This window comes from Rhineura floridana, chromosome 15 (assembly GCF_030035675.1).
Source record: "Rhineura floridana isolate rRhiFlo1 chromosome 15, rRhiFlo1.hap2, whole genome shotgun sequence".
Classification (NCBI taxonomy): Eukaryota; Metazoa; Chordata; class Lepidosauria; order Squamata; family Rhineuridae; genus Rhineura; species Rhineura floridana.
Window position 1 is genome coordinate 17,125,878 of NC_084494.1, and position 131,549 is coordinate 17,257,426.

General features: G+C 45.1%; 2 protein-coding genes and 2 pseudogenes across 4 annotated transcripts; 1 reads left to right on the forward strand and 3 right to left on the reverse strand.

Moving 5' to 3' along the window:
* The first annotated feature begins 2,942 nt into the window (after positions 1 to 2,942).
* On the forward strand, positions 2,943 to 51,447 carry SYTL1 (synaptotagmin like 1). 2 transcript variants are annotated; one of them, XM_061597660.1, is made up of 16 exons: positions 2,943 to 3,230; positions 24,304 to 24,380; positions 24,905 to 25,273; positions 26,598 to 26,746; positions 27,312 to 27,411; positions 30,374 to 30,422; positions 31,998 to 32,061; positions 34,876 to 34,967; positions 37,123 to 37,242; positions 39,840 to 40,006; positions 40,249 to 40,351; positions 42,718 to 42,879; positions 45,866 to 45,944; positions 47,925 to 48,024; positions 49,964 to 50,169; positions 50,695 to 51,447. In XM_061597660.1, exons 3-16 carry the CDS (start codon positions 25,146 to 25,148, stop codon positions 50,832 to 50,834), a joined length of 1,659 nt encoding a protein of 552 aa, XP_061453644.1. In that variant the 5' UTR covers positions 2,943 to 3,230; positions 24,304 to 24,380; positions 24,905 to 25,145; the 3' UTR covers positions 50,835 to 51,447. The 2 variants fall into 2 exon arrangements, with proteins under 2 accessions (XP_061453644.1, XP_061453645.1); XM_061597661.1 differs by lacking the exon at positions 24,304 to 24,380.
* Positions 31,424 to 31,544, reverse strand: LOC133371056 (5S ribosomal RNA; annotated as a pseudogene).
* A 417-nt stretch (positions 51,448 to 51,864) lies between the features above and the next one.
* Positions 51,865 to 121,284, reverse strand: MAP3K6 (mitogen-activated protein kinase kinase kinase 6). Of its 2 annotated transcripts, XM_061597657.1 has the most exons (29): positions 120,322 to 121,283; positions 110,272 to 110,411; positions 105,653 to 105,676; positions 103,033 to 103,220; positions 95,229 to 95,397; positions 92,450 to 92,556; positions 91,511 to 91,681; positions 90,429 to 90,541; positions 89,489 to 89,648; positions 86,360 to 86,510; positions 80,930 to 81,037; positions 80,756 to 80,805; positions 78,601 to 78,696; positions 77,905 to 77,983; positions 77,547 to 77,680; positions 76,101 to 76,228; positions 74,739 to 74,875; positions 71,577 to 71,682; positions 67,887 to 68,044; positions 67,014 to 67,191; positions 66,735 to 66,897; positions 63,217 to 63,388; positions 62,126 to 62,329; positions 60,987 to 61,092; positions 59,045 to 59,294; positions 56,837 to 56,946; positions 53,917 to 54,032; positions 53,049 to 53,125; positions 51,865 to 52,163 (listed from the first exon to the last, which is right to left on the reverse strand). In XM_061597657.1, exons 1-29 carry the CDS (start codon positions 120,641 to 120,643, stop codon positions 52,025 to 52,027), a joined length of 4,056 nt encoding a protein of 1,351 aa, XP_061453641.1. In that variant the 5' UTR covers positions 120,644 to 121,283; the 3' UTR covers positions 51,865 to 52,024. The 2 variants fall into 2 exon arrangements, with proteins under 2 accessions (XP_061453641.1, XP_061453643.1); XM_061597659.1 differs by lacking the exons at positions 56,837 to 56,946; positions 59,045 to 59,294 and having other exon boundaries at positions 120,322 to 121,284.
* Positions 121,285 to 122,190: 906 nt separating this feature from the next.
* Positions 122,191 to 122,309, reverse strand: LOC133371062 (5S ribosomal RNA; annotated as a pseudogene).
* Positions 122,310 to 131,549: the final 9,240 nt, after the last annotated feature.

The following is a 131,549-nucleotide window of genomic DNA, read 5'->3' on the forward strand; positions in this document are numbered from 1 at the left end:
CTCAGACAGAGCGAGGATTTTTATGCTAGCTCAGCTGGATAAGTGACCCGTTTTTTTTTATACGGATTAACAGGCAAACATCCTCCTGTCTACATTCATCATTTTCTTATCTATACAGCTAAAGAGATTTGTCAAAGTAACAGCAATTGAGATAACCTAGGTGAGGTAAGACTTTCCTTTTTTTATTCACGGAACTAAGGGGGAAGAAAATATAAATAGCTTATCTTTTTTTTTATTGCAAAAAGCTGACATGGAAAATAGCACTTTAAAGATTACAACGGACGAGAGATTTCTGATTGGAAGAGATAAGAAATCTTTTTGATTTATGGCTGGGACTATTTTTCCTGATCTACTTTTTTTTTGATGAATCTGCTCATTCTCTCTGCTACTAGCTATTTCGACGCTGTGAACTAAAGCCGTTCTTACACTTCCAGGCAGATAAGAGATAAGGGCTGTCTAGCGTGTGACGTTAGTTTGTTGGAAAGATTAACTCCTTTGTAACTGGTTAAAGAAATAAGCTGCTCTTTGTTTGGGACATTGAAAATTGAAGGAGTTTTGTTCCTTTGGCTTTAAGAATGACAATTAAGAAGATCATGGATGCACAAGAAGGGACTTTATCTCTAGACATGTTTCAGAAAATAATGAATGGGATTAACTCAATAAAACAAGAACTGAGAAATAATAGACAAGCGTGGAGAATTGAATTTCACGAAATGAGACAGGAGCTGAAAGAAACTCAGGATTCTATGAGAAAGGAGAATACAGATAGATCTGGAAAACAAAAAAAGGATGAAAGAGAAATTAAAGGCAAGGTTCAAACTATGGAGATTGGCTTAATTATGGACATGAAAAAAGATTTGGATTCCCTGGCTGTGATGGATCCTGGAGACAAATATTACATTTTGGAATTCAGCGCTGTCCCTGAAGGAATTGAAGAGATTGGAGATAAAGATATTATCGGTTCAAAAAAATTCTTGGACTGGAAGGATTTGATGGAACTTGAAATGGAGAAAGTTAACAGAATTAATCCCTGTTTTGTGTCAATGGAAAAACCTTCAAGAGATGTACTAGTGTATCATGTGGAAAAGAGGAACAGAGATGCGGCTTTGCAACAATACTTCAGTGATACGTTTGGATTTGATGGCAAGAAAATATCTGTGATGGAGGAAATTCCTATCAGACTTTTATTATATGACTATGACAGCAAGATTTTTGGGTGCATAAAGATGGAAGATGGAAGATGGACCCAATATGGATAATGACAGAAGAGCGATTTAAAATTACTGGACTTTGTAGATTTGATGAGTTGGATTAATTGGCATGTTTATTTAGAAAAAAAAATTGATTGACATATATCTCAAGGATTGGAAACTTCTCTTTGACTTTTTGTGGAAGATTAAAATGATATGATGTTAATGAGATTTGAAACCAACTAAGATAACCGTTGGAGGAAGGTGATTTTATAATCTATTAAGAGATAGGTTTGTTATATATTATAGATTTATAGCTGAACTATGACAAATCGGAAGTCAATATTCTTTCTTTTTTATCTATATATATATATTTCTTTTTGTATTGTACTAGTTATTGATTTGTGTTGTTTTCTTTTTGTATTGTTTTGGTTTTGAAAATTGGAATAAAAATTAATTGGAAAAAAAAAGAAAGAACTGATTGTTTACAGGGCTCTAGCAGTGAAATTGGTAATTGCTTCACATTGGAAAACTGCTTATGACCTCTCCTTGGAACACTGGTTTAATTGTCTTGGGAACGTAACTATAATGGCAAAAATCACTCACAAACTGAAACTCAGAAAAAGACAAGGAGACCCGGACTCATTTGATCTGGTTTGGTCTGCATTTAGTGATTACCCGTGACAGGACATATTTGCATACCGTTCGTCTTCCGACTGGCAAATCTGGACACACCAGGGGTGTAGACATCTGGGTTCTTGGGGAGGTCTTAGACCCCTTACTTCTTTGGAAGCAGGGTCCCAGAAGGGTCCCTGTGTCTCCAGCAACCTACAAGCCAATCAGCATGAAAGGGAGCATGTTAGCCACTGAGAAGAATCTTCTATCATGCTTCTTTGTCCTTTCGTGCTGATTGGAACCAATCAGAATGACAGGAGGGTGAGTCAGCCACTGAGAATACTCTTTTCGGTAGCTAACACTCTCCCCTTTCATGCTTATTGGTTCCTAGGGATGTCTATTGTGGGAGAAGGCATTAACAAGGATGTCATTCTCACCCTGCAGCAAAAAAAAAAGGGGGTTGTGGCAGCTGTGACTAACATGAAGGGACCCTGCACTTCTGAATGTGCCACTACCCCACTGGGACACACTTGTGAGAATGCTAGCATCTTGAGATGATGCCAGGCTGAATTGGACACTTCCTTCCCCCCCAAGTAGCATTTTGGATTCCTTACATACAGTATACGTTCAGCTCTTTAGCATATGCCCCCAGTGCCTTGTTCTACTTTCATTTGTTTTTGACTGCATTTCTTTGTGGTTTCCCTCGGTATATGAATGTACTTCAAGAGATATCTGTAATGGAAGGAGAAAAAAGTGAAATCGATAACATTTGTACAAGAAAACTTGTATTATAGGATAAGAAGTGGCTAGTAAAAATGTGCACCCCTAGTCAACAATGCCTACAAAAATGTGTATATTAGGAGAAATTTGCACTAAAAATGCTGGAGAATTTTCATGAGTTTTTTTAAATTGCAAATTGCTGCAGAAATGTGGAGCACTCAATTTAAGACTGGAAAGATGAGAAACGGAGAGAACCAAAATGGCCAGATCTTTCTATCCCGGATCCCAAGCCGCTTTTTGCAATTGACTTCCCTCAGCAGGCTCTCTCAGTCTGGCGGCTAGATCCTTCCAAAGTCCACTCCGGCCCAGAAGCAGCAGCTCTCGCTCCAGGCCCTGGTTTCCCACCAGCCGTGTGGGTAGGTGCTTCCTCCACCCTGCGGTAGAGTCAGCCTTAGATCTCCTGCTAAGGCTGCTCTGAGCTGCTTTGAGAAAGCAAATACTGTCGCAGGCGGAGGGAGGAGGAGGAGGAAGAAGAAGAGCAGCAGGAGGGGGGTGTGACTCAAAAGAACAAACTTCTGCTTCGCTGGAGAAAGAGTTGAGGAAGCCTTGAGAATCTTGTGCTGCCACTGTGACCTTCGATCGCGCGCACACCCCACTCTCCCCTGCCTGGCTCAGCCTTACAGGGCAGGGACCCCACCTGGACAGGTAACACGACGCGCTGTTGCGACTTGGCTGTTTCTTGGCGCAGGGTTTGGGCACGAGGCTCAAAAGTCCAACCTCTGCTGCAGCATATGGGAAAGCTGGAGCGGGAGGCGAGAGAATACACGGTGGAGTTGGCTTGCCTCTTGAGTTTCTGCCTGGCTCCGGTCTGCCAGATCCTGTTCAGCCCGGGCATACCTGTTTGGGGAGTGCCTTGGGAAGAAAGGTGGATGGCTGTGGGGTGATGGCAGTTTACACGAGCTGGTTACCTGAGAGCTGTGCGCTGTGCCCGGCTGCAATCAAGTCATTTTATGCCCTGGATTTAATAGTCTTAAGGGGGCAGGAGGGCCCTCTGGACTTTGGAGTTAACTTCAAAATGTGGCGAGCTACCTTGCTGCCTTAGGGCCCCCTCTTGCTCCTTTTGTTGTGGCAGGGCTCTGGATGCCTGCCCCTGAAGTCCTTTCCTGATGGCACCCCTGTGTTTTTCTCCTAATCTGACTTCACTGCCTCCGCTGGAGGTCAGCAGCTGGCCTCCTTACACAGCAGGGCAGGCTTCCAGAGGCTGGAGCCCCACATCAGAGCCACCCCCTTTACATGGAACGGCTGAAAGTGTCAGTGGGAATGCAAAATAATGATTGGTTTGCATACCCACTGAGTGGGGTCTCCCAAGGGGCCCCATAGCACCTCTCCCCAGAGCCGGGGGTACTGTCAGGGTAGCACTGAGAGTCAGACGTGCAGCGCCCCACTCAAGCAGAAGGAGCAGGGAAGGCCCCCGGCAGGGCTGGCGTGCTACATTTCGAAGCTGGTGGACAGGCTGTAGGCTGTAGCTCCGTGGTAGAGCATCTGCCTTGCATGCAGAAGGTCCCAGGTTCAATGCCCAGCATCTCCAGGCAGGGTTGGGAGACGCTTCCTACCTGAAGCCTTGGAGAGTTGCTGCCAGTCAGTGGAGACAGTACTGAGCTAACTGGACCAATGGTCTGACTTGGGATAAGGCAACTTTCTATGTAACCATTTTGAAGTAATGCACATGACATTCTAATGCTCCCCACACCCCCACCCATGAGACCATTAAGTCTAGAATCTGAAATTACCCGACTGCCCCAGAGGTGGCATGGCTATAACATGAATAAAAGTAGCAAGGGCAATAGATTCGCAGTCGGTAGCCTGTCCACCCCTTTTCTCGCTGGATCCCTGGGCTTTTACCAACTGCTCACCTGCAGACAGAAATAGGAATGGGAGAGAGAAGATCGTTCTGTTTGCATTTCCATTTGGTTCATACTTCTGGAATCAATAGGTGAACCGGAATCACAGCTGTCCTTTGACATTCATCCTTATTCTGAATTTTGTAATGCAGTTCTCCAACTCAAAAGTGTGCACAACAGTGCATGGATTAGTGAAAATCATGTCTGACTGTGCTCTGCATCAGGGAACAGTGGCTTGCAAAAATGCTTGTTAGGCAAACCTGTGTACAAAAATGCTGATATGAAGAGAGATAGGCATGGGAATACATACGGATTTTCACTCAGAATTTTAATAGAAACATTGCAAATGGATGGAGGAATCTGGTGAACTGAAGTTAAGGCTGGTCAGATGAGAAACCATAAGTGACAGATCTACCCATCCCTAGGAAGGAATCAAACATGGGGGGGGGTCTTGCTCATCATTGCCCTTCTGGAACAAGTTGCTCCTGTGGAATTTCTGCCTGTCACAGAGCTAGTAAAAGCTGAGCTCACGTTTGGGACTGCTCCAGACTAGCCAGATGTAAAGCAAGCAGCTCAGTGCCACTACAGAAAGGGGTGTTTTGGGTGGGTGCCTCTTAATGCTGAAAGGGTGAGAACAGTTCAAAATCCACTTTTTTCTTTCTTTTTCCCTACCTTTGGCACGTGTGTTTCTTTTCTGGTTTTGTAGGATTTACTTGAGCTGGGTTTGGAAGTGTGTGTGTGTGTGTGTGTATATATATATATATATACATACACACACACACATATACTATATAATATTTTTCTAAGCATCACACTACATGCCTGCGCAGAAGGGTTCATGCGTAGTGGGACACTGCAAGGTGGGGTGGCAGTGGTGATGGTGCCACCACTTGCTCGAGGCACACAGCAGTGGCGGCGGGTGAGTGGCCTGGTGCTGGTGGCGGTGGCACACAAGTTGCCCGGTGGTGATGGAGGTGCCCGCCGTGAGCAGGTGAGTGAGCGAATTGGGCAGCAGTGAAGGCAAGCAAGGCGCCTGGCTGTGGCTGGCCCTAGCCCTCGGTGGGTCGGTGGGTTGGGGTGTGTGGGGGAGGGAGGGGGACTTGTGGAGGAAGTGGGGAAGGAGACCCATGGGGGAGTGGGGAGGGAGGGGACCTTTGGGGGAGGGAGGGGGGAGCACTGGCAACCCATGAGGGAGGAAGGTGGAGCACTGGTGAACTGTGGGGGGGGGGACAGGGAGAGCTGGCAACCCGTGGGGGGATGCACTAGCAACTGTCAGTGGGGTTGGCAAGCGAAGCAAGCAGGGGCAAAGCCCCTAGTATATAAATATTAGCTCTCTATTTTGCACAAAACTATTAAAGGTACAGTAATTCTATTCCTCTCTAAACATTGGGTTAGCACTCTGGCAGCAGAATATGAAGCTGCCCCTTCTCTATCTAAGTACCTTAATGGGGTAGCAGAACTACTGTAACCCTTTCCCAAAGAGAAGCTTACCTTCTGCTGCCTACAGCAGCTTGTTGAGGTAGATAGAAGCATTTATTTACTTACAAATTATGCACCTGCTTTGCCAGCTTCCGTGAGCTGTTAAAAATGGCAGCTTAGCATCCTACCCCAGAGATGGTTACATTTCAGAGTCTAAAGAAGTAGACAGACGAAGGGAAAAACACTGGAGCCTAGTAGGACTGGGTCCCTCCTCTGCTGGTTAGCTGAAATTTGGAGGGACGTGTGCTCACTTGCAACTTGACAGAATGACAGCTACTGCTCGTTTTTGGAAGCAATGCTCTCCTTTTAATATTTCCTTGTTTCATTTCCTGTTTTGATAGCCTCAAAAAGTAAATAGAGGCACCCATAACTTGCAGCACCTCCAGTTAAAATTTACCTCTGCTCATTAATCAACTAAAAATTTAACTTGATTAATCTACTGATTAATCCTTAACTTGCAATCCCTCCAATTAAAAATTGGCCCCTACCCATTAATCAACTAAAGTTTTAAGTTGATTAACCTATGGATGAATCCAATTAACATTGGCAACCCTTGAGTTTAATAGCCTGAGTTCAGTTGTGTGCTATGTGTATGTAAACATACATGGCTGAGGGTGTTTTCTGTTTGTCTAAGGTGTGCCTGTGTGTCCAACAGGTGGAGTCTGTAAGTGCTTTCAGTGTGTCACAGAGGTATTTACAAATGTTTCATCTCCTTTTCTGTCTGGTTGTTTTTGTTTCTGCTGTGCTCTTAAGTACTGTGTACTTTCTATAGTGCACCCACGGCTGTGGCTGAGGCACCTTTCTGTGTTTCCAGTGGAGACAGAAAGAGAACCACAACCTGAACATCTTTGGGACTGTGGTGAGACCTCAGTCATTATGCTGGTTCCTTGTTTGAGGATGAGGCGTGCTTGTTTGTGTCTGTAAATAACCTAATTATGGGTAAACAGGACAGGTACTTAAGTAAAACACGGGTCCTTGAGTTTGCTTCATTCACTTTCCTTATGGTGCTAGTCAAGGCATGTTCATGGGACCCTGATTGTTGGGGCTAATGTTTGCTGATTGTTTGGGGTGAACACTTAACTGAATTGCAACATTTGGACTGCAACTCTTAAGGCTTGCTCAGATGCTTTATAAATCTAAAAGCATGGATGTACCCGGGAGTCATCCCCCCCCCGGACAGTAATGACTTATTATACTTCATTCACTGAGTTTGGAGCATTAATCTTAACTATCTCGTGCCACAACTCTACACAGTGGCCAGCATGGACAAGCAGCAGCCAACGCCAGGAGTGTAGCTGTGTGTGTGTGTGTCTTAGATCCTTTACGTTTTTGGAAGCAGGGTCCCAGTAGGGTCCCTATGTGTTCAGCCTCCTACGAGCCAATTAGGATGAAAGGGGAGTGCATTAGCCACCGTCTTCTAACATGCTCTCTGTCCTTTCCTGCTGATTAGAGCCAACCAGAGTGAAAGGAGGTGAGTCAACTGAGAAGACTCTTCTCAGTAGCTAACACTCTCCTTTTTCATGCTTACTGGTTCCTAGGCATTAGTGAGGATCTCATTTTCAACCCTGCAGCAAAAAAAAGTCGGGTGGGAGCTTGGCTATGACTAACATGAAGGGATCCTGCACTTCTGAATTTGCCACTGCGCTGCTGGCCAGCACCTATGGAGCTGGGAAGGGCCCCACTGCACATCAGCGACAACAAAAATCTCTGACAAGCTCTGCCGTGTTTGGCCTTGTGCGCACGCTCAGACATGCACACAAAGCGGAGAGAGCCAGCCAGTACACAAAGCAGGAGTGGTGAGGGTGGTGTCACTATCTGGGAAGGAGGGAGGAGTGCACAATCCACCAGTTTTTAGTTTCTGGTATTGCTCTCAAGAAAATCACCGTCCCTTTTTTTCTTTTGCCTTGGGGGGAGTGCAGAAATGCCTCTCAACAATGTTCCTACTGTGCACTAGAATGAGGAAGATAGATAGGAAGCAGACTTATGCCAAGTCAGGCTACTGGGTTAGTTTATTGCCTGCACTGATTGGCAGTGGCTCTCCGTTCCTGGCTCTGCTTGTGGGTGCTGGGGACTGAACCTCAGACCTGTTGCCTGCAGAGCAGATGCTCTATTGCTGAGCTACGGCCTTTCCCCAACAGGGACGCAGGCAGATGTCTGATGCCAAGTCGGACCCTCAGTCCATCTAGCTCAGTGTTGCTTTCACCCCAGGGTTAACCTCCATGGCCCCCTCCAGATGTTGTTGGATTACAACTCCCATGAGCCTCAGCCAGCGGAGCCAGTGGTCAGGGATGATGGAAGTTGCAATCCAGCAAACATCTGAAGGGCACCATGTTGGCTAGCCCTGGATTATGCTGACTGGCAGCATCTTTCCAGGGTCAGGCAAGGAGTCTTTCCCAGTTCTACTCGGGGATGCTGAAGATTGGATATTTTGCCTGCAAAGCATGTGTTGTGCGGATGAGCTGCAGCTTTCCCCCATAAAATGCCTGCAAGATGTTGATGTTGAAAGTTGCCTGAAACCAAGTCAGACCGCTGGTCCATCCAGCTCAAGAGATAACTTCTGTGTTGAGTGGCAGCGGCTTTCCAGCATTTCAGCCTTCCCCAGCCCAACCTACCTATGCCAGGGATTGAACCTGGGAACCTTTGCATGCAAAGCATGTACTCTAGCCCTGAGCGGCAGCCCTTCCTTATGAAGTACTTGTTTGGGGGATTTCAGCTTCCTCCCCAGAGATGTTAGAAGTTAAATCTCTGCATGGGGGGCAGGCACATCTTGCACACTCATGTAAATGCAAGGGCATGAATGCTGAAGCACCATCTCGTGCTTATCGTAGCGATTCATGTAATGCTGCTTTTGAGTTCCTTTTGAACTGGTAAATATACCATAGTATGTAGAACAATTGTGTCTTTCTGGTGCAACACCTTTTTGCAAATAGCTTGACAAGTTCCAGGCTGTGGCTAAGTTAGTTCTTTCTTGGCTGCCTAAGCAGAAAAATGTTGCCTTTAATCTCCTGCGTAAGTGCCTATTTAGATATGAAGTGTTGCTTTAATGTGTTTGAGTTGCTTTTTTTAATGTTTTGCAAATATAAGAAAAAGAAAAGAAACATGTTTGAGTTGCAGCAATATGTACAACCATATCCAGGGTGAGATTTGAAGTTGACTTTTGTCTCTCAGCCTTTCCCAACCAGTGTGCCTCCAGATGCTGTTGGACCACAACTCCCATCTTTCCTGACCATTGGCAATGCTGGCTGAGGCTGATGGGAGTTGTGGTCCAACAACATTTGGAGGCACACTGGTTGGGAAAGGCTGCTCTAACCACTTATCTGGGCATAAGCCCTATTGAGCTCAGTGGGACATGCACAGGACTGGAATGTGTACAGCCTATTAAAGGCTCTTGAGTTTTTGCAAAAGGAAACTCTTTTGAGTTGTTGTGGTGTTGGGGTTAGAGTGTTGGTCTAGGACAGCCTTTCCCAACCAGTGTGCCTCCAGATGTTGTTGGACCACAACTCCCATTTTTCCTGACCATTGGCAATGCTGGCTGAGGCTGATGGGAGTTGTGGTTCAACAACATCTGGAGGCACACTGGTTGGGAAAGGCTGGTCTAGGAGCTGGAAGGCCAGGGTTTGAATCCCCACTGGGCCATGAAGCACACTGGGTGACCTTGGGCCGTTTACCGTCTCTCTCTGCCTGACCTACCCTACAAGATTGTTGTGAGGATAAAATGGGGAGGGGAGAAAGTGTATGCCACCATGAGCTCTGTGGGAGGAAAGGTGGGATATATATATAGTAATACATACATTCAAAACGGTCTGTTTCCTAACCCAATTGCTTGAGAAGCCAGTGCAGGATAACAGATTGCAAAGTAAATTAATGCAATGGATGGGTGTTAAGAGGAAGGGGGTGGGCGATGTGCAACAGGGGTGACTGGGGAAGCACAGGTGCAAGTAACAGGTGTGTTTCCAAGTACAAAACAACAGCCCTACATTTGCCTGGGAAAGTAGGCTAGTTTTGCAGCTGCAGCATTTTCTCTGCTGCCTGCTGACACCAGTTTCCCAACCTCAGGGCCCCTCCTGATGGCCTGTCTATTAAGCCTTCATCTTGATCTTCTTGCATAAAAATTGCATGGAGGTCAGCTGACATTTGGTCTTTATTGAGCATTTCTTCTGGTTTGTTAGGGCAGCTATATGACAATGAGCATTCATCCTCATTTGCTTGATCCTGGTAGTCAATCATTTATGCCACACTTTTCAATACATTCCCATCACTTTCCAAACTGTAAAAATACAATTTTAAAAAAAGTAGATTTGTTGCATGAGGGCTGCACATAGGACAAGGAAGACATTTATTTTTGTTCACATTTTAATAAGGAACTACCTAATTCACACATTTCGAACCAATACATAAACTGAAATGCAATTACTTTTTCAAAGCTGTTTCTCTGAACTTTGCAGTGCAGTTCTCCAAACAAGGTGTAAAAAAATACAAATATTAGGAGGAGGTTTGCATATAAATGCGTACATTCATTAAAATAACAGACAAAATGCATTATATTAGGGAAAGGTGCTTGCACAACTCTATATATGAGGCGTGCCTGGCGCCAACACTGTTATCTTTTCGGCGCCAGGTCAAGACTTTCCTCTTCTCCCAGGCATTTTAGCACGCGTTTTTAAATTACTTTTTAAAAATGTGTTTTTAAATTTGTATATTTGTTTTTAATGTTTTTAATTGTTGCAAACCGCCCAGAGAGCTTCTGCTATGGGGCGGTATACAAATGCAATAGATACATAAATAAAATAAATAATAATAAATAATATATTAATCAATATGGCATACAAATATGTTAGGAGCAATGCACACTAGAATGCTGACAAATTTTCTAGAGGATTTCTTTTAAAAAATGGCAAATTGTGGAAGAAATGTGGAGAATTGGATTTAGGATTAGAAAAATGAGAAATGGAGAGAAGCCAACAATGGCAGATTCATCCATCCCTAGCTACAGAGCTTTTTAATCCACTTTAAAGGTGCAGACCTAAAGTTCCAGGACGCACTGAAATCTGTCCCTCAAAATGCTACCAGTCTGGAGGTGCTCTCAGTTGCTTCTCCCCACTATTGACTAGCTGGGTGCTTTCAGCCTCGCCACTGGAGATCTCTAGTGGCTGTGGTGGCAGCATTGTGGCAAGGTGAGAAGCGAGCTTGCAGGCCAGCCAGCAGATGCAAAGGTGTATCAAAGTGGCCACCCTGCGTGTCCAAGGCCCACAGAACCTTGGGCTTCATTGCTTTCATCAGCTGGGCAAGGATTAAGGTGTAAAAGCCTTGAGGTCTGTCCACCTGCAGTTTTAAACAAATATCTTTTAATGAGCAAAATGCATGCATTATGATGTCATAATATATATACCAACCAACCAATCAATAACAACCCCTGCCCTCAGGTTTGCAATCTAAAAAGACATGTCACAAAAGGATAATGGAATAGGCAGGGAGGAGGAAAGAAACAAACTCAAGTTTCACGTTCTGAGCTGAAAGTTGTTCTAATGAAACAGCTGGGGTGGAACAGTTAGGGAGAGGAGGCACCCAAAGTTGCTGGTCTCTCAGCTGTGCCAGCGGAGTGGCCCTGCGTTCCTTCTGTTCTCTGCTGCAGCCTGATGGAATGGTTGGTGTAGGTGTTGGTTGAATAAAACATTAGTGCAGAGAGATGCATGCATGCAGCAGTGATCCGGATGGAGTGGGGAGGACAAGTTGAGATCTGCTGAAGGGAAGGGGGAGGTTAAAGGAGTGAAGGGCTGGACTCCTTTGCCAGGTGGTTCAGGATGGAGCCTGCAAAACACCTTAAGAGCCTTCAAGCTGCCTGTGGGACATTTGGTTCCACAGAGAGTCCGGGAGTAGGATGGGGAAATTCCTTCTCCCCGTTACAAGATCCGAACAGGGTGGTTTGTAACAGATGCTATTGGAGGTCGCTGATTTATAGGGTCGTCCATAAGTCATAATCGACTTGAAGGCATGTAACAACAAAAGTCCCAGATGAATGAGTGCCTCAGGGTGGAAAGGAGGCTGGCACTGGGTCAGACAGAGCTGAATGCTGCATTTCTGGGAGAGTGCTGGGCAAATCCCGGACTGGATTTCAGGGCTGGAGCATAGCCCTGTTCTTTCCAGAGCTCTCTGTGCCTTCATGCTGGCGTTTGGCATTGGCACAGTGCCTTGTTCTTTGGCAGTGCACTCCTCCAGGCATCCTTAAAACATGATGCAGGGAGGCGGGGAGATGTGATTTCGTGCCTGCCTGCTTTTCTTAGGGGTGAGGCACATCCTCTTCCACAATTTACAATTATGCAAAGTAAGACATGTACACGATTGCAAATGACTTTATTCTGCATGACTGTTTGTATGCTTTTCTTCTGCCCAGAAGTATTGCCAATTTGGTATTTGCTGGGGAGAAATACAGAAATATGGAAATATGCCATACATATAAAGCACGTGTGCACCTATCCCCAAGAATCCAGGGAACTGTAGTTTATGCCACACAGAGCTAAAATCCCCAGCAATCTTAACAAACTACAGTTCCCAGGATTCTTTGGGGGGGGACTGGAAAATGTTCTTTAAATTTATAGTATATAGGCTGGTGTGTTGTAGAACCATAGAACAGTAGTTGGAAGGGACATATAATGCTATCAAGTCCAACCCCCCTGCACAATACAGGAATCCAACTTACTCGACAGGTGACTGTCCAGCTGCCTCTTGAACGCCTCCAGTGTTGGAGAGCCCACCTCCTCCCTAGCAGGTCTGTGGAGTCGGAGTCAGAGTTGTGGAGTCGGAGTCGGAAGCAATTTTGGGTGGAGTCGGAGTCGGAAGCAATTTTGGGTGGAGTCGGAGTCGGAAGCAATTTTGGGTGGAGTCGGAGTCGGAAGCAATTTTGGGTGGAGTCGGAGTTGGTAGAAATGTACTGACTCCGACTTCAAAATAAAATTAATATTTTAATATTAATATTAATTTATTAATATTAATACATTAATATACATTTGCCATTTATGAAGGAGTCGGAGTTGGAGTCGGACAGTAGAAAAATAGAGGAGTCAGAGTCGGAGGTTTGACATACCAACTCCACAGCCCTGCTATCTAGGTCATTGCTTCCATTCTTGTAGCGCTCTAACCATTAGGACGTTTTTTCTTATGTTAAGCCGAAATCTGGCTTCTTGTCACTTGAGCCCATTATTCTATGTCCTGCTCTCTGGGATGATCCAGAAGAGATCCCGGTCTTCCTCTGTGTGACAGCCTTTCAAGTACTTGACCAGTGCTATCATACCTCCCCTCAGTCTTCTCTTTTGGCTCTGTAAGCAGCCTTGTTTGCACAAGAAGGAGGTGGAAGAGAAGTGGCCAACTTTGCTTCTGAATTGGTTCTCAGTGGTTTCTGTTTAAAAGGGCAGAGGTTGAGGCCTCTTTCATCCACCTCAAGAATTTTCAAGCACTGTCACTCTCACTTCCTTGACAGATTGGAGCTTGTCCAGGTGAGGGTAGCCACGCTGGTAAACATAGGAGACTTAGACATAGGCTTTATTAAAGCAAAACAATGGCACCAAGAACACAAAAGCAAACTCCAAAACATTAACATGTGTAACTGCAAGACCGTTACGGACCCGTTCCCCTCCCAAAGCTATGTGCGAAGGAGTATTATTTAATGAAAATTTAAAAAAATTAGGAGAAGCTTCCTACTGGTAAAACCTGTTGAACAGTGGAACGTACTGTCTTACGGGATGGTGTGCTCTCTTCTTTGGTGGAGATATTTAAGTGGAGGCTGTACAGCCACCTGTCAGGGATGCTGTGTTTGCAAAATTGCTGCACTGAGCAGCGGGTTGGACTGGATGACCTCAAGGATCTCTCCCAATATAGTTCTAGTTTTTTATCCTAATAATTTTAGGATGGCAGCAGTAGTGATGTCACTCTGTCTCTTGGCCCAGTCTAGATGCAGGTCAAGACGATGCTTGTGTCAAGTTGTCACTGTTACTATCATCATCATTGTTATTGTACTTTAAAACACTTCTATATCACTTAATATTTGAGAATGTCAAAGGTGCTTACAAAAAGAGAGAATCATATGATGGATAATAGAACAGCATAAAGCAACGCTATGAAATACTATACAGTTTCCAATCACCACAGTGGCCTAGCAAATACACTAGCCAATATCAGGGGTTGTTTGGGTGAACAGGGAGGTCTTCCGCATATGCTGAAAATAGAAGCAGACAGTGCATGCTGTTCCACATGGCAAGGATCATGGCGATAGTTCATTCTTGGTTTTCCAAGTAAAGATGTGAAGTCCTGGAAGAAAAATGGAAACATTCAGAAAAAAAGTTTTTTCTCTTGATTTTTTTCTGCAAAATTGGAACAAAATGAAGAAAAAAAGTGTTTTTTTAATTTTTTTTCCTGTTTCCCCCCCATACCTTCACATCTCTGTTCCCAAGCATGAAGTGTCAAGATTTTTCACCTGTTTCTCAGGGTCTCCAGGGGAAGAAGCTCCATCTTTGGTGGAGGAGGGTAGCTAGAAGCACAGTAACAGATTGTTTCCTCTTTGGCTTGAGAGCATTTTCTAGTGTTGTGTAGTGGTTAGAGTGTTGGGCTCGGCCCAGGTTCAAACCCCTGTTTACCCATGAAGCTCAGTGGATGAATGACTTTGAGCCAGTCACTCTCTCAACCTACCCTGCCTCACAGGGTTGTTGGGAAGATAAAGTAAGGGAAGGGAAACAACTTTGCATTCTGCCTTGAACACTTTGGAAGTGTAATAGAAAAATGTAGGGTTATATTTAATGAAGGCTTACTCAGAGTGGACCCATTTAAATAAATGGACCTAACTTAGTGATGCTCACTAATTTCAGTGGCTACAACCTGTAATAAATAAGTATAAGTTCCACCCCTTACTAATCAGGCTCTGCCCCTGAGCAGTTAGACACAACCAGGTTCTTGTTCCTTGAACCATCAAGTGTTGTCCTTCGCCCTATACTTCTAGGCTCCGCCCTACCTCTAACAGGCCCCACCCACTAGCTCTGTGGCTCTCTAGTCTACCCCGCCTCCATCTGAAAGAGGTTTTGCGGAAGTTCTAGGCAATGGAAAAAGCAACCGAGCCTGGCTTCTTTTCTGTCGAGCAAGTCTGTTGCCTCATCCTGCAAATCATGATCTTTCTGGCTGTTTCTTATGCAACCTTCCTCCAGCTGGTTACCCAATTATGCATCCTCTCTTTCCCAATACAAGTTGCAGGAGGGAACTAACTTGCTGAATGTATGGAGAGGGTCAACAAGGGGGGGGGGGAGGAAAGAAGGCAAAGTAGCCTCAGATAAAAATTTGGTTTATATAACCCAGGGATGGGCATGCTACCCTGAACACGCCCGACCTCGTCTGATCTCGGAAGCTAAGCAGTGTCAGGCTTGGATAGTACTTGGATGAGAGACTGCCTGCGAATACCGGGTGCCGTAGGCTTAGAGGAAGGCAATGGTAAACCACCTGTGAATACCTCTTACCATGAAAACCCTATGAATATATATATATAAAAGGTTCATAGGGTTGCCATAAGTCGTAATTGACTTGAAGGCATATAACGACAACATGTAACCCAGGGGTGTGGAACCTCAGATCCAGGGGCCAAATGCAACCCCCTAGGCTTCTCTGTCTGGCCCTTGGAACTCTCCCCTGTTCACACCCGTCACTGGCCCCTCTTCACCCCGCTGTTTTGCCCTGGCTGGAATGTGTTTGTCCTTGAATTCTGATGATGCCTCGTGCTTGCCTGGATGGGGGACGGAGGGAGGTGTGTGTGGAAACTAGCCTACTGTGCAAAGGCGACACTCATATTTGTTGCTCCACCCACTTTTGCCTGCTATTGGCCCTCGGAAGGTTGCCCAGAAGGGAATGTGGCCCTCGGGCTGAAAAAGATTCCACTCTCTCCTGATATAACCTATAATGAAACAACATTGCAGATTGATCATCCCTGGGATGAAGGCATGTCCAGCGGCCAATATTGCACGCACCTGAGTTTCTTGTAGCCTGTCGGAAGAGAGGAAAGATGAGAAAAGGAATTGAGTGTGACCATAATAGTAAACCTACTCTCATAATACTCCAGGAAGGGGTCATCCAATGAAGGTGAGTGGTGGGAGATCCAGGACAGATAAAAGGAAGAATTTCTTCACCCAGTACACAGGAATGTTAACATCTTACATTCAGCGAGTATACAATCTGTGTAAACAAACTGTTGAGCTGGACACTCTTACAGTGATTTGCATGTAAGATGAGGACTGGGCTGGTCCAAGATATTTTGCTGCATGAAGCAGCGCACTAAATTCCCTGCCCCCGTGCTAGGTCCGACATTTTTAAAAGTCTTGCTGCGCCATGCAGATATCAGCTTTTACCTTCATCTGTCTCCCTCAGTAGACAGTCAGTGTTGTACTGATAAATTTTGAAGTGCAAGCACTCAGTGGCAGAGCATCTGCTTTGTGTGCAGAAGGTCCTGGGTTCAATCCCCAGCATCTCCAGGTAGGGCTGGGATTGGAACGCCCCCTCCTTCAAATCCTGCCATCAGTATGGACAATACTCGGCTAGATGGAGCAATGGTCTGACTCAATATAAGGCAGTTTCCTGTGTTCCTATGACAGCCTCCGCAGCCAGCCGCTGAAGGAGAATCTAAAAATGTAGGCAGGATCACAAAATGATGCGGGCATGCCTCCACCTCAGTCACCGCCTTTGATGAGAAAAGAAAATACAGCCACATCGTTCTGAGCTGAGAAGCTGTTTGCATCTCTCCCCTGTTCAGAATGTCCAATGAAATATGGGCATATTTTAAGTGGGCTTGTTCAATGTAAGACAGGCCGAGCCAGTGCAAGCAGGAATTGAGCTGGCAGAGCAAACAGTCTCTTGTGCATTCTGGATTTTTGAGGGAATATTTACTGAGATCTTTAGTGGTACCATAGGAGGTACGGTGGGCACAGTGGTGCCCATGGGCACCATGTTGGCAACCCTTGCATAATTGTACTGATGCTTCAGTCACTATGGTGCCATAGTTGTCCTATGACATGCCACTTTTGAAAGCATGCTTAAGCTGCATAATGGATGCAGTCTCTGCACCCTTCCCAGTGAGGTACTGACTGCCTTGATTGTGAACATGCATTATCCCTCATAGAATCATAAAGTTGGAAGGGACCTTTGAGGTCATTTAGTCCAACCCCCAGCTCAATGTAGGATGCAGCTACAGCATCTCAGTCATTGCTGCCCTTCACATCTTCAGGAGAAACTTGTAGATTGATGCTGAAATGGGATATATTGTTGTGGGAAGGTAGGGGAGACTCACATGTGTTAGCTGAGTCTTGTGTGTGAGAAGGGAGAGGCTGTGTTTGTGCAGGATGTGATTTCCCCATTGTGCAATCCAGGCTGACTATACTTTGGATGGCTGTAAAAAGAAAAAAACATCCTCCAGGATATAGTTGTGTGTTTGCAAGGAGGAACGTCCTAGAGTACCATGCCAGCCTTGGGCAGCAGCTGGGCTGAAAATGAAGAGGTAGTGTATGCGTCTGCTTGTGCCAGTCACAAATTGGGACCGAATGACAAGTAGTAGCAGGCTGGCAAAGATTTACTTCCTGTCTCTATAGATCAGGGGTGGAAAACCTCAGGCCCAAGGGCTGAATGTGGCCCTCCAGGTCTCTCTATCTGGCCCTTGGAACTTCCCCAGGCCACACTCCTCACTTGTCCTCCTTCAGCCCAAGAGTTTCTGCCTGGCTAGAATGTGTCCTTGAACTCTGATAATGCCCCTTGCTGGTCCAGATGGAGGGTAGAGAGGGGTGTGTGAATGTGTGTAGAAACTAGCCTATTGTACAGAGATAGAATTTGCATTAATTGCTCCACCCCACTTTTGCCTCTGGCCCCACCCACTGTAGGCATGTGGCCCTTGGAAAGGTGTCCAGAAGGGAATGTGGCCCTCGGGTTGAAAAAGATTCCTTATCCCTACTCTAGGTTTATGGATCACTTCCATAAGGCCGTAGCTCTGTGGTAGAGCATCTGCTTTGCGGGTAGGTCCTGGGTTCAAACCCCTGGATCGCTACATAGTGCTGGGAATGTCCCCTGTCTGAAAAACCTGGAGAGCCCCTGCCAGTCAGTGTAGGCAATACTGAGCGAAGTGGACCGGTGGTCTGACGCAGTGTAAGGCAGCTTCGTATTTTCTTGTATTCCACCTCAAACGAGGAAAGGAATTGAATGTGACCATAATAGTAAACCTACTCTCATAATACTCCAGCAAGGGGTCATCCAATGAAGGTGAGTGGTAGGAGATCCAGGACAGATAAAAGGAAGAATTTCTTCACCCGGTACACAGGAATGTTAACATCTTACATTCAACGAGTATACAATCTGTGTAAACAAACAATTGAGCTGGACATTCCTACAGTGATTTGCAGGTAATGTTCAATGAGTGTACAGTCTGTGTACACAAAAGTTCAGCTGTACCAATCAGTGGGTGTGTTCTCTTTTACGCAAACACTTGTACCTGTGTAGAAACAGCTGGTACCTGTGTTCAGTGTAATGTGTGAACAAGCCTATGGTTAAAGTATATGGAATTTGCTGCCGCGAGACGTGGTGATGGCCATCAATGTGGACAGCTTTAGAAAGGGCGTTAGATAAATTTGTGGAGGGCAAGGGGCAGTTGCCTGCTGCAGGGCTTTCTCTGGGGTGGCCCCCTGATTATGAAACTCCCTCCCTGGTGAAAAGTAATTGTACCCCATGTTGCCATCCTTCAGATGAAATCTGTGGTGGGGACTGTTCGCCCAGGCATTTAGTACTTATAGTATGCTTAAAGATTAGTATGCTTTTTGAAACGTATATCACTACTTCTGTAGTGTTTTAATAATGTTTTATCATGAATGATGGATGCCCACTTTGGACTCCTTTGGGAGAAAGGATAGGATAAAAATCAAATAAGTAATAAAAACAATTGTCATTGTCGTCATCCTTGGTTTATTTGTATGTCACTTTTCCTCAGTTGTGCCCAAAGTGGCTCACAACACACTAAATGAACAATAATAAATATAACAATCCACAAAACATATTTCAGAACAATTAAAAATAATCATGTCAATAAATACAGAAAATAAATCCATACAATATTATATAAAACAATATAAACAAGCTTACCTAATTTAACAGCGTAAAACGAAGCAGGAAGGAGAATAACGACCAACGCAGAAATAAAATGGTATGCTACAAAACTGGTGGCAGGGGGAGTAGCTATCCCCAGAGGACATTCCCCAGAAGCTCACCACAGTTAACTTGCAGGCATTGGATAATGATAATACTATTTGTGGCTACTAATCATGATGCCTGCATGCTACCTTCAGGATCAATAGCAGCATGTGTCTGAATGGGGAACCATGGCTATCGCCTCATATAATCAACTTGTGGGCTTCCCAAAACATGTGGTTGGCCACTATAGGAACAGGATGCTGGACTAGATAGGCCTTTTGTCTGATCCAGCGGCAGGGCTCTTCTTAAGACTTGTGTGTTCACCTAATCTGTGTGTTCACTTAATCTGCTGTAGATAACTGCACAAGCCCCATCGCATCCTTTGATCTGTCAAACTGGGTTTCCTGCGTAGCCCTCCATTTTGGCGGCCGGGGAGGGGGTAGTGGAGTAGAAGGTGTTGTTCAAAAAAAAGTGTGAAGGTGCAAACATCCTGTAATAGGTCTGGACTGCAGCTTAAATGTCTCCTCTGCACGTTTGGGTGCTGAATATTTGCCAATGGCTTTGCTGTTTGAATGCTAGAATATGTTTGAAATAACCACTGAGTGCTTGATATCTGCACAGGGCCAGCGCCAGAGGGCCCTTGCAGCCCACAGGTGTCTCCGAAGGGCCCCTTCTTAGGGTGGGAGGGTGGCGCTCTCGTTCCACGATCCGTGGCAACATCAGGTCCTGCAACCCGACCCTGCCCCAGATTGCGGAGAGGGATCTCCCAGACCCCACCATCATAGACAGCGCTGGCTTCAATAAGTCCATCTGCACGGCCCACCTACCTCTCTCATCAGTGTGAATGCCATGTGCTCTGTGCGCACATGCCTGGGCATCAGCTCCTTAGGGAAGCCCCCCCCATCTTGGGTGATGGCAGTCATGCGCACCATGCGTGCACATCATTCACACAACACAAGAGGTTGGTGGGGTGTGCGGGCATGCTTATTGAAGCCCATGCTGAGTGTATTAGGGGGGCTGGGAGCTCCCTCTCCACTGTCTGCAGCAGAGTTAGCTCTGCCCCAGCAAAGTTAGTTCTGTATGGGTTTGTGCTCTAGCGCTGCAGGCCCAGATGCCCAAGGGCCCAGTCATACATGGCGCCAGCCCTGCATCTGCGTTTGATATACAATTGTTTTTTATTTCGATATTGGATACAGAATGTTATTACATAGCAGGGATGAGTGAGAAATTTGTTCCATGAGCCTACCAAGTTTGCACTTACTCAAAAGACTCTTCTTCAGAGTTTGCACTTCTGTCTTAATTTTGCAAGACAGTTCTCTAACTTAAAGAATGCCTACAAAAATGTGCACATTTATGAAAAGTGCACTCAAAAATGTGTATATTGGTGAAAATAATGTACAAAAATGCATTCTGTTTGAGGAAAATTCATTGCAAAAATGCACACAGTGGCAAAAAATATGTACCAAAATGTGTATATTAGAAGAAATGCATATGGAAATACCTAATTTCCATGCAGACTTTTTTTTTAAAAAAAATCCACAAATATATGCAGGAATCGGGTGAACCAAACTAAAAACGGAAAAAAATGAAAAACAGAGAGAAACAAAATTGATAGATTAGTCCATTTGATAGCTGGTGTGCAATGACGTCATTCATTAACTGATAGCATGTGACTGTTAATGGTTTGTGAGACTTTGTATCTGAAAGTTGTGAATATCAGAGCTATGAAAGGGTGCTGACAAGGCACAGGCTGCCACCCTTAGCTCCTCATTGAGCTCCACAGGATTTGGTTTTAAGTGGTGATGGGGGAGAAATTAGATACAATTTGCTTTGAAGGTGCAGCGCCGCCCCTAGACACCGGGAAGGGGGGCAGTTGCCCCGGGCCCCGCGCTTTGGGGGCCCCCGCGCTTGGCGATGAGAAGCTGGGCTGTGGCGGGTTTTTTTCTTTTAAGCCATGCAGTCTCGCCAGCCGCTTCCCACTCTTGGGGAATCTCTCACTCTTCAGCTGCGTGCCTGAGCGGTTTTTCCCCTCTCCGCTCATTAGCTGTGAAGCGGGTGTGCGTGAGTCTTTTAGGCGGGAGGTTTGAATCCCCTGCCTGAGTGGCTTCCTTGTGCTGCCTGCCGCCCGCTCATCAGCTGTGCAGCGCGTTTATAGAGGGTGCTTGCTGGCTTATTCTGGGCGGGAGGTTTGAAAGAGAGAATGGGGGGGGGCAACTATGCTTTTGCCCCGGGCCCCGCACAGGCTAAGGGAGGGCCTGTGAAGGTGAATCTACTAAATTCACACTGAGAGCCAAAACACAGCTGTCTTTTGAAAGTCAGTCTTCTCTGAATTTGCAATGCAGTTCTCCACCCCAGTAATTTCTATAAAAATGCATATACAGGGGGAAAGTGTGCATATAGGATTCTCTATGTTTCCACATCAGTTGGTCATTTTTTAAGAAATCCTCATGAACATTCATTAGCATTTTAGTGCAAATTTCTCTTTATGTACACATTATTACAAAGCAATTTTCCTTAATATAATGCTGTTTTGTATGTTTTCAGTAATATAGGCATTCATATGCATACTTTACCCAGTGCTTTTTTCGTGATGGTATTCACTGGTATGGAGTACCACCACCTCTTTCTTTTCTTTTTTGGGGGGGCTATCATCCATGCACTTTTATCAAGATACGAGTACCGGCTCCTCACTTTTTACCCCAAAAAAGCACTGACTTAACCTTAGTATATGCATCTTTGTACACATTACTTAGTACACATTACTTAGCTGAGGAAACACATTGCAAAATTTGCAGAAGTGCGAATTTCAAAAGATGGTTATGTTTCACTTCATGTTTTGTTTCAGAAAGTTTGAATTAGGTAAGTTTGCCTTTAAATGTGAACCGAAACAAATTTCTGCCCCCCCCCCCAGCAGAAATTCTTCCAAGGGCGCAGAGATTTGTTTCAGTTCACATTTAAAGGCAAATTTACCTAATTCAAACTTTCTGAAACAAAACATACATACATACACACACACACACATTTTTTTTTAAGTGCACTGCATTAAACATGTTGTATGTACATGGTGTGTGTACTGGTTCATAGATGCTGCAATGCATGATTCAGTATTTGGGGCGAGAAGATGGAAAAACTCTCACTGGCGTCAGTGGTAGTCCTACTCAGATTAGACCAATTGAAATGAATGAATCTGTTAGTCATGTCTATTAACTTCGTAATAGACATGACTAACTTAGGCTCATTAATTTCAATGGGTCTACCCTGAGTAGGACTTGGTTGAAGACAACCCTTTGAGTCCAAAATTTGAGGAGGAGGGAGCGCATATATAAAGGACATACATGACAATTAGCACCAGGACAGCAAGGCACTCGGCTGAAAGGGACTGAAACACGACAGGATTATTGGGGCAGCATTCAGTTCAGAAGCAGCAGCTATCAGGCCAGGTGAAAAGGCAGTGTTAATATGACTTGTGTGAACATGTCTTCTCTGCATTATTGAGGCACGAGCTTTTGTCATCAGATGCAGGAAGTGGACTGAGAAAGTAGTAGGTTGAGGCGTCCTGCACAATAATAAGGTGACAGGGTAAGCAGTAAAGGCAACAGGAATGTGAAAACCCACATCCTGATTATTGTTGCATTTTGTTTTTGCATTTCTCTTGATCTTTAGTTTCTCAACCTCTAAAATGCACCTTTTACCTTTTCAATGGTATAGGCTGACATGTGTACTCAGCTGGAATCTACAGGCCCAATCCAAGATGTTATAGTGCCTAAAGCTAGGACAGAACATTCCTAATAGAACCATCCCCCATCTCCTCTCTGGCACGTTCTCCTGTACAAGCCTTGTTGAAATGAATGAGAGTGCGGCTGCCTACACACCATACATTTAAAGCGCATGTGAAGCACATGATGCCTCCCCAAAGAATCCTGGGAAATGTAAACCCCTCACAGAGTGACAATTTCCAGCACCCTTAACAAACTACAGTTCCTAGGATTCTTTTTTGGGGGGGGGTCATGTGCTTTCAATATATGGTATGTACACAGCCCATGTCAGAGCTCCTGCATAGTTCTTATCCATTTCAATGATGTTTGCACAGAAGACCTTTGAGGTGGATTATACATGTCACGTCAAGTCGAGTATAATTTAATTTATATTATTATTTATTTATTTCATCTGTTGGTTGCCTCATACCCAGCGGTATTTTGTGCAGTATTGCACTGAAAGTGGGTTCACCAGTCAGAGAAATAGCAACAAATATTCCATAACAATAAAAATTGAAGAAATAATGAAAACAAATTCACAGAATTAAACCCCTTCATTATCAATACTGTTATTTAATTTGTGTGTTTTTGAGATGCTTATAGATTGCTTAATACTTAGAAAAGAATCTCAAAGAGGTGTACAACAAGATAAAAATATGGCATCCTAAATAAATGTTAAATACAAATTCACAGAATTACCTAATAATCAGGAGCATATGTAGCCAGCATCTACACTCTGAGGATGCTTGATCAAACAAACAAACAAAAAGGTCTTAAGCATGTGTCAAAAGCACAAAATGTCTAATGTCAAGAGGGAGAGTGTTCCACATGGTAGGTGCCATGACATGAAAGGCCCTGCTCATAGTGGCTAGGAGATTAATCTGAAGAGCATGCAGCAGCACTGAAGGCCTTGGATGAGATTCTCAGATGGTACAATAATGCTCATTTCCTCCCCACAATTGATTAAAAAAACAACAGCCATGATGATAGCATTGAAGAGTAATTAACAATTCATCAGTCCGTCTAACACTAAATTTAGGTGGTGATTGCAGACATGGAAGGAAAAAAGTAAAACAAATCACCACCCTAGAAATTATTTATTTATTAGATTTATATCCAGCCCTTCCTCCCGAAAAGAGCCTGTGGTGGCAGACAAAAACATTAAAAGCACTTCAAAACATATTAAAAACAAAAGAATTTAAAACATATTAAAACAAAGCATCTTTAAAAACATATTAAAACAAAACATCTTAAAAACATCTTTAAAAAACAATTTTAAAAACAGGTTGGAAAGCAATTCCATCAGAGACGCAGACTGAGATAAGGTCTCTCCTTAAAAGATTTGTTGAAAGAGGAAGGTCTCTAATAACTGCCAAAAAATTAACAGAGATGGGAAGGGATTCCAAAGGGTAGGTGCCACCACACTAAAAGTCTACTTTCTATGTTGTGTAGAACGGACCTCTTGATAAGATAGTATCTGCAGAAGGCCCTCACCTGCAGAGCACAGTGATCAACTGGATATATAACTGGTAAGACAATCTTTCAGGTATCCTGGCTCCAAGCTGCATAGAGCTTTTGAACACCAAAACCAGAACCTTGAACTTGGCCCGGTAGCTAATGGGTAGCCAGGGCAATTCTTTCAGCAGCAGGATAACATGCTGGTGATAGCTTGCCCCAGTGAGCAGTTGCAACACTACACACATAATAAGCACATTTAAAGTCTGTGGCTTCCCCCAAAGAATCCTGGGAGCTGTAGTTTACAGCTCATTCCCAGCCCCCTTCACAAGCTACAGTTCCCAGGATTCTTTGGGGAAAGTCAAGTGCTTAAAATAAATGTTGTGTATGCAGCTTCTTTCCCATTGCCTTTTCCCCAGGGAGCTCTGGGACATGTAGTTCTCTGGAGGAGGGCTAGGGATCTTAGACAGAATTCTCAGCAGCTCACCAGACTACAGTTCCCAAGATTCTTTAGGACAATCCGTGATGGTTCAAACAATTTAAAAAAAATACAAATATTTGGTGTTAAAACAGTTTCTTCCCTGCCTTTTTCTTCCAGCTGGTTGTATCCTTGTCTCTCAACTGCTGATGAGGATGGAGCATAACCGTCCATGGAGCATCACCTAGAATTGTTCCTGAGAGCTGTTTCCGTATCTGTGGGGGGAAAGTGGACGAATGATACTGGTCTCCCATTTCCTTGCAGCCGGATAATGTAGTGACAGGCTGAACCTGAGAAAAGCAGTGATTTAGACCCTGGTGGTATTGACTTGAGACTCTCATTCCAAGTTATTCCTTCCCTCATGGATCAAGAGATTGGCATGGATTCCTTGCTGGACCTCAGCTTCCTGACTGAGGAGGAGCAGAACGCCATTGCAGAAGTGCTACAGAGAGACGCGCAGCTCCGGATGTCGGAGGAGGGACGCATCAAGTGAGATGCGGGCAGTCTTGTGGTGGTGGTGCTGACATGTACAAACAGAGAGGCTTCCTAACGCCAGGACTGACCAGTGGAGGCTGCTTCACTTGGGGACAGTGGAGGCTGGTGGTCCCCATGTCAGTGAATCCGCTGTAGGTTTTTGTCTGAACTTTCAAGGAGCTAGACAGCTTTCAGCACTGTGGACAGCTCCTTGAAAGTTTGGACTGAAATCTGGAGTGGATTCACTGCCCCACTGACATCGGGGCCACAAGTCTCCACTGTTAGAGGAATGGAGCGCTTAGTTTCCCCTCAGCCAGCCAGCCACCACCTGCCTGCCTTCTTTCTTCCAAGCAGTCCAGGAGGTGGTCAGCTTAGTCCTGTCAGCTTAGTCTCAGTGTTGCCCTTAAAGAACTCAGCTGGGTGCCTGTTGGGATTAACTTTTGCCTTTCTCCATAGGAAGCTTATGAATAGGCCTTAATTTCTGGTGGATAGGTCTAGGGGTGGAAACCAATGGTTTCTGCGGGGGTAGAGCCTGCACAAAATATATCTATTCCCTTCAGGTATGCAGTTAAAAAATGTAGAGGAGAACATAACTGGCTGGCCCGCTCTGTCCCTCCCCCTCTCTCTCTCTTCCTCTCTCCCTCTCTCCCCCTCCCTCTCCCCCTCCCTCCCTCTCCCCCTCCCTCTCCTTTGGTTCTTCTGCACAACATGATGTTCACCTGAGTCTGCTTATACCTTCCTCTTGTGTGTGCTTAGTGCCGTTTTGACTCTATAAGGATCCACTTACAGAGAAATGGAGCTCATTTTTAGCATATAGAGGGTTGGTGAGCCTGTGGCCCTCCATACATTGTTGAACTACAATTCCCATCAACCCTGACCATTGCTAATGGGGTTGATGGGAGGTGGAATGCAGCAACATCTGAAGGGCCTCTGATTCTCCATCCCCGGCATACAAGATAGGATTATGTATTCCGAGACAGACCAGTGCAATTTTATGCATATCTGATCAGAAGTAACTTCTACTGAGCTTAATGGGATTTGTTGTTGTTATATGCCTTCAAGTTACAACTTATGGCAACCCTATGAATCTTTTTTGGATATATTCATAGGGTTTTCATGGTAAGAGGTATTCAGAGGTGGTTTACCATTGCCTTCCTCTAAGCCTACGGCACCCAGTATTCCCAGGTGGTCTCCCATCCAAGTAGTAACCAGGCATGACCCTATTTAGCTTCTGAGATCAGACGAGATCAAGCGTGTTCAGGGATTTACTGACTGGTAATTCTGCTCTGAGGAAGCATCCCTAACCTGTCCAATTCTCTCTTATCCCTCCTGTCTCAAGCAAACTGCGGGAATCGGTCTCGGATCCTAACTGGTTGAAGATCCTGTCTGGGGACTGGTTCTGTGATGTCCGTTCCAAACGACACCGGCACAATCATTTTGGCTCGGACATTGTCCGAGCTTCTATCCGTCGGAAGAAGAAGCCCAAAGGTAAGGGGCACAGAGCAGCCTCTTCTTGGCTATCATCCCTGCGGTAAAACACCTTCTGTGTTAAAGGCCTCCTCTCTCCCCCCACATCTCTAAACCTGAGGCAAAGAAAAGGGAAAAGAATGTATATAAGCCGTAAGAGTGAGGATTAGGAACCCGTGGCCCTCCAGATGTTGCAGAATGGGGGGTGGGGAGCCTCAGGCCTGGATGCCAAATGTGCCCCCCCAAACCTCTCTATGTGGACCTCAGAAATTTCTTCAACCAGACCCCCTCTGTCCAAGCCACACCCCTCACTGGCCTTGCTCTGCACCCTCTTTGAGTGTTTTTGCATGGCTGAAATGTGCCCATGAACTCTGACATGCTTCTCGCTTTCCTGGATGTAGGAGAGAGAGGAGTGTGTGTTGAAACTAGCTGACTGTACAAAGGTAAATTTATTTGTCTGCTTTTGCCCCTAGCCCCATCCACTATTTGCATGTGGCTCCTGGAAGGGAATGTGGCCCTTGGGCTGAAACAAGTTCCCCATCCCTTATATATACTAAGAGAGATGCATCTTTTCCCTATAACAAAGCAGGCGAATGGGATCCAAAGCAACGAGCCAGCTTGGGGGACCTGGAGGTGATCAGCGAACCCCCAGCAGGGGAAGAGAACATGCCTGATGTTGTGGATGGGTGAGAACCATTGACAATTTGGGTGCAGAAGGGCGGTCTTGCCTTTTTCTTAGGAAATGTCAGCTCCTCCAGGAGCATGTCAAATAAGTAAAAGCCAGTGACAGTTCCTAGAATGAATAGCATCAACCTAGGGCCACTACATGTTATGACAACCAATGTGGTATAGTGGTTAGAGTGTTGGACTAGGATCCAGGAGACTAGGGTTCAAACCCCCACTTGGCCATGAAGCTTGCTTAGTGACCTTCTGCCTGTCACAGTCTCTCAGCTTAACCTACCTCACAGGGTTGTTCTGAGGACAAAAAGGAGAGGGAGGAGAACCATGTACATCACTGTTCTTCAACCTTGGGTCTCCGGATATTGTTGGATTACAAGACCCATCATCCCCAGACAGCATGGTCAGTGGTCAGGGAAGATGAGAGTTGTAGTCCGTCAGCATCTGGAGACCCAAGGTTGAAGAACAGTGATAGAAAGGTGGGATGATGATGATGATGATGATGATGATAATGATAATAGATGTGAACTGCATAGCAGCCATGTTTGGGGCTTTTTAAAAAGTTGAATCACTGAGATTAAGTAGCTGGAGCTGTTCCCCCCCCCCCCCATTAACCGCAATGCAAGGACAATTTTAATCAGGATTGCAGCTGTGGAGAGAAGGGTTTAACCACCCCTCCCCACCAGATGTGGTCCTGACGAAAGTTGGAGGAACCCTTGCCCCTAGGATTACACATTTAAAAAATCTCCTAACGTGGCCGCGGTGGGACAGTTAACGGAACCATGTAGAATGTAACTTGAGGAACCTGCAGACAAGGAAGATAAAATGTTTAAAAGGGATGTTGGTGGCTTAATATTAGGAAACCTGTGGCTCTCCAGATGTTGCTGGATTGCAATTTCCATCATCCCTGGCCATTGGCTGTACTGGCTGGAGCTGATGTTGGGGAATATAATCTGAATGGGCCATAATGTGGAAGCTTCACAGTTTCTTGTTTGTAGCTGCAAGGTTGAGGCTGCAATCCTGACAGTAAGCCCCACTGAATTCATTAAGACTTATTTTTGAGTAGACATGATTAAGATTGTGTTGTTAAGCCAAGTTGCAGGGATAAGGAGAGTGCAGGAATGACAGCTGTTTGCCTGTATGTAAGGAAGGGGCGGAGAACGGATCCATTGGCAAGTGCTGGTTCGAAAGCTTTCCGTCGACCTAACCAGGCTAGCGTTGATTTGAGTTCATTCTGTGTCTGCTAGCTGCTGCTTTTACCAATCCATTTTTTTTCTCAGAAAAAAAATACCGATATTAACATTTATATTTTTAAACAGTGGTATTTTGCAGGAAATATAAATATTTCCTTTAAAAATATTGATATTTTGAAGGAAATGTCAATATTATAAAAGGAAACATCCATTATCATTCCTCCAACCAATGTTTTAGAGGCGGATTTTTGTTTGAAAAGGTCCGTTTCCAAAAATTGCTGAGGAAATTCGCTACATCAATACCCAATCCTCAATGACTGAAACTAAGCAAATTAATGGTAAATTTGGTACCAAATCTGAATTGGGTGGAATTCTTGCACATCCCTAGTAAGGGCCCATTCTTGCAACCAACTATCAGGTTTAGCAAACAGAAAATTCAGGCCATGTCTTTGTTTTCTGTCTGCCCTGCCTGAAAGTATTTGCGATAAGTCTGTGGTCTAAGCAGTTTACCAGAAGGTCACTGAGCATCAGCTGAGGCTGCCATGGGTGCTGGAGGTTTGCCAAAGGGACTCATCAGCAGCCTTTTATATGTGTAAATGTGTTTATATTTTAAGGTATTTTCTACTTATGCTTATGCTTTTAAATACATTTTAAGTAGCTTTGAGACCTTTTTGTGCAACAAGTGACCAACACGTTCAATACATCACCATCATAAAAAATGTGGCTCCATATACACCATACATGAAGAGCACATGACTTCTCCCAAAGAATCCTGGGAAGTGTAGTTTACCCCTCACAGAGCTATAATTCCCAGCATCCTTAACAAGCTACGGTTTGGTGTGTACACAGATCAAGATGTTTTCTTCAGCAGTCAGGGCTTCCCCCAAAGAATCCTAGGAGCTGTAGTTCTTTAAGGGTGCTGAGATTGTTAGGAGAGCCCTATTCCCTTCACAGAGTTACAGAAAAGGGATTGATTGTTAAACTACTCCAGGAATTATAGCTCTGTGAGGGGAACAGGAGTCTGAAAACCCATAAGAAACTACAATTCCCAGGATTTTTTCAGGGAAACCATGACTGATAGTAGTATATGAATGCTTTAAATGGATAATGTGGATGTGACCTTGGAGTTTAGACCTACTTCACGCCTTAACTCTTTCCCACACTCCTCAAACATCCACCTAAAAATGCAAGTGTGAATATGACAAATGTGCGCTTGCAAACATCTCTATCAAACAGGGAACAGACATTTTTCATGTGTCTTCCCAGTAGTGTAGTGGCAAATTCAGAAGTGCAGGTTCCCTTCATAATAGTTACAGCCACGCTGCCTAACAGCCACACCCCCTTTTTAAATTATACAGCCTTCCAAGGTTATAGCATAATCTGGCCAGGCTTGAGTACTACTTTAGAAGACTCTTCTCAGTGGTTAACACACTCCCCTTTTATGCTGATTGGCTCACAGGACACTGAAGACATAGGGACCCTGCTGTGACCTGGCTCCCAAAAATGTAAGGGGTCTAAGACACCCCCCCCGAGACCCTGGACAACTACACCCCTGCATCTTCATGTTGAGCATTCACTCCCTGGCCAACATGGCTGGCCTTTGCATGATGTGTGAATCATGTCTAGTTGGAGTGTGAGGGAGCCTGGCCTTCCTTTTTTTCCCCTCAGTGTAGGAGAACAAAGAGCTTGTTCCCCGAAGAAAGGAAGGAGAAAGCAATCTTCTTATGAACCAGAGAGCTTGCCCCAAAAGAGTAACCACCTCTCAATTTCTTCATAGGCTTCCTAGTGAGACAAGTTCTCAGCCGTCCAGGTCTAAGGAGGCTCAGGTGAGTTCACCTGGCTGGTGTGGTCAATGTCCGCAAGATAGCAAAACCAATCAGAAGCAAAGTAGGAATGTAGGAAGCTGCCTTATACTGACTCAGACCGTTGATCAATCTAGGTCAGTATTGTCTGCACTGACTGGCAGCAGCTCTACAGGGTTTCAGAGCAGGGATCATTTTATTTTTTTAACAAAATCTATATGCCGCTTGATTTTAAGAAAACCTCAAAGTGGTTTACACAAACAAACAAAACTACAATGATCAATGGGTTCTATCCAGACCTATTGAAATGAATGGACAAGACTGACTTGGGCCCATGAATTTTAACTTAGTTGGACACAACCCCAGAAGAGATAAAAACTTGCTATATCTCTATATACATTTAAAAAACATTTTTTTTGGTCATTGAGAGCTCTTTGAATTTTAGAAGGTTACAACCACCTGAAACTATATAAACTATGAATTATTTTTTTAATTTAAAAAAGAAGTCCCTTGGTAGAGGAAGGTCCTGGAACACAGTGATTGTTAGACAGAGCTATGAATTGAGCAGTTCCTGATTCAGATCTTATCTCTGCCATCAACTAAGTTGCTTTAGGTGTTAGTCATCATTATGTCTCTCTCCCCCCCCGCCTAGCAATATAATAATACTGGTCCACCTGTTAGGGTTGGTATTGTAAAGATTACAAGATAATATATGTGAACGCTATGGAAGTGCTATATAAATGCTAAGTATTATTATCAGATCACTTATAGTTCTCTGGCAAGACGTCTTAAGCTGAAATATTCCTAGAACCAGAGTTATATTTTGAGCCTGAATCGGCCTTGAAATCAGTGGGTATAGAAGGTGATAGAATGACACCAGCTGGCAGCTCTCCTGAAATTATTGTTGTTGTTATATGCCTTTAAGTCAGTTACGACTTATGGCGACCCTATGAATCTTTTGGATGTATTCATAGGGTTTTCATGGTAAGAGGTATTCAGAGGTAGTTTACCATTGCCTTCCTCTAAGCCTACGGCACCACCGGTATTCCCAGGTGGTCTCCCAAGCAAGTACTAACCAGGCCTGACCCTGCTTAGCTTCCGAGATCAGACGAGATCGGGCGTGTTTAGGGTAGTATGGCTGTAGGGCGCGCTCTTGAAATGCTGGGACACATATTTTTACTCCCTAAATGAAACTTCAAAATGGACATCCTTTTCCCCCCAAAAAATGATTCTTCTGGGTCCCTCATTTTGAGAGCCAAGCTTCCTAACACCTGCAGGGAGAAGACACTGCCCTTTGTTCCTATAAGGATAAATTTACAAGGCAGCGGCTTTTAATATTTTGCATATGCAAATTGCCTGGGAGGTCTGGGACTGAGGTGTTTTTGAGACTGCCATCCGTGCTCCTTTGACAGTTTGATGAGCGGCTCGATTTGTGCAGCTCTGTGTTCTGGAGGGATGGGGACAGTATTTGGTGCAATTTGCAAATGCAGATAAGAGCCCAAAGACGTTTTCTATGATTAGACCATTTGCAACCAATAAACTCAGCATCCTGCTTCTCTCTCTCTCTCTCTCTCTCTCTCTCTCTCTCTCTCTCTCTAGATGGCTGCCTTGACTCCTCAGGATGTCACCCAGCCCCCAGAGCAGATTGATGAAAACAATCCAGGTCAAATAATAATGTTCTCCAACTTAAAAAAGTGTACAAAAACATGTATACAGTACTGAGGGAAAGTGGGAATAAAAATAATATATTAGTGAAAATGACATACACAAATGCATTAGATTAAGTGAAGTGTGTGTGTGTGTTATGTGCCTTCAAGTCGATTACTTATGGCGACCCACCAGGGTTCGAATCCCTACACAACCATTAAGTTCACTGGGTGACCTTGGGCCGATCACTGCCTCTCAGCCTCAGAGAAGGGCAATGGTAAACAATCTCTGAATACCGCTTACCATGAAAACCCTATTCATAGGGTCACCATAAGCTGGGATCGACTTGAAGGCAGTCCATGAATCGGCAACCTCCAATAACATCTGTCGTGAACCACCCTGTTCAGATCTTGTAAGTTCAGCTCTGTGGCTTCCTTTATGGAATCAATCAATCTCTTGTTTGGTCTTCCTCTTTTTCTACTCCCTTCTGTTTTTCCCAGCATTATTGTCTTCTCTAGTGAATCATGTCTTCTCATGATGTGTCCAAAGTATGATAACCTCAGTTTCATTACTTTAGCTTCTAGTGACGGTTCTGGTTTAATTTGTTCTAACACCCAATTATTTGTCTTTATCGTGGTCCATGGTATCCGCAAAGCTCTCCTCCAGCACCACATTTCGAATGAGTTGATTTTTCTCTTACCTGCTTTTTTCACTGTCCAGCTTTCACATCCATACATAGAGATCGGGAATACCATGGTCTGAATGATCCTGACTTTGATGTTCAGTGATACATCTTTGAATTTGAGGACCTTTTCTAGTTCTGTCATAGCTACCCTCTCCAGTCCTAACCTTCTTCTGATTTCTTGACTATTATCTCCGTTTTGGTTAGTGTCTGTGCCAAGGTATTGATAATCCTTGATAAGTTCAACATCCTCAAAAATGAATATATTTAGGTAAAAATGCATTCAAAAATGTATATATTAGGAGAAATGCATACTAAAATCCAGACTCTTTTTGGTGAGGACTTTAAAAATAAATAAATTGCAAACTGATGTGGAAATGTGGTGAACTGGAAAAATAAGAAACCGAGACAAAATGAAAAATGACAGATTTGTCCATCCCTCCATTTAATTTGGTCCAGAGACAGCACATTCCAGAGACTGCCATGTATTTTCCCTGCAAATCTTGTTCCGTGACGTCACCTCTTGCATACATGGGCAGCCAAGGCTATTTTTTGCTGCTTGAGGCCAAACACTAGCTATCTCCTTCCAACTCAGGGAAAATACCTCCAAGATTGCAGTGGGTGTGTGCTTTGTATTTGCTCTAGGATAACCCAGGGTGCCCAGCTGTCACATTCATGTATCTATTAGAATATATATATATAAACCACCAACCCATAAAAATCATTAAAACAATAAAATAATTAAAACACCATAAAACTATAAAATCATAAAATGCAGAACAAATGACCAATGCTGAATGAGATTAATTCTCTAGAAATGGTTGGCAAAACAAATATGTTTTCAGCAGGTGGTGAAATATCAGGATTGGAGGTGCCCATCTGATCCACAAGAACAGTGTCTTGAAGTTCTGGTACCATGGTGCTAGCAGCCTCATTTCATGTTGAAACTAAATGAATATGAGACGACTGCTCATCTCCAGATAAGCACAGTGAACTGGCTGGTGTATAAGAGAGAAGGCAGTCTCTTGGGTAATCTGCCTCTAGGCCATTTAGGGCTTTATACACTAACAATAATACCTTAAATATGTATTGTACTGGCAGCCAGTGCAGAGCTTTCAGCAGCGGCGAAATATGCTGATGCATAGTTATTTTGGCCAAAAGCCATGTTTCTATGGGAAGGCATGCTAGAAAATTAAACAAATTCTATGCCAGGGATAGGGGTCCCTGTGGCCCTTCAGATGATGTTGGATTGCATCAGCCCCAGCCAGCATGACCAATGGACAGGGATGATGAGAGCTGTAGCCTAACCCTGTTTTACACCAAGACAAGCTGATTTTTACAATCTGGAAAATATATACAGATTGTGCAAAACAGCCCTGATTGATTCCTTATTTGCATTAATTACTCCTGCTGATTATTAGATGGGACAGAATAGTTCCATCATTTATTTATTAATTTAAATATTTATAAGCCACATTTGTACAAATATATCAAGGTGGTATTACAGCATATAAAAACATTATAGAATTAAAAACAACAACAATAAAAGCATCCATAGGTACTGCATCGGTTGGAAAAGCAAATTCATATTTAAAGGCCTGCTGAACCTCTCTTGGTGTGGAGTTCCACAGGGCCGGACCTGCCATACAAAAGGCTCAGTCCCTGGTGAAGGCCAATTGAACCTCAGGAGCGTGAGGAACCACTACGAGTGCTCATCTCTTGGAGTTTCTGATGTATCACCAGACATCATTCAAATATGTCCAAGCCTTGGCCATTAGGACTAGAAACTTTTTCCTTTTTCAAAAGTGCAATGAACCTGAGATTCTCAAGCTCCTGGAATTTTCTGCCTTGTGTAGTTTATTGCCTGACGAAGCTGCACATGAGGGTGATTCGAACCTCACCTCAGTGCATTCATGGCAATGTGGGTTTCCTAAGGCCACCACCTCTTAGCCTCAGCCCATCTGCAATGTGAAGATTATAATACTCGCCTACAGGGTTATTGTATGTATTGTAACAATGTAATGTATGTGAAGCACTTTGAGGGCTTGAAAGCCTTATGCACTGCTATGTATTTCTTAGATTTCAAACGTGCACAGAACTGAGTTTCCAGGGTCTGCCCCTCACATGTTCATTTTTTTTCTAATGCAGAGAGAAGCAACTCATTTAGTAGCCTGAGTTCAGAAGCTGGGGAAGAGGAACAGCAGAACAATAGCATTCCAGCCATCACGGTCACAGTGCAGGTATGAAGTGTTGCTTTGCAAATGAATAGCAGCTTCACTCTTGACTGAGGGTGGGGAATCTCTGGCCGTCCAGAAGCTCTAGCTCCCATCAACCCCAGCCTGCATATCTAATGGCCAGGGATGATGGAAGTTGTAGTCCAACAATATCTGGAAGGCCTCAAGTTACTCACCGTTGCTGTTGACTGCTGTGTAAATCAAGGCCAGAATAAAAGGCCACAAGCCCAGGTAAAAACGATCATGTGTCCTAATGAATGGGACAATGGATTAAGATTGCTAAATTGTCATGGAGAAACCATATGGTGAAAGAGCGTCTGGTGAGTGCTGGCAACACCTGCGATCAGCCCACACAACAGAAGCAAGATATGTGACACAGGAAGTGTGTTGGACTATGGAGGACCAACCCAAAGTGTCTTTGCATTTTTAAACCAACCCAAGGGGTGTGTTGAGGAGGAGGGTGACATCTAGCCTTCTCACAAAGAGGAAGGGGTTGAAGGAGTTGCTTATAAGAGATGCCTAACATGTGCAGATCTCCTGCTCCCCTGATGGGCTGTTTCCTTGGTTTTTGGAGTTTGGTGGAAGGATGTCCAGCTGTAGGTATATTCTTAAACTGGAGGGTTTTTTTATTATAGAATCTGCCTCCTTGAAATGAAGGGGGAAAATAATACTTTGATTCTTTGCAGAATTCAGTGGGGTTACAATTCCAGCTTTAGGTTTCACCATTGTTATTTTTATATATATATTATACCTACTAAAATCACATGGACAACTTATATGCTAAGATGTATTTTGCAATAGCTGATCTTTGGTGGTCATGGTGGTCGTTTTAACTTGTAACAATTTGTTTAAACTGGTTGTAAATCACTTTGTTGTTTTTAATGAAACAGTGGTATACAAATATATTTATAAATAAATAATAATAAATAAATAGCAGCTTTCCTCTTGACTGGAGGTGGGGAACCAGTGACCCTCCAGAAGTTGCTGGACTCTTAACTTCCATCAGCTCTAGCCTGCATATCTAGTGGCCAGGGATGATGGGAGTTGTCATCCAACGATATTTGGAAGGCCACAAATTCCTCACTCATTTAGACTGCTGTCTAAATCAAGACCAGAATAAACACAAGCCCAAGTAAAACTATCATGCATCCTAGTGAATCAGACACTTGGTTAAGATTCCTGAATTGTCCTGGAGAAACCCTGTGGCTGTCTCAATTCCCAGGCCACATCAGCACCTTACATTTAAAGCACTATTATACCACTTTAAATAGTCATGGCTTCCTCCAAGGAATCCTGGGAATGGTAGTTTGTTAAAGGTGCTAAACATCGTTAGGAGACCCCTGTTCCTCTCACAGATATATGGGTTCCATTGCACTTAATTCTGTGTTTGATTTGTGGCCATTGCATTTATCATTTTTACCTATCTGAAAAATGATGCTGCTGTTTGTTTAAAGAAAAGTTCAAAATTGTTGGGGAAAATAAACAATTGTTCACATTCCAGTATGTGTGTGTTTTTGTTTTTTTTCCCCTTTTAGTCTTCTTAAGTATATCTTTATACCGCTTGTAAAATTCTGAAGGCTGGGAAAAAATGCTGAGGACCACATGAATGAATTGTGACTTGAACTGGAACAGAATTAGTTCCTTTTTGGAGGAACTGAAACAAATTCTGTTTTAAAATGAACTTTCCAAGCACTGGGGATCATACCCAAAGTGTAGTATTTTTAGCCCATCTTTGTAGCTTCCAGTCACAGAGAGCCAATGATTGTCTGAATGCCTGTTCATGCCTAGAATATGGTGTTGTCTGTCAACTGTTTGCAGTTCGCTGCAAGATTAAAGGATTGTTTTTAAAAAACCTCTCATGCAACATGGAAGATCCAGTTCTGCATGCAGCATTGGCATTTGAGTAACTCTCCTGTTTAGTGTCATCCTGCAACTCAAAGTCTAGAGATCAACTCATTATTCACTGGTGCAATGTTGTAGAAAAGTCATGGGAATAAGCGTCCTTTTAAAAATCATCATCATCGCCATCATTTTTTACCCACCTTCACCCAGGGCGGGTTACACCAATTTTAAAATTCAGGATTAAAAACTATTAAAAACAACTCCAAACCACAAAATAGGATGGGTCCCAAAAATATATGCCTCTGCTTTGCATCCTTAGAGTAATGGAAGTCTCGAAAATGGCCAGGAAGGAGCCTTGGGTACATCATCTCCAAAGAATAATGCAGTGAATAAATTGCTGAGCACCAGTTCCTCATTCTCTAGTTTAAGCTCATCCACGGTATGTGATTGGGGTGTGTGTGGGGGGAACCAGTGGTTCAAGGGCTGGGGCATCCTTTAGCATGGAGAACTGAACAGAAAATAAATCCCCTTTCACTCTGGCATCCCTGTTTATTTTCCTTCCTTTTTCCCTCCCTCCCCAAATGCTTGCCTCATTATTCCTGCCAGTGGTGGCTGGTGTCCATTGGGACTGGTGAGGAGAAAGGCAGGGAGTCCAAAAAGGAGGTGAAGCCAGAGCCAGTGACAGGCGGAGCCAACTCACCCTAGTTTTGCCCTCCTTCTCCCTGCTGAGTTCTACAAGGGGCAACACTGAGAGCAAGGAGGAAGGAGCTGACAGGAAGCTCTGCCACCCCCTGGACTGGTTGTAGGTGAGAAGGCAGGCAGGTGGGGGCTGACTGAGGCCAGATGGAGTGTGCTGGGGCAGTGCCCACGACTCCACTGATTCCTGACCCTCTAAGACCAGCACGTTTCCCACAATTGAGAAATGAGTCTCTGTTAGCTGTGGGGGAGAAATGTGTTCCGTTTGCATTTGAATGTGAACTTCTTAGGGAGGTGCTAGAATTCCACCCAATTCGGATTTTGTGCCAAATTTTACATTCATTTGCTTATTCTCTCTCATTGCAGATCAGATTTTTATGTAGCGATTTTCCGTGGCTGTTTTTGAAAACTGATTTTTTAAAGAACAAAACAACCCACCTCTGGAATATTGATATTGATAATTTTATCAATATTTCCTTCCAAAATATTGATATTAATATCAATATTTTTTGCGAGGGGAGAAAACGGATTGGTAAAAGCAGCTGCTAGCTGACAAAGAACAAACTCAAATAGATACTGGCCTGTGAGGTTGACAGAATGCTTTTGAACCAGCTTCGGCCAATGGATCCCATCCCCAGAACCTACCTAACTCTGATTTCCTAAAGCAATACTCGATGGGTGACTGACTTGTGGTCCTGCACTTATATATGTTGGACTACAGCACCCATCCTTTCTGACCGCTGGCCGTGCTGGCTGAAGCTGATGGCACTTGGGAGTCTAGCATCATCTTGAGGGCCACAGGTTAGCCGCCTCTGCTATATGCGAAGCGCAGCTAGCCTTTGATAGTCACACTTCTGTGAATTTTGCGATGCAGTTCTCCAACAAAGACGAAAGGGTTGCATCCAATGATAGTTCTACTCAGAGTAGACCCATTGAAATGAATGGGCCTAAGTTAGTCATGTCCATTAACTTCATTGGGTCTACTCTGAGTAGTAGCATTGGATACAACCAAAATGCATACCCCAGAAAAGGTATATTGGGGGAAATGGAGACAAAAGTGCCTAGTGAAAATATACGAAAATGCATTATATTAGGGGAAATGGCATGCATGAATGTGTATATTAGGGCACATTGTGTGCAAACATCCATGTTTTAGGAGATATGCACACAATAATAGGTAGAGCCAATATGGTGTAGTGGTTAGAGTGGCGGGCTGAGACCTGGAGACCAGAGTTCAAATCCCCACTCAGCCATGAAGCTCACTGGGTTATCTTGGGGTAGTCATTGTCTCTCAAACTAACCTACCTGTCAAGGTTGTTGTGAAGATAAAATCAGGAGAGGGAGTACTGTGTTTGTATACCACCTTGAGCTCCTTGGAGGACAGGTGGAATATACTGTAAATGTAATAAATAAGTAATACAAATGTTCATGTGGGCTTTAAAAAAAATCACAGATTGATGTGGAAATGAGGCAAGATGAACTTAAGATTGGAAACGAAGAAACCCCAAACTGACAACTTTTTCCATCCCCAATCTCCAGTGTATAAGTAAAGGGGGGGAAAGTGGGGTGATGGGGGGAGAGGAGGAGAAGAAACGGCAGAAAGAAAAGTAAGGTGCACTAATAGCACTTTGATGCTACAATGTTGTACTCTGCCCTGGGGTAAGCATCCAGTCAGCGAGTAGGAAAAAAGATATATTTTGGAAATCCCTATAGTACTATGTAAAATTGTCACTAAGACTACCCTATAATGAATGAGAGCCAGTGTGGTGTAGTGGTTAGAGTGTTGGACTACGACCTGGGAGACCAGGGTTTGAATCCCCACACAGCCACGAAGCCCACTAGGTGACCTTGGGCCAGTCACTGCCTCTCAGCCTCGGAGGAAGGCAATGGTAAACCCCCTCTGAATACCGCTTACCATGAAAACCCTATTCATAGGGTCGCCATAAGTCAGAATTGACTTGAAGGCAGTCCATTTCCATTTTCATAATGAATCGATGTCAAAAGCCCTTCAGACTTAGATGAATTGATTTCCGGTTTCAGAAGTTAGATTTGCATTTCACCTGGGCTCACATCAAAGTTTTGTTTCTTTTTAGTGAATGCCAAAGAAAATGATTACAATAAGGAGCAAGGCTTGTTTTGTGTAGGGTACGCTTGAAGATACTGAACGCTTTAATTTGGTCATTTTCGAATTTGCTTGTGAAGATTTAGTATGCAGAGACTTCGAGAGCTTTGGGTCCATCACGAACTCCCCATATATCCCCTGCTTTCCCATCCTACATCTTTGCACTCTGGATCCTGCGTCTCCCTGTTTTGACCTTGTTCCCGCCTGCTTTGTTGCAGATGAGTGGCAGCATAATGAGCGTATTTAGTGACAATGACATTGGAAACGTGGATGTCCGCGGCTGCATCCAGTTCTCCCTGCAGTACGACTCCAAGAAGAAAGAGCTGCAGGTCCAAGTCATCCAGTGCCGGGACCTTGCTGAAGCCAAGAAGCAGCGGTCGGATCCGTACGTTTGGGGTTGGGGGCTTGATCTTAGCTGTTATCTGTTAGCTTCTGTGCTGCTCCCTTGATTTATATTTATTGATGTATCCCAGAGGTTCCTACACTTTGGTCTATGGACTATCACTGGTCTGTGAGCTTCATTCAGGTGGTCCACAGCATGTGTGTGAAGAACACAGATGCTGAAGCACCTTGGACAGCTCCTCAAAATTCAGAGTAGAACCCGTCTTGCTACCCTCTTCTTCCCAGGTATGTCAAGACCTACCTCCTTCCCGACAAATCCAATCACAGTAAGAGAAAAACTGCTGTCAAGAAGAAGACCCTGGACCCCATCTTCAATGAGACCCTTAAGGTGAGGAACTTGGCTCCTACAGGGGTGAGAGTGATGCACTTTAAGGAGGATGGTAGACGCAGGGGTGGGGACCTTCCAGCCTGCAGGCCAGCCTTGGCCTGCCAGGAGGTCCATGTTGGCCCATTTCCTCCAAACCACACCTACCTGTCTATCAGCTGATGTCACTGGGTGGCATCTGTTGATGGGCAAGGGGACAGGGTTCAGTCCTGCTGGGGGAATGCGCTGGTGAAGCAGACCCCTGCATCCAGCAAGATTGAACCCTCTGCTCATCAGCTGGTGAGTAGAGGGTTCAATCCCTGCAAGGAATGTGCTGGCAAAGCAGATCCCTCCCTCCTTAGAATCATAGGATAGTAGAGTTAGAAGGGTCCTATAAGACCATCGAGTCCAGCCCCCTGCTCAGTGCAGGAATTCAAGTGAGCCCTTGTGTGTCAACTTTGACAGGTAGGTGGGACTGCCCAGCTTTCAGTCACCTGACACCATCATGATGGGAGATGATTTGACAGGTGAGTGGTCCCACCCACCTGTCAAACTTGGCCTGTGAGGTTAGTAGGAGATAATAGGTTTCCCATCCCTGATGTAGTGTAGATTAACTGGAATGGGTTCAGAGGAGAGCAACAAAAATGGTTGGAAAATAAGTCCTGTGAGGATGGGCTGAAGAAACTGGGTATGTTTCGGTTGGAGAAGGGATATGATAGGTGTCATGAACCGCTCCTGGTTCAGTCCCAGGACTCAGTTCCCAAATCCAGGGCAACTGAACCTGGCAAGGCACAAACCCATGCCTCCCTTACCAGGGCTAAGTAAACCAACACTAAACCTGCAAGGTTGGTAGACTGCCACCACCCCTTAATCTTGGTCACCCACTCTGGGCCAAGAGGAAAAAGACCTGCCAATGATTCCAGAAGACAAGTGCCAAAGGTGCACTCTTTGTCCTGGAGCCTTTAGGCAAAATACTCAAATATACGGTAGTCTGTGGTTAAATGGCCAAGGTGTTGTATTTAGAGCCAAATCTCCCCTGCAATGAACATACACTGATAAATAAGAAGTAGCTTTATTAAATAAGATATAAGTGCACAAATATAGCAGCAAAATAGTTCCTTAATGCCCACACTGCTGAGGGCCAAGTAAAATACAGAGTTACAGTCACAGACAAAAATAACAAAACTGTCTAGCCTAATCTATACTTACAAAGAGGTAAACAGCAAACCACCTCATGGTTCCGCATCTCCCTAGAGATGCATAGCCTGGATGGAAGATGGAACCCCCCTAGGTAGCATCAGCAACCATAGGAGAACATTGGGGAACAAAGACTAAGGTTTGAATCCTATTCTTATGGGAAAATGCCCAGCAACAGCCAGGAATTAATTAGCCAATCGGAGATTTTCTGATGATGGAATCTTCTGGAGCTTTTGTGCCTAATGGTCACACACTCAACCAACCTTCCCGGCTACTTGACCTTGAAGTACCAGTCTCCACTGATAAGTAGGTGTTCTTTCTTCTAGCTTAATTAACTAGCTTCAGCTAGTGAGAACTGCAAACTCATGGCCTTCACAGAGGCCCCATTTTAGACAAGATGTTTCCCCCACAATTCCTTGCCTCAGAACCATTTTAGAAACCAGATGTTCTTGACTATAGGACTCTTTAAATCCCCAAGGACCATCATCACACAGAAAAGGGCAAATGCTCATTTTCTTTTCCCCAAGAGGAGAGGACTAGATCATTGGGCTTAAGTGACAGAAGGGTAGATTTTGAGAAAATTCTTGATGGTAAGAGCATCTCAACAGTGGAACTAATTACCTAGAAGAGTTGTGGACTTTCTCTTGCTGGAGATCTACAAACAGAGACTGGTCAGCTATTTGTAAGAGATACTCCAGCGCTGCAATGGACTAGATAACCTACTACATATTTCCAACTCTATGATCTGTGCCTGGTGGAAAGCAGGAAGTAGGGGGTGGGATGGTTGAAAAAAATGACTCTCCATTTTCCTATGGGAGGCCATATTCAAGCAAACAGTTACTTCTGTTTTCATGTTCCTTTAATTCCTGTAATGTTCACCCATTACATTATTTACTTATTCAGCTCATTTATTCAATATATATCCTGCTTTTTAACACACACACAAACACGCGTGAGAGCCCCAGTCAAAAGACTGGCAAAGAGGGAGCCTGGCAGATCTCTTTCTGGAAGGAACCCCGCTGTCTCCTTGAAGGTAGCGCTTCCTAAAGTTTGGTGGTGAGAGTGAAGTGCTGCAGTGAGGCCACCGGACCTTGACATCTTTGGCACTGCACAAGAGCCTGTTGGCTTGTTCCCGTTTTTGTTTATTTTGTCTTTCCTTCCCTCTGCCCTCTTACAACAATCCTGGTGTGCAGTACAAGATTGAGAAAGCTGATCTCCAGGGCCGGATCCTGAATGTGTCTGTTTGGCATCACGATGCCTTGAGCCGAAACCTCTTCATGGGAGAGGTGGAGATTGCCTTGAATGCTTGGGATTGGAGCAACACAGGTCCGCAGTGGTTCAACCTCCAGCCCAGGGTGAGTATCCTTTGCTTACAAATATATCTTTTCCCCCCATTCCACTCTGCTTCCTTATTGTCCCATTCTCTTTTACTTTTTCTCCCTTTGAACATCCATTTAATCCAGGGGAGGGCAACATTTTTTTTCAGTGGAGGGACTCATTCCGTCAGGGGTAATCTGTGTGTGTGTGGGGGGGCATGCTAATATTGGGCAGGGCAAGAGCCAAATGTGGGTGGGGCTAGGAATGGGATCTGCTGGCCGGTGCCAGTTCGAAAGCATTCCATTGATCGAACAGATTCGAGTTCATTCTTTTGTCTGATCTGGATTTTTCCCCCTCAGAAATAATACTGATACTTTGAAAGGAAATATTGATCAATGAAAGGAAATACTGACAAAAGTATCATTCTTCATACTGATATTTTAGAGGTGGATTTCTTTTGGAAATCACTACATGAAAATCCAATCTGCAATGATGGAGAATAAGCAAATTAATGGAAAATTTGGTACCAAGTCAGAATTGGGTGGAATTCTAGCACATCCCTATGTGGGGCTACTCTTTCCCCCTCTTTCTTTCTCTCTCTGTCCTCCCTCCCTTCCTCCCTCCCTTTTCCTCTCCACCCAGTGGGCTGCTGGGGAGGGACAGGTCCCTCCTGCCAGATGCCTGAACTGATTTCTTGTTGAGGGCTTTTAAAACAAGGCCAAGGGTCTGCTTTGGGATAAGGTAGCTCTTTGTATGCTTGCCTGCTTCTGATTTTCTTTTAAACCAGATGTGGCCCTCCAGATGTTGCCAAACTACAATTCCCATAATTTCTGGCCGTTGGCCATGCTTGCTGGGGTTGACGGGAGTTGTAGTTCAGCAATATTTGGAGGGCCCGAGGTTCCCCACACTGTTTTTCAACTAATGATGACAGGTTGGTCCATTGTTATAGTGACATAATGGAGGAGCGCACACTCCATTTTGAAAAGCGCTAAAGCCGACTGAACATAAAAATGGGGTGGGGGGGACAGAGATGTGGGTGGGGATTTGTGTCACTTTTCAGTGAAGTCATAAGAGCATAAGAAGAGCCCTGCTGGATCCGAGCAAAGGTGAGTCTGAACCAGCATCCTGTTCTCGCAGTGGCTAACCAGATGCTTATGGGAAGCCCACAAGCAGAACTTAAGTGCATAACTCTCCCCACTTGCCAGTTCCTGGGCAGTGGTATCCAGATGCATACTAGCCTCCAACAGTGAAGGTGGAACATTTCGGTTGTACCCATCTTACTCAGAGTAGATCGATTAAAATTAATGAGCCTAAGTTAATCATGTCCATTAATTTTGCTTGGTCTATTCTGAGTAGAACTAGCATTGGATACAGCAGACCGCGGTTGTGGTGGAGCACCAGTTGATAGCCTTATCCTCTGTGAATTGGTCTAATCCCCTTTCAAAGCCATCCAAGTTGGTAGTAATTGCTACACCTATCAGCTCCCTTGATCCCCCTGAGGGCATTTCCCCAATGGGTATGTTTGTGCGGGGAGGGGGCTCAGTGCAATGCAAATCACCTCTGCAACCCAAGCAGCAGTTATGCTGTTCCACAGTAGTTGAAAGGAATTGCAGCATCAGTATAAAGTGTTGCAAGCGTTGCTGAAGGGCCCTTGCACAAAACCCCACAAACTGTTGCATCCTTTCCCTTTGTTCTCTTCCCCCTAATGTTCTGTTTCCTCTTGAGCATTTCAAAACCTGATTTTGCAGAATCACCCAGAAGAGGGCCTGGATGGGGGAAGAGATCTATACTTGGACAACACTCAGGGCTTGGCCAATCCCACGATTGTGTCTTAAACTAGAAGACGATTAAACCTTTGGTCCTTCTAACTTTTTTTTTTTTTTAAATCCACAAAACATGAATGGTTTTTGAGTTTTGCTGTCATAGGGGTCAGCAACTGGAGGCCCCGGGCTGCTAAGGGGTGTCTCTTGGCTTCACAGTTGCCAACACAAGGGGAGGCAAAAGAGCGCTGTTTAACTTATTATTTATTACTGTCTTTATATCCCACCTTTCCTTCAAGGTGGCATGCACAGGTCCCTTCCTCTCCATTTTAACCCCACAACAATCCTGTGAGGTAGGTCAGGCTAAAAGTTGGTGAAATGGCCCAAGGCTTCAAGGCTGAGTGGGGATTTGAACCCTGCTCTCCCGGGCCGTAGTCCAGCATTCTAACCACTACACCACACTAGATCTCTGGAGTGAATGGCAACAGGAGCTGCGGGAAAGACATAGGAAACTGCTATAAACCAGGGCAGACCTTTGGTCCATCTGGCCTAGTGCCAGAGTCACAGGCAGAGATCTTTCCCATCATACCTACAATCTGATCCTTCTGACCGGAGATGCTGGGGATTGAACTGGATCCTCCTGCCTGCAAAGGAGATGCTCTACCACTGAGCTCCTCCCTTTAAGGGGTGGGGTTGATTGGGAGTCCGAGCCTTCCCCCCCCACACACCGACCACGGCTGAGGTGCCCCTCCAGCAACAGTAACTGATATCTAGGGCACCATTTGTTTTCCGTGAGTGACTCTTCCTTCCCATTCTATTTAAAGAAGGTGTCAATCATTTTCTGTGCCCCAGGAACATGGGAAGCTGCCTTATACCAAGTCAGTCCATTGCTGCATCTAGCTCAGTATTGTCTACTCTGATGGGCAGCTCTCCAGGGTTCCAGGCAGGGGACCTGGGACCTTCTGCATGGAAGGGTGATGCTCGGCCCTTGAGCTATGGTCCTTCCTGTTTTCATGGTTATATCAGTTATCAGTATAAGCTGTGCTGTCAGCTGTGCGGAAACCTCCTATATGGTTGTTGCTGTGCTGTCCGTGTACATTTGTGTGTGTGTGTGTGTGAGTGAGTGAGTGAGAGAGAGAGAGAGAGAGAGAGAGAGAGAGAGAAATCTCCCCTTTCCTTGCCAGCAGGATAAATTATTCCTCCACTTCTTTTTGTTGCCCTTGTCCCACCCTTTTGTGACCATGTTCTCGTCCTCCTTTCCCAGACCCCAGTCACTCCTGATGCTCTCTCCAGCCGTGGCATACTTAACCTGGCGTTGAAGTTCATCCCTGCTGGATCAGAAGGTGAGGCTCCAGGCTCTGGTTCCTTTCAGGCTTCCCCCCCGCCACTATCGCCATCATCTGGGTTTTTGGATTAGGTGGGAAATTCTTAATTCACACTAGGGAAAAAGCCTCTCACCGATAGCCCAGCCTCTGCAGGTCCGAGTACCTAGAGTACCACCTCCAATGATCTCAGCTGTTTGGAAATGTTACATAGGAACACAGGAAGCCGCCTTATATGGAGTCGGACCCTTGGTCCGTTCGGCTCAGTATCGTCGACGCTGACTGGCAGTGTCTCTCCAGGGTTTCAGGCAGGAAGTCTCTCCCAGCCAAGGATTGAACTTGGGACCTTTTCCACGCAAGGAAGATGGTCTACCACTACACTATGGCCATTCCCCTGTTCAAATGGGAGGGGGTGTCTTTTCAAGTGACCTGGTCGCAAACCATTTTGGGCAGGGGTGGGTAATCTGTGGGCCTCCAAAAGGTGTTGGATTCTGAATTCTGACTCCCATCAACCCCAGCTAGCATGGCCAATGGTTAGGGATGGTGGGATTAGTAGTCCAGCAGCATCTGGAGGACTATCCCTGATTTAGCAGCTGTTGCCTGAAGGCACCGGAGACCATCTTGACTGTGAGTGCTGCAAGACCCTCTCCCTGTTTGCTGGCCTGGGAGGATGGGCCCCTGTCTGATTTCAGCTACAAAAGCTGCTGGTGCCCAAAGGGGCCAGAGACCATCTTACAGAATCATACAATAGTAGAGTTGGAAGGGGCCCATAAGGCCATCAGGTCCAACCCCCTGCTCAGTGCAGGAAGCCCAATCAAAACATTCCTGGCAGGTTGCTGTCCAGCTGCCTCTTCAATGCCTACAGTCTTGGAGAGCCCACCACCTCCCTAGGTCATTGGTTCCATTGTCATACTTCTCTCACAGTTAGGAAGTTTTTCCTGATGTTCAGCCGAAATCTTTATTCTGAGTCCTGCACTCTGGGATGATCAAGAAGAGATCCTGGCCCTCCTTTGTGTGACAACCTTTCAAGTACTTAATCAGTGCTATCATATCCCCCCCCCCAGTCCTCTCTTCTCAAGGCTAAGCATGCCCAGTTCTTTCAGTCTGTCTTCATAGGGCTTTTGTTTCCAGTCCCCTGATCATCTTTTTGCCCTCCTCTGAACCTGTTCCAGTTTGTCTGCAATCTTGATAGTGGGGTGTTGTCTAGGGGCTTTTGTTGGGCCCCAAACTGATTTCTGCAGGTCATTTGTTGGGTTTATGTCTTTGTACATTATTGTTGGACTTTATTATGAATGATAAGGGAATTGTTTTATTTTATTGTATATTTAACGAGATGTTTTCATTCACTTATTCTTAATTTAAATTTTGTTTTGCAACTGAGTGAAAAATGTAACATTTCTCATACTGTAAACCACTTGGAGCCTAGATTACTATGGAAAGGTGGTATAGAAATAAACCATGATGATGGTGAATTAGGGCTTTGGGCAGTTTAGGACCAATATAGCCACAGGAGGTGGCTGCAGAGGAAGGGTCTGAAAGGGAGCCTCACCACCAGCCTCTGGTTCAAGTGGACGAGGAAGAGTGCTGCCTTTGAGGGTGGACGGAAGAGAGTGACCCACTTTTGGTGCTAGACTGTCCTTCATGTTCTTGAACAGACAGATGGGCTTGTGTTCAAGGTGCAGAGCTGGCCAGGCAGGAATCTCCCCCAAATTGTTTTTTTTTAAAAAAGTGTTTTTAAATTTGTATATTTGTTTTTAATGTTTTTAATTGTTGTAAACTGCCCAGAGAGCTTCGGCTATGGGGCGGTATACAAATGTAATAATAATAATAATAATATTATTATTATTAATGTTGGTCTGTCTTAAAGTTACTGGATCTGGCCATTGGTGGGAGATTATACCTAGAAGAGAGAAGAACTGGATTTGAAATCCATTTGGCATTGGGTTGGGCAGGTGCTGTGTGTCCTCTGAATCCATCTTCATCACCATGGCTTTATTTCAGGAGAAGGGCTTCCTCCCACTGGAGAGCTTCATATCTGGGTGAAGGATGCACAGAACATCATTCCTCACCGGGGCAGCACCGCAGACTCTTTCGTGCAGTGGTAAGTGCCTGTGCTCTTGGGTTACTTCCAGACAACCTGTTTGTTGAGCATTCATCCTGATCTCTTTGCACAAAGTTTGTAGGGTGGTTAAACAACAGTGGGCTATTTATTGATTCTGATATGTTTGTGGAGAGATTAAACCATGCTGGGTCAAGTAATTGTTATCCCACACTTTCCGGTGCACTTTCCCTTTGCTGTCTGTATTGCAAATAGTTCAGTTTGGCTGGGGGAAGTGGGCTTGTTGTGCAGGAGCACCAAATCAACTTGAATTGTGCGACCTGGATTTGCCCAGATGTGATCAAATCCCATTCAAAAATACCAACAATCTGGATGCATCCTTAAGCCCTCATGCAGTGGTGAAGAGTTAGGGTTGGCTGAGCTAAGCTGTGGGGAGAGGAAGGAGGTGATGCAAATACTAAACAAGGCATCATGGTACAGGCTGATTATAAATGTACAAGTATATATTTACCACTATACTCCAAGTGGACTATCAACATTTTTTTATGACCTCCTCACACATAGGTTCCATCACAGCTCTTGGCCTGATGTGCTGGCTTTTGTTTTCCTCTCTGCCTGGCTAGTTTTCTATCTGTATGGAGTCTCTTTATTGCCACGGAGGAACCTTCCAAACCACAGTCCACTGTCTGCACTCTGAAGTGATAACTATCTAGTCTACCACCTTGAAAATGCCACCGTCTCATTCTCCTATAGGTCTGCACCACTTCCTCCTCTGCTGCTGTTCAGACAGCGGTTCCTTTTTTAGAAGAAGAGATCAAACCAGATGTGACATGAGTTAGCGGAACAGCAAAACAGCAGTGGTAGCTGAGCTGTGTGTGAATCTTGGTTGAAGGAGCACACCTTTCCCTAGATATAATCACTCAGGGACTCTGGCTTTAGCAAAGATAAGGAAGTGTTTATTATAGGAAATACATACTGGACAGGAAAGATCCTAGTTCTAGCTCACTAAATTGGAGACGCAAAGAGCCATGCTTGCTCTTTGATCTTTATAGGAGAAACAAAGGAAAGATCCCCCTTTGGGGAGAAGGGAGGAGTCAGGAAATTAGGTCAGCATCGCTAATGCAGCAGTGAGACTGCTCACTGGGCCAGGGTATCGGCAACATGTCACCCCGCTGCTGAAAAAATTGCACTGGCTACTTATTAGCTACCGGGCTAAGTTCAAGGTTCTAGTTTTGGTGTACAAAGCCCTATACAGCTTGGGACCAGGATACCTGAAAGACTGTCTTATTCCTAATATACACAGTCAATCACTGCACTCTGCAGGTGAGGGCCTCCTGCAGATACCATCTTATCAGGAGGTCCGTTCCGCACAACATAGGAAGCGGACCTTTAGTGTTGTGGCACCGACACTCTGGGAATGCCCTCCCCTTAAATATTAGACAGGTGCCCTCTCTTATCTTTTCAGTGCCTACTGAAGGCCTTCCTCTTGCAACAAGCCTTTTAAGTTGAGACGTTATCCCTGTCTGCATCTGTGTTGGAATTGCTTTTTAATGTGTTTTTAAATCTTTTTTTAAGAATATGTTTTTAAAGTTTTTTTTTTTTTTAAAAAGATGGTTTAAAGTCTGTTTTTGTGTTTTAGAGTGTTTTTAGTGCTTTTGTTTGCCTCCCTGGGCTCCTACTGGGAGGAAGGGCAGAATATTCAAGGCATTCAAGAGTTGGAACTCCAACTCCTAGCCACCATGACCAGTAGTCAAGGATAATGGGCACTGTAGTCGAGCAACATCTGGAAGGCCACAGGTTGCCCTCGCCTGGTCTACATGGATTGGCAGCAGCACTCCAGGATTTTGGAGAGGGTTCCTCTCCTTGGAGATGCCGAGGATTGAACCTGGGACCTTTTGCATGCAAAACAGATGCTCTGCCACTGAGCTACGGCCCTTCCCTGGTCTGCCTCAACAGACTCTTGCTCTTCCCCCTCTTGCAGCTACATCCTTCCCGATGACAGCAAGTTGAGCCGGCAGAAGACCCGCACTGTGAAGAAGAGCCTCAGCCCAACCTTCAATCACACCATGGTCTACGATGGCTTCCAGGCCAAGGACTTGGCCGAGGCGTGTGCCGAGTTCACCATCTGGGACCACGAGACATTCTCCAAGCAGCGGCTCGGAGGCGTCCGGCTGAGTCTTGGCACTGGTGAGACACTGAGACATGGCACAGGGGGATTTGGTTGAGATTTAGACTGGCAGGGGGGACGGGACCTGCAGCTCTTTGACGGAGGGGGAAATGAGCCAGGTGCTGGATTCCAGGTTGGAGGAGAGGACCTTAGTACAGTGCCCCCTGGTGAGCCACCAACCATGTCAGTTCCCCCCTCGTCCCTCCACCAGCTGATGTAGCACTACTGGCAAACAGAAGCAGCATTCCAATCAGCACCTGGAAGCATTTGGATGAGGTCGGGGGGGTGTTTGGGGGCCCACTATTTCAGTTTCCCCCAATGGCCAAGAGTGCCGTTGTGTTGAGGACATTGTGGGAAATTTAAAGGGTGCTCACCCAGTGTTGTTCAAAGGGGAGGGGGGCAGGACAGATATCAGCAGTGGGCCCTGGCGTCTGCCCGGGCATGCCGAGTTCTGATGCCGGGCTAGCAATACACCTGCCTGCCTAACCGTCCCTGCAAGCAAGAGGGCTCAGGTGGCTGATTTGGAGCCTTTTGTTTTTACACAGGGAACAGCTACGGCATGCCGGTCTCCTGGATGGATTCAACCGAAGAGGAGCGCCATGCCTGGGAGATGGTGTTCAAGCAGCCTGGGCAATGGGTGGAAGCTAGACTTCCCTTGAGGACCAACTTGAGCCCGAGGACATAATTCCCTCACCGTCGCCAGTCTATAGCAGGATGCCTACGCTTCGGGCACAACGATGGAGGAAGAGCTGATCGGCTTCGATAGCAGGGACCTCATGGATGTGAATTGAGGAACTCCAGCGTCTCTGCAGAGTTTAATGACAGCCATGTTGTTTTTAGAAGGGCCACCTCTGGCTGGAGACAATAGACGTGGTGCTGCTAGGAGCTCATGCCCACTTGGACAGACTCAGGCTGTGCTGCTACCCTATCCGATGGCTGCCTGTTCTCACAGACTTAAGGAGGGGAGAAGAACATGGCTGACTCTTAAAGAGGACTTCCTTGAAGGCTTTGTGCTAGGCCAGGGGTAGGGAATCTTTGGCCTGCCAGATGTTCCTGAACTGCAACTCCCAGCAATCATTGCTAAGGGTCGGGGATGATGTCGTTCAGTGACATCTGGAGGGCTGAAGGTTCCCACCCTTGTGCTACACACTGTAGTTTGGGGTATACAAAACAAAATACCCCATGATGAGAGCCCCATAGCGCTAGAGCTATCTTCACTCTGTGACCTTTATCTTCCTAACCTCCTCTGCATACTATCGGCAGAGACAATTTCCTCCTTTAAAAAAAAATATTATTAACCGTCTCAGTCCTGGGCAGTGCATCTCTCTCTGTTGGTACTACACGGAAACCTGAACAATCCCACTGTTAAATCATCTCTGCTTTCTTTTTAGCATTCAGCAGGACCCTAAAGCAGCAATCCCCAGCATCATCCACTACTAAGCCCATGATGGCTGGAGTTTGGGTTTCACTCTCCTCTGTCTGCAGCAGGCCAGGGAGGAGAGGGTCAACCACAACTCCCGCCTATGACACAACCAGGGATTTTTCCACTGCTGACCCTGGAGCAGCACCTCCCTCCCTTGTAACAACATTACAGGGGAGCTCAGAATCTCCTGCCCTCTTCATGAATCCCATTGGGTGAAAAACTCTTGGTCTTTCTCTTCGTCCGAGAAAGATGCAGATTTTGGCAGTAGCAGTTCCATGGAAATGGACTCTCGTGTAGTTCCCTCCAGCCTTTATTTGCCAGAGAGGCCATTATAGACCGTTACCATCTTCGCCCACCCACCCAAGCAATAAATGGAAAGTCAGTTCGCATTGCCTCAATGTGAGGAGAAGTCTGCAAGCCCGTTTAGGTTCCTGCTGGGCAAGGTAGGGGATCTATGCCAGCCAGAGCTTGTTGTCTTCCAAACAGATCGAGGGCTTTCCCTCATCTTGCTGAGCTCCATGTTGCAAGCGCTGGCCGAGTGTTTGTCGATGTTCCGAGATAGCTCTCCAGAGACGGCACACCATCCCTCCTCTGCCGAGGGAAGACAATACAAAATTACCAGCCAGCAGGCACAGGGTGTCGGACCTCTGGGTCATTCAGCTGACGCTGACTAAACAGTGGTCCAGATGATTATGCAAGGAGCAAGGCAACGCTTGGAAAGCCTTCCAAAAAAACCCAGACCATTCAGAACCCAACCAGACTTAAGGAGAGGGAATGAAAGCAATTTGGCTGACCTGTATGGAACTTGAACCTATCTTAACCTATAAGCTGCTGCCCCATAAACGGTTTCCACAATAATGATTATTTTTTAAAAAACTTTAGCAGAGGTCACACTTGGACCCCAGTCCTTGAGGAGCGGGACTGCTCAGGCTCCAGGACTTTTGTCTGGGCCAACTGCAGCTAAATTCCACAATTAAAATAAATTGTAGTATTTTCAATCCTGCTTCAAATAATCCTTCAGCCACAGATTTGGATTTTTTAAAAAAAATCCTGGGCAGGGCGCTGTAGAGTGGTGAGAAATAAGGGTCTCCTTATGGAGAACATTCAAGATGGGGGGGGCAGGGAGGAGAGGAGTACCAAAATAATTGCCTTGCTGGATCAGACAATGGTCCTTCTGATCCAGAAGGGGAATACACTAGGCCATCCATATGTCAGTGTATCTCAGCCCATGCTTTGCATGCAAGCCCCAGCATCTCCGTGTCAACAAGCTGTTCTGGGCAGCTAGTACCTGTTGGGATTAAAAAAAGGGGGGGGGCTGTGTTGTGAACTCAGCTATAACACCACCTCATGGACTTTGAGAATGCGGCTCTTACAGCAGCCCACATTCTGATCCACACACTAATCCAGGAGGTATGGATCAGGTACCTTGGAATCCAGTGGGTCCCTACCGGCCCTGTCTTTCTGCCTCCCGCCTACCTGATATGGGTGTAGCGGAGGTCGTCGGGCGTAGCACAGTTGAGAAGGTCAGGCAGGGTGAAGCCATGGAGCGAGAGCTAGGGAGGAGGGAGACAGCAAGATGCCTTTAGTTGGGGGCTGGCAGCGGCCAGGCTCCTTCCCGCTCAGGAGACGCAAAACCTCTCTGGCTGGAAAAAGCACTGGAGGTGGGGGAAGAGAAGGGCCTTACGATGCAGCCCAGAGGTGGGCAACCCTTTTCAGCCCGAAGGCCACATTCCTTTCTGGGGGCGGGGGCACATACCGGTGGTGGGTGGGGCTGGAGGCAGAAGTGGGTGGAACAACCAATGTAAGTTTTATCTTTGTACAGTAGGCTCTCTCTCTCTCTCACACACACACACACACACTCACACACTCACTCACTCACTCACTCACTCACTCACTTTCTACCATCCAGGCAAGCAAAGCATTATTGGAGCCTTTTCGTCCTGAAAGACAGCCAAACTCCCACCCTTGGGGAAAAAAAAGACTGAAGATGCAATATATGATGCCACGACTGCAGAGGAAAAACACTCAAGGAAGCGATGAAGCAAGGCTGGAGAGGGGTGTGGCATGGAGAGAGACCCGAGGGCCAGATAGAGAAGCTTGGAGGGCCATATTACACCACTACCCAGCCTGAAGATTCCCAGCCCTGATGTAGACAAAAGAGCTCACACATTGCCTACAGTTCCCAGTGTCAGTAATATTGATACTTGGGCAAGGACAGCTACAGTTGCCTGTGCACACATGCCTTAAGCCAACCCTCTATTTAAAGCAAGGCACAGGGATAGAGAACTTGCGGCCCATGTGTCTCTCTCTCTCTCTCTCTCTCACACACACACACGTTATTTACCGTTGCAATTGTGGCTTTGTCAGCCCCGTGTTTTTCCAACCACTCAGCAAGGAGGGGATCTGCTTCTGCTTCACTTTTCCATGTATGAGATGGGGAACTTGCAACTCCTGGGAAAGCTGGGGGGGGGGGGAGGAAATGAAGCGTTTTTTTAAAAAAGTTTTTTTTAAGTGCTGTATTTGATTAACTGCTGCTTCCTGAAACCATACAGCATGACCTTCTGGCAGTGCTTTGCTTCGGGTGCCTTTTCGTCCTGAAAGACAGCCAAACTCCCACCCTTGGGGAAAAAAAAGACTGAAGATGCAATATATGATGCCATGACTGCAGAGGAAAAATTATTGTGGGGTATGTTCATATGCGTGCACAGGAGTGTGGAACAGAACATACACATACCATTGTATAATTAAGCCTGTGTGTGATACTGCAAAAGCACAGAATAGCCTACTGGTGAAGAAGCATTTCATTTTCTGAAAATCTGTTTTTAGAAAAGCAAGTTTCTAGTCCTTACGGCCGCAAAACCCATAGTTTTTAGGCAAGAGAATGTAGCTCAGTGGCAGAGCACACATTACATGCAGAAGGTCCCAAGTTCAGTTCCTGGCATCTCCAGTTTAAAAAAGGACCAGGTGATGTGATTTCACAGTGATGTGAAAGGTTTCCACTAGGCTAGGTAAGCAATTTATAGAGCTAGATTGGGGGTGGGGAACCTCTAGCACATGGGCCTAATTAGGACTGGCACAGATCCTGTTCTGGCCTGCAAGGCAGTTTCCCCCAAACCCTACCCAGCATTGTGGGAGGTAAGGATATAGCTACAAAGGAAAAATTAAAGTGAGCTCACAATTGTTCCTTTCCAAACAGGGCTTGCTGACAGCACCAATCAGCTGATCGGTGCTGACACCGAGCACTGCTGGGATCAGTTGCACTCTGGGGTTCCTCAGCTGGATTCAGTTCCCCAGCCTGGGCTACATGAGCAAATAATCTGATGAGCCAGCTTCCTACAAAGTGAGGGCTGAGAGTGAGTGGACAATGTCTGTCGAAATCTCACAAGAAGCAATGATGGCAGAATAAGAAATTCCTGGGAACAGAGGAAAGATAAGGGCTTTCATACCCTGAATAGTTAAAAAAAACTTTTCTTGCAAATTGGCATACCTGCTACTGGTTGGGAAGGGCAGTAGCTCACTGGTAGAGCATATGAAATCCCAGGTTCAATCCCAGGTGTCTCCAGCTAGGGCTTGGAGAGACCCCTGCTTGCAACCCAAGAGCAGTGGTTCCCAACCTGGGGGCCGTGAACAGTAAAGAAATGATTTATACATTTTTTTAAAGAAAGTCTTCTCCCCCTTGCTCCAAATGAGTGGGGAGGCCTTTTGCCAAAGCGGCAGACTGTCTTTTAGGTTAACCCTAGGCAGGCAGCGAAGGAGGCTGAGAGTGGAGCTACCGGGAAGAAGAGGGGATTACTATTGCCGACTCCCATCTCCTTGCGCTGCTGCTGCTGCTGCCGCCGCCACCACCCTTACTCAGAATGAGAGGAGAGGGCTTTTCATGAAGCAAAAAGAAGCAAGGCTGCAAGGAAAAGCTGCTTTTCCCCTTCCTCCCTGCCAGCCAGTCTGCCTGCCTTTCTTGGTTCCTGCTTCGCTGCCACCTCCTTTTAAAAATTATTCATATTTGCAAGGCTGCCCAGATCTCACCTTTGGCCCAGATGGACCCAAGGAGCAGCGAGGAAGCTCAAGACTTACTTGCTTGCCCCCCCCATCTCTGAGGTTAAGTGGGTGCACCAGTGCCCCCTTTCTTCCACCTACACTCCGCCCTCTCTCCAAGATGTTGTGGCAGTTGAGGGCTTCCCCCTCTCTCACATGCCCAAATGCATGCACGTCTGCAGGTGCTTGCAGGAGGGACAGGTGGGTTTGTGTGTGTGCATCAGAGCTTGGAAAAGTTACTTTTTTGAACTACAACTCCCATCGGCGCTGGCTGGGGCTGATGGGAGTTGTAGTTCAAAAAAGTAACTTTTCCAAGCTCTGGTGTGCATGCACTGATCTGTCTTCTGCTCCACTCTCATTCCCCAAGTGCATGCTAACCAAGTCACCAGTTCTGATGATCATCCCAAGGCCTAAAAGCATTAACCCCCCTTAATCTATCCACGCTATTGTCTGCACTGCACACTCTAGCATCCCCATTACCACCACACTGCTGCTTCTTGATTACTGTTTATTTTAAAAAAAGCTCAGCCGGTGGGTCCTGGCATCGCAGCAGAAATTTATTTATTATTGCATTTATACCCCACCTTTCTTCCAAGTTGCTCAAGGTGGTGCACATGCCCCCCCCTTTCCATTTTATCCTTGCACCAACCCTGTGAGATTGGTCAGGGTGAGAGACTGTGTCTGGTCCAAGGTCACCCAGTGGGCTTCATGGCTGGGTGGGGATTTGACCTGGATCTTAGTCCAACACTATAATCCACTGATATTGGGAGACACGACTGTACATCTTCAGACTGTGTGTGTGTGGGGAAGGAAATATCAATGTGATTGGATCTTTGCATGAAGAAAAGAAAGCAACACCACCCTGTCTGCAGGGAGCTTTTTATAGAAAGGGATATTTGGAGATGTGATTTGGAGCGGGTTTTTTTACAAATTTGTTTAAGCATACAAAGGGGGTCCCATGCTCAAAAAGGTTGGGAACCACTGCTCCAGAGAGCTGCTGCCAGCCAGTGTAGAAGATACTAAGCTAGATGAACCAATTGTCTGACTCAGTATAAGGTCGCTTCCTAAGGCTTCAAATTTCAGCTTTTTCTCAGCACAGAATCTGGCCTGATTGGGGACGGAGTCTTAATTTGTTTAGCACTGAGCGTGTATGGCCCTGCTTACAACTGCTCTGGATGGAGCAGACTCAGGTGCCAATTCCAGCTTAAGCCTTCTGGTGTCAGTGACCTTACCTCTCAGATTTGGGCTTCTTAGATCCCAGGAATGCTCTTCCACATTCTGCAATGCCTCCTGCAGAAGTTTCTGGCATTCCTGCTCCTTCCTCATCAGCTCCCACTGCAGCCTGGCAGAGGCAAAAAAAAAAAAAGGCAAGACAGTGAGTTTGCTTGCAGTGCCTGCACAAAAACAGCCGGTGTGATGTATAGGGGACTGAGGATGCTGCCTCATATCGAATCAGACCACTGGCCCATCTAGATCAGTATTGTCTACACTGACTGGCAGCAGCTCTCCAAGGTTTCAGGCAGGGAGTCCCTCCCAGCCTTACCTGGAGATGCCAGGGACTGAACCTGGGACCTTCTTGCATGCAAAGCAGATGCTCTGCCACTGAGTTACAGCCCTAACAGGGACATGACATTATACTGGGAAGAGCTGGGGTGCACAACTCCAATTCTGGCATGAAGCTCTTTGAATGGTCTTGGGCCAACATCAGGGCTTTGCCCTAGAAAGGCCGTCTAACAGCACTTATGCATTTTTTAGAAAACCTCTCAGTCTAACCTTCCTCGCAGGGTTGTTGTTGGGAATAACGGGGAAGAGGAAAAAAACATGTATGGCTGTTTTGAGCTCTTTGGAGGAAGATTCGGATGATAACTAATAAGGTACCTCTCTGGGAACAAGGTCCTCCTTTTGCAGTGAAACAAAACAGTTTCATCAGTTTAAAATCTTAAGGCAGCTATAAACCATCATAAAAAAAACACTCAGGAAAATGAATGAATTGTGTATCACAGCCACACACCAACACACAGTAAAAAAGTAAAAACAGCAAAAATACAAGCAAAAACTACAGTTCCTCCAAACGGGGAATCCAAGGGTATTAGTACTTTTTGGGACAGGGTGGTGGGTCAGCATAGGCAGTGGATGGATTGCATCAGCCAGGCATGCTGCATAAGAGCATCTAATTGTTAAAATAAATCCCAGCAGATGTGCCTGATTGACACAGGCAGCAACTTTGCCATGCCACGCATCGCTTGATGGTATTGCAGCTTAGGCTACCATCCTAACCTCTGGCAGGCAGCAGCAGGGCTTTAAGGAATGGTGCCAGAGCAGAAGATGGGGGGGGAGGGGGAAATGCCACTTTGCTGTGTCAGTTTCCTGACTGTCATGCAGAGACCTAGATAAGAGCCCACTGCAGTCGCATGGCAGCACCAGGGTCCGCATAAGATCATTTGAGGGCTTCTGTGGGCTACTGTTGGCAGGGAAGCTTCCACTGGTGGCTTCCACCTGTCATTTAGGTGGGGACATTGGGGCACTCCCAATGGCAGGAGTCAACGAGACTGGGCAGGGCTGGGTGGAGGTATCCCTCTGCCCTACCCAAATGAATGAATTAGGGATCTGGATTGCTCTGTTAGTGTGTCAAACTCTCTGTAGACTGCATCTGAGATGCTGGGGCTCACGGCTGGTGATGGTCACATCCTCTACCCTAGCAACTCTCATCCTCACGGTGGAGAGGGCTGGTTATGATTAAGCAGTGTGATGGGTTGAGGGAATGAATTGCACACAGGTTGCTGTGCCAAGTCTCACAGCTATAGCCTACAGGGTGCCTACCAGATGCTGCTGGGCTACAATTCCCATCATCCCTAACCACTGAGTTGATTAGGGAGAGCACAGTTGTGCTCCGTTCTTGCTTGCAGGCTTCCCATAAGGGGCATCTGGTTGGCCACTGTGAGTACAGGACACTGGACTAGATGGCCTGATCCTGCAGGGCTCTTATTTTGTGCTTATTGGCCATGCTGGCTGGGGCTGATGGGAGGTTGGAGTCCGGCAACATCTAGCAGCCTTTCCCAACCTCTGGGTCCCCATATGTTGCTGGACTACAATTACCATAATTCCTGCCCTTTGGCCATGCTAGCTGGGGCTGATGGGAGTTATAGTCCAACCACATCTGGGGATCCAAAGGTTGGGAAAGGCTGATCTAGAGGGTACCACATTGGCATATAGCAGGGGAAGTCAATGAGGTACCCTCCACATACTGCTGGACTCAAACTCCCTTCAGCCCCACCCAGCATGGCCAGTGGTCAGGGATGATGGGAGTTGAATCCATCAACATCTGGAGGGCCACAGGATACCCAGTCCTACTCTAAAGCATCCAAAAGGGGCAGAGGCCTGTTGTCCCTTGAATGGTTGCTCCGTGCCAACCTGTCAGCAAGAAGCCAGAAATGGCTTACCTCCTTGTCTCTGCCTGCAGCTGGCTCAGCTGGGCCATGAAAGACAAACGGCCCTTCAAGGGATGCTGGGTGTCCGGCCAGCTGCTGCTGCAAGTGCCAATGCCAGAACTCGGCGTGCCCGTGCTGCCCTTGAGGGTAACGTCCTGGCTTTTCAAAAACCGCGGCTCCGGAGTCAACCGGCCCTCTTCCTCCTCATTGCTCAGGTGTCCCTGGTCTTCCCCCCGTGAGAACTGTGGTTGCACTTTGAGTTCTGGAAATGCCGGAGAATGCATGATGAAAAGGGGGGGGGCAAAGGTGACAGACGGCGGCCACATCCACACCATACATTTATTCCACTTTAAATGGTCATGGCTTCCCCCAAAGAATCCTGGGAAGTGGAGTTCGTGAAGGGTACTTAAGAGTTGTCAGGAGAGTCCTATTCCCTTCACAGACAGAAATGAAGTCATCCAGGGTTTTGGGGGGTTCTCAGACCCTTTACTTTTTTGGGAGCAGGGTCCCTATGTCTCCACCATCCTATGAACCAATCAGCATGAAAGGTGTGTGTTGCCCACTGAGAAGTCTTCTAACATGTTTCCTTGGCCTTCCCCACTGATTGGAGCCAATCGGAGTGAAAGGAGGTGAGTGCCACTGAGAAGACTCTTCTCAGTGACTAACACTCTCCCTTTTCGTGCTTATTGGCTCCTTGGGACATCTGTTGTGGGAGAAGGCATTAACAAGAATCTCTGTGAAGGGAATAGGGGTCTCCTAACAACTCTCAGCAACCTTCACAAACTATACTTCCTAGGATTCTTTGGGGGAAACCATGTCTGCCTAAACTAGAATAACAGTGGAATAAATGTCTGGTGTGAATGCGGTCGGTGTGTGGAATCCACAGCTCAGAGACAGAACGAATGTGTTGCCATATAGGAGGACCTCAAAGCTGTTCCTTGGAATCTTCAGTCAAAAGAGGACATGCAGTCCAGTGTGGTGTAATGGTTAAGGTGTTGGGATATGTCCAGGGTTCGAAGCCTCATTCAGCCATGAAGCTCACTGGGTGACCTTGGGCCAATCACTGTCTCTCAGCTTAACCTACCTCACAGGGTTGTTGTGAAGATAAAATGGAGAGGGAGAGAAACCATGTACACCACCTTGAGCTCCTTGGAGCAACGAGAGGACATAAATGTAACAAACCAATAAATAAATTCACCCAATTTGTACCCAGAACACACACCATTTTGTTCTCCCCACTTGTTCAGCGTCTCAGACTTAGACTACTCTGGTCCTGTTATCTCACAGCAGCAGTGGGGATGCTTTGGCCCTCCAGATGTTGTTGGACTAGCATGGCCAGTAGTCAGGGATGATGGGAGTTGTAGTCCAGCAACATCTGGAGGGCCACAGCTTCTCCATTCCTGATCTAGCTCATTATTGCCTACACTGACTGGGAATGTGCTAGAATCCTGCCCAAATTGGATTTGATGCTGAATTTTCCATTAATTTGCCTATTCTCGATTGTTGGTGGATTGGATTTCTATGTCATGATTTTCCGTGGCTATTTTCAAAAACTGATTTCCACCTCTAAACCACAAATATTAAGAATGATAATGTTATTGATATTTCCTTTAAAATTATCGATATTAATATCTTTTTTTGGTTTTTTTACAAGAGGGGAAAAACAGATCGGTAAAAGCAGCCACTAGCAGACAAATGAATGAACTCAGATCGATACTGGCCTGTTAGGCCAACAGAATGCTTTTGAATTGGCAGCAGCCAATAGATCCCATCCTTTACACTGACTGACAGCGGCTCTCTCCAGGATTTCTGACAGGCGTTCTCTCCCACCCCTACCTGGAGATGCCAGGAATTGAACCTGGGACCTTCTGCATGGAAAGCAGGAGGTTTACCCCTGAGCCACAACTCTTCCCCTAAGACTGAGCCAATCTCCTTCTCCACCCATTCATCCTACCTGTCAAGAGGATGGTAAAAGCTGCTTGGACCGCCTGCCCCATGAGATTATCCAGAGCAAACACCCAGTGAGGCTTGATTTGGAGCTTCCGCAATGCCTGCTTTACCTGTGGAGGTAGGAGAAGGGGGGGGGGACAGGCTGAAGATGGACTGGGCATCCTGGCTCCATTTAGTTCTCTAGGAACTCTCTCTAAACACTTTGGCTACAAACCATCACATAAAAAACCAGTGAACTGGACTGAAGTTGTCCGTTGAAGCTCTTGGAGGTGACATTTCACAGAGCTGGAAGGGGCCTTGTAGAATATCGAGTCCAGGGGTCAGCACCCTTTTTGACCAGTGGGACATGTTTCAGATTTTGAGAAAATGTTGTGGGCAGCATTTGCAAAATGGCTGTTATGGGGGGGGGGGCAACACAACATGTCTGCTGTGTGTGTGTGGGATGCTGCCCTGGGCTCCTGTTGGGAGGAAGGGCGGGATATAAATCAAATAATAAATCATAATAAATAAATAAATAAATAAACATAGAGCACATATACATGTCTCCCTCTCTCTCCAAGCGGATCTATGTCAAACACACCCACTATACTTGAGCACCCCCACACACACATTCAGAAAAGCCCCTCCATGGCATGGGTGAAGTCATCATCCTCCTATGCCTTAAATCAGATGTGGGGAACCTTTGACCCTCGAGATATTTGTTGGACTCCATCTCCCATCAGCCCCAACAATCATGGTCAATAAGTAGGGATGATGGGAATTGTAGTTCAGCAGCATTTGGAGGGCCAAAGGCTCCCCACGCTTGTCTTAAATATTCAGCTTGCTTTCTACCTCATCATTCTGGGGTGGGGAGCTTCAAGATGTCATTGGACTCCAACTCCCAACAGCCCCAGCTAGCATGGCCAACGGTGAGGGATGATGGGAGTTGGAGGGCCAAAGATTCCCCACCCCCCATGCAGAGGAACTGGAATGGCCTAGAAGTAGCTTGCTCCCCATGCCACCTCCACCACCCCCAAGCATCCATAAAGTGCCTGTACTGTCTTGTACAAGAAATCCTACAGCTCTGGGCAAGTTCTGGCTGTGGCAAACTTTGAAGACCCTTTTCAGGAGGGATCTTTGCCATACTGACCCAAGCATACTTACGGTGTCCTGGAAGGTGAAGAGTGGCACCTGCACACGACAGAGGCTCAGGCCATCCACTTGCAAGCTGGCCTGAAGCTGGAGGAGGTCCTGGGCCATTTGCTTGCGGTTGGGGGAGCGGATATAGCTCTTGAGGCAGGACACCAGCTGGGAGATGTGCTCCAATGACAGCGGGCTCTGAGGGGAAGAGGAGGAAGGAGGCCAAGCCTGGAGAGGGAACAACACAATCAGGAACAAAATAAAATGGAACTGGGCAAAACAGAGAAAGAAAAAAAGCCATGTGACTGTGCCTGTTCTCAGGAGTGGGGAACCTGTTTTATCTCTATTTATTTCATCTCTCCTGCAGGGATGAGAAAGCTCTGGCCCTCCCAATGTGCTTGGACTCCAACTCCCATCACCTCCCATCAGTCCCAGTTAATGGTCAGGCATGATGGGAGTTGGAGTCCAGCAAAGCCAGTGTAGTGTAGTGTTTAGAGTGGTGGACTAGGAGACTGGAGACCAGGGTTCATATCCCCACTTGGTCATGTAGCTTGCTGGGTGACCTTCAGCAACTCACTGTCTCTCCATCTAACCTACTTCACAGGGTTGCTGTGAGGATGAAATGGGGAGGAGGAGGACCATGTACACCACCTTGCGCTTCTTGGAGGAAAGGTGGGATATAAATGTAAAAAAATGTACAAGCAAACATCTAGACTGGACTTCAGACAACAATAAAATCTACACAATAATAAAACAATTAAAAGAGTTTCAACCGTAAAACAAGAAAAGCGTAAAAACAATTAGACAACAGTTCCATATATATAAACAAAACTTCTAAAAAACAATTCAGCAAACTAAAACAGTGAAAAATAGTTCCAATACAGATGCAGGCTGGGATGAGGATCACCTCTTGTTGGAAGAGGAAGGTCTTCAGTAGGCACCAAAGAAACCACAGAGACAACAAGCTTTGTAGCTCAAATGTTTCAGACTCCAGCTCCCATCAGCCCAAGCCAATGTGGTCAATACTCAGGGATAGTGGGAGTTGTAGTCCAACATCATCTGGAGGGCACCGCGTTGAGGGAGATTGCTATCCGTTCTTAAGCCCACAAGGCTACCTCATCCTGGGCCTCGTAGATGGCCGCTGCAATACTGGGCAGCTCCTCGGTCAGGACCTTGTGGAGGGTGGCTCTCCGCTCACTGTCCTTCTTCAGCAAGAACAAACAGCCGCTCTCCTCGTGGGAGGAAGAGGAGAGGTTGAGGTCAACGCTGAGCAGTTCCTCAGGAGCCCTGCGTAGACACATGGGAAGGCAGGGGTGAGACTGACTGGAGTGAGGGGGGAATCACTTCCACTCTGGGACCAACTGCAGGCAGCAGCATGAATCAACTCTTCACACGCAGGCTGTGCTACATTTTTATAAAGTGTGAGCAGAGAACATTCTTCAGACCGAGGGCCGCATTCCCTTGTGGGGAATCTTCTGCGGGCCGCGGGCCAGTGGCAAAAGTGGATGGAGCAACAGATGGGATTTTTACTTTTGTACAGGAGGCTGTATTCCAGCCAGGAGAAAGTCAGCAGATCACATGCACACCCCTATCCTCCACCCTGGCAAGGAGTGGGAGAGTTGCTGTTGGACTCGCCTCCTTTTCCGGGCTTCCCGTAAGAGGCATCTGGCTGGCCACTGTGGGAACAGGACGTTGGACTAGATAGGCCTTTGGCCTCATCCTGCAGCAGGGCTCGCCTTATGCTCTGTCTCTCCTTCCAGTCGACCAGCACCATTACAAGAAGGTCTCAGGGCTTAACACACAGGAAGGAGTGTTCCTTCCTGTTTCCTCAACACTAAGCCATTCTTGCAGCGGCACTGTCCCAGTGAGAGAGAGAGAGAGAGAGAGTTCGTCAAGGTAGAAGCACCTACACCAGACATTTATTCCACTTTTAACCGTCATGGCTTCTCCCAAAGAATCTTGGGAAGTGTAGTTTGTGAAGGATGCTGAGTGTTATTGAAAAAATGGACTGCCTTCAAGTCGATTCCAACCCTGTGAATAAGGTTTTCATGGTAAGTGGTATTCGGAGGGGGTTTACCATTGCCTTCCTCTGAGGCTGAGAGGCAGTGACTGGCCCAAGGTCACCCAGTGTGCTTCATGGCTGTGTGGGGATTCGAACCCTGGTCTCTGAGGTCGTAGTCCAACACTCTAACCACTACACCACACTGGCTCTGCTGAGTGTTATTAGGAGACTCTTATTCCCCTCACAGAGCTACAGTGGCCAGAGTGGTTTTAATGGTCAGCCTCTCTTCCCAGAGAATTCTGGCAACTTGTGCTCTGTGAGGGGAATAACAAACTCTTAAGAACGCTCAGCACCCTTCAAAAACTACACTTCCCAGGATTCCTTGGGGGAAGACATGACTGTTTAAAGTGGAATAAATGTCTGGTGTGGATGCGGCACCAGTCTTTGGAGGACTGGCATGCCTTCCACAGCAGAAACACTGCAGAAGAGCTGTTTTTAAAAAATAGACAAATTATTTGAGGTGTTGGGGGACACAAAAAACTTCTGGGACCCCTCGATCTAGCCTGTGGGCTACAGGTTAATCACCCTGCTTTAACCCATGTATGCTGACATTTGGATGTGGACATCACAATATTGTCTACAGTATTGCAGAACATCATGCCTATATTATAAAAGACAGTGATGGGGAACCTGTTATCAGCCCCAGGAAGCATGGCTAGTAGTCAGGATTGAGGGTAGAGATGTGAAGACCTGGGGCAAAAAAGGAAAAATTCAGGGAGAAACAGTTCCCCCCCCCAACTTTTCCATCCCCCCTTTTCTACATTTTTTCTGGGAGGGGGAATTCGGAAAATGCAGAAAAAATGGAAATACCCCCCTGTTCCTCCCCCCAACTTTTCCAGTTTTTTTCTGGGCCTTCACTTCTCTTGTTGAGGGGAATTGCAGTCGAACAACATCTGCAAGGCCACAGCCAGCCCTGTTAGAAGGGAAGCAATGGGCCCCGGGAGGAAAAAAAAAAAGGCCACTACTTAGGCTTGAACTACTGGTCTAAAAATCACAGTGCACATCCATTCACTTATTAATAATAATTAGCAATTATATCATGGTTTAAAAGAGAATTTCAAAAGACATCAGATCACAGATGCCTGTTTTCTCAGTCACAGCAGTACTGGAAGTTCACTATGAGAGTGGCAAGAGGCGGCCACCAGGTGGTGGTCAAAGTCTCCTTTATTTTCTCAGCCATCGACCTCATTCTGACCTGACTAGTTGCGAACCAGGAGTAAGGCTGAAGGAGAGGCGCCAATCAATGATCTTGACTGCACCTTCCAGGATATTTATATTTCTGTTCACCGTTACCGTACAAGAGAAGATGGAAAGCCGTTTTTTTCTGCCTGCTGCTTTTAAAAATAATGTATTTGTTTTCACTGTTATTTTAACCACCGCCACAATTTTTCCACCATTGCACATGCTTGCCTTGGTGGGAGGACGTGCCTGACGGCAACAGGCATTTCCCATACATGGAGGCCACAAATATTAAAGTGGCTGTCGCATGACCAAGGGCTGGGCCAGGAGCAGCAATGAGGCAGAAGCAGCTCAGGCATAGGCAGGGAGACAGTGGAGGCAGAGCTATTGCAAACATTGGAAGCTGCCTTATACTGACATAGACCAACAGTCCATCTACTTCAGTATTGTCTACACTGACTGGCAGCAACTCTCCAGGATTTCAGGCAGAGGTCTCTCCCAGCCCCACCTGGAGATGCCAGGGATTGAACCTGGGACCTTCTGCATGCAAGGCACATATGCTCTGCACCTGAGCCATGGCCCTTCCCTGAGGGCATCACTGCGGCAACATGGAGAGGCAGCTCAACACAACAATTGCCCAAGCAGGTTCCCCCAGAACTCTTCAGAAGTTCCTTGCTGGCCAGCCCAGTCGGCTCAGCTGCAGGACGTAAGCCTGCCAATACCACCAGCAGCAGCCTGAAACAGACCAAAATATTTCTTGCCTGTTTTGCTACCTGAGGAAAAGAAGAGGATGAATGTCCAGAACTGGACTCCAGAAGCAGTCTCCCTAGCAGAGGACTAGGGATGGGTGAGAATTTCGATACAGTTCGCATTTTAAGCCGAATTTCTCAAATCCGCACTTTCCGAATCAGTACGAGAGCTGAAACACAGCCATCCTTAGAAATTTGCATTTATTAGAATTTTGTGGTGCAGTTCGCCAGCTAAGCAGTATTTACAAAAATGCATATATGAGGGGAAAGTATGCATAAAAATGAATATGTGAGTGGAAATAACATGCAAGAATGCATTAGATAACGAGAAATGGCTTGCAAAACAAATTGTACCTTTGCTAAAACTGCTTACAAAAATGTGTCTATTAGAAGAAATTTGCACTAAAATGTTGGAGAATTTTCATGAGGATTTTTTAAAAAAAAACACGCAAATTGCTGCAGAAATGGGGAGAACTGCATTTAAGATTGGAAAAATGAGAAACGGAGAACCGAAATTGACAGGTCTTTCCATCCCTAGCAGAGGACAGGACAGAACAGAACGACAGAATAAAGTGGACTCCATAATGCCACAAGGTGTACTGTCAACCTGCCCCCCTCCCTTCCCTTCTCCTTCAAGCCTCACCTTAGATAGCTGAACCTCTGTGTCACTTCACTGGTGCTCCGACTTATAAAGATGTTCTCTGTCTGTGCCCTCAAGGACTGAGAGGGTAAAGAACATTTCCGGAACACACTGACACCCTCTGCTGAAATTGACCTTTCAGGTGCATTTGGAGCAAACAATTCATCTGTACAGAGAAGACAGAGAGATGCAAGGCTGGTAAGCAACAAAACGGAGGAGCCACTTTCCAAACCATCAGGAATCCCAGCCTGGCTAGGCTCACAGATTGACTCTCCCCCTCACCTGGTACTGGTGAGTTCCGGGGTTTTTTCTTACTGGGCACCTTCAAAAAGGGTTCCTGAAGCAAGGCGGCAGCAGTTGCCCGCTTGTCCGGATCAGCTTCAAAACAACTCAGGATGAATGCCTTGGCTTCATCTGACATGGAATCGGGCACCTCAGGGTGGATCTTGAACATGCCCACCTGGGAAAAGACACACGACTGGCAATAGTACACATTGCCCCCCCCCCTAAAAACAGGTTTCGCTGCTCATCCATAATGGCTGGCTTAGTCAGCTTTTTTTTTTTTTTTGGTTCTTGAAAACAATGGAAGGTGCCTTATTTTACTAAGTTAGGTTGCTGGTCCATCTAGCTCAGTACTGTCTACACAGACTGGCAGTGGCTCTCCAGGATTTCAGACAGGGTTCTCTCCCAGCCCTGCCTAGGGATGCCGGGGATGGAACTTGGGACCTTCTGCATGCAGGACAGATGCTCTATCACTCCCTTCCCCAAGAGCATTACTGTGGCAACATGGAAAGGCAGTTTAGCCCATCAATTTCCCAAGCAGGTTTCCCTAGAACTCTTCAGAAGTTCCTTGCTGGGCAGGCCACTTGGCTCAGCTGCACAAGGTAACCCTGCCCCCACCACCAGCAGCCTGGACCTTCTGCATACAAGGCAGATGACCTAACACAGAGCTATGGCCCTTCCCCTCTGAATGGGGCAAAAAGATCCCAGGGGACCAAAACCTTAGGGCTGCACTCCTTGCATTTACAGGTATGCCCAACTTGCTTGAACAGTACTAGACAGAGACTGGTGTGGTCCTCTGCAAAGCTCTGGGTGACCCAAGAATACCCAAGTGCAATTTTCAGCCACAGAAAAGGGTCCAAATTCCAGCCTTACCTTGAACATGGCAGCCTGCGGGCTGCCCAGCTCGAAGAAAGGGGGCTTGCCTGTAGCCATCTCAATGATAGTACAGCCCAGGGACCAGATGTCAGCCGGCTTGCCATAGCCACGGGGTCCCTGATCAATTACCTCTGGGGCCATATATTGGAGGGTGCCTGAGGAAGAAAAGGAGGAGACAGAAAGAGTCATGGGAGCCACATCCCAATGCCTGCCAGCCTAGTTGAGCCAATTCTCTCCCCCAAACTGCATCTCCTTCTCTCCTTGCTGGCATTCAGGTACCCAGTAACCTAAGTACATTTCAACACGCCACGATCTGAACTTAAATTATTTTTAGGTGAGCCTTCCCAGATGTTGTTGGACCAGCTCCCATCAGCCCCAGCCAGCATGGACAATTATCAAGAGGTGATGGGAGATGTAGTCCAGCAACAGTTGGAGGGCACCAGGTTTGGGAAGGCTGTTTTAAGGCTGTTATTCTCTCTCTCTTATTACCCTGGCAAAAATCCAGAATCCTCACCATGGATTCCTGTTTCTCTGGATTTGCCCAATTGGCTCTTTCTGTAGAAATGGCCTATTTTTATTTTTTAATATATAATGGAGAAATCAGTCCATCGAAGATTAGTCAACTTAGGCAAATATAAGCAAGGGTACTTAACAGAAATCTGGCTGCAATTCATATAGATAAGCCAGATCTGCTGCAAGGCCACCCAAACATCATTTGTTTTATACTTATTGATCACTGACATTTTTTAAAATCATACTCTTAGTTGTTGTACAGTTGGTTACATCAGTCCCTCTAATAACAAACTCAGCGGCAGGTGCCAGCAGAAATGGAGCCAAGATGCAGAGCCACAGAGAGATAAGAGAGCAGTGTCAGCAGGCTCAGGGGGGCCCCATGGGCTGCAAAATGTTTTTTAAAAGCTATTTTAAAGAATGCAAGGGAACAAAAAATAGCCAAATAAGAACTGGACATGCTCAGTAGCCATGGAATGTTGTGTGTCAATTGAAGAAAACAGCAACAGAAGACTGGGCATGTGTGTGGAATGGACTGCTTGAACTTGTTACACAGTTTGTAGTAACTTGGAGGAGAGAATAGGAATACAGTAGGGCCCCACTCATACGGCAGGTTACGTTCCAGGCCCCCGCTGAAAAGTGAAAACCGCCAGAAAGTGGGGCCCTACTGTATTCCAGGCACCACACTCTAGCTGACAGCTGATCAGTTGTAGCACGCGATCAGCTGTAGCATGGGGAGCTCCAGCCGCCATGCTCCAGCTGACAGCGATCAGCTGTAGCACACAAGCTTCCTGCACTACAGCTGATTGCTGTCAGCTGGAGCTCCCCACACTACAGCTGATTGCCCCGCTGGCACCGCTGTATTAGCGGAACGCCGAAAAGCAGGGCCTTACTGTACAGAAAGCTGCCTTCTACAATCTCAGATTGTTTGTCTATCTAGCCCAGTATTGCCTACTCTGACTGGCAGTAGCTCTCCAGGGTTTAAGGCAGAGGTCTTTCCCATCACCTTCCATTTGATCCTTTAGCTCAGGAGTGGAGAAACTTTGACCGTCCAGAGGTTGCTGAATTACAACAACTCCCATCAGCCCCACCAAGCCTGGCCAATGGCCAGGAATGATGGCAGCTGCAGTTCAGCAACCTCTGCAGGGCCAAAGGTTCCTCCTACTTGCTTTAGCTAGAGATGGGATGGAACCTGGGACCTTTTGCATGTAAACCAGGTGCTCTTCCACTGCAGTTCTGTCATTGTTGCAGCTCCCCCTCATCTATTTACATTTCCTCTGACTGAAATTCAATTTTTTTATGATAGACAGTAACAACTCAAGGTAATTAGTGTTACAGTTCCTTTCTTTTTCTTTAATTGGTGTTATTGATGCTTTATTGCACTGGGCAACCTTTCATCTTAGATTTTGAATTGACAGGCTGCCTTAGGTTGGTTATGGTTTGCTTGTTTATGATCTTTTATTGCTCCATGCTAAAACTAAAATAAAGTTGGGGGGGGCAGAAAGAAATAATCTGCTGACACAGCTTCAGGAAAGAAAGGAAGGAAGCAAGGAAGCAAGCAAGCAAGGGAGGAAGGGAGGAAGGAAGGAAGGAAGGAAGGAAGGAAGGAAGGAAGGAAGGAAGGAAGGAAGGAAGGACTCCCTTCCACTCCAAACACACATGATCATTAAGGATGGGGGAGAAATTCTATTTGGGTCCCTCATTTGTTCCTTGCATCCAGGTGTTAGTTGTTCCTCATGCTAAAGGGAACATTATTGTATTCACCTGTACTTCGCTTCGGACTGCTTGTGTATATATACAGACAATCCATTGTATTACTCATTGAGACATTTGATACAGTACAGAAAGCGATTTGCTGGTCTTATAATCTTATAAGCTATTATGTGAGTATCAGACTGTCCTAAAGACTTATATGTACTGTGTATATGTGTATGATTTTATATGTGTGTAGAGTTAACTTGTCCCTTTTGTTTGGTTTACCATAGCCCTTGATGAAGGCCTGTAGATAACAGGCTGAAACGCGTTGGGTTTTATCAATAATAAAAAAGTTCCTATTTTCCAGCATCTTGGTCTTTGACCCCTTTTTTGATTTCTCTTTTGGATGCTAGCCACCCTCTGCTCATTCACATTTAAAGGTGAACCTCCTCGATTTGCAGTTCCTGAAACAATGCAAGAACCAAAACACGACCTTCCTTCGAAATCTGCTCTTCTCCAGCTGAGGAATGTGTAAAAAAAAATATGCATACACTGGGGTAAACTGTGCTTAGAAATGCAGATATTAGTGAAAATGACATACAAGAAAGCATTATAGTAGGAAAGATTGCTTTGCAAAAATGTGGATATTAGGGCAAAATTGTATATATTAGGAGAAATTTGCACGAAAACAATAAAACTTGCAATCATAAAACCAGGTGGATTCTAAATATATACATCTCAGGGGTCAAAACACCAGGGGGAAAAGGTGCAGCTTTAGCATTTGCTAAGAACTGTACAGTGAAGTTGCCAGACGCGTATCCTTGGGGTACTGTTTCAAACTAATGTGCAAATGTGGAGGACTGCATTGAAGACTGGCAAAAATGAGATACCAAAGATTTGCCTATTACTAACGTGCACACAGAAGTCCACAAGAGTGACTAGCCTGCTAAGCAGTGGCAGCGTAGGCGGTGGGGCAGAGTCACTGAGTCGCCCTCCCCGACACCATCGTCACTGCAGTTTATCTTGACAGGAGTGTGGCAGGCAGCCATGAGATTACGGCTGTGTGAGAGCACTGGTGAAGCCAAATGGGTGCTCCCCTCAGCACAGCCCTGCCTCTACTGCCACCCTGCCCCAGCCTTGTCCAGATCAGCTGCAGCACTGCTGGTGTCAGGTGGGCGCCTCTCCAGCTTCACCCTGCCATACGGGCCACCACTGCTGCTAAGAAGCTAGTAACATGGATTTCCATTCTGGTAGCAAAGCAATGGAACCGCGTCCTCCATGTTCAACCTGGAAATGCAGACTACTAAAACACTTCTCTAGGAAGTGGAGGTTAGGGGGACCTCCGCTTATGTACTTTGTGTTCTTGTTGGTAACAAAGGAAGGGGATCTGTCCCTCCTCCACCAGCTCATGCAGTCACCTGCATGGGATTCTGGGTTGCCTACACGAGCTGTTAAAGGCTGCGCACGGCCATCACCCCTTACCTGTGAATGTCTCTGTACTGGGGCTGATCCCCGCCAACCTCTTAGAAGTGCCAAAGTCTGAAATTTTCAACACTCCGCTGTATGTATTGATCAAGACATTGTCTCCCTGTTAATCCAAGAAAAGCCAAGTCACTGATTTGGAGATCAAAAAGGCAGTCATGTTCACCTCCAAACAGGGTCGGCACCAACGTCTGGCATCCTGGGGCAGCTGCAAGGGCCTCGGGGCTCTAGGGGCCCCAATGCTGATGCCTGCCCTAGATCTACCCCTAGGGGTTTTTTTTTTGCCTGCCCCTCTGAGCAGCAACAAATGGCCACCCTTTTAATTCCCCACAACCCCCCTCATCCAGCATCACTGCAGCTTTGTGGAAAAATGTAAACGGTGGCTAGATACAGCTGCCAATGTTGTTCAAAGCACTGCCTCTGCAGCCAGGTAAGTTGGACAGGGCCCACTGATCAAGGAGAGGACTCAACAGAAGACACTTCATCCAGAGTCTCTTCAAACCTGGACCCAGAGCAAGAAAAAAGAAGCAGTGCCAAAAACTTCCCCTCCACACACACACAAAACCCCCCTCAAGGGCTGGTCAGAAATGCAAATGTATCATCATCATGATCAATTTATTATGGTCAACAGACCATAAATAAAATGAAAAATAAAGCCACAACCATACACCATAATATTAGTACAAAGGAAAATAGGGAGTACTGTAAGGTATAGCTAAACAACTAAGGTCCAGGGTACCTTAGGGACTGCCTGAACCCTTATATCCCAGCTTGATCACTGAGATCATCTGCAGGAGCAGTGCTGGTTGTTCCTCGAGTTGACAAGGCTCATTTAACTTCGACATGAAATCGAACCTTCAGTGTCATTGGCTCAGTTTTCTGGAATGCTCTGCCAACAGAGATTTAACAATCGCCTTCTGTTTAAACTTTTATGAGCCTGCTAAAAACCTTTTTGATCCACCAGGCTTATGCAGGCAATTAAGAAGATGTCTTTTTGCAGTAATTGACCTTTGTTTTTACTGTATTTTTCAATTGTTTTATTGTATGGTTTTTATTTATTTTTGTAAACTGCTTTGATGTTTTTTTGAAATGAAATAGTGGTACACAAATATGTTTATAAATAAATAAATAAACAATGGCATCAGCTCAAGCATATCATCATCAACAACAACATTTATATCCTACCTTTCCTACAAGGAACTCAAGGAGACAGGCATGATTCTCCTGCTCCATTTTACCCCAGCTCTGTGTTGAAGGTTAGGCTGAGAGACAGAGACTAGCCCATCCAGTGAACTTCCTGGCTCAACACTCTAACCAACACACCATGAACAAGATAACCAATGGTCCAAGTAACCCCCCAAAATGATCTTTTCAAATTCAGATGGTTAATTGCTTTCACACTGATAAAAACCTGGCATACGAATGACACCCATGGGGTTTTATTTCCCAGTAAATAAGGAACATACAAATTGAGCTGACCTTTCTGGTAGTTTGGCCAGTAATGGGGCAATCATTTGCAGAAACATTATGAAAAGAAAAAGAACATGTTCCAAATATGTTCCACCTCCTGGATATTATTACAAGGGCAAACTCTCAAGGAGAAAGGAACAGCAACGTATTTTACCCCAGAGCAAGAAGGCATCGAGAAAGCATCATATCAAATCTGGCTAGAGCAAAAGCTCATATTTAACTATATGAAAATTGCTAAAATAAGTAGCTAGCTCAGAAGGATCATCATTAAGAAATGCTTACAAGGTGATTAGGCTGTGCATGAGCAAGCCAAAAGGTCCTGAAAAGAAATATTCTATATTGCCTTTGCTTTACCAAAGCTATTGCAAAGTCAAAAGCCAACTGAAGAAAGAAGGTGGCAGTCTCATGCAAAACATTTTTTGGGGAACAGATTTTGTCCAAACACTATAACAGCTGTCACGAGGAAGATGCCGTAACAACCCTGCCACCATCCTAAAGGATAATCCACACAATATGCCTCAAACATTTGGAAAATGATCTTTGGGGCACTGTGAATAAACAGTTTAAAAATATATAAATCAACACTACAATAAATCCCCTGAATTCATGTTTCATTTGTTTTTATATGCTTTCATATTGCTGTTTTATTGGTTTTAGGTTGTACTTTTGATTTTAGTGACACTGTTTCGTATACCACTCAGAGATTTTTAAAATATCAAGCAGCTTATAAATGTGCAAATGAATAAATGCTAAGTCAGTAAATAGAAATCTTGTATTGCAATCCCTATACAGCATATTGTTACCTTAAATTATAAAATGTACCCTGTGCCTAGTTTTAGCTTCCACATTTCCAAAACATTTTACTTTAAAGATCCTATTTTTAAAAATCATCTCAGCATTTATTTAGTAATTACTTTAATACTTACTACTACTACATATATTTATTTATTTATTTATTTTTATTTATTTAATTTGTATACCGCTTCATACTTGAAAAGAAGCCTCTAAGCGGTTTACAGTGTTGCAATAATAATAATAATAATAATCAAACAAAATTATCCATTTCGGACGATTTGAAAAGAAACCATCGTAAACATTAACATCTTAAATATTAACATTAAACATCACAAAAATTGAATTACACATTTAAGACAATACCAAACATGTTTTTAAAAAAATCTTAAACATCAATATAACCTGAAATGACTAACATAATAAATCACAATCGCTGCTAACAAATTGCAACACAAATGTATCAGGAAGACAAACAACCCCACCTGCCAAACACACGAGCGTGTGTGTACAGGTCGCAGCATCACTCCCACTTCTGTTGCTACCACCACAACGTACGCTCTCACCAAAAGGTGGGGCAATGCTACACACTCCCCACCCTTGGAGCTCCCTCCTCTCACCAGGGAGCACCCACAATCATTCCACCCACCCACAATATATATTTTCATGCCAATGTATCACAAAACCCAGAAGATCATTTTTCTACATGAGTTGGGCAAATCCAAGGGCTAGGCTATACCTTCAGTCTGTAGCACCAGCCTGAGACTTTGTCCGTCCTTTAATTCCGCCAACCTCCCCGCAGCCCTAATCCCTGCCAGTTCCAGCAATAGATAATTCCATGCACAGAGGTAGTGCCAACATGCAGAACTGCTTGCAGCCCAACCCGAAGTGGGCTCTCACCTTGATGTCCCTATGGACAATCTGGTTGTCGTGCAGGTAACGCAGTCCCTCTAGGATTTGCTTGGTGTAGAAAACTATGGTAGGCTCATTGTCCTTCAGGGGGCCCCACATGGAACGCAGAAGAGAAGACAAGCTCCCTGTTATGGGAGGGATGACAACATGGAACGTTATAGAGACTGCTTTCTTATGCTGGGATTAGACAAATTCATGGAGAATAAGGTTGTCAATGGTTACTAGTCATGGTTGGTTATATGCTACCTACAGGATCAGAGGCAGTGTCCCTCTGAATATCAGCCACTGGCTGAACAAGAACAGGAGAGGACTATTGCAGTCAATCCTGCTTGTGGGTTTCACATGGGCATCTGGTTGGCCACTGCAGAAACAGGATACTGGATCAGATGGGTCTTTAGTCTGATCCAGCAGGGCTCTTCTTATGCCGGATGGAAGATTCTGGAAATATCTGGGTGAGTTGTCTGGAGGTTGATTTGGCAGTTCATAATTAATCTATAGGCCCATCTGCACCATATCTTTCAAGCGCTATTATTCTGCTTTAAACAGTCATGGCTCCCTACAAAGAATCCTGGGAATTGTAGTTTGTAAATGGTGCTGAAAGTTGTTAGGCGACTCTTATTCCCTTCACAGTGCTACAATCGCCAGAGTCATTTACCAATCAATCCCTCTTTAAAGGGTACTCTGAGAATCGTTGCTCTGTGAGGAGAACCTGAAAGATCGCCTTACCCTTTAGATACCCGGTCGATCAATGCACTTTGCTGGTGAAGGCCTCCTGCCAATACCATCTTATTAGGAGGTCTGTTCTGCACAATATAGGAATTGGGCCTTTAATACTGTGGCACTGACACTTTGGAATTCTCTCCTTTTAAATATTAGACAGGCGACGTTTCTTTTCAGCACCTGATGAAGACCTCCGTCTTCCAACAAGCCTTTTTAGTAGAGACCTTATCCCAGTCTGCATCTGTGTTGGAATTGTTTTTAACATGATTTTAAGATGTTTTTATTGTTTTACCACTTGCCGTTTGCTGCCCTGGGCTCCTTTTGGGAAGAAGGGCAGGATTTAAATTTAATAATCAATCAATCAATCAATCCAATATCTCCAGAAAAGGGAGTAGCTGGTGAGCCATCTTAATTCAATCTGATAAATGAAGGTATAGTCTTACCTTTCCCAACCTTGCACCTTCCAGATGTTGCTGGGCTACAACTTCCATCATACCCCACCAGCATCGTCAATGGTCATGGATGATGTAAGTTGTAGTCCAACATCTGGAGAACACCAGGCTAGGGGAGGGTGGTTTAGGCCCAGCAGGATTCAACCCAAGTCCCGGAATGAATCTTCTACCTACTTACCCCCAGGTACCTCCTCCATGAAGATCTTGAGGAAGCCATCTTGACTGACAGAGCCCAGATAGCGGACAATGTTCCTGTGCTTCAGACGCTTGTGGAGAGCAATCTCTTCATGAAGTGGCTGTGAGTATCTGAGGAGCAGGTGTGTCAATGAATGACAGAGAAACGCACCTTCTACTAAGGACAACCACCAGGGGATTCTGTGTGCCCCCTGACATGCTGAGCATATTTGAGACATAGGAAGCTGCCTTATACTGAGCCAGACCATTGGTCCATCTAGTTCAGTACTGTCTACACTGACTGGCAGTGGCTCTCCAGGGTTTCAGGCAGAGGTCTCTCTCACCTCTACCTGGAGATGCCAAGGACTGAACCTGGGACCTTCTGCATGCAAGGCAGAGTCCTTCTTTACAGAGGACAGGCCTCTATCTGAAGGCAACCTCTATTTCAGGGCTGGGGAAGCTTGGACTCTCCAGATGTTGCTGAACTGCAACTTCCATCAACCCCAGCAAGCTTGACCAATTGACAGGGATGATGGGAGTTGTAGTTCAGCAACATCTGGAAGGCCAAATGTCCCAAATCTCTGCTCTGTTTGAAAGGCTTTCCGCTCCAAGATTGTAAAAGATTACAGTCCTAAGAAGGGACAACAGGACCCTTGAAACTGACCCATAACTGTTAGCAGCTCCTGGACAGCAGACTGGGTAGGTACAAAGGTAACCTGATCACAGTCTTTGCCTTAGTAATGAGATGCATCGTATTTCTGTTTAGATTACAATAACAGGGTTGCATCCATCTAAGTTCTACTCAGAGTAGACCTACTAAAATTAATGGACTGAAATTAACTCTAATGGGTCTACTCTGAATATGACTAAACATTGGATACAACTCAATTTTTCCAAATTTGCATCTATACATATCAATTAGCACAGTCACATTTTATGCAAATCTGGTTCATCTTTTTTGATGATGCATAAGTGGACACCCTACGGCAAAGTCATCCCCAAGTCCTTTCCACATGCAACACAAAGGAAGCCCCAAATCCCCACACAGTGGTCCGGCAATTCTAAGGATATAGGGAGAAAAGAGGTAGGTTCACATTAACATGCGGACCTAATTCACACGTCCTGAATCAATATTCAAACTGAAAGATGGCTAGCCTTTTAAATTTGCACTTCTCTAACTTTTGCAATGGAGCAAAACAAAAACCGCAGCATATTAGTAAAAAAGAAATGTAAAAAAGTGCGTTATATTAGAGGAAATTGCTTGCAAAAATATGTCTATCGGGCAAAACTGCATACAAAAATAGCTATATTAGGAGAAAATCACACTAAAAACCTGTTCATGCAGTTTTTTTTTTTATTGCATGCTGATGCAAAAATGGGGCAAACTGAATTTAAGATTGAAGATTTATTCCTGTCTCTGTAATGTCCTTCCACTACTCATAACTCTTACCTGCTGTCCCGCTCTGGGATCTCCTTAATGGCAATGCGCACCTGATTGCTGAGGTCCCGGCCAGCGTAGACCACCCCATAGGTGCCTTTACCCAGAATCACCCTGTCACCTGTCTCCGTGTATTCGTAGTCATACTGTACAAATCAAAGGGCACACAAGCACAGAGTTAGGGAACCTCAAGGCCCTTTCGGGGGAACCTCTATGCCCAGCAGGCTGTCTTGGCCTGGTCATCGCTGTGGCTGGCCACTTTTAGCATCTGCTTACACAGCCATTGCTTGCTAGGCCCTGATGTAAGCCAATGTCCCAGCTCCTGAAACAAAGCAGCATCCTCTTCCCACCTCCACCTCCCCCAACTCACCTCTAGGACCTCCGGAGAGCTGCAGCTATTCCCTTCCTCACCCATCTCTGCCATAAAAGAACGGAGCAGTTCACAAAACCTAAAGTAACAGAGCAAAGGAGAAAGGAAAAATCTAAGAGAACAGACTCCGGCTTACAGAAACATCCCGTTATTAATGGTTCAGGTTAGAGGCTAAAAGCCCAAACTCAGAGGCCTTGGGCTGGGGAAAGAGTGAAAATTTGGAAGAAGTAAGCGAGCAGAAAGGGAGAGACTTCTATAGGATACAAGGTGTTTTTTTTAATTATCCCGTTCCAAAGGCTGTGGGGTGTCTCTGCTTCCCTTCAGGTCCTCCTCCCTACTCACCGGTAAGGAAATGCTAGAATTCTGCCCAATTCAGATTTGGTACAGAATCTTCCATTAATGTGCTTACTCTCTATCATTGCAGATTGGATTTTTATGTAGTGATTTTCCATGGCTATCTTCAAAAACGCCTTTAAAATATTGATATTAAGAAGGATAATTTTATCAACATTTCCTTTAAAAATGTTGATATTTCCTTTAAAAATAACATTATCCATATTTTTTGCAAGGGAAAAAAAACCAAATGGTAAAAGCAGCAGCTAGCAGACCAAGAATGAATTTGAATTGATAACAGCCCGTTAGGTCGATAGAATGCTTTCAAACAGGCACTGGCCAATGGATCCCATCCCTACTCACCAGTGACAGTGGTGCTGGGTAGGGAAGTACAGCTGGAAGTCTTCGGCTGTGTGCAGCACATAGAGGAAGCAGCACCGCTCATCACACTTGGAGATACTGGGGACAGAAAAGATGGGAGTGGAAGGACTTCAGCGAGGCATGGAAATACCCCTTATCAGCACAAGGCTGCACCTTATCTAAAAAGGGGCCTCTCTGTAGGCTCCATATTGCTTGGATTAGCATCAGGGGTCACAGGCTAGACCCCTTGTCCTTGAGAAGCTAGTTTTCTACATGCAGGGCTGTTTTTTTTTTAATGAGGATTGACATGAGAGCCCCCACCTACAATATGTGGGGATGGAGGAGTGAAGCAACCTAATTTGCTAGTCCCAAACTTCCATGTGGATTGGAATGCATTTATGTCTGGGGAAGGGCTGTGACTCTGTGGTAAAGGACATGCTTTGCATGCAAACTGTCCCAGGGTCAATCCTTGGGACCTCCAAGTAGGGCTAGGAAAAACTCCTCTCTGAAATCCTGGACAGCTGCTACCAGTCAGAGTAGACAATACTGAGCTAGATGGACCGATGGTCTGTCTCAGTATAAGGCAGCTTCCTATGTTCCTCTCCATCAGATCACACACGTCTCCGAATTTTGGTTAAAAAAAAAAAACTCACAAAAGGACAAAAATGTGTATTTTGGAGAAAACGCATCGAAAAGCATACAAAGACGTGTACTTTAGGAGAAGAATGTGTACAGAATGTGTACAATTTAAATGCAATTTTTTCATACTTTTTTTAAATCCACACACACACACAAAAAGAAAAAAGGATGGAATGGACTTAGGATTTGAGTCCATGCAGAGCTGATACAGAATGGAAATAGAATGAGCCGTCCACCCCTGGGAAAGCCCAGACACTGGTTTGACCACCTCAGTGGGAAATATAGGAAGGACAAGTCAATGGGCATCTCTTGAAAGAAAGGAGGAAATAGACCTAAAGAAGCAAGACAGGGAAGAAGGGAGGGAAGGACCACTGCTCAGTGACAGAGCAATGTCACTGTATATCGTACTTTGTTGTATTACAGTCTGCGTTCCATAGAATTCAAACTGTAATAAGATAAAATACAAGAAATAAAAGCAGCAATAAAAACATAATTAATTAAAAATCAATATGAATATTTGATGCAGACATGCCACGCACCACCTGAATGAAGTTCGTGGACCACAAGTGGTCCACGGACAACAGTTGAGGAATCCCTGGACTAGATGGATAAAGCAGCCTGACTTGGTATAAAGCAGATTGTTAACAGGCCACCTTTGAATTGGGAAATAAGGCATTATCAAGTTGTCAAGAGCCATAGCTCGCTTTTAGAATGCAGGCTCTGCACACAGGAGACCACCGGTTCAACCTCTAGTTAAAAGATCCAGATGATGGAAAACACCTCTCTCCAAGACCCTGGAGAACCGCTGCCAATCAGAGTTGACAATACTTGGCTAGAAGGACAAACAGACTGACCTAGTATGCTTCTTACGTTCTCCCTGCCCAGTGCTCTCCACTGTGAATCCCAACTGGCTAGATCTACTCTATTAGGGGAGGAAGCAAAAATCAATGCTAGAACACATGCTTTGCATGCAGAAGGCTGCAAGTTCGACCCCCAGCATCTCCTGGTAGGGCTAGAAAGAACTGGTAATCTGGAAAGCCTCTGCCAATGTGGTGGCCTCCAGATGTTGCTGGGCTGCAGCTCCCATTATCCCATCATGCTGGCTAGGGATGACGGCAGCTGGAGTCCAACGACATCTGGAGGGGCCCATGTTGGGTACCCCAGGCATAGACAACAGGGAACTAAATGGACCAATGATCTATAACTTGATATAAGACAGCTTCCTATATTCCAGTTTAAATCACCCCTATATTCAGAATCATGAGGACTGGGATCTTACTTTATTTTTTAAGGGGAAGAGCCATAGCTCAGTGGTAGAACACATACTTTGCATGCAAAGGTTCTCAGTTCAATCCCTGGCATCTCGAGTAAGGGCTGGGGAAAGGCCCCTCTCTGAAACCACAGGGAGCACAAGGTAGACAGTACTGAGCGATGTGAATTATTCCTCTGACCTGGTGTAAGGCAGCTCCCTATCTTAAGCACTAGACTAGTTTTAAAGACAAGCAGTTTAAAAGGTCACCTGATTCCACGGATGGAAGATGCTGGAAATGTCCACGTGGAAACTCCTTCCTGTAAACAGATCCAAAAGATGAAAGAAACAGAAACAAATACTGAGTGCAGAAACACAGGAAAGCGTGACCACTGGGGGATAATCAGAAGGAGAAACTGACCCACAACAAAATTTTGGACATACCTCCTCTGGGGAGCAGATGTGGCTCAGTGTCACTGATTTTTTCCCCTCTTGGTTGCAGACACTGAGTTCGGAAGGCTGTAACACTCTGCCCAACTCTAAAATCAAGACCTGTCGGAAAAGAAATTAGACAGCATGAACTCAAATACCTGTTGGAACGCCTCCCCCGTTATGAACCTGCCCGTACACTACGCTCATCATCAAAGACCCTCCTCCGAGTTCCTACTCATAGGGAGGCTCGGAGGGTGGCAACGAGGAAGAGGGCTTTCTCTGTGGTGGCCCCCGAACTGTGGAACGATCTCCCAGAGGAGATACGCCTGGCGCCAACATTACTATCTGTTCGGCGCCAGGTTAAAACTTTTCTCTTCACCCAGGCTTTTTAATATGTTTAGTATGCGTTGACATTGTTTTTAACTGTTTTAACATTTTAAACTTCTAATCTGTTTTATATTGTTACTTGTTTATTGTATTTTTTGATGTTTCTTGTCTTGTGAACCGCCCAGAGAGCTTCGGCTATGGGGCGGTCTATAAGTTTAATGAAATAAATAAATAAATAAATAAATAAATGAGAGGGGAGTAGACAAATTCACGGAGGAGGCTAGGTCTTATCAATAGCTTTTTGACTTTCAGGCGTCTCTTGAAGACCTTTTTATGTTGACAAGCCTTTGCAGCTGTTTAGTTTTTTATTTTGATTAGCCAGTCACCTTTATGATGATCTGTATTTTTTAAAAAATGTGTTTTATGTCTTGACATTGTAAACTGCTCTGACAATTTATGATATGGTGGTATAGAAATACTTAAGCAAATAAGTAAATATAAGTAAATAAATAAATATAATCAAACCTCCACATTCAGAAGCAGTGTACCTTAAGTCTTTATAACTTTTCTGGTGGGCATTTGGTTAGCCATAGTGGGGAGCAGAATGCTGGGCACGACTGGACATTAGATCTGACCCAGGACTCTTCTCATACTCTTATGTCTGTGTAAAGGATGTCAAGCCCCACCTTTTAAAAAGAGAAGCTAAACAGAGACCATAGCCTGGTGCTTTAAACAGAGAAGGCCACAGGTTCAATCCCCAGCATCTCTATTTAAAAGGAGCAGGAAGCAGGTGGCAGGGCAAGACATCTAGTTAAGACCATAGAGAGCTGCTGCCAGTCAGAGTAGACAATATTGGGCTAGATAGATTAAGCCTAACCTGGCATAAGGCCATTTCCAAGAGCTCCCGAGGATACCACTAATGACTTGAGGCAATGACTTGACTTTTTAATCTTTTTTAGCATTGGCCACCAATGACTTGACTTTTTAATCTTTTTTAGCATTTGCTTTGTTTCAGTGTTATAAACTGCAAAGTGCCATGGCAGAAGGAAGGTACAGCAATGCAATCTGTCACACTGCACTTGGAAACTGCCCTGTAGTTAAGAGTTACGTGGGCCACATTTTAAGGAGAACACTGACAAACTGGAGCATGTCAAAATAAGGAGGATCAGGATGGCAAGGAGTCTGGAACCAAGTCCTATGAGGCACTGCTTGTATGTTTCTCCGGGAGAAGAGAAAATTAAGGGGATTCATGACTGCAGTCTTCAAATATCTGAAAGGCTGTCACACAGAAGTTGTAGTAGACTTGTTCTCTGTTGCTCTGGAGAGAAGGACTAGAATTTATGGGTGGAAACTGCAATGAGGTTGACTCAGTCAAAATGTGAAGAGAAACTCCTGGTGTTCAACCAATGGAACAGAGATGGTGAAATCTCCTTTGCCAGATAGCCATCTGTCAGGGATACTGTAGATCAGAAATGGGGAACCTTTGGCCCTCCAGCCAAAAGCCAGGGATGATAGGAGTTGTAGATCAGCAACATCTGGAAGGCCAAAGGTTCCCCACACCTGCTGCAGATGTATCTTGCAGTGGAGACCCTGCATTGAGCTGTGGGTTAGACTAGATGACCCCCATGGTCCCTTCCAAGTCTATGATTCTATGGGCCATTCTTTCTGTGCATGAAGCCAGTCAAGAGAATTGATTGCCTGATCTCATGAAATGTAGTGACAATATCCTCAGATGTGAAGCCCAGGGTTGCAGCTGAAAGCCAAGGGAAAAAAGGTGTGTTAGGTATGGTGTGTGTGTAGATTATAACTCTGACTGTGTCATCTGCAGAGAAAAAGTGGCTTGAGAAAAGTAGTTTAGCATCTCTAGAGTTCCTTGATGCTGGCTAAGGGCGCTGCATTGGTGTTGCGCCAAAATTATTTTCTGCAGAGCAACATCAACTTGCAAGGTTTTGTAAGCCAACAAACTGCAGTGTTCTGTAAGGAAAAGAGGTCCCTGTCTCTAGGAATCTGCTATCCAAATTTGTATTATTTATTTATTATTATTTGATTTATATCCCGCCCTTCCTCCTAATAGGAGCCCAGGGTGGTATAATGGAAGATCAGAAAGAGAAGAATGGGAGAGGTAAGAGTTAACAACAGGTAAATGTGAGCAGAGGAAGAAATTTGGACTTTGTTTCACCGAGAGATAAGAACCAAGAGATAGTGCAAAGGCTTCTCCCAAGAGGTAGATTTGTAGGAGATTTTTGGAGGGAGGGGAGGGGAGGGGAGGGGAGGGAGAGAGAGAGAGAGAGAGAGAGAGAGAGAGAGAGAGAGAGAGAGAGAGAGAGAGAGAAGCATCTCTACAATTTTCTCTTACCCTGTAAATTTGTCAACATATGGATTTAACAGAGACACACTGCCCTGTGCTCTCTCCAAGCCAGCTCTGCAAAGCGTACCCTGAAATTTGTTCAGTTTAAGGGAGGAGGGAATGTGAAACAACAGCTTGGGCAAGAAAAGCTTTGCTACAACGGAAAGGGAAGTTTCCCAAGACTCTCAGTTCTGCACCTCCACTGAAACTGACTGAAATCAGTTTTGCATGCATGAAATGCCAGGTTTCACCCCTGCTGCCTTTGGTTAAAAAGGGATGCTTCCAGATGGCTGCTTATTGTGGGATGGGGTGCTCCTCACATCTGCAATTTTTTTCATGTGATGTCAAGGGCATCAAAATGTCATCAAATCCAGATCTACACTTTCTGGGCAAATTCTGGTAAGTTAAAAAAAAAGTCTTGACAACGACCTGTTTACAGTAGTAGGTCCCCATCTAGAAGAACCCAGGATCTCAGGCAAAAGGGCAGGAAAACCTCTGAGACTATGGAGAGCTGCGGAATAGCTGCGGGGCGGGATGAGGAGTTGACCCAGGTGATGCAGAAGACGACTGGAAAGGGCAGTGCATTGGGGCGACTGGAATGTGACCGTGCAGGCCATGCCCTGGATGGAGAAACTGAAACATCTCACCAGAGAAGCCCAGGCAGTAGACAGTTTTTGGACCCCGTTTTCCCTGATCACATTAGTGCTGTCAATGGGTGCTAAAATCCTTGTCACCTGCCTGGTTTATCAGAGCTCAGAGTATCAGCTGCAATTACGTTCTTCCTGAGGCCCATGCAAGGAATTCCAGTGTTTGAATCTTTTGCATTTGGGTCCCTTGTAGCCTACTCTGGCTTTTATACTGTGTTTATGTATATGGATATTGTTCATGTATTTTGTTTTGTAAAATAATTTGATATGTTTTTTATTGTACCTTGTGTATTCCATTGTAAACTGCTTTAAGATCTTTCAGATAATAAGTGGAAACTGGAAATATAAATAAATAATAGACAGTCTCGGGAAATGATCCAACTCGATATGAGACAAACACTTGTGTCTGCTTCCATTGATGGGGTCCTTTGTGGGAAGTAGGTAGGCTATCTTAATAAATCAGACTCTCTGTATTTGATGGTGACTGTGGCAGTGTTCTTCTCTAAATCCTTTACCCCGTATATGCCCACTCAACCTCTTGGAACTGGGAAACTGGCACTTTTAAAATGCCACATAATGTTCCTTCTGCAATTTCAATAAACTGGTTCTTCAGTGTGGCAGCACTTACACTTTGGAACTCTCTGTCCATTGATATTAGGCAAGCGCCTTCACAGCTACTGGGCCCAATTCAGGGTGTTGGTACTAGCATATAAAGCCCTACATGGCTTTGGACCCAAGTACCAAAAAGAGTGCCTTCCCCCGTATCAACCACCTCAGACCCTATGATCAGCAGGTGAGGCTTTGGGCAGCTGCCCCACAACAGGGCATTTTCAGTAGTGGCTCCCTGTTTGTGGAATACCCTCCCCAGTGAGGTGCATTTCTAACATTATTCATTTACAGGAGGAATTTGAAAATATTCCTATTTATCCAGGCATCTGATGGATGAAGGAGACTGTTCCTGGCAACCTAGTTAATACCGAACAGAAGAATGTTTTTATTAGCAATTGTTTTTAGAATGTGTTTAGCTGTAGTTTTTTAAAAAAAACTGTTTTAACTTTTTAGAATGTTTTTAATTGTTTTTAGAATGTTTTTTGGTGGTTATTAAATAGTTTTGTTTGCCACCCTGGGCTCCTTTGGAAGGAAGGGTGGGAAATATATTTAATTAATGATGATGGTGATGATGAAGTGTTTGTTTCCTGCTAAAAACTTGTTTTGCTTTTATATAAATTTTATATACTTTATTAAATAAATGCAGTGATGCTCTGAAGTAAATCCCATTTCTGTGTGCAGAAGACAAAGGTGGGACTGCTTTTAAACACACGACTTAGACAATCTTCTGCTGTTCCATGAAACTTCAGAGCTCTTCTATGCTGGAATCCTATACCCATTTATCTGGGAGGAAATTCCATTGAATTCAATGATATTTGCTTCAGAGTATTATTTTATTCATTTAACAAAATTTATATACTGTTTACTAGAACAATAGACCTCTAAGCAGTTACCAATAAACAGTCTAAACAAGTCCTTAAAAATACCAATAAAACCAAGATATATATTGTAAACAAATAAAAATATAACACAGAATCAGTAATTTAAAACACTTATTAAAACCATGTACCAAGACTATATCATCATCATCATTATTTAATCATCATTAATTAAATTTGTATCCTACTCTTCCTTCCAGTAGGAGCCCAGTGTTTGTATGTAAGTATTTGAAAAAGGCTGATTAATATTGTGTCTAGTCAAGTATTTAATTTATAGTATAGCTATTTTAGCAAAATATTTGGCATTCAGTGGAGCACAGTATTATACTGAATAACTTTAGTCAACTTTTTTGTATGTCTTTGATCACATTTTTGTAATATATTTATAATGGATTTTATATTTTAAGATATAGATATCAATATTTTTAAAACAATAAATTTATACAATTACTTTTCAAAAAATGCAATTGTTAAATAAAGCAAAACATATAATCCCCTTTCAATAAATGTTTATTCTGCAAGGATGTATTTTCAAACAGTAGGGTAATACAAGTAAGTAATAAAAACACCCACTTAAAAAAAAAAGTTCAGGAGAGGCTTTGTAAGCACCCCACTGTGTTTGTTGCCTCCTTACCAGACACTGCTCAGTGGAGACAAACGGCTGGCAAGAATCCATCAAGAAACTCAGCCAGAAATTGACTAGCTCTTGTTTGGGTGACCAGATATCCGGGACAGCTTTGAAATGACTATAGATTATATAGGTCTCCTTGATAGATGTCAAAAACCTGCATCGATAATGGGAGGTGGGAGGGGAGGGGAGCAACAAAGATGACAGTAAGGGGGGGAAATCACAACACTTCAAGCAGCCCCTCCCAGATTGCATAAAGTGTAATAAATGAAGGTTTCCATTCAATGCCAGAGCCTCCAAAGTAAGCCCTGGATTCTCTGGGAACAGAAAACAGAGCATATGTAGAGTGGCTTTCCTTTGACATGGGCAGATATCACACAAGGGTTAGATAAATGTCAGTTTCACTCCAAGAGCTCATCTACTTGCAGTTTTTGACTGCAGCCACACAATTCTTTCTGTATCCCCAGAAGAGCTCATATTCATCTAAGAGCCAGTATGGTTCCAATCTGAATGTCTAGGATTGGGGGGGGGGACCCAAGTTCAAATACTTACTTAGGCGGCAATCCAATATACATTTACCTGGGAGTAAGTCCCATTGAACTCACTTGTGAGTAGATACGTATTGGATGGCAGCCTTACGCAGGCAGCTCACTGGCTGATCTTGGACCAGTCTCCCTCTTTCTCTCTCAGCCTAATCTACCTCACAGGACAGGTGTGACGCTAAAGTTGGGGATGCATAAGCTCCTTGGAAGAAAGGTGGGATATGAATATACTGAATAAATAAAATTAGGTCTACATAACTGTAAGTCACTTAACTCTTCCAAGAGTATCATACTACTCTTCCATTTTTTTAAAAAAATGTGGTTTTAGAGAAGCTCAGGGATTACTGTGCAGGTGAATATATCTACGTCTGCACCTACTTTTCTGCCATTTTATCGGTGTGTTGTATCTTTTTTAAAATCAGTCTTAATTTGTGTAAAAACAATTATATAAATATTCAGAGGATCCCACTTAAATGAAAGAGCATTTTAGCCCAATTTTTTAAAACTGATTTTTAAAAGTGATGCTTCCTTTCAGGCTGGTAGTATTTTAGCACCATGTTTTCCCCACCCCTAGAATCCTTTTTGGTCTACCTTTCAAAAAATGTTATTGTTATGAGGCAATAATGCCTAAACAAACAACCTTAGTGCAAATTAAAGAATTTATGCTTTAAAAATTATGAAGAAATAAAAACTGATTTTTTAAAAAAAATTGTGGGATCAGGGTATGTCACACCCATTAACACTGCAGAACATGCACACGCTTCCCTCTCCTTTAAAGTAAGGAAAGCCACTTGCAATTCCACATATAGATTATAGCAGAAGAGCAATCAGTAGAAAGCAAACTAAGAAAGTCTGGGCCAGTTCAGTGCCAGAATGGGCGACAGCCTGGGAATCACATGAAAACATGCATATAAATAAATAGCATTAGCTACTAGTGGCAGGGGTTATTTAGAAGATCATGCCTTTTTTCTGTACCATGATGTAACATACTCTGTAGAGCAGTTCAGATTATCATCTCTCTCATTAATCAGCTGAAATATGAACAAGCCATTTGGCCACCCATTCAGTCCCTTCACTCTTTCCTTCGCTGCAAGAACACATAAGAAAGCCTTCATCTGAACCAGGAAACCATGGTTAGCAGCTTCAGAATCAAGGGTCATACCCAATTCTCTTCTACTCAGAGTCAGCCCACTGGGTTGTATTCCTTTAAGTCCTGCTCAGAGCAGAGCCACTGAAATGAACCCAAGTTAGTCTATTAACCTCAATGGGTCTACTTGGCATAGGACTAGCATTAAGTACCCCCAATTGAAATTAATGGACCTAGGTTAGCCACGGCTATTAATGTCAACGGGACTACTGCACTATGAATAGGACTAGTGTTGGACATAATCCCAAAACAGGATATTAAACCATGGTTGAAAGCTGGTTTGAAATCACAGCCTGTTTCAGAACTGGTAGCCACAGTGTTCCAACTTGGACAAATAGTTAACTGGTGGCTTCCCGACTGTAGAATGCTCTTCCTAGAGAGATGCACCTGGTGTCATTAGCAACTTTTAGATGCCAGGCAAAGGCATTCCTGCACACCCAAGCATTTGGCTCTTAAATGGGGTCTTCGGTTATGATGATTCCCTAGCTTGTATTGGTGATCATCTTTCAGCAAGGTAGGGTACGATTTGTCCTTTCTATGTCATTGCCGCAGTGGTGGCTGGTGCCCATTGGGAATGGAAGAGCAGAAGACAGGGCGCCCAACATCAGGCAGAGCGAGAGCCAATAAGACCAATTCTAGGCTTGTCCCCATCCTCCTATACAGGCAACACTGAGACTAAAGAGGAGACGGCTGGCAGGCGGTGCCACCCCTGCACCAGAAGTAAGTAAGTGAGAAGGCAGGCTGGTGGGGTTGCTTGCGGGCAGACTGAGCTTGGTGGGGCAGTGCCCCACTTGCCCCAAAATGGACTAGCCTCCACTGCACAGCAGGATGAGCACTTTCGCTCAATTAACACCGATGTCTTTTAAATTTTGTATCGTATGTGCTTTTATAATTGCAGGTGAGACTTGTTTTGTAGTAATTGGCAAATAAATGCAATAAATATTATCAACAACATCTGAAGACTTCCCAATTTTTGCTCACTCATGTGAAGGGTGCCCCCCTCCCATCCGCAGCAAAAGTCATCCATATCTCAGTTTATTTATTATTTATTTAATTAATTAATTTGTATCCCGCCCTTCTGCCCAGCAGGAGCCCAGGGCGGCAAACAAAGCAATAAAACACTTTAAAACATCATAAAAACAGATCTTAAAATACATTAAAACAAAACAGCATAAAAAACATTTTTAAAAGATTATTAAGCCAAGATGATACAGTTGTAGGAATGCAGTCATTAACCCCTTTCATTACAATGAAAATAGGCCGTGCCGTATTTTATACCAGAAGAAGAAAGGAATTCCTTTTTCTTCAAAAACTTGCCTTCTCCCAGCATCCCCTTCTACACTAATTTCTCTTGTTCCTCTCAAGATATTGTCAACCAGTTCGTCGCCCCTTGTCTCCCCCTCCCCCCTTCCAGGACACAGAGAAGCCAATGTTCCCACCACATACCAAACTGGGGTGTTGAGCTTGTAAAGTTTCTCAGAGGCCTGGATGATTTTGTCGTAGTCACCGGTCAAGATACTGGCACCCAGGTAAAAACCCACATCCCAATAATGCTGCATTTTTTCCAAGCATCCCTTCCGGCCCAGAACGCAGCTCACCTTCATACCTGAGAAGGGAGGGAGGGAAGTGGAGATTTTTTCAAGAGATGAAACAGGTTTATTTTTGAGTGTTGGGGTAGGGCAGGTGGCAGAGTGTTGGGGAAGGTGGCAGAGATTTCTCAGAAAAAATCTTCCATTGTACTGGCATTCTGACTAAACCAGAGGTCATAGGAACATAGGAATCTGCTTTATACTGAACCTGACTATCGCGGTCCATCTAGCTCAGTATTGTCTACACTGACTGGCAGCAGCTCTCCAGGGTTTCAGGCAAAAGTCTCTCCCAACCCTACCTGGGGATGCCAGGGACTGAACTGGGGACTTGCTGCATGCAAGGCAGATGCTCTACTGCTAGGCTATGACTCTTCCCCAATTCACCATTCTACTGGCTACAATGTAATGCTTCTTTCAAGCCTCGTTTCAGCATGGAAGAGAGGTGGAGGGAGGAAACCGTGCGGACAGCAGGGAATTCCTCTGTGGGCACATCCATGCCCACGGGCACCATGTTGGTAACTCCTGGGATAAACAATAGAACAGCACTGCACTTATAGTTGCTCTTTTCAGATTTTTACTAACTGATCCCCCTGCCCCAATATTAAGTACCATAATGTATCAACTGTTGAATGTTATCGCCTTAAAATGAATCAACCACATTTGTTTACACAAGCACACACTTAATTTAATTTTTTTAAAAAAAATACAGAGTGCCAAGATCTTGGTTTTATCTCAGAACATGCTTCAGACACCTAACTATCCTGAGGAGATGCAAAAGGGAATAAGCAGCCCCTCACCTAGCTGTCGAAGCTGCACGGAGGTTTCAAATTGGTGCCCGGCGGCCATGAGGAAGACAACAGAATTAATTCCAGCATGGAGGCTTGGGTCTGTTAAAAAGGCCTTGTGATACCTGAGGAGTTAAAAGCACAGGGGAAAATCAGACTTGAACACTCACAAAGATTTTCTCCAATTGCTCTTTTATTTACCAGGGACTGACCATGTTTTCTGTGTACATGTCCCCTGCAAGCCACAGCCCATATTTTGTCCTTTCGGGAAGATTTAAACGGTGCCTTTTAAAAGTATTTTGCAACTGTGCACCCACAGACGACCTTCTTCACCTCCCACTCTTCTTAAAATAAGTGCCTATCCAGGTATTAAGTGTTGTTGAATCTGCAGGAACTGCACCCAGGGCTGGTGGCAGCCCCCAGCATCCTTTGGAAGCTGCTGGACATCAAGTACCTGGGAGAACAACTTCTCTCATATTAACCTATGCATCAGTGGAAGAGCTTCTCCTAGTGATTCCTATATTAGATGATGTGCATAGCATGGGGACCCATGGAAGAGTATTTTCGGTGGTGGCTCTGCATCTATGGAATGACCTCTCGCTGAGATACATCTCACCCCAAATCTGCGTCCTTTCAGGGGCCAGGTATAAACCCATCTTCCTCCCCACAGGCTTTTAGCAGGTGGTGAGTTAACCCATTTTATGATGTTTTTAATTATGCTATTTATTGTAATTTATTGGGTTTTAAGGTTTTTGCAAAAAGCAAGCATGTCCCCCTGTTCACCTGCGTAATGTTGGGAGTCTATGATTCAGCCCTGCATACCTTGAATCCAACCAAGTAAAGCAGCCAGGTGAAGGAGAAAACAGATCTCCTGAGACTTTAACTGTAGTGTAGAAGGAGGAGTTTCAGCAGGAGCAGCTGAGTTATGCAGGGTGGCCTTTTTCACATAGCAACTCTACCACCAAGCGATCCACACAAAAGAGCATTTAAGAGAGACATTCATGCATGCAGCCACATTCAGGAATAAAGAAACCCAGGATCAGCTCCACCAGAAGTGCAACTTCAGCACAATGGATTCCTTTTCCATTCCTCACCAATAAAATGCCTGGTCTCTCTTCTCAGCATTAGTGAAACCAGAGTCAATGAACATGTCCTTGTAGATGCGGCCACACATGCAGTACAGGTCGGGCACTGCTCCTTCGGGCTTTTCCACTAAGGGCAGGAGAACAGAGAGTGCCTTCTCCCGGTCACCAGGCTGGTTCCGCCTGCAAAAACATATCACACATACACACACGTAGCATCTAATGGCTCCTAGTTCCATTGATGGTGCAAGAGAGCAGCTATAGTGGTGCAAGAGCATCAAGCTTTGCCCATGTGCTAGTGCTAGGCCCTTAGTGTTGGAAGCCATGGGATCCCGCTAGTGAGGAGGGGTTATAGCCCAAGCAAGGGGCGGTCAGAATTTCCTGGTTGCAAAGGCACAGGGACCTTGGAGAGAGTCCAAGGTGTGGATTCAGGACCAAGGATAGCACACCTGCAGCTGAAGCCAAACATCCAAGTTGTCTCAGCAAGGTCTTGGAGCAAGGTCATTGACTAGAGGCCCCGCACACGGAATGTGATCTCTTGGCTAGTTAAAAGACCAGTGCCTTCTGCTACAACTGTTGGGTCCTTCAAGATACTAGGGCTTCCAGTTGAGGGGATCCCTTCTCCAAGCTCACTTGATTCTCTGAGGAGTCCACTGGCAGAGATGTGTCCTCAGGGCTCAGGGGAAGTTCTGCTCTTTGTGGACCCTCATGGGATAGACATGGGAGAGGATCCATCTCCTCTTCAGAGATCTAGCTGGCAAAGGACTCTGCATCTGAGGAGTCCTGGTCTGGGGCCATACTTAGGGTTCAACCCCATGAACTGACACTTTTGAGCATAGCATTAGCACCTCTTAGAGTGCCAATGTCCACGGACATCAAACCAAGCAGAGGTTACGGATGCCTAACTGGGCTGAGGACAGAACCCCGTCCATGCTTGGTAAAGCTCCTCACCTGTCAAGAGCAAAGGCATAGTGGAAGCAGATGTTGTGTTGCTCAGCGACACTGCAAGTTGGCAGGGCCTGCAAGGTCTCCACCAGGGTGATAATGGCATCACAATCCTGCAGAAGTCATCAAGTAAATCCAAAGCAGACAGACACACCCTTCAGCTAAACCAGGGGTGGGAAACCTCTGGCTTTAGGAGCCATTCTTGGCCCATGAGGTCATCTCCCCCAAACCACACCTACCTGTCCATCAGCCAGTCTCACTGGATGACATCAGCAGATGGGTGGGGTTCAATCCTGCTGGGTTCTGCTTTGCCAGTGTTCCCTGCGGGGAACAGGCTGATGAAGCAGATCCCTGCAGCCCACAGGATTGCACTCTCCACTCATCAGCAGAGGGTTCATTCCTGTTCAATTCAGCTGTGCCCACCTGTTCGCCTGCTGGGAATGGCAAGTATAGCCTAAGGACAGCATGGCACTGTTTGAAAGCCCTTTTGCACACTGCCCCAAACTGTTCTTTAAACCTCAAGGTTTTGGAAATTCAAAGAGCAGCATGGGTCTGTTTCCAAAAGGGCTTTCAAACTGCCCCCGTGCTGTGCTTGGCAGTCCCGAGAGTCAGGGCTTCAAAGCTGAACAGCATCTGATATCACTATGATGTCAGGTGATTGACAGATGCATGGCCCTGTCTGCCTGTCAAATACTGCCCTCTAGTAGTGTGAAGATGAGTATATGACCCAGCAGCCAGAAAGGGTTCCCGACCCCGATGTAAACCCAAACCCAGATCCACCCAAACCACACACACCTCCTCCTCTGGGGACCTGGTACCAAGAAACACAGACCAAGAGGCACAAGTGGGGAACATAGCTCAGGGGCAGGGCATCTGCTTCACATGCTTCACGTACAAGATTACTTATAGATTTCAATAAATATTTTCTTGGTTTACTTCAAGCCTGATTCCTTAGCTGAGGGTACACAGACCAGGGGGGAGGCAGAGTAACCAAGGCTGAAGAAGAAATAGTATTGAATGGTGGCAGCGGTGAAGGAAGAGATATTGTATCAACATCCAATACCACAGAGCAACCCAGAGCTGTGAGCTTGATAGGCAAGAGGCTTCAGGGGGGTTGGGAATTACCTATACACACAGACACAAGGTATCACAATAACCAGGAAGAGACTAAGGCACAGTCTAGAGGTTATATTGGATACACAGAGTGTTGGGTAGTGTGGTCTAGCAGGGGGATCTTTTGAGATCTGTGCTAGTGCTCAGAGAGGTAAAAATAAACACGACGTTCCTGACTGCTGGTGTCCTGAGGTGGTGCCTATTGAAAGGCGGTAGCCACAAGCAGGTGGGAACCTGACAGGGGGAGCCAAAGGTGGGATCACCACACGGACCTTCTGACAAGATGGTATCTGCAGGTGGCCTCACTTGCAGCTCCCAGTGACTGACTGGGCATCTAAGGGGTAAGACAATCTTTCATGTATCCTGGTCCCAAGCTGCATAGGGCTTTGTACACCAAAACCAGAAACTTGAACTTCACCTGGTAGCTAATGGGCAACCTATGTCTTCCTATGATCCCTAACAAACCCTTTTGGTATGGCTGATGTGAGGGCAACTCCCTGGGGATGGAGGTCACCCCACCTCCGGACTGCAACTCTCTTCTCTAAAGAGAATGTCTGCTAGGTCTTGTGGGGCCCCTCTCTGAGATTCCCTCCAGTTCCATTCTCTCAGGGTCTCCAGATCTTTCAGATCTCCTGTGGCTAATCTCCCCCAGGAGTTGGGAGAGAGAAGAACACAAGGATGTTAGCTGCTCAGAAAAGTGAAAATCACTGGAAGAAGAAAGTATATCAGTGGCTTCTCATTATAAACCAGTAAATAAAATGTGTGTGATTTTGGCGCCTTCAGGTTTTCTCCCATCTGTTGGCGGGGCAACGTTCAGAGTTCTCAACAGGCAGAGCTGCTTTTGCATGCTGAGAAGCCTGAATTCCCATTCCTGGAGAACAGGGATAGGGAGCAGATTGCCTTCCAGATGCTATTGGACTCCAACTCCCATTAGTCCCAGCCAGCATAGCCAACAGTTAGGAGTGATGGGACTTGTAGTCCAACGAAGCATGGAGGGCCACAGGTTCCCCATCTCTGCTATAAAGGAAAGTCTACACCTGTAGAAGTGGCCCCTTTTCAGAATGACACTAATCACATGTTAGCCGAAGGGGGACGATGTGCATGGCATTGTTGAGGGGGTAGGGGCAGTCCTGCTTGTTCCTGCTGGCCACCTTCACATGTTCAGCATCCATAGATGCTGAATGTCTAGATAACACTGATGTGAACAGCTGGGACTGATGCTGCGCTGCTGTCCATGGACCAGTGGCATCTAAGCCTCCATTGCTGTACCACAGGCAGGCCAGGACAGCTGTACTGAAAACAACAATCTCTGAGCTGTGATGGACGTACTGGGTTGATATGGGGGCAGGTTTGCCACTGGGTACAGATATCTGAAAGTATTGAGATCAGACTAGAGCCAGGAACATAGGGAGCTGTCTTATACCAGTCAGACCATCTAGCTCAGTATTGTCCACACTGACTCGCAGCAGGATTTCAGGCAGGAGTCTCTCCCAGCCCGCCCTGGAGATGCTACCGGAGTTTGAACTTGGGACCTTCTGCCTGCAATGCAGATGCTGTCTCACTGACCTATGACCCTTCCCAATGGCTGCTGCCACAGGTGACGTTTGGTCCATTTGCATCCATTAACCCACCACATGGCAAGAGGGCCAATGGCTCCAGTAAATCCGCTCACCTGCGCATCGCGGTAGGATAGAAGAAAGTTAATTACGATATCAAGGCTGAGGCACTCCACGCTGTCCAGGCGCTGTTGGATGCTGGTCAGCTCCCGGCTCAGCTGCTCCCCACTGTATCTTTCACGAGCCCTGCGGATGTCCCTCCGGATCATCTCCCGGAAGTAGCCACTGGAGAAAACAAATAAGCTTTTCTTGGCTCTGAGTGCGATGGTGCCCCTTGGCTTATACCAGAAGGGGCAGGTCAGTTTACCCAGGGGCAATACTATACACCGGGGGTGGGGAATCTCAGGCCAATTGTGGCCCTCTGGATCTCTCCCCAGGCCACACACCCTACTTCACATCCTGAATGTTTTTGCCTGCCTGGAATGTGTCCTAGAAAACCGATAATGCCTCTTTCTTCCCTGGATGAGGATAGAGAGGGGTAGGTGTGTAGAAACTAGTCTACTGTATAAATATTTTTTTTTTACAATAATTGCTCCACCCATTTTTGCCTCTGGCCCCGCCCACCACTGGCATGTGGCTCCAGAAGATCGCTCAGAAGGGACTGCAGCCCTCAGGCTGAAGAAAAATTCCCCATCTGTGCTATATATTAATGTTGTTGTTGTTATGTGCCTTCAAGTTGATTACAACTTATGACAATCCTATGAATCAGCGACCTCCAAGAGCATCTATTATAAACCACCCTGTTCAGATCTTGCAAATTCAGGTCTGTGGCTTCCTTGATGGAATCAATCTATCTCTTGTTTGGCCTTCCTCTTTTTCTACTCCCTTCTGTTTTTCCCAGCATTATTGTCTTTTCTAGTGAATCATGTCTTCTCATGATGTGTCCAAAGTATAATAACCTCAGTTTCATTGTTTTAGCTTCTAGTGATAGTTCTGGTTTCATTTGTTCCAACACCCAATTATTTGTCTTTTTCGCAGTCCATGGTATCTGCAAAGCTAGAGCCCCATTTGTTTATTAATTTTATTTTATTTATCTCCTGCCCTTCCTCCCAGAAGAAGGCCAGAGTGGCAAACAAGTGATAAAACAATAAAAACCTCTTTCAAAACCATCATGGCAAGTCGCCATTTGCAGACAACACCTTTATTGAATCACCTTTTAAAGCTTTCCAACTTGGTGGTGCATCTTATAACAGGTGATCAGCCCCATGACAGTCTTGCGCTTGGTGGGGTGCCCAAATGTCATGATGGACCAACCTTAATACAAGGGGAAAGAGGAGGGGGGAGGGAGGGCATGAAGGGACAAAGGGCAGAATGGGTGTCCATGCGAGTCACACGGCTTTTGGGCAACACAAGGGCGAGGCGGCACAGGTTGGGTGACAGCCCCCCTCCCAAAGCCTGTATTCTAATATTAACATTTCCCATGCATTTACTCTATGGCCAAAAAAAAAAAAGGCATCCGAATCAGACTTATCACGGGTGCCAGCATGCTCAGTTGTGATGTAATCGCTGAAGCCTACCACAATTTCCTGCCATTCGTTGTGAAGGAGAGTTCTGGTAACAGAAAGAAGGATCTCTTTCTATCGGTTTTCAGCAGAACCATGGAAACACACTGCTAATCTAGGCAGTTTTTTTTTTTTTTTAAAAACAGTCTTTATAGCATCAATGTTAGGCCAAAGATGAAAAGCTCCCAAAGTGAGATGGCGACTGCTCCTTCAGTGGGGAACTGGCACCCTGAAGGCTAGATATGGCCAAGGGAGGCTTCCCATCCAATCAAGAGCATGCCCTCCTTCCCTCCCCCCCCCCGTAACAGTTAGCAGTTGTAGCCAATAAGTGATTTCCCCCCCCAAGCCTAACTGCAATGCAAGGGACCATTTGCGGGGATGGGGAAGTAACTGCAGCTGAGGAAGGAAAGGTCAACCCTTTCCTCCCCATGTCCTGTGCCAGACACCCTAAAAATCACACTAATTTGTCAAGATCAATTGCTTCCCAAAATGAGTTTTTGGAGTGGGGTTGCAGCTGAGGGGGGAAAGGTCAACCCTCTGCTGCTTGTTCCCTGTGATCCTATGCACGCACACAACCTCCTGCACGATCATTAGGCTTGAAAGCGGCGGTCTAGTGACACCAATGGAAAGCTGTTTTCAAACCTAATTGCTGCATGGGGTGGGGTCCTTGTGGAGAGTGTGCAGCAAGGAACAAAAGGAGTAATTGCAATCTCCATGATGATCATTTGCCCCTCCCGAAATCAGGCTTGACAAAACCTACAATGTTTTCCCCATCTCTCACCCCCAGCCAAATTGCTACTGGGGGGATGCCATGTCTCTGTACATGTATGTACATGTGCGGTGTGTTTAAGTGCTCTGCTGCAAGGGAAAAAGGCCACCTTAACTGCAGGGCTGAGCCACTGGCCTGCAGCAGGGGTAGATCCGTGTGCTTAACCAAGACGCTACGGTGATGGACAGGGATAGGTGCTGCCCTTTTCCTTCATTAGCCAATCCTGTACATGGAATGTTAAGAGGCGGGGGGGGGCAAGTGCAAAAAGACTGTTTTTGTCAAGCAAGTAGTTCAGATGAGTTGAGGGTTTTAGAAAAGAAAGGGAGACTGTTAGTTGGGTCTCAGTTGACAGCAGGTTAATATAGAAACTTTGAGAAGCCGAGCTCAGAGAAAAGGGAAGAATTTCATTGTAACCATCATGCTTCTGTGCCAGCTATACATGCTTGTCCTAAATACGTTCTTGGTTTAAAATTAAAATTTTCCTTCGTTTTATGTTAGTGCCTGGATCTCTTGAATGCTGTGGAAATACCAGGTGTATTATTCTTAGAACCCATCTGGTACTGGTCACACATTTAGAGAAACATGGAGACACACGCTTATTTATTATTTGATTTATATCCCGCCCTTCCTCCCAACAGGAGCGCAGGGCAGCCCGTCACTCATTTATTTTACTGCTCCTATTTTAGGGTAGTCATGAGCTGTCAGTAATTTTTTAAAAAAGTTACAAAAGGCAGGTAAAGTGGGATAGCCAGTTCCAGTGAGGGGGGTGGACCTGGTTGTACTCACTTGGGGCTTGGAAAAGGGCAGCCACAACTATGTTTAACCATTGGGCAAGAGTTCCCCCTCCTGACCCCAGAGACGGCGCCTCTTCCTTCCATAGTTAAACTTTGGAATTTGCTGCCACAGGGTGTGGTGATGGCCACCAGCTCAGATGGCTTTAAAAGGGGATTAGACACAGTCATGGGCGATCACAAGCTATCATTGGCTACCAGTCATGGTGGCCGTGGATGACCTCTAAGATCAGAGGTGACAAGCCTCTGGGTTGTCTCCAATTAAGTCCTACTCAGAGGAGACCCACTGAAATTAGCCATGAGGATTAACTTCAGTCTACTCTGAGTAGGACTAGCATTGAACATCACCCACCCTGACTATAAATTGTTGGAGAGGGCGGCTGCACTCATACCCTGCTTGGGGGCTTCCCAAAAGGTATCTGGCTGTGCCCACTGGCGGGATGCTGGACCAGATGCAACTTTGATCCAATCCAGCAAGTATCTTCTTACGTTAAGAAAATCATCCTAAAAAATCATTTAGGAGCTTGGAGGCTCCTAAATGCAGAAATAGCAGAGAGACACAGTATCTCCCTGCACCAGATCCTGGCCCGGCCCCCTCACCCTTCTCCACCCACATAAAGCCTTGCACTGCCGTGTGCGGCTGCAATGTCCTCAGCTGCCCCTCTGGTGAAACATCCTGTTTTCCTTCGCAAACATCAACAGTCCAAATGGTAAAGCTGCACTGGAACAAGAGCTTTTTTGTCTGGTACTTTCCTCTTTGCCAGCTCAGCATTCTATACCTCATCATCAAGATGTTCCTTGCTGCATTTCTATCCCTATTAGTGAATTCAAACTAGCCTGCATGTCACTTTGTGATTTTGGTTGGTCCTGATGAAGGCATTCCTTTGCTTTCCCTAGATGGATTTTTAATGAGAATGAGAGATTGTTTTGTCTACCTGCAGAGTTGTTCTAAGGATTAGGGATGGATGAACCTTTCAATTTCAGTTTCCCATTTTCCCCTAATCTTAAATTAAGTTCTCTACTTTCCCACATCAATTTGAGGGTTGGGTATTTTTTTTTATAAAAATAGTCCTCATGAACAATGATCAGCATTTTACTGCTAAGTTCTCCTAATATACACATTTTTATGCAATTTTGCCTCCTACATTCATTTTTGCAGAGCAATTTTCCCTAATATGATGTTGACATTTTCACTAATATATACATTTTAATGCACACGTTACCCTAGTATACATTTTTGTACTCATTACTTGGCTGGAGAACTGCATTGCAAAATTGAGAGATGTGCTGATTTCGAAGGCTGGCTGTGTTTCATTCTGCATATTGCTTCAGAAAGTGAGAATTGGGTAGTTTCGCCTTTAAATGCAAACCGAATCAAATTTCTCCCACATCCTTACCAAGGATGAATGAGAGAACAGCATGTTAATAATTTCTGTGAACAGCCAAAAGAAAACTTCTAGGTCGTCATGACGGAATCCGGGAGAGGAAGACCACTTCACAAAACACATTTCTAGAGAGGCTGAAGAAAGACCATAGGAATATAGAAAGTTGTCTTACACCAATGGTCCACGTAGCTCAGTATAGTCTACAGTGACGGGCAGTGGCTCACCAGGGTTTTAGGCTGTCTTTCCCAGCCCTATCTGGAGACGCTAGGAATTGATCTTGGGACCTTCTGCATGCAACACAGCAGCTGTAACCCTGAGCTAGAAGTGACTGAGCAGAAGAACACTCAGGCCAATGCTGACAGACTTCTCAGCCATAGGCCACAGGCCAGTGTGGTGCAGCGAACAGGATACTGGACTTAAGCCCTATTCAGTTGTTCTGCCTCGCACAATCATGTTCCGCTGGCCCAGGCCGCACCCTTGCCTCTCAGAGTTCTACATCAGGAGAGGAACCGACACACACAGAGTAGGCTCCCCTCTATAGCCAAGTCCCAATGATGTGTGGACAGCGGGAGGCGGAGCCAGAAGAGGTGTGACGGCGGATGCAACCAGGGCTGCATATGCACCATACGTTTAAAGCACACAACTTCCCCCAAAGAATCCTGGGAACTGTCGTTTACCCCTCCCAGAGCTACAGTTCCCAGCGCTCTTAATCAACTACTCACTGGGTGATCTTGGGTATGTCAACCATGCCCATCAGCAAGGAACCCACTGCGGGGGAAATCACCCTGAGCTCCTTTAAAGAAGGATAGGACACAAAAGCTCCCAGGTTCAATACCTGTCTTCTGCAGGTAAGGCTGGGGGAAAAACTCTGCAGAGTCACTGCCAGTCAGTAGAGCCCACACTGAGCTAGATGGACCAGTGGTCTTCCTCAGTGCAAGGCAGCTTCCCCAAGATTAATAAATAAATCCCTCTGTGTTGAAAGAGTTCAAAGTTTTGCTCAGACCAAGCTGGAAGTTTATTAACTTTTGGGCGGTCACCCTTGCTTCTTCAAGGGCAGCGAGTCAGACCCCTTTGACAGTTAAGATTTCTAAGAGCGTCTTGGCTGAAGGATGGTTTGGTTGTCACCTTCCCTTTCAGCCATCAGGGAGACCCTCTTTTCTGCTTATCTATGTTGAAGTCAGACAGGATCCAACTGAGATGCTGAACTGATTGTCCTGCCCCTGCTGTGAACTGCTGAGTTACAAACCGTCCTCAGAGCTTCTTAGAATTTGCTCCAGTTACGATCACACCACTGATAACAGAATAGTGGAGGTTTATGAAGACCTTGGCATCTTTTATGGCATCTTGAACATCTCAGCTTTCCAGTTTCTTAAAAAAACATACATGGTACAAGGAAAATTATGAAAGCACACAGGGCCCAATAGAAATAAGAGGCAGGGGTTATAGCTCAGTAGTACAGCACATGATTTGCTTGCAAAAGGTTGCAAATTCAATCCCTGGCGGCATCTTGGAAGGACTGTAGCTTGGTGGTAGGGCATCTGCCTTGCAGGCAGACAGTGCCAAGTTCAATCCCTGTCATCTCCAGGTAGGGCTGGGAGAGACTATTGCCCAAAATCCCAGAGAAGTGCTACCAGTCAGCACAGACCACTGGTCTTCAACCTTGGGTCCCCAGATGTTGTTGGACTACAACTCCCATCAATCCTAGCCACCTTACCTGATGGCCAAGGATGATGGGAGCTATAGTCCAACAACATCTGGGGAGCCAAGGTTGATGAACAGTAGTGCAAATAATACTAAGCTAGAGGGACCAATGACCTGATTCAGTATAAGGCAGCTTTCTGTGTGTGGCGCTTTTCAACCAAGTCCCACTGAAGTTAATAGACTGACTAGCTTAGGCTCATTCATTTCAGTGGGTCTACTCTGACTAGGATTTAATTGAATACAACCCTATGAAAACTAATGTGGGAGCCAACTGTGGAGGACCAACAACCATTGCCCCACAAAGATACTGTACTAGGGGCTCTACCCCTGGTTGCTTCACTCACCAATCCTTTCTACTCTCATCAAAGCCCCCATTCCCCCCACGGGTAGCCAAAGCTCTTCCTCTTCTCCCCCCCCCCAGTTTTTATGCTGCTGCACACCACCCTGAAATTTTGCGAGAAGGCAGCATGTAAATACTTTTATAAATAAAAATAAATAACATGTGTACACAGTGTCATTTCTGCAAGTATTGTTTCCACCATGCAATTCTGACATGCAGAGTTAAATCAGCACCATCTTATGTGCAGTCTGATGAGTTACCAACAACTACCATTGATAAATAAAGAGGCAGGTAGCTGTACCAAACTCCCACAAAAAAACTACCCATTTGTCTCAAGCTACTTGACTGTATTTATTTATTTATTAAATTTATATCCTGCTCTTCCTCCCAGTTGCCTAGGGTGGCAAACAAAAGCACTCTAAAATGTATTAAAACAAAACATCTTTAAAAACATCTTTATAAAGTAATTCCAACCACTGATGCAGACTGGGATAAGGCTACTTAAAAGGCTTGTTGAAAGAGAAAGCTCTTCAGTAGGAGCCGGAAAGATAACAGAGATGGCGCCTGTCTGATATTTAAGGGGAGGGAATTCCAAAGGATAGATGCCACTACACTAAAAGTCCACTTCCCATGTTGTGTGGATTATCTCCTGATAAGATGGTATCTGCAGGAAGCCCTCACTGGCAAAGCGCACTGATCGACTGAGTATATAAGGCTTGTGCACTTGCATTTAACACCCAGGGTTGCTGAACTGACATTACTCAAAGAAACTTACGCTACCTTGTGCTTGCTTCTTTACCCCCCCCCCCATATACACCTGCTAAAATTCCCTTTTCTGCAAAACTACTAAGAGTGCCTGGTGTCTTTTGCATTTGGCTGCCCTATCCTCATATTACCTGCTCAGACCACACATTCGTAAACAAATATATTATTGCCAGATCCCTATATTCTTCTCCAAAGAGAGCTGACTCTGTAAAGAAGAGGTGGGAAATCTTTTTCAGCCCAAGGGCCACATTCCCTTGTGGGCACCCTTCCAGGAGCTGAATGCCAGTGGTGGGCGCAGCCAAGAGCAGCAGCGGGTGCAGCAACGGATGCAACTCTTAACTGTTGTACACCAGGCTACATTCCAGAGCTTTAGACTCGCACGCTCCTCTCCACCCACTATCAAGGCAAGGAAGAGGCATTATCAGAGTCTGATACCTTTCAGGCACGCAGAAGCATCTGATGAGGGGGTGGAGGATGAGTAGCGAGGAGAGTGGCCCCAGGAGGGTGCAAATGACTTCCCCCATTGCTGCCCAAGGTTGAGTTCATACTGTATGTGTAGTTGGGTTCATATATGGAAAGATGACTGAGGGGTGGGGAGGGGTGTTACCTGGAGCTGGTAGAGGTGCCCTCCAGCAGTTTTGCCAGCTGCGCAGTCAGTGGGGTAAAGAAGGCCTCCATGTTGAAGTTAGGCTCGCAGAGCTCACTCAGGCACATCATAGCATTTGCATCACAGCAGCAGACCTTGTTCTGGACTGTCACCATGTAGGGGATTAAGGTGTAGCTGCCATTGCTGTCCTAGAAGAGAGCTGGGTGAATTACCACTGTCAACCCTCTCCGCCCCCACGTCCAAAATACACAGTACATTTCCAAAGTACTCAGCATGTCAAAACTGCCTGGGCATCCATACAGAGGATTACATTCCTGAATGAAGAGGAGTATGTTATTATTTTGTTTCCTGATTTAAAGTATTTTAAGATTCCACTCATTAGGTGCATGCACCTTTCGAGGGGAAAGGAATGCTGAAAGGCACTTAGCATTATCATTATTGCTAGTATTATTAAATGTATTACCAGCCTTTCACCAACAGGTCCCAGGGCGGATTACAACAATATAATACATTATTAAAAAAACAATTTAGAACAAATTACATTCACAGCTTGAGAGGGTCCTGAAAATATCTCTCTCAGGTGTCAAAAGCCAAGGTGAAGAGGTCCATCTTTGACATATGACGAAAGCTGTACAGTGAAGGTGCCAGACGCACTTCTGCTGGGAGGGAATTCCAGAGCTGGGGGCTGCCACGGAGAATGCCCTCTCCCGGGCCACCACCTCCCCAAATATCGGAGGACAGTGGAACTACCGAGGGGGCCCCCTCTACTGAGCTCAACACCCAAGAGGGTCTGTAGGGAAGGAGGCAGTCTTCCAGATATCCTTCCTTTACCACAGGGCTGGGGAACCTTAAGTTCTCCAGATGTTGTTGGACTGCAATTCCCATCATCCCTGCCCATTGCCCAAGATAGTGGGGGCATCCCATCAGTCCAACAACACCTGGAGGGCCAAACATTCCCCAACCTTGATTTATTAGTTCTGGAGCTGAGCTCTGGGTTTACCCTTGACTGCCAGGGGGGAAGTAAAAAGGAAAAATAAAGGTTGTCCCCTCTTCTTTAGGGACTGCTCCCGTTTGTGGAGTTCTGCTTAGAGCAAGAAAATCAGGATCAAGGCTGTGTGACGAAAGGAACAGGATGCAGCAACATCACATAGGAGGGCTGGTCAGTACCTAGATAGGAAACAACTTGGGTACCCTACAGATGCCACCCTGAGGCTGATTATGGAAGACAAAAACAGGATATAATGTTGTAAGTCAGGGTTGGGGCACCTGTGGCCTTCCCAGATGTCACTGGACTCCAACTCCCATCAGCTCCCAGCATCTTGGGCAATGGTCAAGGATGACGGGAACTGTAGCCCAGCAACATCTGGGAAGGCCACAGGTTCCCATTTCTGCAATTCTTTGCACAGTTACCTGGGAGTAGGGATGGAAGGATCTATCCATTTTTATGCACACATTCCCCTAATATATGCATTTTTGCAAACATTGTTTTGTCGGAGAACTGCATTGCAAAATTCAGACAAGTGCAGACTTTGATTCAGCTTTATGTGCAAACTGAATCCAGTTTCTCCCCCATCCCTACCTGGGAGTAAGCCTCAGGTTCCCCATGTAATAAATAAAAAACTATTAGAAATGAAGGGTGCCCAGTTTTTGGGGTGAGGGACAGCAATAAATTTGTCCACTGAAATTTCAATCAGTATTTGAGGGAGAGGGCAATTTATGTAAGCAGCGAAGAAGAAAAAGCAAGTATGGTTTCAAAACCACCCTGGGCTCCTGTTGGGAGGATGGGCAGGATATAAATCAAATAAATAAATAAATACATCTTGAACTAAAAAGGACAGATTTTTATGAATCTTTATGGCAGGGCTGGGGAATCTTTGGTTCTCCAGAAGTTGCTGGACTCCAACTCCCATCAGCCCTCATCAGGGATGACGGGTTGCAATCCAACAACAACTGGAGAGCCAAAAGGTCTTCAACCGTGCTTTATGGAAAGAAAGGTGGCATATAAATGTAACTGTATACTTTTAAAGAACAAAACACTTTCGATTCTTTGTTCAGTTTTAATTCCCAGTTTGTGTATGTGTGGAAGAAGGGTATGTTTGGAAAACAAACTTTCCTTTTGACATATAAATATTTTTAAACCCATCATTAAGGATTTCGTCATACCCATTTCCAAAAGCTGAAACAGCCGAGTAGGATAATAAGTGACTTACTCCCAGGTAACTGTGCACAGGATTGCAGACCTAGAAACATCAGGCACTAATGTGCCATTTTTCACTCCTGCCCTTAATAAATGAAATAATCCACGTAACATGATTAGATATACAGGATCATATCACAGTAGGGAGGAAGAAAAAACTATAGGTAGTATCCAAGTAAGCCACATTCATATTTTCAATGGGTCTACTCTACATAGAACTAACAATGAATACAAACCTAAAAGCCTTGCTATCCAACTCAAAACTCATATCCTATTCCCCTGACAAAGTAAATGGCTGGACTGTCCACAGCTTGACAAGGTATGGCAACCGTAGGAAAAGTAAGCTCCCTTGACCAGCTGAATTTCCAGAAATGGATCATGAGTCTAATATGGTGAATTGTCAGAAAATAAAAGAGGACTTACTGAATTCTTCTGGAAGATCTCCTCCTAAAAAGGAGAAAGGCAGGGAGGGTTATCGTTAGCCATTGGTATCCAAAGGCCAAAGTAGATGTAACCGAAGACTGAATAAGGCAAATGATATACAAGCTAATCCGTAATATATCAGCAAGTGTGGGGAAAAAAATGTATTGCTGCATCTACATTTATTCAATTTCCCCCTCTAAGGCTAGAGACAGGGAAATGAACAAAAACTACATCCTACAAGGAACAGTTGAAAAAGCTAGGAATGGGTCACATCCACATAGCAGTATAGTAGCAAATTCAGAAGTGTAGGGTCCCTTCATGATAGTCACAGCCATGCCCCCTTCTAAGATTATACAACCTTCTAAGATTATACAGCCACAAGAGTGGCTGCATATTACAGCCAGCATGGATTTTCGCATTCCACAATGTTAAGTTGAAAATACCCCCCACGCCATTTTGATCCTTCCCATAAACTCATTTCAAAACAAACCCTTACAAAACTTATAGTCCTGAACTCAGAAATGCTTGCTTAACAACCCTCTAAGTTTTCATATCAATGCACAAAACACTCAGAGAAAATTGAGAGTTCAGAGTGAACAAGAGAAAAACCAAATCCAGACCCCCGCTGGACTTTTTTCCGACAGTGGTCTCATAATTTGTTGAAATTAATTAAAAATCAGCCATGTTCACAGAGTACCTGTAATCCTATTACTGACCTTGCCCCATATTTTGATATTCATCTTCTGCAGTTTAAAAGTTAAGATAATGCCTGACTGATCTTTAATTAATTTAAGAAATTTAACATTGGAGTCAATGATAAGCATGGGCATGCTCAGTAAGAACTAGTCATCAGTGTTCTAAAAGCCAGACTCACAGCTGTTTGGCTTGGCTAATCAGGGGGCCACACCCACATCAGACCTTTATTTCACTTTAGACAGTCGTGGCTTCTCCCAAAGAATCCTGGGAAGAGTAGTTTACCTATCCTAACCATGATTGCACAGGAGTAAATCCCATTGAACTCAATAAGCATGCAAATGATCAGACCTGCCTTTCCCTCCTCCCTTCCCCTCTCTCCTCTGTCTCTTCTCTCCCTCCCTCTTCTTCCTCCTCCCCTGCCCACTCCAGCCTTCTCTCTCTTCTTCTTCTCCTCCTCCCCGTCATCATTTTCACCTATGCTAAGCATGATTGCATGGCAGTAAATCCCACTGAACTTAATAAGCATGCAAATGATCAATCCATTCTCAGCAAACTTGTACAAGATCCCATTTCTTACCACCTGTATTGAAAAGCAGAGAAATTCACTAATAGGCAAAAAAAACCCTTGCAGTTTAAGAACATGCCTATAGGCAACAGATATGTCTATCAAATTTTTAACAGCAGGGAAATTGGGCAGCTATAGTGAATGCACCAGGGGAGCAAGAGACCTAACCTCCTCCGCTGAGATATTGTACTGCCCTACAAATTTGTCAAAATGCAAACACAATTTGGGTTGGTCTTTCATAGTCCAATCCACTTCCTGTGTAGCTTGGGAGAATTTGTTAACATGTGCCTCTGAGCACTTTTGGCCCTCCAGATGTTGCTGAACTACATCTCCCAGCAGCGCCAGCAAACATGGCTGATGGCCAGGGATAATGGGAGCTGTAGTTCAGCAACATCTGGAGGGCCAAAGGTTCCCCACTGCTGCTCTACACTGCCAGTTTAGTTAAATTTCTTTGGGATCAAGTCCGGAACTTTGAGGTCTCAGCTTTACTTGAGACAAAATGTGTCTGGGCAGTGGAAGATGGAGGGGAGGAGGTAAGAGATGCTGCTTTTTACAACGAGGCTGCAGATATTTGTGGTGAGGCATTAGTATAACTGTGTATACTTGTGGAATATCAGCTTTGTATCAGATGAAGCTGTTTTGTTGGTTTTGGAATTTGGATGGACGGTTTTAGAGTTTGCTAAATTGATTTTCTTGCTTTTCTTGCTTGTGTTTTTATCTTGCATACTGCTTTGGTGGCTTTGTGTACCTTGGACAGCTCCTTGAGAGTTTGGACTAAAACCTAGAGAAGATTCACTGCCCCACTGACATCAGAGTGGCCAGCCTCCACTGCTTGGGGGAACTTTTCAATGTAATCACTGCAAGTGAAAAGGTTAAGGAGCAGCTTCTACCCCTTCACAAGTCTTCCATAACAGATTGCAAGCACCTTGATCATCAAGGCAGGGACACGATTGGTGCAGGACTTGGTGGGGACGGGAAGGTTTTTTTTGGGGGGGGGTTAAGTGTGCAGTTGGGACACAACATGTGGAGTTTGAAAACAAATGTGTAGTTGGAAAACAGAGGGGATTAGACACACTACATGTATGTATTTATTAAGCACTTAAATGACAGGCAACATCAGGGACAGCACATTCACAAATTATATAGGGGTAGAAGGTGCTCAGCTTCCATACTTAAAACAAACAGCCTAAACCATGTTAAAATAGCTTCTTTTTTTAGCCAGAACCTCATCTTCTTCACCTTCGGCCAGGTAATTCTTTACCGCATCCCTGCAAATACCCTTGAAGTACTCCTTATGCCTGTTACTGAACTACAATAGATTCATAAATGAATCATCGCTGTATAGTCGATAAGAACTACTGACTCCCATGGAGAATCTGCCACGAATACAAGGTGTAAGCAAGGAGCAAAGCATGCTGTGTGTTTGGCTTTTTTTTTTTTTTAGTGTGTGTGTGTGGTATCTAGTGGGGAATTTGAGCAGTTGGAAAATCTGCTTTTAAGAAAACCCTGCTTGGCAGAACGAGCAGGAGGGGCTCCAAATGCAGTAGGGTTGGCTTACCATTATTTTAAAGCAAGCAAAATAATGCACATTTCTACTTAAAGATGGAGGCCCCTGCAAGATCATTAAGTCCAGATTCTAAAATCACCTAGGTGTATCACTGCATCAAGAGCTCCCCCAAATCCCAAATGTTTAATAGCAGCAATAAAAAGACTCTTTCCTAGGGATAGGTGAATCTGTCAGTTGTTTTTTCTGTTTCTCATTTTTTTCAGTCTTAAATTCAGTTCTCTGCATTTCTACATCAGTTTATGATTTTTAAAAAAAGTTATGAAAATTCATCAGCTTTTTTGTGCTAATTTATCCTATAAAGCTGCATTTTTATATGCAATTTCCCTGATAGATGCATTTTTGCAAAACAATTTTCTCTAAAATAATGCATTTTTGTATGTTATTTTCAGTAATATATGCATTTTCATGCAAACTACCCTAGTCTATACATTTTTGTACACATTACTTGGCTGCAGAATACTGCAAAATTGCAAAAAAAAAATTGCAAAAACGAAGTGCAAATTGTGTCGGTTTGCATATTGCTTCTGAAAGTGCAAGTTATGGAAGTTCACCTTTAAATACAAATTGAATCAAATTTCTCCCCCAACCTTATTCTTTTGTTTCCATCTTCTAAATTAAACTGCTGACATGAAGAAAGCTCGGAGGAAAACCAGGAGTGGAGTTTTGGGTGGAATGACTATGAGCCCAGTTCTGGTACGTTTTTAACTGTGTTTTAAAATGTTTTTAACTGTAACTGTTGCTTTGGAATGTTTTTAACTGTCTTCCATATGTTTTTCTTTTCCCTGTTAAACTGTTTTGTTTATGCTTGCTGCTGGGTTCCTTTAAGAGGAAGGGGAAAATACAAATTCAATAAACCACGACCTCTGCTGATTGGGTGATTACTGGGCTAAGGATATGCTCAGAGGCACTCTGTTCTTTCATATTATGTCTACTCACCCTATCGCACTGAAATGCTATTCTGCACCTGGCTCTGGTTGATAGACCTCGGCATTTTAGTAAAAAAACAAAATAGATCCCACAAGCCTGAGACAGTCCACTCCTGCCTAGGGATGGACGGATCTGTCATTTTCTGTTCTCTTACTTTCCATGTCATTTTTCCCCAAACATAAATTCAGTTCTTCACATTTCTGCAGCAATTGGCTCGTCTTTTAATTCTCATGGAATTTCTTCAGCATTTTATTGCTAATTTCTCATTGTAAACACATTAGTTGTGACTAAATGCACACATTTTTGTAAGCAATTTCTCCTAATAGAATGCCTTTTTGTATGTTATTTTCACCAATATATTCAATCAATCATTTATTACGGTCAAAGACCAGCACTATACACCCATATATTATTGTTATGCACATTTCCCCTTAAAATATAAGTTTTTGTATACGTTGGGTGGTATTCATCACTAGTCCTTCTCAAAATAGACCCACTGAAGTTAATAGACATAACTAACTTAGGCTCATTCATTTCAGCTGGTTTACTCTGAGTAGGACTTAGCTGACTACAGCCCATTGTTTGGTTGGAGAACTGCATAACAAAATTCAGATACGTGTGAATTTTGAAGAATACTTTGGTTCTCATATCGTTTTGGAAAGTGTGAATTTGCATTTAAAGCCAAATCAACAAACAGAGCTACCTTTCCAAATTTTGCACTTTTCTCCCCCTATCCCTACATCTGCCCTACAGATGCTCCTCTGATCGGATCAGCTGACCCTTTTTTCTTGAGCAGTCCAGTGGCTCAAAAGAACCCCTGTAAAGACACACCACCTACAGAATTACATACCAACCCCTACTCACCCGGAGAGCCTGCAGCTCTGGAAAATCAGTGTAACAGCAAAGGAGGATGTTGTTGGTCATGCTGAAGCTCTCACGCACCCCCAAGTGATAGAAGAGCGAGGGCTGGCACAGGCTGTTGCTCATCTCCACCACAACCACATCTGCAGGGAAGGAGATGGCAGACAGATATTATTACAGAGAGCACCAGCTCCCCCCCGATTGTCCTCAAGCCCCCCATCTTGTCTCTCACCTAACCAGGTGGCAAGGGCTGTTGATCTAGAGCCACATCTGCACTCTACATTTAAAGCAGCACCATACCACTTGGCCCTCTGCAATGAATCCTGGGAACTGTAGTTCATGAAGGGTGCTAAGACTAAGAGTTGTAAGGAGACCCCTATGACCCCCAAAGAGATACCATTCCCAGAGTTCTCTGGAAAGAGCGATTGACTGTTAAGCCACTCTGGAAACTGTAGCTCTTCGAGGGAAATAGGGATCTCCTAACAACTCCCAGTACCCTTAACAAGCTACAGTTCCCAGGATTCATGGCAGGAAGCCATGACCATTTCATGTGGTACAATACTGCTGTAAATGTAAGGGGCAAATGGGTCCTAGGATAAAGTGCGCTGGTAGAAGTTCTCAACCTCTTTTTTAATCCTGATCATCTTCTGACATTGTTATAGAAAACTGTAAACACTCCTCTCTGCCAGTCCTCCCCATCTTGGCCCAGCAGCAGAATAATAGAATAGTAGAGGTGGAAGGGACCTATAAGGCCACTGAGTCCAGCCCCCTGCTCAATGCAAGAATCAAGTTAAAGCATATCCAACAGGTGGCTGTCCAGCTGCCTCTTGCATGCCTCCAGTGTTGGAGAGCCCACTACCTCTCTAGGTAATTGGTTCCATTGGCATATGGCTCTAACAATTAGGAAGTTTTTCCTGATGTCCAGTCGAAATCTGGCATCCTGCAGCTTGAGCCCATTATTCCATGTCCTGCACTCTAGGACCATCAAAGAGATCCTGGCCGTCCTCTGTTTGACAACCTTTCAAGTACTTGAAGAGTGCTATCATATCTCCCCTCAGTCTTTTCTTCTCAAGGCTAAACATGCCCAGTTCTTTCAGTCTCTCCTCATAGGGCTTTGTTTCCAGTCCCCTGATCATCCTGGTTGCCCTCCTCTGAAGCTATGCCAGTTTCTGCAGTACACAGAGCTGGCTTGGAGGATCAAATTGGTTGGGCACTGATCAAGGGCCCACGCCCCAGGAGCCCCCTGGACTTGCTGCAGTAAGAAGGAAGGCTCACTGTGGGAAGGGGGCGTGGAGGGTGTTTTGCCCTCTAAAACCTGGAGGCAACTCATAAAATGTTTTGTTCTGCATGTTGGTCAGATCCACCATTCTGTCATTTCTTCTTGAATATTAGTTTTATAAGGACAACAGGTGATCACTTTCAAGTCACCCTGTGCTAGGAGTAGGGATGGAAGGATCTGTCAGCTTTGGTCCTCTCAGTTTCTCATTTTTCCAATCTTAAATGTGGTTCTCCACATTTCTGCAGAAATTTCCATTAAAAAAAACCTTCACGACAATTCTTCAGCATTTGAGCTAATTTCTCCTCGTAAACACATTCTTGTATGCGGATTTGACTAATGTAGTCATTTTGCAGCCAATTTCTCCTAATATAATGCATTTGTACATGTTATTTTTCAGTTATATATTCATTTGAAGCACATTTCCCACTTTAATATATGCATTTCTATCAACATCATTTGAAGAACTGCATCGCAAAATTCAGGTAAGTGTAAATTGAAGGATGGCTGTGTTTCGATTCCCATGTTGGTTTGGAAAATACAAATTTGATAAATTTGGCTTTAAATGCTAACTAAATGAAAATTTTCCCCGTCCCTAGCTAGCAACAAACTCAATAACCTTGTTTTAATGGGGCTTTACTACTGACTGATTTCCAGGCAGGCCTAGCAGAGAAACTTTGGGGAAGTTAAAAGCTGCAGGATGTTGTTTAAAGAGCATCTATAAAATCCCTGGTATAAAACCAATCAGGTTTGTCGTACTGTGAAGCGTAAGTGTGTTTGTATGTCTGAATATCAGGAGGAGAGGGTGGGTGAGCAACAACTGCAGTCCCCACAGTTCAAATAGCTGGATTCCCACAATGGTCTCATATGCAACGTTTGCCACTTCGTTTCTGAAGGTGTGCTTGTGCTCTCTCCCTGCCTCCAAAATAAATATAACTGGCTCTCTAGCCTTCTTGACAAAGAGCAATGTCAAATGTGTTAAATGCATCCTAAGGAGGGTTTATTACATGCTGATCACTAGCCCTGTACAAATCATATTTAATTTAAAAACAAAGGGCATACCCCAAATCCCAATCAACCTATGATACGTTATTATATTTAATAGTCCAAAATGAAATGCCCCAGAATAGGTAAAAAAATGTAAATGTACTGCCTTCTACTCGATTCCTGCTTACAGAGACCCTATGAATAGGGTTGTCATGAGACTGAGAAGCAGTGACTGGCCCAAGGTCACCCAGTGAGTTTCATGGCTGTGTGGGAATTCAAACCCTGGTCTCCCAGGTCACAATCCAACACCTTAACCACTACACCACACTGGCTCTCCCAAAATAGGTAGGAGTAGGTAAATACAGGAATGGAGAGTCATGTGCCTTCACTGTAATTTCCTGCAGCTGGAAAAGTGGGGGGGGACAGGGGAAAGAGGGTGACAGAGAGAAAAGAAGTATCCCATGTACTTTTGGCCCTGGTCCTGTTCACCACTGACATGTCGCAACCCCACCCCAAAGGATTGTTTCTGCGGAATGCCGTCCACAACAGAAAAGAAAAAGATTCCCTGCCCCTGCTAAAGGAGAAATGATTATTTGGATAACTTTTAAAATAGTTTTATTTTATAAAAAAACCTATTTTTGTTGGAATGAGTTGGATTAAAATAGCAGCATTGGAGTATTAATGATCAAAATAGGTTGTATCTGAGAATTAACAATGTGTATGGCAACGTAAACGGCAATACTGAGAGCAAATTTTGAAAGATTCGATGTAGAAAAACTATTTGCAGTAACTATTTTTATACTGTATATATTTTGTATGATTCTGTGATTATTAATAAGCTCTTTGAAAACAATGAAACTGACCAGAAGCAGTGACCCTGCTGGATCTTTAAGCTAGGTTCTTTGCTAGAGATAATTAGATGGTGTCTTAGAGCTCATGTGAGAATCAAGATCAGTGCCAGTCCAAGGTGTCATTCAACTTGGGAGCAAAACAAGGCGGCACCCCTCCCATTCCATGTCCAGATATTGACTAGGCTGGTAGTTGAATTTTCCACTTCACCTGTGGTCAGCAGGCTAGCTTTGGGGACACACAGCAGGCAACTGGGGACACACAGCTCTGTCTTCCAGCATCTCACTGTCACTCCCCACCCCCAGGATCTGCCACCTGAGGTGGCTGCCTCACTCTGTCTAATGGTAGGCCAGGCTCTAGTAAAAATGCATCTGTCCATCTCCTTCCTCCCCACAGAGATTTATCTCATATTGATCCAGAAGAGGTGGCTGAAGCCTAAAGACAGGCAACATGCATTCACGTTCACAAACTAATATTTAAAAGGCATTTCCAAAAGACAAAAGAGACAGAGAAAATCAGGGTTGTCCCTGGTAAATAGGGGTCCTTGAAGCATACAATGCAGGAACTGTAGGGATGGGAGAACCTGTCAATTTCTGTTTGTCAGTTTCTCATTTTTCCAATCTTAAATGGTCTCCACATTTCCATATCAGTTTCCAATTTTTTAAGTCCTTATGAAAATCCACCCACTGCATTTTAGTCTGAATTTCTCCTAATACACATGTTTGTAAAGCAATTTTCCATAATATAAAACTTCAAAATTCAGAGAAGTGAGAATTTTAAAGGATGGCTGTGTTTTAGTTTGAATATTGTTTCCAAAAGTGCAAATTAAGTAAGTTCACCTTTAAATGTGAACTGATTCAAGTTTCTCCCCCATTCCTAGTCACATGGCAGCTTGACAACCTTTTCCCCTAAGTTAATTGACTCGTTCGGCAAGCAACTAATTAGAAGGATGCTCTACTCACACTCTTTGTGACTGCCATGAAACTTACTTGGCTTCTATTCTGTCCATAGTGCAGTTTCCACTCATACACATAGACTTCCTCTCCTCCTCTATCTCTCTGCACACTTAGTATTCGGAATAGCTTTTCCATATTTTCCTGCATGGAGCTCAGAGGGCGCTTGATTTGATGACCCAGCCAATCATTCAGTTCAGAACAGGCATAGTTATTCTGAATCCTGGAATTAAAACTGATTAATCTGGGAAGGTGCTAGCACAGATGGGCAGCCTGGTTTAAAGAGTCCATTTCCCGCTGCATCCATATGGACAAATCATTTCACTGCCTCTTTGTGCAAAGATATAAACAAATTCTTAAAGCCAAGCAAGAAAATAATCAAAGTCACTTTGATTCCCCACATCATCATCTTCACAACACCAGCTTTTCTCTCTTTTAAAAAAACTGCCCTAAACTGTTTAGGGTTTTAAAACCAGGCCCTTGAACTGAATCTGAAACAAACTGGCAGGCAGTACAGATCAGACAAAATAGGCATAACACGTTCAATACACTTAACTCCAGTCAGTACTCTGGCTGCAACATTGTGTTCCTGTTGCAGTTTCCAAAGGCAGCTTCAAAGGCAGCCCCACTAAGAACTTGATACAGTAGTCTAATCTGAAGGTAAGTAGGGCATAAATAACCATGGCACAGTCTAACATCATAGCTGGTAAACCAGCTGAAATTGGAAGAAGTCACCCCTCATTACCTACAGCATTTAATAGGAATGCCAAATCAAGAGGCCTGATCTTTTAGGAGAAGTGCAAGACAGGCTCTCTCCAAGACATGCTGCACAAGCAAACCTGAGTCAGATGATCCACCACCAAGACCCCCATTTTGCCTGGATTAAGTTTCAGCTTGTTCTGACCCATCCTGTTCTTCACAGCCGCTTAACAGTAGCCCAGATACTGTCTCCTGCAGGATCAGACAATAGTGAAAGATAGAGATGGCTATCGTCCGCATGCTAATGATGCTGCAGCCCAAATGTCTTGATCCAGCAGTTTCATGTAGATGTTGAACAGCATGGGGGACAAGATGGTACCCTGGAGAACTCCACAGACCTCTGGCCAAGGAAAGAACAGTAATCCCTGTGCGTGCACCACCTTCTGGGTCCTTATCTCCCAGAAATGAATGGAGCCAGCTCAACATTTGATAGCTCAACCAGAGTTATCCATGCTTTAGTAACCTCAAGGTTGGATTGTTGTAACACACTCTATGTTGGGCTACCCTTGAGATTGCAGAACATGGTGCCTAGGTTGCTTGCAGGGGCAGACTATTGCCAGCTTATAACAACTTGCTCGTGGGATTTGCACTGACTGCCAGTCTGCTACCAGATCAAGGTCATGGTTTTGTTGCTAACCTGTAAGGCCCTATTCAGTTCAGGCCCAGGTTACTTGAGAGACTGCCTTATCCTTTATACGCCCAGTAGGTCACTGCAGTCTGCAGGAGAGCTTGTCTGACAAGTTCCAATGATATCAGAAGCCTGCTCCATAGTAACTCGGAGCAGGGCTCATCAAGCATATGTGTTGGATGGGACATGCGATATGGAAGATCCTGTCTCATGAGGAATTAGAAGAGTGGGTTTCATACTTTCTACCTTCAGGAAACCTGATCAATATTGATCAATCTGTCAAGGAATCCCTGGTTTTAGGAAATAACATGGCATATCTAACTCAGTACCGCTACACTGCACACTTATTGGCAAGGTGGGGCCAGTATGATTGGAAAGGCCCCTGCCTAAAACTCTGGAGAGTCATCGGCAGCCACTGTGGATGACACTGAGCTAAACGGATCAGCAGTCTGATGCCATCTCTATCTCCCAGTATGTTGCAAAGTACCATCTGATTCCTTATGCTCCAACGCAATAGCCAACATCTTCTGATGGGGCACTTTTGGTGGTCCCACATACCTCTGAGGTTCAGCTGGCCTTTACCAGGGACCGAGACTTTAGTGCGGCAGGCCCTGCCCTGTGGAACTCCTTGCCAATAGAGGTTCAGTGGGAGTCATCCCTGCTCTCTTTCAGACGGCTTTTAAAAACTGTATTATTCAGAGAGGCCTTTCAAACCTGAGATTCTTTACCAATGGGGTTTTACTGATGTGTCTGATGTTTTCCTTGTTTTTACTGCAGTACTGTGTTTTATACCATTTCACAGGATTTTATATGAAAGTGCAGTCTATGAATGATAAATAAAATTGTGGGGAGCATGTGCAAAGTTCAGTCAAAAAATGGCAGGCCATGTATCAGTCCCTGGGGGGACAGGGGGTTCTATAAGTTACAGTAGAGGAATAATATTTTATAGGATCCAACAACAAAAAAGTTACAAAACAACTAGCAAGTTCCAAGTTGTTCAGCACTCTTCTTCAGGTTGGATGTTAAGCAAACCCCCAAAAACAAATAAGGAGAGAAAGAGCTGGACATGATGAGAAAAAAAACAATCTACAATTCGTAACATTCTGAAGGTGGAGTACAGGAGATGCTATACAAAATTATGCTGCAATCCTCTGCATACCTAGAACTAAGTCCCATTGAACATAGTGGAATGTAGAGTTGTGTTGATTAGGTTAGACTGTGTAAGTTAGAAAGAAATTCACTAATATGCAAGAAACCTTGCGGTTTAACAGTGTTCCCATAGCCAACAGATATTTCTATCAAACTTTAAAAAGCAGGGAAATTGGGCAACTATAGTGAATGCACCAAGGGAGCAGGAGACCTGACCAAACTGGGAGGAGATTGGGTGGGTGGGCACTGGACAGAGGGGAAGCCCCTTTTACTTTCCAAAAGGAAAACACTGTGAACAGTATCATTGCTTTTCAGCGTTTTCCCCACCTTTTTATTCTATAGCAGACACAGGTAGCCTCCCACTCAAATTTAAACCAAGGCTGTCCTTGGCCACATCCACACCAGACCTTTATTTCACTTTACACAGTCATGGCTTCTCCCAAAGAATCCTGGGAAGTGTAGTTAGTGTAGAGTGCTGAGAGTTGCTAGGAGATGCCCTGTTCCCCTCACAGACCTTCAATTGGAGTGGCTGACTGTTAAACCACTCTGGCCACTGCAGCTCTGTCAGGGGAATAGGCGTCTCCTCTCAGTACCCTTCACAAACTACACTTCCCAGGATTCTTTGGGGGAAGCCATGACTATCTCAAGTGAAATCAAGGTCTGGTGTGGGTGTGGCCCCGATTAGGCAAGCCCAGCAGTTGTGAGTCTGGCTTTGAGCATACTGACAGTTGGTTCTTACTGAGCATGCCTGACGTTATCATTGAGTTTAAGGTAAAATTTCTCAAATTAATTAAAAATCAGTCAGGCATTTTTTAACTTTTAAACTGCAGAAGATGACAGTCAGAGTATGGGGCATGTCATGAACCTGTAATGGTCATGAGTTATTAAAAATCTAATAGCAATACTTTGGCTCCAGTAAGGGACTCTGGGAGACGGTTACAGTTAGAAAAGACAAGCCTTTGCCAATTTGCAAATTTGAGTTTCACTTCCCAGCTGAAGATGGTTAGAGAAGCCTTAACAAGCTGCACCTGTTTATCTTTGCTGATTAGCAAGTGCCTGGTACCCAAGGTCATCCTTGGCCTGTACAGTTGGAAAACACAGTTGGGAGGGGGGCCTGAAGGCGCGAAAATGTGAGAAACATCGAGAAGAAAGTTACATCAGCCAATTCCTGATTGGTCAATTAATTTTGGACCGTTAGGATCCTTTTCCCTTAAGTATAGGGCTAGAGACCCATAGCCTTTGTTCTCTGTTCTCTGCCTATGCTGACTGGCACCAGAGTTCCAAACCTTTCTGCCTTATGGTTCCAGGGGTTGCTTATGGGAAGGCAACCTATGTCTGGTTCCATTGCTTTATGTTGAACATCCATCTCTCTTAGGAGAGGTGCCACGCAACCAACTACCTCGTGTGTAAGTAGTTAGGTGAGTTAGTTTGTTATTTTCTTGTTGTGTGTATGAATTCTCTTGTAAGAACCTAAACCCCTGTTGGGTGAATGGTCTTAAAGGATTACTTGCTGCTATATGTTATGTGCACTTATATATCTTAATAAAGCTACTTCTATTTAACCTGGTGTGTTCAATTGAGAGAAGGGGTGATTCTGGATTCAGTACCTTGACCAATCTCAGTCACTAACTACCAAAGAGGGTTAAGAAGTTAAAGGCTTGGATTTTAAGTGTTAAACCAGAGGTGCCTGGCAAGGAGTGTAACTGTGACTCTTGCCTTTTAGGACCTTGGTTTTATATATCTTCTGGGCTCAGAGATCCCCTGGCTCTGAGTGGACCAGTATACAGGGGTGGTGGCAGCCTACCTTCTACCTTGCAGGGTTGTTGTGAGCGTACACAGCCTTGGCAAGGGTGAAGTAATAGCTTTTTGGTTCCAGTCTCATTTCCCTAAGGGTCGGGGTCTGAGTCTGATGCATGAACCCAGTACCTTGAGGGTCTGGGGGTCATGACAGGGCAAGGTCAATAATAGGATTACAGGTACTCAGTGAACACAGCTGATTTTTAATTAATTTCAACAAAATATGAGAACTTTGACAGAAAAAAGTCCAAAAGGGGTCTGGGTTTTCCCCCCTCTCTTTTTACATTTTGAACTCTCGATTCTCTGACTGTTTTGTGTATCACCATGAAAATTTAGAGGGTTGTTAAGCAAGCGTTTCTGAGTTCAGGACTATAAATTTTGTAAGGTTTTGTTTTGAAATGAGCTCATGGAAAGGATCAGAATGACATGGGGGGGTATATTCAATTTAACATTGCGGAATGCGAAAAATCCACACTGGATCCACCACTCTTGTGGCTGTATAATTTCAGATTGCACCAAAACCTACAAGGTGAAAGAAACACCAACCTTTTGAAGAAGAAAAAAGAATACTCAGCAGTTATTTGGATCTGTCTCTCGCACTAAGTAGAACAGGTAGATATACCCCTTGCAAAGGAGAGAGCGTAAGTAAAGGTGAACATGATAGATCTACTATACCAAACAACTACACTCCTGGATTTATACACATGTACACAAGCTCAGGTATTGATGGGGGAGGATTTAAACAGTGCGACAAAAGCTCACAAAATACATGAGGTACAGGCTGTGTCAAGTTCCTATGGAAAGCTCATAATGTGTACAAGACCATCATAGCAACTATTCACAACATGGGTAACTGCTAACAATTCAGCCTTCCTGACTTAATACACTAGAGCCAGTGTGGTGCAGCAGTTAGGGTAACAGACTAGGCCCTGGGAGACCAGAGTTCAAATCTCCACTCAGGCCATGAAGCTCACTGGGTGATCTTGGGTCAGCCACCGTCTCTTGGCCTACCTACCGCAAGGATTAAATAGGAATAGGGAGAACCCTGTACGCCACCATGAGCTCTTTGGAGGAGAGGTGGGATAGAAATGTAATAATGAAAACAAAACAAATTATTTAACACCTGCAGTGAGCAAGAAAACCTTAGTCACTATTGAGTCCTAAATGAACAGGCTCAAACCTGCAGATAAATTCCACTCCCATTTCACAGAGCACACCGGCGGTCTTTCAGGACACTATGTAAGTGGGCAGAAATTCACTAGGTGAAGCTTTTCACCCCAGAAGCTGCAACGGGGGGGGGAGAGCCTGCCCTACAGCTGTTCAGAGGCCATGCAACATCATCTCTCTACAATACTCTGTTCTGCTGAGACAACTTGGATGAATGAAAACCATGGCAAGAAGAAGAGCCGTAGGTCCATCTAGTTTAGTGTTGTCTGCATTCACCGGCAGCGTCTCTCCAGGATTGCCCACCTAGGCAGATGCCGGGGCTTGAATGTGGGGCCTTCTGCATGCAGGCAGATGCTCTGCCCCTGAGCTACATCCTTCCCCCAATGCCAAATGCCACTTGTTCTTCCAAGGAGTTGCCTCAGTTTTGAGGCGAACGGACACCGGCTGCTGCCTGGTCAAAGCAGAGGCTGCGTTTCAAAGGGGCTCACCTGCATTGTAGAACCGGTCCAGAGTGCCAGTGTCCCCCAGCGCCACCGTGCCAAAAGGCACCGTCGTCAGCTCACTCCCCGGGACTTCTCTGCAGGCTTCCCGCAAGCACTGGAGAGGCAGAGGCTCTTCAAGATACTCGGTGAAGACATAAACCACGCTCAGCGGTCGGCCCCTACCGCCGCTGCTGGTGGTGCTGCCGCCGCCGCCCCTTCGGGTGCCATGGCTCTCTACAGAGACGGGCTTGCTGGGGGTGAGAGCGATCGCTAAAGTGTCCTGCCAAAGACTCCCGGCGCCTCCAAGCCGGCTGTCGTCCTCTTCCATGCTGCGCGGTTCGCGCCTCGGCTTCAGAAATCGCCTCTTTTAAAAGAAACCAGCCATTGCGCTCACGCGCATACCACAAAAGTTGCGTGACTTTTCTGCTTTCTCCGCCTGCTTCAATTTATTTACCAGCTCCCAAATTTGGTCAGTTTCGGCCCACGTGGGATTCCCAAGCCTCGCCTACCCCTCCAAAAAAACTTCCTCGACGAGTTCCAGAGGAGGGCGGGTCGCTGATGAAAGTCTCTCCGGGCATTTTCTCCTTCCTGCGCGCTTCTGTGATCGAGAGGAGAGAAGAGAAGAGAAGAGAAGAGAGAGAGAGAGAGAGAGAGAGAGAAACGCCCACAAGCCTGGAGCGATCCGACGGAAAGGCCCAGCTGGAGCTGCAGCCGCGTTCTTCCGCCGCCTTTCCTGTTGGCACCGACACCACGAGAGGAGCGAAAGCTCACCAGGGGAGGTTGTGCAAGAGAGGAGGGAGGAGGAGGAGAGTTGCGAAGGCACACAGAAAATCTCTCTCCATGGCGTTTGCTCCACGGCGCCTCTTGGCACAAACGCCCGGCTCCTTTTTCGCAATTGCTCCCACCGGATTCACTCTCTCAAGTGAACAGGGATCTCCTGGTGCATCTGACCCAGCTGAGACATACAGCAAAACCCAACGGGGAGAAGTGGTAGGCTTAGGCTGTCTGCTCATCCTACATTTAATGCACATGACTTCCTCTAAAGACTCATTGGAACTGTAGTTTGTTCAGGGTGCTGGCAGTGGGAGGTTAGCTGCATTTCCCAGGATTCTTTGGGGGAAGCCGTGTGCCTCAAATATGCTTTAAATGAATGGTGTGCATGTAGCCTTAGGGGGCTTGCTGTACATTTAAAGCACATTCCCACCTCCAAGAATTTTGGAAACTGTAGTTTTACCAGTCACAGAGCAGTAATTTGCTATAACTGGCTGTCAGTTTGTTTTCGGGACCAATTCAAGGTTTAAAGCCCTAAATGACAGGCCCCAAATATCTGAAATACCCTCTCCTTCCCTACAGATCCTCTTGGTTGTTGAGATCAGCAGAGGGGGCCCTTTTGGTATTCTGCCCTCAGATGTTGGGGGGGTGGCCTGGGAGAGGGCATTCTCTGTGGCAAACCCTAAGTTGTGGAACTTCCCATAGAGGTGCTGAAGATGCACCTCTTTACCCTGACATTTGACACCTGAGATGTATATTTTTAGGACCCACCCTATTTTTGTGAGTTGTGGTGTTGGGCTTCAACCTGGGAGACCACATAGCCATGAAGCTCACTGGGTGACCTTGGTCCAGTCACTGGCTTCTCAACCTCATGAAGACCCTATTCATAGGGTTGCCATAAGTCGGAATCAACTTGAAGGCAGTACATTTTTTAATATTGTATTTTAAATTGTTGTAACCTGCCCTAGAACGTTGGAGTGTTGTTGTTGTTGTATGCCTTCAAGTCGATTACTACTTATGGCGACCCTATGGATCTTTTGGATATATTGATAGGGTTTTCATGATAAGAGATATTCAGAGGTGGTTTACCATTGCCTTCCTCTACACCTACAGCACCCGGTATTCCCAGGCAGTCTCCCATCCAAGTACTAACCAGGCCTGACCCTGCTTAGGTTCTAAGATCAGACGAGATCGGGCTTGTTCAGGGAAGTGTGGCCATAGGCTGTTGGGGTGAAGGGCTGATAATAAATTAAAATAATAATTCCCAGCACCCTAAACAATGTGCTCTAAATGTGCTTTAAGTGTATGATGTGTATGCAGCTGGTGTCTAATGGACTTCCAGAGCATTAAAGTGATTTCGGTCAGCTAGATCAGTGCTTCACAAACTGTCTCAGACTCCTTACAGTGCCACACAGGGAAGAATTAAAACATGCTGAGGCCTAAGCTGTGTCAAGTTGAAGAGGTCCCATAGCCTGAACCAGACCTCACCTGCTAACAGTGCTATTTGACAGCTTCTTGATACCTCGCCCAATGAAATTTTGATATAGTTATTTCTGCATAGATTTATAAATACAATATGGCAAATAACTGTAGTATATTTTTGTCACCTCAGAACGACAATGTCTGTTTTTATTTTTTTTATCTTACATGTATATTCTGTCTTTCCTCCAAGGAGCTCAAGGTGGTGTACATGGTTCTTCTCTTCCTCATTTTATCCTCACAGCAATCCTGTGAGGTAGGTCAGGCTCAGAAGCTGTGACTGACCCAAGGCCACCCAGTAAGCTTTGTGGCCGACTGGGGATTTGAATTCTGATCTTCCCGGTCCCAGTCTGACACTCTGATCACGTTGCCACACTGGCTCTCACTACACCATAGAATCTGTTTTCTCTGTTTTCTTATTTTTTAACCAATTATATAAAAATTGAAATTTAGTTTAAAAAAGTGTTTAAAGGATATTCATAATCTGAGGCCATAAACTATTTATTTAGCTTGTGTGTGCATCTGGTACTGGTGCCACAGACTGTCCAGTGCCTTTTCACTTCCTTACCCTGTCCCCTAGCTGTGCCATAGCCTTTTGGATGGATCAGTTGCCCCACCAGCAACTCCTTGCATGCTGAGTAAAGATGGCTGGGAGACACAGAATTTCAGGGTGGGGGGGGGAAGAAGTGAGAAAAAAGGGTTAGTTGTTATTTAATAGTTATTTTTATTATGGTTATAAATGAATAAACTGGGAATAGAAAGGAAGGGGATAAGAGAGGAATGAAAGTCACGTTACCCAACAGAAATTCCTGTCACATTAGCTTGAGGAAAGCTGAGCTATGGAACTCCTTGCCACAAGGAAAACACTATGGCAAAGAATTTTAGCAATTTCCAAACATGAATTCAGTAGAAAGCAGTGTTAGTAATTGCCAGCTGATTATGCCAAACTCTGTTTCTGTCTGCCACTATTTTGTGATTGGTGGGCCTCAGTAATTTTCAGCCTTTTCAAGTGAGTCCTGGGATAAAAAGTGTTAAGAACCCCTGGTGTAAGTTACTTGGGCCAATAGTCTTATAAGCAGCTTCCTAAATTCATCTGTCCTCACCTTATTTATTTAATGCTTAATCATCTAAAACCTGTAAGCCAGGGATGGGGAACCTTGGACCGTCCAGATGTTGCTAAACTACATGTCCCATCATTCCTGGCCATTGGCTCTGCTTGCTAGGGCTGATGGGAGTTGTAGTTCAGTAACATCTGAAGGGCCAAAGATTCTTCACTCCTGCTCTATGCAGTTTATATAAAATATAAAAAAAACTTTAAAATACTGATAAAATCAAAAGTTAAAACAAGTTTAACCTAAAATATATAAAAATTAAATTAAATTTAGCAGTTATTAAAATATACACAATAAAATATAATATGTTAAAGTAACATGTCTGGGTAGGTACAAAAAAGATCTTTAGCAGGTGCTGGAAACAATACTACAAAGGCACCTGCCTACTATCAATGTGCCAGTAGGGGCTCAACTACTCCTTTTTGCCCAAAATTGGGAGCATTTAACAAAAGACTGGTAGTGTAGGTGCTGCCACACTGAAGGATCAGTTCCTTGCAAGCCGGAAACAAACATTATGCGGCACTTGTTCCAGTTCTGTTGATCTAAGAGGCTAATTGTGCATGTATGGGGCAGGATGATCCATCGAGATGGTAATGTGATATGGTAAGGCAGCCCTAGTGCATCCCCCCCATTCATTTAGCAAAGCAGGGGCCCACACGTGCTCTAAAGTCCATCCCTGATGGCACTGTTGAACAGTGATACACTGAAAGGGGAAGCAGTACTCTGTGGCTTCTGCCATGGCCAGGGGACTTAGGCCTCCCAGGAAGAGCATGATGGAAAGAGGGAGATCACTGTGGCCCCGTCCACTGACCAGAGACGGAGAAGCTGCATAAGCAGAGCCCGGCTGGACCAGGCTAGTGGCCCATCTAGTCCAGCATCCTGTTCTCACAGTGGCTGACCAGATGCCTGTGGGAAGGCCACGAGCAGGATCTGAATGCAAGAGCACTCCCTTCCTGCAGTTTCTAGCAACTGGTATTTGGAAGCATACCACCTCTGACCATAGAGGCAAAGCATAAGCATCATGGCTAGTAGCCATTGACAGCCTTATCCTTCATAATTTGACTAATCTTCTTTTAAAGCCAACCAAGTTGGTGCCCATCACCTTCCTTCCCCCTTCCTTGTCTGAAAAAGCACTCTGCTCCTGTGATACATTTAATGGAAAAGGACACTCTGGTCTTGTCCATCAGCCAAAGGAACAAGAGTCATCCACTGCTACCCATGCCAGAACATCACCAAAGGAAAATGAGCTTATAGCTCACTACTTTCTTCTGGCTATGAAGGACTGATCTCCTTATTTTACCTTTCCCCTCCAACTCCCCTTTCCTTGTGTGTCTTGCCTTTTTATCGTTTATAAACCTGATGAGCAGTCGCGTGCTCTCTCTGGACTGATGTGAGCCACACTGGGAGACAATCGTTGTCTGGAGAGCAGGATAAAAATACAGCACATTAAAACGATGCCTTGTGGACTGGACCACTGCTTCACGTTTCTGCGACGACTCTGTTGGGTTTCAAGGCTGCTCCCTGTGCTTAGGAAGAGGGAAAATAGCATGCCGTAAAGAAAGCTAGTGCAGGGCCTCTGAGAAGCTAGATTTCTACATGCAAGGAGGTTGGTTTGGAGCATTCAAGCATGCCAACCTTTTCCTGCAGTTTGCAGTGGTGCTACAGCCAGGTAAAAATGAAATCATTTCATACTGTGGTAACAACATCCAGAGGGGTTCCAAAATACACAGTTGGGTAATAAACCTTTCTTAGAACTAGCCACAAAACCACTAGATGATGGTCAAGCTTTTCAGTTCTCCTGAACTGTTTTGTCAGACTGAATGTGTAAGCAAAGGGGAGCAGAGAAGAGGGGCTGGCTTGGTGTTACCCATAAAGTCTGCATTGATCTCAGTCTTAAGCGGCAGTGGACTTCACTGGAGTAGCTGTCTAGGGCTGTAGGACAGAAGGTTTCCTTCTGGGGCTGTAGCTCCATGGCAAAACATTGGTTTTGCATGCAGAAGGACCCTGGTTCAATCCCTGGCATCTCCACGTAGGGCTTGGGATGTCCCCTGCCTGAAACCCTGCAGAGCCTCTGCCAGTCAGCGTAGACAGTGCTGAGCTACAGGGACCCACGGTTTGACTCAGTGTAAGGCAGTGTCCTATGTTCCCCACCACCACCATAAGAGCTGCCTTGCATTTACTTTCGATTTACAATGATGACGTCCAAGACCTTAATCACAAATGGTTGACTACACATATTATGACTACTGCCTGTGTGGCAATCGCTTGCTTCTGGAGGACCCTACAGGTGGACTTGGTAGACATTTGGTTCCAAGAACTCCTTCCTTCCTTCCTTCCTTCCTTCCTCTGTCTGTCTGTCTGTCTGTCTGTCTGTCTGTCTGTCTTGTATGTATGTATGTATTTGATTTATATCCCGCCCTTCCTCCCAGCAGGAGCCCAGGATGACTTTTCCTTATGGAAAAGCTAACTAATGCTATTAGAAAAAGACAGTTAAACAGACACCTCTTAGTTAACTTGGGTCAAGGTTAGTGAGTATGCAGCTAAAAGAGAACACAGACTCAGGGCACCAGCCACACATGGGATTCTGTGGCATGACACCTTTGTTTGATGGGCAATATTTTTTCATGTTTTTTGAAACTGGCAGTGACGTTCATCAGGGGGAAGGGGATTTCTTTATTGTACTTTTGTATTTAGGTTGACATTATTTGGACATTCAATTAAAAGATGTTTTTTAAAAATAGAGCTGCCTGGTTGCAGCAAGCCAAAGGTCCATCTTGTCCAGCACTGTGTTTCCAGCTAAACAGGTACCTTTGGATACTCACAAGCAGGGGTGTGAAGAAGGAGGTGGTTCTTCACAGGTATCCCATCTCTGTGAAGCTGCAGACCAAGCCTCTGTGTCAGCCTTTCCCAACCGGTGTGCCTCCAGATGTTGTTGGACCACAACTCCCATCTTTCCTGACCATTGGCAATGCTGGCTGAGGCTGATGGGAGTTGTGGTCCAACAACATCTGGAGGCACACTGGTTGGGAAAGGCTGCTCTGTGTGTTTACTTCAAAGTGAGTCCCACAGCATTCAATGGCGGTTACTCCCAGCCCAGGTAGGGATGGGGAGGAAATTGATTCACTCCCCATTTAAAGGCAAACCTGCCTCATTCACACTTTCCAAAACGAACCAAAACACAGCCATCTTTTTACATTTGCAAATTTGAAATTTGCAAAAATTGCAATGCAGTTTTCCAGCCAAGTAATGTGTACAACGATGCATATTCTGGGGTAAAGTGTGCATAAAAATGCAAATATCCATGAGAAATGCATAGTGTTAGGGAAAATTGCTTTGTAAAAATGCAATGTAGGCCAAATTGCATAGATGGGTGTCCATATTGGTAGAAATTTGCACTAAAATGCTGAAGAGTGTGTGTGTGAGTGAGAGAGAGAGAGAGAGAGCCCAAGAATGGACACATACACCCATCCCTACTGCCAGATAACTCTGTATGGGATTGCAGCCATAAGTCTACTTATGAGGAAACACTGCAGCTTGGCATGTGACATGGCAGGCTGGAGCATGCCCTTCCCAGCCAGTGAATCTTCTTAGAAGGTGGAGAATGGCAGGTTGTTGCTTTGCAAGAGCAGTACTTTGTAGTTCTTTGTAACAGGGATTTGTTGGTACTAGATTGGGGTGGGGTAGTGCTGGTTGGAGGTGGCAACTTGTGAAAAATACCTGGCACAGGTGCAACTTCAGAGTTACATGAAAAGCTCTTAGAGATTTCCTTCTGCAAAGTTGGAATTTCTCTTTTATTTTTTTATTTGTTACATTTATACCTACCTTTCTTTCACCATGGAACCCAAGGTGCCTTACATTATTATTATTGTTGTTGTTGTTGTTGTTGTTTATTTCTGGCCCTCAAGGCGGCTTACAAAAGGTAAACAAATATAAAAATACATCAATAAAAACAATACAATTTACAAAAATTAAATAACAAATAACATTATTAGAAAGCAGCAATTACAACTTCCAATAAAAATACAGTAACAAATCACAAAGCGAAAATCAAAAGGGTAGCAGTGAACTTTGACCAAGTGCTCCTTGCAGTCTTTGCTGCTCTTGAACTTCTCTGGAGAGCTCTTCACCAGACACTGGTACATATTGTGCCTCTCTGCCATAACCTGGAAGAGGGAGTCATGCCACTCCAGAACGTGAAGCACTAGTAGATGGGCGGAAATTCCCATAAAATTTGATGGCGGCCTCAGATTTCCACACAATGTAGGCAGAAGCATGACTGCTGGGCAGATGTTGGCCCTTCCTCTGCTGGAGCCACTTCCTCGAGAGCTCTCATAGTCGAAGTAGCGATGGTTAAGTTCTACCTCCACCATTGGAGGCAGCAAGCCTCTCATTGCTGAGAACTGCATGTTGCTGTTGCACTCCGGTCCTGCTTGAGGGCTTCCCACAAGAGGCATCAGGTTGGCCACTCCGAGAAAAGGATGATGGGCTAGATGGGCCTTCTACTTGATGCAGCAGCAAGGCTCTTTTTATGTTCTTTGGATTTGCCTAATGGGCTTCAAGGAGAAGAGGAAAGCAACCAGATGAACAAAGGAGCAGGGAAGCTGCTGTCTGACTGAGGCAGGCGGAGCAACATGGAGAGAGGGAGCGGGGGAGTGAAAAGGGACATGAGCAGGAAAAGCCAGGGCCAGAGAGCTGTGAAAGTTAACACCCTGAAGTTTTAAAAGAGCTAATTTTCCAGCCTTCTCCAGAGCTCTTGCTAATAGCTGGTACACTGCCCACACTGGATCACTGCTTCACTCTGTTTCAGAGTAAATTTCTGCCATGTCATTCAAAGAACGAGAGCTTGTTGTTAAGAACAGAAACACTTCTGGGTTAATAAACAAAAACCCCAAAAAGCCACCCCTGACTGGATGTGTTCCACCCACCTATCTTGGCTTGCTCAAGCTTTCCGCTGGCTCAGGCCACGGTGGACCCTGTATAACAAATTCAGGGTTGGGAGGGGAATCCCCTTTATTGTCTATGACTCTGTATGGCAGAGCGCTCCAAGGAGATGAGGGGCAACTTAAGGACGTTTCAAAGAACCGCTGTTGAGCTACGGCTCAGTAATATACGTTGCACACAGAAGGCTCCAGGCTCAATCCCTGGCATCTCCAGGCAGGGCTGGGAAAGAACCCCTGCCTGAACCCCTGGAGAGTGGCTGCCAGTCAGTGTAGACAATGCTGAGCTAGATGGACCAACGGTCTGACTCAGTGTAAGGCAGCTTCCTAGGGTCCCCACCACCACCACAAGAACTGTCCTGTGCTTGCTTTCTGTTTATGATGATGAAGCCCAAGACCTTAATCACAAGCGGTGGATTCGACGTGTTATGACTGCTGCCTGTTTGGCAGTCGCTCGATTCTGGAGGTGTGTGGTGTGAATGTGGCCTGGGCCAGTTTCTACATATACACACACCTCTCTATTCTCCATCCAGGAAAGAAAGAGGCATGATCAGAGTTCGAGGGCCCATTCCAGCCGGACAAACAAACTCTGGTGCAAAGCAGGACCAGTGAAGGTATGGTTTAGGGTGAGGGGGCATCACCTGGGTAGAGTTCCAAGGGGCATTTAGGGAAGCTTGGAGGGCCGTATTCAGTACCCCGGCCTGAGGTTCCCCACCCTTGTATTAAAATAATACATGTTACCTGTATGCTTCTGAGCCGAAGTTAAAATGCTGGTATTGACCTATAATGCTCTTTACCGTTCAGGACCCCAATATCTTCTGGAATGCCTCACCTGATATGGACCTACCTGGATCCTTAGGTCTTCTTCTGAGGCCCTCCTCCCGGTCTCCCCTCTGAGGGAGGCTCGAGGATGATGACAAGGGAGGGATTTTTCAGTTGCGAACTTCAGGCTTCCTCTTTAGCAGGAGTATAAACTGAAGGTGGTTGTGGGGGGAGGTTTGAAGTGTTTCTGTGGATTTGTTTATGTCTTTTCATTTATTTTGCATAGTCTGTCTCCTGGGAATGAATCCTTAAAAGCAGAGAGTAAACAGACAGACGGGCATTGTACATGCAGTGAAAATGTCTTGGGCATTTTTCTGCCCAAAAAACAAATGTGTGCAGCAAATGTGTGTCTGTGAGAACCAGTTCCTCGGCACTTAGAAATACAACCCTATGACTATTTCCTCCCAAGTAAACTGTGTTCAATGGCTATGGAACTCTTTACCACTTGAAATTTGGTTGGTGACCATCTAATGAAGACGTTTTTGTTCCAGTGGGCATTTGATCAGCTGGGATGAGGTGTTATGGGGGGTTTTTACACCGTGGTGGAGAGAACCTCTGGCCCAGGGCAGGACCGGATTAAGCTGAGGAGGGCCCCTAGGCTGATTGGTGTTTGGGGCCCTCTTCTCCCTACCGTTCTGCTTTTTTCCGCGCAGGTTTGTCATCAATCAAGATGGCGGCCGAGGTTTCCCTAAGGGGTTGAAGCCTCTGCCGCCATCTTGGTTGATGGCAGCAATGCGTGCATGTAGCACACATGCGTGCCATCAACCAAGATGGCGGCAGAGGCTTCAGCCCCTTAGGGAAACCTTGGCCGCCATCTTGATTGATGGCAAACCACAAAAAACAGCAGAGAAAAAGGTAAGTGAAGCGGGGGGATGGCAGGGGGTTCGGAAGCTCTTGTCCCGCGATAATTTTTTTAGCTTATGCACGGGCTCCCAAGAGCTCCGGGCCCCTAGGCTTCAGCCTACTAAGCCTAATGGATAATCCGGCCCTGGCCCAGGGAACAAATGCGGTCTTCCGTGCCTCTCTGTTTGCCCCTCAAGACTCTCCCTAAGCCCCTCCCCTGATCACACCCCAAAGCCACACTCCTCAGGCATCCTGCTCTACACCTTCCTCGAGTGCTTTTGTATAGCCAGAGTGTGTATTTGGACTGTGATAATACCTGTTACTGGATGATGGACAGTTTGTGTGGGTGTATATAGAGACCTCTGATTGTACAAAGATAAGTCACATGTTGCTCTGCCCACTTTGACCTTTGGCCCGCCCCACCCACCACTGGCATGTGGCCCCTGGAAGCTTGCCCAGGAGGGAAAGTGGCCCTTGCTTAAAAAGGTTCCCCACTGCTATTTTACATGGATCCTTGTTTTTAAGCTGTATAGAATGATATGATGATTCCAGATTTGACCAATGATATCCTGGAAATAGGGATGGGTGAGAAATTTGATTCAGTTCGCATTTAAAGCTGAATCTATCAAATTTGCACTTTCCGAAACAACATGAGAACCGAAATACACCCATCCTTCAAAATCTGTATGTATCTGAATTTTCCAATGCAGTTCTCCAATCACACAGTCTTTACAAAAATGCATGCCTTTGGTGAAAGTGTGCATAAAAACAAATATATTGTTATTGTTATTATTTATTAAATTTATATCCCGCTCTTCCCCCCTGTAGTAGCCCAGGGCGGCAAACAAAAACACTAAAAGCCTCATAAAAAGATATTAAAATATACAGTATTAAAACAAAACATTTTTAAACATCTTTATGTTAGTGAAAATAACATACAAAAAGGCATTATATTGGGATAAATTGCTTGCAAAAATGTATACATTAGCCAACACTGCATGCAAAAATGTGTTTATCAGGAGAAATTCACACTAAAATGCTGAAGAATTTTTGAGGATTTTTTTTTAAAATCTGCAGATTACTGCAGAAATGTGAAGAACTGAATGTAAGATTGAAAAAAATGAGAAACTGGGGAATGGAAATGGACAGGTCCTTCCATCTCTGGAGGTAATTTGAATTTAACAATTGCTACAACTGAAAGCTTCTTTTACAAGTTTTTCCACAAACTTGTCTCTTCAGTTCAGTCACGAAATGACAGAAATTCCTGTCA

Bases quoted from the DNA above. Each gene is read 5' to 3' on its own strand.
- SYTL1 (XM_061597660.1), top strand. From the start codon at position 25,146: ATGGATCAAGAGATTGGCATGGATTCCTTGCTGGACCTCAGCTTCCTG. The intron at 48,025-49,963 runs GTAAGTGCCTGT...CCCCTCTTGCAG, and splicing joins GCAGACTCTTTCGTGCAGTG to CTACATCCTTCCCGATGACA. The intron at 50,170-50,694 runs GTGAGACACTGA...GTTTTTACACAG, and splicing joins CCGGCTGAGTCTTGGCACTG to GGAACAGCTACGGCATGCCG.
- MAP3K6 (XM_061597657.1), bottom strand. From the start codon at position 120,643: ATGGAAGAGGACGACAGCCGGCTTGGAGGCGCCGGGAGTCTTTGGCAG. The intron at 80,806-80,929 runs GTATGTCCAAAA...ATCTGTTTACAG, and splicing joins ACATCTGCTCCCCAGAGGAG to GAAGGAGTTTCCACGTGGAC. The intron at 68,045-71,576 runs GTAAGGGGTGAT...TTTCTTCCTCAG, and splicing joins CAGTACAGAGACATTCACAG to GCACCCTCCAATATATGGCC.